This window comes from Ziziphus jujuba, chromosome 1, assembly GCF_031755915.1.
Source record: "Ziziphus jujuba cultivar Dongzao chromosome 1, ASM3175591v1".
Lineage (NCBI taxonomy): Eukaryota > Viridiplantae > Streptophyta > Magnoliopsida > Rosales > Rhamnaceae > Ziziphus > Ziziphus jujuba.
Window position 1 is genome coordinate 38321219 of NC_083379.1, and position 140877 is coordinate 38462095.

The window sequence follows — 140877 nt, forward strand, 5'->3', positions numbered from 1 at the left end:
CTAATTATTGATATTATAAATCTTTGACTGAAAAAGATTTAACCTATATTAATCCTTGTAGCTGCTCCTGGGTCTGTAAATTTCATCGAGAAACCATTTTCATTCAAAATAATAATAATAATAATAATAATAAATAATTTGAATGAAAAAGTGTCATTATTTATAAAGTAAAAAGTGTATAAAATGCTTAATTAATAACAATGTGTAATTGTTTTATTAATTAGAAAATTAATATAATCTATACATCAATAAATGAATTCTTTTTGAAAAAATTGATGAATGATTTTATTATAATTACGTATAGACTAATCAAATAATCATATATGATTGCTTTGTATAGACCTGTTTGAATCAGCATATATATATGGCTTAGATTGGACAATACAATTTTGTTTTTTTTTTTTTTTTTTTTTTTTCCTTATTGGACTAAACAATAATCGAGTCCATACAGTATCCTTTGAGTCAATTGGACTAATTAATCCTGTTGAAAAGTTGGATGAGACCATGTGACTATTTCGTTAGTAAAAAACCATTGACCTACGTTGACTGATGTTGACTTCCGTTCATAATGTTGAAGTTGCAAACAGTAACTGTTGCAGTTTAGGTGTAGATGATCTCAGTTCCTCGATTTTCATCTGTAATGCAAAATTTATTATCGCATTAATATTAGTCCCTTTCATATGGGGGTTGAGCTCTTACATATTGTTAGAAAATATTATATGAAAATATTAAATATACAGAATAGTGAGGATAGGGGCATTCAAGTAAAACAAATTACAAAAATTAAAAAGAAAAAAAAAGTTTAATTTACAATAAGCTTATAATAATAAATTATACAAAAAGCTTACAAAAAGAATATAAAAAATTACAAACTAAAAAATAAAACAAGCTATATATATATATATATATAGCTATATATACAAAAGAGAAATAAGGAAAACTTGTAAAATAAAATACAAGCTATAATAAGGTCTGGACAAAAGGAATAGTCATAATAATCAAATATATTATTAATAATAATAAAAAATGGAAAGATTGTAATTGGAAGTAGGAATTGATCTTAGGATCCAATATATGTGTTCTACATAGGTGGATTCGCTCCATACCAATGCTAACGAGTCTAAATATTCTGTTTTCCAATATATAATGGACTACAAAAGCTTCATAACACTTTTGAGCCAAAATTTGAAATTGTTTTTTTCTCTACCATACTAAAAGACCCTAAACAATTATAAAAAACAATTTCTGAAGGATGCCAAAAAAAAGCAACAAAATTCCTTCTCTTGCTCTCCCTCTATTTTGCATCAAATTCACTTTTTTCCAGCCACTTGCATTGAAGGGGTTAGGCTATATATATAAGCTTCAACTAAACAAGGGATTAAGTTTGATATTTAATATAGTTTTTAATACATTTAATAATATTCTTTATTAAATCTCATATTTAATTGACCGTTATAAAACTCTGTCTACTATGAATTCATTCAAACTTATAACTCTCATATTAAAATCCAATTAACAAGCCATTAAAATAACAATTACAACCATTAAATTGGTTTTTAATATTTAAATTTTCCAACAATAAATTTGACAAAAAGATTCAAAAAGAAGCTTAAACACCAAAAATAAATAAGACTCTAATGATAGAGTTTTACTGTCGGAACCTATATAGAAAATGTAGATATCATCCTTTAAACCTTCTCTTATGAAAATATATTTACTTTATTAACTAAATATAGATATCATATATTTAAACATTTTGTCCTTTATGTAAATAAGGATGTATTTTATATAGAATCCTAACACATTCAGTTTTCATTGTTATATTCGTTTTGATAATAAACATTTCTCTGGTTTTATAAAAGTTTCTAAAAAATTGAATTTCACAATTTTTCTTTAAAGTAGGCTTACTTCACTCTCACATAAGTGATTTTTTACTTAAAAGTAACTCGCATTACTTTGCTCTAATTCTCTTTATGCATAAGAACCAAACTCAATCTATACATAATAGTTAAACCATTGAACCTTGATTTTGGGATATTCAATCAACTAAGTTGGATATCCATTTTATCAATTATCAATTTCAGGAGTTTTAATCCATTCTTTTCAATGATAACTCCAATTAATCTCCATTCAACATTTTAGCCAGCGAATCTACAATGTAATCTTTTGACTTCACACAGTTAATAAAGATAGTTTCATTCGGTAAAAAAATCTGCAGGAATTTATTTTAGTTAAGATATTAACCTTAATCTCCTCTTCATATTTTTACATTCACATTTGAGTAAGTATACATTTTCCCTCTAATTCTCTTTTATAGTATATTCTTTTTCTTTTATCTAATTTTTAGGATTTTATTTACTTGCTTTTGGGATTTGGATGGATTGGTTTTATTTGCTTTGATCTTTGCTTTAGTAGATAACATATACATCCCCAGATTGTGAATCGAATTTTGTGTGTGTGTGTGTGTGTGTGTGTTTGTCTTTTTTTTTAACAGATACCCAAAGAAAAAAAGTTCACAAATGGTTGAAACAAGGAAGCAAAAAAAAAAAAAAAAAAAAAAACAATAAATTGAAGCTTAAAGGTGAACAACGGAGGGATTTGGAGCATAACCCCTTGCAGAAGATTTTTCATTCATTGGGTGCTGAGCTTTTGTTTCTCAAGAGTGTCTTTGGTTCGTCACCCATGGAGATCAGCATGTTTGGATGTGTTGTATTGGGAGGACAATCAGACACTCAAACTCAACAATGGAACTTCTGATTGAAAAATTTGGAAGCCTACATACCAACCCAAGAAGATTGCTCAAAGCATTGAAATCCACTATGAATCTTCACACACTGGGTGATGTGTTAGAATTTTAAGGATCTTAATATGCATAATAAATTCCAATCAAGTATAAAATATTAACCTCCGAAGGCAGCCATTGATAAACTATCAATCTACTATCTGCAAAACAGAAAACAATGTAAAGTAGTGCCTATGGACACACTACTCTCAAACAACTCTCAGATCTCTGATAACCCTAATCTCAATAATAAAAATACAGTATATGTTGTTTGCTTGCCCTAGACCCTTTTATAGTTTGTGCAAGTCAATGGGCTTATAATGAGAATTGGTCCTCTAATCCAATGGGCCAACTAAAATCTTATAGAGAGTGTGTGACCAAAGGCCATACTACAAATAATAAAATAAGCCAGTTCCATTAATGGCATAAATGGACCCTGTAAGTGAGAAATTGATTATGCAAATTCCACATTTAATTAATTTATTTAACATACTCCCACTTGGACTGCATAATCATTACATATATAATACAAACTCACTTACTATAGAATCTTCTGAACCATGATACCATTTCATCTAAATATATAGTATGCCGACAGGACACAACAATATACAAGACTAGGTAATAGAGATTCTCTCAGTAAATCTCCCAAAACATGATACCATTTCAACTGAGCATTTTGCATGCCATAAACTCAGTCTAGGTAGTAGAGATTTACCTAACCATGTGCAATCCCCAAACACATACAATACCATTTCATTCGAGCACATCGTGTATCGACTAGATACAACAATACACCCAAACTAGGTAGTAGGGACTCACCATAGTACCTGTGGATCAACATACACATATATACATGGACTAAAAGTCTAAAACAGGCCTATAAATATTAGAAGCAATAATATGTGTAATAAATCATCTCATGAATAAATAATGATCCACATACATCAATGTATTAAAAATACTCAAAGAAATAAAAAAAAAATGCTCAACATGGATATTACTGCAGAATACATAATAAACTCCCACTGACCCACAGCAGTCTCAACTGCCTAACAATCCCATACGGGACACATGCTCCTCAAATATGCCTACTGGTAAAGCCTTGGTCAGTGGATCTGCCACCATTCTTTAAGTCGGAGTGTGAACAACAGTAATGAGACCCTCTTCAACTTTCTCCTTTACCACAAAATATTTCACATCAATGTACTTCGCACCAGGAGTACCTTTTAAATTATTGGAGAAAGACACAACTGCAGTATTATCACAATACATCATAATAGGCCTCTCAATGGAGTCAACTACTCCTAAATCACGGATAAAATTTTGTAGCCAAACTACATGACGGGTAGCCTCATAACACGCCACATATTCTGCCTCCATAGTCGAGGATGCTGTCACTGCCTGCTTGGCACTCCGCCAAGACACAGCACCTCCTGCCATGATAAATATATAACCAGTGGTAGATTTCTTATCATCCACACAACCTTTATAATCTGCATCACTATAACCAACTACTTCAAGAGAGTTGGTGCGACGATATGTCAACATATGATCTTTAGTACCCTGAACATACCTAAAGATCTTTTTAACTGCTTGGTAATGAATAGGACCAGGATTGCTTATAAATCCACCAAGCACACCCACAGCAAAAGCTATATCAGGCCGTGTCCAAACTTGAGCATACATCAAACTAACCACTGCTGAAGAATAGCGAACATTATTCATTGCCATCCTTTCTCTATCATTCTTGGGACATTGATCCTTAGAAAACCTTTCACCCTTTGTAGCTGGCTGTAACACCCCGTCCCAAAGTACACCAAAAATTTTCCAACTTTGGTCGAGGTTGACCGTTGACCGGTGACTTTGACCGTTGACCATTGACCAAGGGGTTAAAAGTTGACTTTTTGACTTGGATGGAATTCTAGGTTGACTGAGGTACCATTACAAATTACACATTGGCACGAGTTCGTAGACTAGTAGCACGTTTAAAACGGAGCTACGGTTTGAAAGTTGTGAGCAAAACAAGTTGAGGTCTAAACTGTCCAAGGGGTGCCGGAGTTGACTTTTTATTCATGCAAAGTTGAGCTTTGAATCATGTATGGTTGTGAAGTACTCGTCGATACGAGTCCGTAGACTAGCGGCACGTCCGATTTGGACATGTGGTTTGAAAGTTATGGACCTGTAGAGTTTTTCAAATACTGTATTATTTTAATATTATTTTTAAATGTGTAACGATGTACCACGTGTGACTTAATAAATGTGACCATGTGTCACCATGTTGAGATGTCACATGTCAACCATGTTTAATATCATATTATTTTATTATTGTTATTTTATATAATAATATTATTTTTAATATTATTTAATTATTTTATTTTATTTTATTTTATTTTTATTTCTTTTCTTTTTTCTTTTTTTTCTTTTCCCCCCGTGGGAAAAAAGGGCATGGGCCCCTTCCCCTTCTTCTTCTTCTTCTTCTTTCTTTCCTTCTTTCTTCCTTCCCATCAGCCATCTTTCTCTCTCTCCCGTGTTCATCTTTCTCCCGCCACCACAAGCCACATGCACCGGCCACCGTCCAAGACCACACGCCGGCGAGCTCACCAGCCAAATTTAGCAGTCGGCCGATCGGCGACGTGCCTAGATCGGGCCGGTGAAGTAGGTGGCGGCAGGTTGAATTTTTCCGGCGATTCTCACAGTTTCCGGCCAGTCCAGTCCAAATTGTCACCCCTTTCCCCCTATTTTTTGTCCTCTGAGTTCAATTATGGTCTCCAATTATTTAAATTCGAAGTGGTACGTGAGATACGAGGAGATCAAGACCAGTCGAAGCTTTCCGGCCACCGCCGGTCAAATTGAGCTCAATGGAGGTCGGTAATGTGATCCTCATCTCACAAGCTTTCCCTAGACATATAATTTGTCAATTTTGGTTAACGTTCGTGTTAGACCCCCCGGGTACCGGGTATTATTTATCAGAATAAAATATTAATTTATTTGACTGTGTGTGAATTGTTGTTCTAAGAGCACGTGTGCGTTGTGGAATCGATCCTATGGTGGATCGTGGTTTAATTGCATGTTCCAGGTGAGTGACCCACCTTTAAAAATATTTTGGGCAATTAATTATATTTAATTGGTTTTTAATTGATATTTGAAATTATGCTCATGTGGTGCAATTTAATTATAATTGTGGAAAATTATTATTTTATTGTGATTTAATTTTATTTATTACGCATGAGCAAGATATTTTCAGTAACAAATCGTATGTGGTTTTAATATTATTTTTGGGCATAATTGGTTTAAATATTTTAAGGAAAATATTTGTTTAAATTAGTGGTTTTGAATTTCATAATTATGCCTGTGGAATATTATTTGGTGGACTTTGTGATATGAGAAAAATTATTTGTATATCGTTATCGATGGTTTCGTACCGAATATGTTAAAGGAAAATATGTGGGATGGTAAATTGAAAATTAGTATATTTCCCACGGTAATTTTTGGAAAATCGGTATGGTAATAATTAATTTAATAATTATTTTAGACGCACTCATACAGTATTGGTGTTCCGGTGTATATGTGGTTAGTGCGCAAGTATTATGTCTCCCGTGAGTTGCCATTGGACCGAGGGCAGGCAAGTCTTATATATTACGCATCAGCCGCCCCCCCTCCTTGGCCGGGATGACGGTTTCAGCAGCTATACTGTCGGGACGCCGAAGTACCGTATGCAAGTTTCTCTCTTTAATCTCCCGCCAGTCGGTGCTCGGCACGCTGGGTATCGGAAGGCATCACTGGTTAATGGTGTGGTGCGTCAAGTATAAATATTTGGATGGAAATTTCAAACCCCAAAGTGTTCAAAAATTACTTATTATAATTTATTGCATTTTATTTATATTTGGGGTATTTATCTATTGTTTAATAAATTAATTGATCCCTTGGTTTTCGGGAAGTACGAATATCTGGTTTTGTGAAAATGTTTTAAAAGGGGAACATTTCCAACGGAATGAATAGTGAGGGTTTTGAGAGAAAATATTACTTAAATTGTTATTATTATTTATTTATTTAATTGTTGGTATTAATTAAATTCCTTTATTTATTATGTGATAAATATTAAAAGTGTTCAGTAGATAGGGTCACTCACTGAGATGATTAGCATCTCACGTTTTTAAATTCCGTTCCCCTAGGTCCAGGTTGGGATAAGTTGATCGTCCGGGGCGAGCCCGACGTCTCAGTTCATTGCCGAAAGTCCAAGAACTATTTCCTTTCCTTTTTCCTCTCCATCTTGCACTGTTTCATCTGTCATTGTATAAATTCCACACTTATTGTATAATGATCTGTATACTGTATTGGACATGTAGTTATTATTTATGCACTGAGTTACTGTTATTCTTTGAAGTGCTGTAAATTTGTGGAAACAAATTGTAGTATTGTGGGAGGAATAAGGGGATGAATATAGAAGTGCATTTTAAGTGCAGGAAATTTGTGGTAAGTCCTACCCTTAGAGGAGGTGCTACCAGATTTTCCGTTGGAAGGTTCGGTGGTATTTCCCTGGGATCAGGACTTGTCTAGGGTTCCAGTGAGGAATTTTGAACGGGTCCTGACACTGGCACACTTCTAGGAGAACTATTGTGCATATCAAACCTCTTAAGGATTCTATCAATATAGGCTCTCTGAGACAACTGCAACACATAATTAGTCATATCTCGCACAATCTTAATGCCCAAAACAAAAGAAGTTTCACCAAGATCTTTCATATCAAAATGGTTGCACAACATCTGCTTTGTCTTAGACAATAGGTCAGTGTTATTAGTAGCCAAAAGTATGTCATCAACATACAACACCAGAAATATAAAACTTCCCACTGACCTTCATATATATGCACCTATCAACCACATTCTCCTTAAAGCCATTTCCGATGACAACCTTATCAAACTTGAGATACCATAGTCTCGAAGCTTGCTTAAGACCATAAATTGACTTCTTAAGCTTACAAACCAAATTACCATTCCCTCTTTGCTGGAAGCCAGCTGGTTGAACCATATACACATCCTCATACAAATCACCATTCAGAAAAGCAGTTCTGACATCCATTTGGTGCAACTCCAAGTCATAATGTGTCACTATCGCCATAATGATTCTAAAAGAATCCTTTGTGGATACAGGAGTGAAAGTCTCTGTATAATCAATTACTTCCTTCGGGCTAAACCCTTTAGCTACAAGTCTAGCCTTATACCTCTCCACTTGACCATTAGAGTCCTTTTTAGTCTTAAAGACCCATTTGCACCCAATAGGCTTGTTACCCTATAGTAACTCAACCAAATCCCAAACTCCATTTGATGCCATAGATTTCATTTCATCTTCCATTGCATCCAACCAAAAATTTGAGTTTGAACTGCTTATGGCCTCCTCATAAGTGACTGGATCTGAATCATCACTTATGTCAAACTCATACTCCTGCAAGTAAACCTCATAGTCATCAGGAATAGCTGATCTCCTTGTCCTTTGTGACCTCCTTAAAGGTACATCAGCATCTGCAATAGCTGGAATATCCTGCTATTCAACAATGAGTTCATTCTGACCAACTATTGGTTCATCAAACACTGGATCAACAATATCTCTATCAGGAACAACTATACTGGAAATGAAAACACTTTCTTCTCTAAATTAAAGCACCCTTGTTCCATTATTATCATCAAATCCAAAATCATCTTCAAAATAAATGGCCCTGTCTGATTCCACGATCCTGGTAGTGTAAGAAGGACAAAAGAATCTTAAACCCCTAGATCCTATACAATAGCCAACAAAATATCCACTAATGGTTTTAGGATCCAACTTCTTAATTTGGGGATTATAAATCCTTACTTCAGCTTTGCAACCCAATATTCGAAATTGATGCAAATTAGGTTTTTTTTCCTGACCACAACTCAAAAGGTGTCTTAGGAACGGACTTACTTGGAACTTGATTCAAAATATAAGCCACCGTCCTTAAAGCCTCTCCCCACAAATAATTTGGCAAACTAGAATTTGCCAACATAGACCGCACCATATCCAACAAAGTCCTATTCCTTCTCTCAGCTATGCCATTTTGCTGAGGTATACCAGACATCGTATATTGCGCATCAATGCCACACTCATCATATCTACCATAAAACTCACCACCTCTATCAGACCTTACAGCTTTTATTTTCTTATTCTTTTGAAGCTCCATCTTTACCTTAAACTCTTTAAAGGCAACTAAAGAATCTGACTTCTCACGAATAAACTCAACATGTCCATAATGAGAGTAATCATCAATGAAGGTAATAAAATATCTATAACCACCCAAAGCAATTGGCGTAAAAGGTCCACATATGTCAGTGTGGATTAACTCCAAAACATCTCCACACCTAGCTAACTTATCCTTTCTTACCTTAGCAGTTAACTTCCCTTTCACACATTCAACACAAGTCAACAAATCAGATAAATCAAGATTAGGAAGTATCCCATCCTTCACTAACCTTTCCATTCTATGCCTAGAAATATGTCCCAAACGTTTATGCCATAACATTGAGGAATTGTCATTAACTCTTGGGCATTTGGAAGCAACAATAAGAGCAACAATAGAATTAATAGAGAAATTGAGACCATTAGTAAATAAATTAAGCTTATATAAATTGCCACATAAAGTTCCAAAACCAACAACTTTACCATCCTTAAATAATTTAACTTTGTTATTTCCAAACAAAAAACTATAACCTTGACTATCCAAAACAGAAATAGATAACAAGTTTCTTCTTATTGAAGGTACATAAGAAACTTCTTGCAACTCCAAAGCATATCCAGTAGCAAGTTTCAACTTGATTGTTCCCACAATGTCCACCTTCACTCTTGAGCTATCTCCCATATAAACATGCTGCTCAAGATTGGTTGGGCCCATTTGGCTTATCATCCCCTACAATGAATTAGTAACATGAATTGTTGCTCCAGTATCTAACCACCAAGAATTCATAGGCACATCAATAATATTGGTCTCAATCATTAAAATATTACCTTTCTTCTCTTGCTTTCCCTTTAAGGTCCAACAGTCTATCTTCTTGTATCCAACTTTATTGCAGTATCCACACCTTCCATTGAAGTACTCTTTCCTTTCTCTAATCTGAAAAGCACCATCCCTCGGCCCTTTAGGCTTCATACCAGAAAACTTCTTCCTATTGGGGTTAAAACCCTGCCCAGACTTGAAACCTTGCCCTGGCTTGAATCCTTGTCCCTTCTTTTGAAAAAACTTCTTGGACTTATCTACCTGATGTGAAACCATAGCAACAGACCTAGACTTACTTAATTTAATATCATCCTCTTCCTTGACAAGGATAGCAGTCAATTCCTCCAAGCTACAACTTTCTTTCTTAGTATTCAAACTCGACCTTATATTATCAAACTGTGATGGAAGACTCCTCATTATAGAATAGGTCAAGAACTCCTCTCCAATGTCCATCTTAAGGTCCTTCAGCTTATTATAATAAGAGGAAAGTAGCATAACATGGTCCCTTACTCCTTTAATACCATCATACTTGGTATTATTCAATAGGTCCAAATAATGATGCTTCTCATTCATATCAAACTTGATAAACTTCTTTCCTATCTCCTCAAGAAGTCCCTTTGCAGTATCCACTTTAGGAATACTAGCATATATGCCCTCATCCATGTAATTCTCCATCATCATCATACAGCACTTATTAGAGTGCTTCCAATCCTCATAAAGTTTCTTAGCTGCTGCAGTACTCTCATCAGTCGGTATCTCTGGTGGATCTATCTCCAAAGCTAAATTCAATTTTATGAAAGTCAAATTCATAACTAAGGTTTTCTTCCATTTCTGATAATTTGTCCCATCCAATTTCATCATGGCAGTTATGGGCAGAAGGTTTGGGGTGCTACTAGCTGTAAAAATAGTAAACAACAAAACATTAAAAAATATAAGACAATTCAATTACTATTTTCCAGCCCTTCAATACAAAAACACAAACATAAATATCGCTTAGGGTCTTTATAGCACTAAAGATACCCTTACACGGGTCAGGGACAGTTAACCAAATAACCATAATCAAATGCATTGAACTGAATCACCGACAGGGTAACCCAAAACCTGCGATTCATGGTATTCAATCAACTTCCACTGCCATTCCAGACGTCATACAAAGCAACTAAAACCACCGATAGGGTAGCCTAATTACCTGTATAGACCCTAGTTAATAAGTGGGAGATAATTAACAAATTGGCAATTTCATGATATACGTAAATAAAAGATAACCCATCCACTATGCCAACACACATTACATTGGTACACATAATGCAAACAAAATAAGTCTCACGACAGGTGAGTACCTAAAATCCCACACTACTATACCAACTAGGCACAAAGCCTCTTTGGGTAAGCTCACACAATCCAATTTTCCAATCACAAATATTTAATTTAATTTAATAAAATTGGAATGTGATAATTAAACAAATAAATAAACAATAAATAAATAAATTGAACAATTGAATCATTAAATTAATTAATAAATAAACAACAAATAAATCAATAATTAAAAAATTAAAAAAATAAAAGAGAATAAAAATAAATAAGTTTTTTTTTTTTTTGCCTGCTGACGTCAGCAGTTAGCCCAAAACGGCACGTCATTCGCACTTTCTTCCTCAGCTAGCCGGGTCGGGTCTGACCCGATTCCAACCTGTACGGGTCCCGCGACCTGATTTCCTACCCGGCTCTATCTCGCCATTCCGGACTTCGTTTCCGGAAATACCAGCGACGATAGTTTCGTCTTCCCTTGGGCAACGTTTCCCACAAATCAATTTGATTCAAAATCAACCCAAAATAAACACCCAAGCAAGGTTTATATTCGGCCATGGAAGGTTCAAAATCAATAGTTTTTTACAAGGTTTTGAACTAAATTGATTAGTCTAAACTACTACATGCAATCCATAAACACCAATAAAACATAGCCCAATTTTCAAATAGCATCAATAACCATTATTCATATTTTAAGGGTTTGATTTTTTTTTTTTTTTTTAATGAAGAAATAGCAATCGGGTTATATATAGATATGCATACATAATCGAAAGTATTATCACACAGATTCCAGCAAATATATAAACATCACAAACACAATCAGGCATGAATCTTATATATTCACAAGATATGTAATTTTGATTCTCTTAATCTACACATGTATTCGAATCGGAGAAAAAGGAAAAATAAACAAAAAACATGTATAGATTATTTAATGGCCGAACATACAGTAATAATCCGAATAATCACATGAAATTTATTATACATATTAACCATGCTTTGATACCAATTGTTAGAATTTTAAAGATCTTAATACCCATAATAAATTCCAATCAAGTATAAAATACTAACCTCCGAAGGCAGCCGTTGATAAACTATCAATCTACTATCTGCAAAACAGAAAACAATGTAAAATAATGCCTATGGACACACTACTCTCAAACCACTCTCAGATCTCTGATAACCCTAATCTCAATAATAAAAATACAGTATATGTTGTTTGCTTATCCTAGACCCTTTTATAGTCTGTGCAAGTCAATGGGCTTATAATGAGAGTCGGTCTTCCAATCCAATGGGCCAACTAAAGTCTTATAGAGAGTGTGTGACCAAGGCCTTACTACAAATAATAAAATAAGCCAGTCTCATTAATGGTATAAATAGGCCCTGTAAATGAGAAATTGATTATGCAAAGTCCACATTTAATTAATTTATTTAACATGATGAACAAAGATGTATTACAAACATCAAATTTCCTCATATGTATTTTCATGATGAACACTTGAGCTTTGTTGCCAACAGGTATAATATATTATCATTTTTCTAAATAATTTTTCTTTTACCCAATTCACTATTTTGCTTCTTAAAACTGCAAATTTTTTACTTATAATTTTGCCTCTTTGAACATGACACAGGTCACCAAGACTTAAGAAAAGAGCTGTCCTACCAAATGCCTCATCGTTGACAAAAGCTGCTCTGTTACAAGCATTGAGGAAGTGGAAATACATGGAAGAGCTGATTTACAGGTATTCTTATGGTTTATGCGTGTTCCTTGGAGATTTCAGGCTAAACCAACATAATTTTATTGTCATAGCGAAGAGTCTGAAGCAGCCAGAATATTTAGTATAAAAAATGCGTTCATACACAAAAATGCTGTTTGGATCTTCCTCAATGAGCGCAAACAGCTTTTGAATCAAAACTTGGAGGATTGTCAAGATTTGAATGAGATCCATATTTCTGGGAAAATGGAGAAGAAAACGGAGAGTGATGGCTCTGTCATGTGGTCAATTGATTCCTCCATGAGGTTATATAATTCAGAGGAGGTGGTGAACCATCTATGGTTCACTGAAAATTATGATATGTTCAGCATATTTTATCTTCTTGTAGCATGGAACAGCATATTTTATGTTCTTTGTAAGATTTGGAACCAATTTTTATAGTTTTATTAAGCTTTTTTTTGGTCATAGTAATTTCCCTTTAGTTGATTTTTGAAATTGAAATGTTGAGGTTATAGGCTTGTTGATGCTTATGTTTTCCTTCTTCTTGTTTTATGATTTTTGTCAATTATTTCTTTTTGGGAAACTTACAAAATACACTAAACTTAATTTTATACCTGTTTCAATTTGCTTCCTTTTCAATTAATTTTATAATCTTATTTTGATAATCCTCAATTCTCATATCCCAATAACTAGAAAATAAATCTTAATTTGACCAGCCAACTTTAAATTTAATAATGCCAGAGTGATGACAAGAAATTGAATTATTTTAAATTTATCCAAATTTAATTGGACCAAATTTAAAAATACACCAATTCAATTTGGTTCACTTTAGTATTCAAACGGACCCAAAGGTGTGACTCATATGATCTCCAATAGCCACTTATCCATTTTTTTGAAGGTCTAGAAATGGGAGCCCAAACTTTGTCGGAATTGAAGCCCATATTTTTCACGGATTGTTATGCATGAGGCCCATTCTTGGATTACACAGAGCCCAGTCATAAAGTTGGCTGCTAAATTGTTAGCCTTTTAGATATTGGTGAAATGGTGAGCTTGTAGACTTTTTTGCGTTATGATTCATCGGTTCAGTTCGATTTGATGATTTTTTAATCTAAACCAAATTGACTATAAATATAATTTTTTTAATAATTTCATTATAATTAAATATATATTTAATATTTCTTTGTTTTTAAATTGTTTTTTAAGATATTAATGATAATGAAGAAATTATGAACAAATAATAAAATAATAAAATAATATTATTATCTTTAAAAAAAAAAAAAAGAAAGAAAGAAAAAAAAGCGCTATCATTTGGAAAATTAATGTATGCTCTTTTGGAATATACATGTGATTTTCATTGAATTTTTGTCTGAATATTGCAACGTAGTGCCAAAGTACAGTATATGGTTCTTATTCTCTTTAACAAAACAATTCAATTAGACAACGATTAAACAACAATATACCCCAAAAAAATCAATAAAATAACAAAACGTATATTTTTCAAAATCCCGATGTGGAACGACCTCAAATATTACCAACGTTTTTTAGGACACGGAGTCTCGGAAACAAAATTAATAAAATAATAAAATGATCAAAATGAGAGGCTCTCTCTTTCTATCACACAGATTGTTCGTCTTGGGGAGTTTGTTGTTTTCTTTATACTACCACATATCTAATACAAATGAGATTGTCAGAATGCATTGGATTTTATTTTTTTTAATATTATTATTATAATTATTATATTATCTTCCTTTCTTTTCCAATTTCCTGAATTGCCCTTCAGGACGAAGACTTTGGTTTTCAAAGCTTTTCTGGAGAATTCTGTGGCAGGCAAAGTGGAAGCAAAGTCATAATTGGTAAGAAAAGTTTGGTGGGTCATTGTCAAAAATGTAGACTGCTATGGCTGCCATGATCTGTTTGGCTGCTGAGAAAAAAACGTAGGAAAAGAGTAAAAAGAAAAGAGGAAAATAAAAGACCCACATGTTATTAAAGTCTTGGTCTTAACTGGGGCCACAAATTGGTTCGAAGATAAAGCTTTAGACTGGAATTTACTGAATCATTTTTCTCGGAAATTGAAGTGAAAGGAAAAGGGTGGCTTTTTTTTCTTTTGTTTTCCACGTCTATTCTATTATTTTCATTCGGTGTTGTCTGCTACCAATCAATCAGAATGTTATAAATTCCTATAAGTTATCGTGGTGGCCCTGCTTTGGCCAACAATATATACACGGAATTATAGTCTCTTTTTTTTTTCTTTCTTTTTTTTTTCAATGTTCTTTCTTTTGGAATATTCTCTACAGTAAGTGATTCTATTTGACTAAGATTACGTTATAGATTCTGTTTGGTTGTCCAGAAAACTCAGGAAATCAACAGAGATGAAAGAAAAATTGAATTGTTTTTACGTTTTCCTCTGTAATATAACGTATGCTTTTTATGGGCCAAACAGGATAATATAAATAGTTCTGTGTTTTCCTCTATTCAGGTAGTATCTGTTTCACATTGATCAAAGTCAAAGTTTTAAACATTTAAGAGACATGGATAACAGTGGTAGTGGATCATTCATGAGGAATAGGAGGTTGGAAAGCTTCCTCAACACAAGCTCTTCTCCAACTTATAGAGAAAAACCAAAAGTTTCGGTGAAAGAAGAAGCAGCTCAGAAACCAAAAGCCGATGTTTATCAGGACGACGACGACGATGATGGATGGGTTTTAGCTTTGATATCTTGTATCAGAATTGTCACTTGTTTCTTGACAATGATGGTTACAACTTTCATATGGGCATTGATTATGCTTGTTCTCCTACCATGGCCTTATGAGAGGATTAGGCAGGGAAATATTTATGGGCATGTCACTGGTAGATTGTTGGTAAGCTATCCTTTCTTTTCACTTTTCCATGTTAATCTTCCTTCTGTGAATTAGATTCTTAAACAAGAAACCTAATAATATTCAAGTTGTTGTATGTTTAGGGGAAAAAATTGGTAAATTATGTTAATTTTTAGGACCCCACCTTTATTTTGCCTCTATCTTTTTTTCTTGTTTCCACTTTTCCTCTTTTTTGCTTCTAATTATGAAAGTTCTACAAGATATAATTTGTATTTTTATGTTTTTTTCGCTGCAGTACTAGCTTCTAGCTAGAGTAGCTTGATTCTTTTCCTGTAATGATTCATTCTAGTTTACCTTGTGTTTCATATCCATACATAAAGCTTGTAGTCCATGAGTTAAAAAGTAAAGATGACATTCTTAGTTGTAATGAATGTTGGCTTATCTGGACATGTACTGAAGTGACTATGAAGACTATATATTTGGAAAAAGCTAAGAAAGGTCACAAAATTCACAACAAAGAGAGAGAGAGAGAGTTCATGAAGACTTCATCTTGAAAAAAGAGGTTTGTGTTTGATCCTCTGAAACATAAAGACATCTTGCTAGGAGTGCCTTATGGATCTTACTCTCTGGTTTGTAATATAATTTATAAGCTGAATTGTTTCTTTCCTTAAACCTGTGGATTGTTCGTATGAAGCTTTTTCTCTGTTTGAAAATTCCCATACTAACTTCCTGCAACTTACATAGTTCAAAAGTTAAAAGAAAACTTATATTAATTGCAGATGTGGATCCTTGGGAATCCTAGAAAGATTGAAGGTTCTGAATTCTCTAATAAGAGGGCAATTTATATCTGCAACCATGCTTCTCCTCTAGATATTTTTCTTATAATGTGGTTGACTCCAACAGGCACTGTTGGCATTGCAAAAAAAGAGGTATGTGTAGACTTTAAATGCTTAAAGGCATTATTAATGCTAGTTCCAAAAATATTATTTGACGTACCGTTGAATTCTGTAGTTATTGTACATGCATCATAAGAAGTTTGAATCAAGTGCTTTTTGGTTTGGACCAATTGGCGGTTCCATTTTTAATTTTGGCACAAAAGATATCATGTTTCCTTCATCAAGTAGAATTCTGTTTTTCTTGATCCTAGCCCTGCCTCCCCACAAAACAGTATGGAATATGGCTTCGTTTTGTTTACAACATGTATGGTTTATTCAACTTATGATCACAAAAGATTATCTTTTGCCATTTTCTATTCAGTTTTGGGGACTTTCCTCACTAAGAAATGGATTTCTGTCTCACAAACAGTAGAGGAAAAAAATGCCATAATTTTTTTAGTAGAATTGCAAATAGACCAGCATGATATGCATATGCATACAGGGTTTACATCCCAGGAATCGGTAGTATAGGGGCTTCTGCCTCTACAGTAAAGCACCGCTCACATTTTTCATACAACAGATTTTTCCGTACAATACACATTTTCATTTTAAATTCACTGAAAGGCGATGAACTAGTAAAACTTATTAGCTTAGTTGAAGCTTATACGCAGATCATGTGGTATCCCCTTTTTGGGCAACTTTACATTTTGGCCAACCATCTTCGTATAGATCGCTCCAACCCGACTGCAGCCATTCAATCCTTGAAAGAGGTATCCATTTTTCTCTTCTACATTCTCTGTGTTGCATTTTGTCTGTATAGTTGAAGTTTTTTATTTCTCTTATATATGATCAGGCAGCTGATGCAGTTGTGAGAAACAACCTTTCTTTGATAATATTTCCGGAGGGCACCAGGTCAAGAAATGGACGATTACTTCCCTTCAAAAAGGCAATTCTAAATACAATACCTTTCATAGTTCAACACATAAATGTCTTTCTGAACTATTCTAACTGCGATCTGCTGAGAAATCCTGATCTGTATCATAAACATTTGATAAGTCTTGCTTTGCTTGATTAACAAGTTACTGTAAAACTTGGGAATGATCTTTAATAGATTGGTGATATGCTTGCATAAAAGCATAACAAGAAAGTTGGCTTTGTTTCCTTTCCAGGGTTTTGTTCATTTGGCACTGCAATCAGGCCTGCCAATAGTTCCAATGGTCTTTACAGGCACCCACCTAGCATGGAGGAAGGGCAGCTCACATGTTCGACCTGCACCTTTAACTGTCAGATATCTCGATCCCATAATCACTGATGATTGGACAGCTGACAAGATCGACGAGTATGTTAAAATGGTACATAATTTATATGTAAAACACCTGCCTGAGTCACAGAGGCCTCCTGAATCTTGATTATGAGTTTGAAGGTCCTAGAAAGAGTTCTTAGTCATAGTTGAGGTAACTCTCATATGTAATTATCTAATTCTTGGAACAAAGCCCCTACTTATTGCATATGTAGCAGGTTTACTAATTAATGTAATTAGAATGTTGATTTCCTTAAATATCCAAGCTTTGCTAGCTTAATCAAGTCTTTTTCCATATGAACTAGGCTCTTAATCCTGTATGTATAGTTTGATTATCTTTCACACGTTGATCTTGTATAAATTTCAATCATTCGAAATAGCAAATATATATACATATATATAATATACGTTACACGGGTCAGGGACAGTTAACCAAATAACCATAATCAAATGCATTGAACTGAATCACCGACAGGGTAACCCAAAACCTGCGATTCATGGTATTCAATCAACTTCCACTGCCATTCCAGACGTCATACAAAGCAACTAAAACCACCGATAGGGTAGCCTAATTACCTGTATAGACCCTAGTTAATAAGTGGGAGATAATTAACAAATTGGCAATTTCATGATATACGTAAATAAAAGATAACCCATCCACTATGCCAACACACATTACATTGGTACACATAATGCAAACAAAATAAGTCTCACGACAGGTGAGTACCTAAAATCCCACACTACTATACCAACTAGGCACAAAGCCTCTTTGGGTAAGCTCACACAATCCAATTTTCCAATCACAAATATTTAATTTAATTTAATAAAATTGGAATGTGATAATTAAACAAATAAATAAACAATAAATAAATAAATTGAACAATTGAATCATTAAATTAATTAATAAATAAACAACAAATAAATCAATAATTAAAAAATTAAAAAAATAAAAGAGAATAAAAATAAATAAGTTTTTTTTTTTTTTGCCTGCTGACGTCAGCAGTTAGCCCAAAACGGCACGTCATTCGCACTTTCTTCCTCAGCTAGCCGGGTCGGGTCTGACCCGATTCCAACCTGTACGGGTCCCGCGACCTGATTTCCTACCCGGCTCTATCTCGCCATTCCGGACTTCGTTTCCGGAAATACCAGCGACGATAGTTTCGTCTTCCCTTGGGCAACGTTTCCCACAAATCAATTTGATTCAAAATCAACCCAAAATAAACACCCAAGCAAGGTTTATATTCGGCCATGGAAGGTTCAAAATCAATAGTTTTTTACAAGGTTTTGAACTAAATTGATTAGTCTAAACTACTACATGCAATCCATAAACACCAATAAAACATAGCCCAATTTTCAAATAGCATCAATAACCATTATTCATATTTTAAGGGTTTGATTTTTTTTTTTTTTTTTAATGAAGAAATAGCAATCGGGTTATATATAGATATGCATACATAATCGAAAGTATTATCACACAGATTCCAGCAAATATATAAACATCACAAACACAATCAGGCATGAATCTTATATATTCACAAGATATGTAATTTTGATTCTCTTAATCTACACATGTATTCGAATCGGAGAAAAAGGAAAAATAAACAAAAAACATGTATAGATTATTTAATGGCCGAACATACAGTAATAATCCGAATAATCACATGAAATTTATTATACATATTAACCATGCTTTGATACCAATTGTTAGAATTTTAAAGATCTTAATACCCATAATAAATTCCAATCAAGTATAAAATACTAACCTCCGAAGGCAGCCGTTGATAAACTATCAATCTACTATCTGCAAAACAGAAAACAATGTAAAATAATGCCTATGGACACACTACTCTCAAACCACTCTCAGATCTCTGATAACCCTAATCTCAATAATAAAAATACAGTATATGTTGTTTGCTTATCCTAGACCCTTTTATAGTCTGTGCAAGTCAATGGGCTTATAATGAGAGTCGGTCTTCCAATCCAATGGGCCAACTAAAGTCTTATAGAGAGTGTGTGACCAAGGCCTTACTACAAATAATAAAATAAGCCAGTCTCATTAATGGTATAAATAGGCCCTGTAAATGAGAAATTGATTATGCAAAGTCCACATTTAATTAATTTATTTAACATGATGAACAAAGATGTATTACAAACATCAAATTTCCTCATATGTATTTTCATGATGAACACTTGAGCTTTGTTGCCAACAGGTATAATATATTATCATTTTTCTAAATAATTTTTCTTTTACCCAATTCACTATTTTGCTTCTTAAAACTGCAAATTTTTTACTTATAATTTTGCCTCTTTGAACATGACACAGGTCACCAAGACTTAAGAAAAGAGCTGTCCTACCAAATGCCTCATCGTTGACAAAAGCTGCTCTGTTACAAGCATTGAGGAAGTGGAAATACATGGAAGAGCTGATTTACAGGTATTCTTATGGTTTATGCGTGTTCCTTGGAGATTTCAGGCTAAACCAACATAATTTTATTGTCATAGCGAAGAGTCTGAAGCAGCCAGAATATTTAGTATAAAAAATGCGTTCATACACAAAAATGCTGTTTGGATCTTCCTCAATGAGCGCAAACAGCTTTTGAATCAAAACTTGGAGGATTGTCAAGATTTGAATGAGATCCATATTTCTGGGAAAATGGAGAAGAAAACGGAGAGTGATGGCTCTGTCATGTGGTCAATTGATTCCTCCATGAGGTTATATAATTCAGAGGAGGTGGTGAACCATCTATGGTTCACTGAAAATTATGATATGTTCAGCATATTTTATCTTCTTGTAGCATGGAACAGCATATTTTATGTTCTTTGTAAGATTTGGAACCAATTTTTATAGTTTTATTAAGCTTTTTTTTGGTCATAGTAATTTCCCTTTAGTTGATTTTTGAAATTGAAATGTTGAGGTTATAGGCTTGTTGATGCTTATGTTTTCCTTCTTCTTGTTTTATGATTTTTGTCAATTATTTCTTTTTGGGAAACTTACAAAATACACTAAACTTAATTTTATACCTGTTTCAATTTGCTTCCTTTTCAATTAATTTTATAATCTTATTTTGATAATCCTCAATTCTCATATCCCAATAACTAGAAAATAAATCTTAATTTGACCAGCCAACTTTAAATTTAATAATGCCAGAGTGATGACAAGAAATTGAATTATTTTAAATTTATCCAAATTTAATTGGACCAAATTTAAAAATACACCAATTCAATTTGGTTCACTTTAGTATTCAAACGGACCCAAAGGTGTGACTCATATGATCTCCAATAGCCACTTATCCATTTTTTTGAAGGTCTAGAAATGGGAGCCCAAACTTTGTCGGAATTGAAGCCCATATTTTTCACGGATTGTTATGCATGAGGCCCATTCTTGGATTACACAGAGCCCAGTCATAAAGTTGGCTGCTAAATTGTTAGCCTTTTAGATATTGGTGAAATGGTGAGCTTGTAGACTTTTTTGCGTTATGATTCATCGGTTCAGTTCGATTTGATGATTTTTTAATCTAAACCAAATTGACTATAAATATAATTTTTTTAATAATTTCATTATAATTAAATATATATTTAATATTTCTTTGTTTTTAAATTGTTTTTTAAGATATTAATGATAATGAAGAAATTATGAACAAATAATAAAATAATAAAATAATATTATTATCTTTAAAAAAAAAAAAAAGAAAGAAAGAAAAAAAAGCGCTATCATTTGGAAAATTAATGTATGCTCTTTTGGAATATACATGTGATTTTCATTGAATTTTTGTCTGAATATTGCAACGTAGTGCCAAAGTACAGTATATGGTTCTTATTCTCTTTAACAAAACAATTCAATTAGACAACGATTAAACAACAATATACCCCAAAAAAATCAATAAAATAACAAAACGTATATTTTTCAAAATCCCGATGTGGAACGACCTCAAATATTACCAACGTTTTTTAGGACACGGAGTCTCGGAAACAAAATTAATAAAATAATAAAATGATCAAAATGAGAGGCTCTCTCTTTCTATCACACAGATTGTTCGTCTTGGGGAGTTTGTTGTTTTCTTTATACTACCACATATCTAATACAAATGAGATTGTCAGAATGCATTGGATTTTATTTTTTTTAATATTATTATTATAATTATTATATTATCTTCCTTTCTTTTCCAATTTCCTGAATTGCCCTTCAGGACGAAGACTTTGGTTTTCAAAGCTTTTCTGGAGAATTCTGTGGCAGGCAAAGTGGAAGCAAAGTCATAATTGGTAAGAAAAGTTTGGTGGGTCATTGTCAAAAATGTAGACTGCTATGGCTGCCATGATCTGTTTGGCTGCTGAGAAAAAAACGTAGGAAAAGAGTAAAAAGAAAAGAGGAAAATAAAAGACCCACATGTTATTAAAGTCTTGGTCTTAACTGGGGCCACAAATTGGTTCGAAGATAAAGCTTTAGACTGGAATTTACTGAATCATTTTTCTCGGAAATTGAAGTGAAAGGAAAAGGGTGGCTTTTTTTTCTTTTGTTTTCCACGTCTATTCTATTATTTTCATTCGGTGTTGTCTGCTACCAATCAATCAGAATGTTATAAATTCCTATAAGTTATCGTGGTGGCCCTGCTTTGGCCAACAATATATACACGGAATTATAGTCTCTTTTTTTTTTCTTTCTTTTTTTTTTCAATGTTCTTTCTTTTGGAATATTCTCTACAGTAAGTGATTCTATTTGACTAAGATTACGTTATAGATTCTGTTTGGTTGTCCAGAAAACTCAGGAAATCAACAGAGATGAAAGAAAAATTGAATTGTTTTTACGTTTTCCTCTGTAATATAACGTATGCTTTTTATGGGCCAAACAGGATAATATAAATAGTTCTGTGTTTTCCTCTATTCAGGTAGTATCTGTTTCACATTGATCAAAGTCAAAGTTTTAAACATTTAAGAGACATGGATAACAGTGGTAGTGGATCATTCATGAGGAATAGGAGGTTGGAAAGCTTCCTCAACACAAGCTCTTCTCCAACTTATAGAGAAAAACCAAAAGTTTCGGTGAAAGAAGAAGCAGCTCAGAAACCAAAAGCCGATGTTTATCAGGACGACGACGACGATGATGGATGGGTTTTAGCTTTGATATCTTGTATCAGAATTGTCACTTGTTTCTTGACAATGATGGTTACAACTTTCATATGGGCATTGATTATGCTTGTTCTCCTACCATGGCCTTATGAGAGGATTAGGCAGGGAAATATTTATGGGCATGTCACTGGTAGATTGTTGGTAAGCTATCCTTTCTTTTCACTTTTCCATGTTAATCTTCCTTCTGTGAATTAGATTCTTAAACAAGAAACCTAATAATATTCAAGTTGTTGTATGTTTAGGGGAAAAAATTGGTAAATTATGTTAATTTTTAGGACCCCACCTTTATTTTGCCTCTATCTTTTTTTCTTGTTTCCACTTTTCCTCTTTTTTGCTTCTAATTATGAAAGTTCTACAAGATATAATTTGTATTTTTATGTTTTTTTCGCTGCAGTACTAGCTTCTAGCTAGAGTAGCTTGATTCTTTTCCTGTAATGATTCATTCTAGTTTACCTTGTGTTTCATATCCATACATAAAGCTTGTAGTCCATGAGTTAAAAAGTAAAGATGACATTCTTAGTTGTAATGAGTGTTGGCTTATCTGGACATGTACTGAAGTGACTATGAAGACTATATATTTGGAAAAAGCTAAGAAAGGTCACAAAATTCACAACAAAGAGAGAGAGAGAGAGTTCATGAAGACTTCATCTTGAAAAAAGAGGTTTGTGTTTGATCCTCTGAAACATAAAGACATCTTGCTAGGAGTGCCTTATGGATCTTACTCTCTGGTTTGTAATATAATTTATAAGCTGAATTGTTTCTTTCCTTAAACCTGTGGATTGTTCGTATGAAGCTTTTTCTCTGTTTGAAAATTCCCATACTAACTTCCTGCAACTTACATAGTTCAAAAGTTAAAAGAAAACTTATATTAATTGCAGATGTGGATCCTTGGGAATCCTAGAAAGATTGAAGGTTCTGAATTCTCTAATAAGAGGGCAATTTATATCTGCAACCATGCTTCTCCTCTAGATATTTTTCTTATAATGTGGTTGACTCCAACAGGCACTGTTGGCATTGCAAAAAAAGAGGTATGTGTAGACTTTAAATGCTTAAAGGCATTATTAATGCTAGTTCCAAAAATATTATTTGACGTACCGTTGAATTCTGTAGTTATTGTACATGCATCATAAGAAGTTTGAATCAAGTGCTTTTTGGTTTGGACCAATTGGCGGTTCCATTTTTAATTTTGGCACAAAAGATATCATGTTTCCTTCATCAAGTAGAATTCTGTTTTTCTTGATCCTAGCCCTGCCTCCCCACAAAACAGTATGGAATATGGCTTCGTTTTGTTTACAACATGTATGGTTTATTCAACTTATGATCACAAAAGATTATCTTTTGCCATTTTCTATTCAGTTTTGGGGACTTTCCTCACTAAGAAATGGATTTCTGTCTCACAAACAGTAGAGGAAAAAAATGCCATAATTTTTTTAGTAGAATTGCAAATAGACCAGCATGATATGCATATGCATACAGGGTTTACATCCCAGGAATCGGTAGTATAGGGGCTTCTGCCTCTACAGTAAAGCACCGCTCACATTTTTCATACAACAGATTTTTCCGTACAATACACATTTTCATTTTAAATTCACTGAAAGGCGATGAACTAGTAAAACTTATTAGCTTAGTTGAAGCTTATACGCAGATCATGTGGTATCCCCTTTTTGGGCAACTTTACATTTTGGCCAACCATCTTCGTATAGATCGCTCCAACCCGACTGCAGCCATTCAATCCTTGAAAGAGGTATCCATTTTTCTCTTCTACATTCTCTGTGTTGCATTTTGTCTGTATAGTTGAAGTTTTTTATTTCTCTTATATATGATCAGGCAGCTGATGCAGTTGTGAGAAACAACCTTTCTTTGATAATATTTCCGGAGGGCACCAGGTCAAGAAATGGACGATTACTTCCCTTCAAAAAGGCAATTCTAAATACAATACCTTTCATAGTTCAACACATAAATGTCTTTCTGAACTATTCTAACTGCGATCTGCTGAGAAATCCTGATCTGTATCATAAACATTTGATAAGTCTTGCTTTGCTTGATTAACAAGTTACTGTAAAACTTGGGAATGATCTTTAATAGATTGGTGATATGCTTGCATAAAAGCATAACAAGAAAGTTGGCTTTGTTTCCTTTCCAGGGTTTTGTTCATTTGGCACTGCAATCAGGCCTGCCAATAGTTCCAATGGTCTTTACAGGCACCCACCTAGCATGGAGGAAGGGCAGCTCACATGTTCGACCTGCACCTTTAACTGTCAGATATCTCGATCCCATAATCACTGATGATTGGACAGCTGACAAGATCGACGAGTATGTTAAAATGGTACATAATTTATATGTAAAACACCTGCCTGAGTCACAGAGGCCTCCTGAATCTTGATTATGAGTTTGAAGGTCCTAGAAAGAGTTCTTAGTCATAGTTGAGGTAACTCTCATATGTAATTATCTAATTCTTGGAACAAAGCCCCTACTTATTGCATATGTAGCAGGTTTACTAATTAATGTAATTAGAATGTTGATTTCCTTAAATATCCAAGCTTTGCTAGCTTAATCAAGTCTTTTTCCATATGAACTAGGCTCTTAATCCTGTATGTATAGTTTGATTATCTTTCACACGTTGATCTTGTATAAATTTCAATCATTCGAAATAGCAAATATATATACATATATATAATATACGTTACACGGGTCAGGGACAGTTAACCAAATAACCATAATCAAATGCATTGAACTGAATCACCGACAGGGTAACCCAAAACCTGCGATTCATGGTATTCAATCAACTTCCACTGCCATTCCAGACGTCATACAAAGCAACTAAAACCACCGATAGGGTAGCCTAATTACCTGTATAGACCCTAGTTAATAAGTGGGAGATAATTAACAAATTGGCAATTTCATGATATACGTAAATAAAAGATAACCCATCCACTATGCCAACACACATTACATTGGTACACATAATGCAAACAAAATAAGTCTCACGACAGGTGAGTACCTAAAATCCCACACTACTATACCAACTAGGCACAAAGCCTCTTTGGGTAAGCTCACACAATCCAATTTTCCAATCACAAATATTTAATTTAATTTAATAAAATTGGAATGTGATAATTAAACAAATAAATAAACAATAAATAAATAAATTGAACAATTGAATCATTAAATTAATTAATAAATAAACAACAAATAAATCAATAATTAAAAAATTAAAAAAATAAAAGAGAATAAAAATAAATAAGTTTTTTTTTTTTTTGCCTGCTGACGTCAGCAGTTAGCCCAAAACGGCACGTCATTCGCACTTTCTTCCTCAGCTAGCCGGGTCGGGTCTGACCCGATTCCAACCTGTACGGGTCCCGCGACCTGATTTCCTACCCGGCTCTATCTCGCCATTCCGGACTTCGTTTCCGGAAATACCAGCGACGATAGTTTCGTCTTCCCTTGGGCAACGTTTCCCACAAATCAATTTGATTCAAAATCAACCCAAAATAAACACCCAAGCAAGGTTTATATTCGGCCATGGAAGGTTCAAAATCAATAGTTTTTTACAAGGTTTTGAACTAAATTGATTAGTCTAAACTACTACATGCAATCCATAAACACCAATAAAACATAGCCCAATTTTCAAATAGCATCAATAACCATTATTCATATTTTAAGGGTTTGATTTTTTTTTTTTTTTTTAATGAAGAAATAGCAATCGGGTTATATATAGATATGCATACATAATCGAAAGTATTATCACACAGATTCCAGCAAATATATAAACATCACAAACACAATCAGGCATGAATCTTATATATTCACAAGATATGTAATTTTGATTCTCTTAATCTACACATGTATTCGAATCGGAGAAAAAGGAAAAATAAACAAAAAACATGTATAGATTATTTAATGGCCGAACATACAGTAATAATCCGAATAATCACATGAAATTTATTATACATATTAACCATGCTTTGATACCAATTGTTAGAATTTTAAAGATCTTAATACCCATAATAAATTCCAATCAAGTATAAAATACTAACCTCCGAAGGCAGCCGTTGATAAACTATCAATCTACTATCTGCAAAACAGAAAACAATGTAAAATAATGCCTATGGACACACTACTCTCAAACCACTCTCAGATCTCTGATAACCCTAATCTCAATAATAAAAATACAGTATATGTTGTTTGCTTATCCTAGACCCTTTTATAGTCTGTGCAAGTCAATGGGCTTATAATGAGAGTCGGTCTTCCAATCCAATGGGCCAACTAAAGTCTTATAGAGAGTGTGTGACCAAGGCCTTACTACAAATAATAAAATAAGCCAGTCTCATTAATGGTATAAATAGGCCCTGTAAATGAGAAATTGATTATGCAAAGTCCACATTTAATTAATTTATTTAACATGATGAACAAAGATGTATTACAAACATCAAATTTCCTCATATGTATTTTCATGATGAACACTTGAGCTTTGTTGCCAACAGGTATAATATATTATCATTTTTCTAAATAATTTTTCTTTTACCCAATTCACTATTTTGCTTCTTAAAACTGCAAATTTTTTACTTATAATTTTGCCTCTTTGAACATGACACAGGTCACCAAGACTTAAGAAAAGAGCTGTCCTACCAAATGCCTCATCGTTGACAAAAGCTGCTCTGTTACAAGCATTGAGGAAGTGGAAATACATGGAAGAGCTGATTTACAGGTATTCTTATGGTTTATGCGTGTTCCTTGGAGATTTCAGGCTAAACCAACATAATTTTATTGTCATAGCGAAGAGTCTGAAGCAGCCAGAATATTTAGTATAAAAAATGCGTTCATACACAAAAATGCTGTTTGGATCTTCCTCAATGAGCGCAAACAGCTTTTGAATCAAAACTTGGAGGATTGTCAAGATTTGAATGAGATCCATATTTCTGGGAAAATGGAGAAGAAAACGGAGAGTGATGGCTCTGTCATGTGGTCAATTGATTCCTCCATGAGGTTATATAATTCAGAGGAGGTGGTGAACCATCTATGGTTCACTGAAAATTATGATATGTTCAGCATATTTTATCTTCTTGTAGCATGGAACAGCATATTTTATGTTCTTTGTAAGATTTGGAACCAATTTTTATAGTTTTATTAAGCTTTTTTTTGGTCATAGTAATTTCCCTTTAGTTGATTTTTGAAATTGAAATGTTGAGGTTATAGGCTTGTTGATGCTTATGTTTTCCTTCTTCTTGTTTTATGATTTTTGTCAATTATTTCTTTTTGGGAAACTTACAAAATACACTAAACTTAATTTTATACCTGTTTCAATTTGCTTCCTTTTCAATTAATTTTATAATCTTATTTTGATAATCCTCAATTCTCATATCCCAATAACTAGAAAATAAATCTTAATTTGACCAGCCAACTTTAAATTTAATAATGCCAGAGTGATGACAAGAAATTGAATTATTTTAAATTTATCCAAATTTAATTGGACCAAATTTAAAAATACACCAATTCAATTTGGTTCACTTTAGTATTCAAACGGACCCAAAGGTGTGACTCATATGATCTCCAATAGCCACTTATCCATTTTTTTGAAGGTCTAGAAATGGGAGCCCAAACTTTGTCGGAATTGAAGCCCATATTTTTCACGGATTGTTATGCATGAGGCCCATTCTTGGATTACACAGAGCCCAGTCATAAAGTTGGCTGCTAAATTGTTAGCCTTTTAGATATTGGTGAAATGGTGAGCTTGTAGACTTTTTTGCGTTATGATTCATCGGTTCAGTTCGATTTGATGATTTTTTAATCTAAACCAAATTGACTATAAATATAATTTTTTTAATAATTTCATTATAATTAAATATATATTTAATATTTCTTTGTTTTTAAATTGTTTTTTAAGATATTAATGATAATGAAGAAATTATGAACAAATAATAAAATAATAAAATAATATTATTATCTTTAAAAAAAAAAAAAAGAAAGAAAGAAAAAAAAGCGCTATCATTTGGAAAATTAATGTATGCTCTTTTGGAATATACATGTGATTTTCATTGAATTTTTGTCTGAATATTGCAACGTAGTGCCAAAGTACAGTATATGGTTCTTATTCTCTTTAACAAAACAATTCAATTAGACAACGATTAAACAACAATATACCCCAAAAAAATCAATAAAATAACAAAACGTATATTTTTCAAAATCCCGATGTGGAACGACCTCAAATATTACCAACGTTTTTTAGGACACGGAGTCTCGGAAACAAAATTAATAAAATAATAAAATGATCAAAATGAGAGGCTCTCTCTTTCTATCACACAGATTGTTCGTCTTGGGGAGTTTGTTGTTTTCTTTATACTACCACATATCTAATACAAATGAGATTGTCAGAATGCATTGGATTTTATTTTTTTTAATATTATTATTATAATTATTATATTATCTTCCTTTCTTTTCCAATTTCCTGAATTGCCCTTCAGGACGAAGACTTTGGTTTTCAAAGCTTTTCTGGAGAATTCTGTGGCAGGCAAAGTGGAAGCAAAGTCATAATTGGTAAGAAAAGTTTGGTGGGTCATTGTCAAAAATGTAGACTGCTATGGCTGCCATGATCTGTTTGGCTGCTGAGAAAAAAACGTAGGAAAAGAGTAAAAAGAAAAGAGGAAAATAAAAGACCCACATGTTATTAAAGTCTTGGTCTTAACTGGGGCCACAAATTGGTTCGAAGATAAAGCTTTAGACTGGAATTTACTGAATCATTTTTCTCGGAAATTGAAGTGAAAGGAAAAGGGTGGCTTTTTTTTCTTTTGTTTTCCACGTCTATTCTATTATTTTCATTCGGTGTTGTCTGCTACCAATCAATCAGAATGTTATAAATTCCTATAAGTTATCGTGGTGGCCCTGCTTTGGCCAACAATATATACACGGAATTATAGTCTCTTTTTTTTTTCTTTCTTTTTTTTTTCAATGTTCTTTCTTTTGGAATATTCTCTACAGTAAGTGATTCTATTTGACTAAGATTACGTTATAGATTCTGTTTGGTTGTCCAGAAAACTCAGGAAATCAACAGAGATGAAAGAAAAATTGAATTGTTTTTACGTTTTCCTCTGTAATATAACGTATGCTTTTTATGGGCCAAACAGGATAATATAAATAGTTCTGTGTTTTCCTCTATTCAGGTAGTATCTGTTTCACATTGATCAAAGTCAAAGTTTTAAACATTTAAGAGACATGGATAACAGTGGTAGTGGATCATTCATGAGGAATAGGAGGTTGGAAAGCTTCCTCAACACAAGCTCTTCTCCAACTTATAGAGAAAAACCAAAAGTTTCGGTGAAAGAAGAAGCAGCTCAGAAACCAAAAGCCGATGTTTATCAGGACGACGACGACGATGATGGATGGGTTTTAGCTTTGATATCTTGTATCAGAATTGTCACTTGTTTCTTGACAATGATGGTTACAACTTTCATATGGGCATTGATTATGCTTGTTCTCCTACCATGGCCTTATGAGAGGATTAGGCAGGGAAATATTTATGGGCATGTCACTGGTAGATTGTTGGTAAGCTATCCTTTCTTTTCACTTTTCCATGTTAATCTTCCTTCTGTGAATTAGATTCTTAAACAAGAAACCTAATAATATTCAAGTTGTTGTATGTTTAGGGGAAAAAATTGGTAAATTATGTTAATTTTTAGGACCCCACCTTTATTTTGCCTCTATCTTTTTTTCTTGTTTCCACTTTTCCTCTTTTTTGCTTCTAATTATGAAAGTTCTACAAGATATAATTTGTATTTTTATGTTTTTTTCGCTGCAGTACTAGCTTCTAGCTAGAGTAGCTTGATTCTTTTCCTGTAATGATTCATTCTAGTTTACCTTGTGTTTCATATCCATACATAAAGCTTGTAGTCCATGAGTTAAAAAGTAAAGATGACATTCTTAGTTGTAATGAATGTTGGCTTATCTGGACATGTACTGAAGTGACTATGAAGACTATATATTTGGAAAAAGCTAAGAAAGGTCACAAAATTCACAACAAAGAGAGAGAGAGAGAGTTCATGAAGACTTCATCTTGAAAAAAGAGGTTTGTGTTTGATCCTCTGAAACATAAAGACATCTTGCTAGGAGTGCCTTATGGATCTTACTCTCTGGTTTGTAATATAATTTATAAGCTGAATTGTTTCTTTCCTTAAACCTGTGGATTGTTCGTATGAAGCTTTTTCTCTGTTTGAAAATTCCCATACTAACTTCCTGCAACTTACATAGTTCAAAAGTTAAAAGAAAACTTATATTAATTGCAGATGTGGATCCTTGGGAATCCTAGAAAGATTGAAGGTTCTGAATTCTCTAATAAGAGGGCAATTTATATCTGCAACCATGCTTCTCCTCTAGATATTTTTCTTATAATGTGGTTGACTCCAACAGGCACTGTTGGCATTGCAAAAAAAGAGGTATGTGTAGACTTTAAATGCTTAAAGGCATTATTAATGCTAGTTCCAAAAATATTATTTGACGTACCGTTGAATTCTGTAGTTATTGTACATGCATCATAAGAAGTTTGAATCAAGTGCTTTTTGGTTTGGACCAATTGGCGGTTCCATTTTTAATTTTGGCACAAAAGATATCATGTTTCCTTCATCAAGTAGAATTCTGTTTTTCTTGATCCTAGCCCTGCCTCCCCACAAAACAGTATGGAATATGGCTTCGTTTTGTTTACAACATGTATGGTTTATTCAACTTATGATCACAAAAGATTATCTTTTGCCATTTTCTATTCAGTTTTGGGGACTTTCCTCACTAAGAAATGGATTTCTGTCTCACAAACAGTAGAGGAAAAAAATGCCATAATTTTTTTAGTAGAATTGCAAATAGACCAGCATGATATGCATATGCATACAGGGTTTACATCCCAGGAATCGGTAGTATAGGGGCTTCTGCCTCTACAGTAAAGCACCGCTCACATTTTTCATACAACAGATTTTTCCGTACAATACACATTTTCATTTTAAATTCACTGAAAGGCGATGAACTAGTAAAACTTATTAGCTTAGTTGAAGCTTATACGCAGATCATGTGGTATCCCCTTTTTGGGCAACTTTACATTTTGGCCAACCATCTTCGTATAGATCGCTCCAACCCGACTGCAGCCATTCAATCCTTGAAAGAGGTATCCATTTTTCTCTTCTACATTCTCTGTGTTGCATTTTGTCTGTATAGTTGAAGTTTTTTATTTCTCTTATATATGATCAGGCAGCTGATGCAGTTGTGAGAAACAACCTTTCTTTGATAATATTTCCGGAGGGCACCAGGTCAAGAAATGGACGATTACTTCCCTTCAAAAAGGCAATTCTAAATACAATACCTTTCATAGTTCAACACATAAATGTCTTTCTGAACTATTCTAACTGCGATCTGCTGAGAAATCCTGATCTGTATCATAAACATTTGATAAGTCTTGCTTTGCTTGATTAACAAGTTACTGTAAAACTTGGGAATGATCTTTAATAGATTGGTGATATGCTTGCATAAAAGCATAACAAGAAAGTTGGCTTTGTTTCCTTTCCAGGGTTTTGTTCATTTGGCACTGCAATCAGGCCTGCCAATAGTTCCAATGGTCTTTACAGGCACCCACCTAGCATGGAGGAAGGGCAGCTCACATGTTCGACCTGCACCTTTAACTGTCAGATATCTCGATCCCATAATCACTGATGATTGGACAGCTGACAAGATCGACGAGTATGTTAAAATGGTACATAATTTATATGTAAAACACCTGCCTGAGTCACAGAGGCCTCCTGAATCTTGATTATGAGTTTGAAGGTCCTAGAAAGAGTTCTTAGTCATAGTTGAGGTAACTCTCATATGTAATTATCTAATTCTTGGAACAAAGCCCCTACTTATTGCATATGTAGCAGGTTTACTAATTAATGTAATTAGAATGTTGATTTCCTTAAATATCCAAGCTTTGCTAGCTTAATCAAGTCTTTTTCCATATGAACTAGGCTCTTAATCCTGTATGTATAGTTTGATTATCTTTCACACGTTGATCTTGTATAAATTTCAATCATTCGAAATAGCAAATATATATACATATATATAATATACGTTTGTGTCGATGTATGTATGTATTTATATATATATATATGTATAACTTTTTGCTCAAGTTCCATTTGCTAAATTGCCAATTGTCAAAATATTAAGTGATGTGGTGGAACTGGAAATATGTTTGTGAAAAAGTAAATTGCAGTTTGTAAAATTTTGATGTTTGTAATATATATATGAAGTTTTAATGGGGAGATTTTTAATCTTTTAAATTAAAAATTGTTGGATCCAATCATTCATTTCTTTGAATTTGATAGGTGATAATATTAAAAATAATTTGATAGGTGGTAATGTTAAAAATTAAGTTACTAAATACTTAAAAAACAATTGTACGGAAGGGGAAAAAAAGCATTATATTTTATCAATTCAAACTAAAAGATTAAATAAAATAAAAATAAAAATAAAAATAAAAATCGTAAGAAGCTAGTTTAAAACCAAACAGAATGCTGAAAGGAAACAGAAATGACATTGACAGAGCATGGTGTGAATGACCTTTTTTCATTTTTTTCTTTTTTTAGTGTGAATGACATGTTAGTGTCTTCATTAACCATGAATTACATCCTTTTTTTTTTTTTTTTTTTGCTTGTACCATGAATTATATTATTTATTTATTTTTTGGTACATATAACCAAGAATTACATCAATAGCTGTAATTTATGCACTAGGCTTTAGGCAACCAATTTTTTACCATAACACCCTTCAGTCCCGAACTCTAAACCCCACAAAACGACAGCTGCTAATTATACTACCAAACCAGACAAAGCCTAAAACCCAATTTTTTTTCAAGATTATTTGCAGCTGTTGTCTTTTAATTTTGACCAACATCAATTTCAATCTCTACATTTTGCAATAATTTAAATGCATTCTTTAACGTTTGGAATATTTTGTTAATGTTAACAGTCAATAAAATAAATTTAAGTATCATTTGATGACAAGTTAATTTTTTTTATTTTTTTGCTTTTTTTTTTACTTCTAAATTGAATTTGATTTGTTTATTTTAATGGTATTTTAAAATTAGTTAATGATAATTATATATCTTTATTAATTATAAATGTAAATATATATGCAAATTATATGCTCTAATTACTCCAAGATATCTATATATATATATATATATGTATGTATGTATGTATGTATATTCTCACTTGGTATTAATTTATGTATATTTTCTAATTATTCCTAATATATACATATGGTTTTCTCTCTTATTAATTTAAAAAATAATAATAAGAAGAAGAAAAATAAATAAATAACATTAATGAAGGCTCACATATCTGATACCTTTCCTTTCCTCAGCTACGAAGACAACAACGAGGGCTTCGGAGACTTCAAGTTCGTGCGGACGTGCCCTAATCAAACTACTGTCGGTGTAGCCTATCATTGTGACCCGTACAGCTATTGGGTGGTATGTATGTGTTGCGGTGTGCAATTGGTCAACTTTGACAGAGGACTTACACATCATCATGGCTTAGATGGTGATGCAAAACAGCATCCAAATTCCATCTAAGGCCAACCTTTTAACTGCTCTTTTTTTCTTTTTTCTTTTTTTTTTTTGGGGTTGTTCGTGGTTTGTGATTTTTTTTTCTTTTTTTTTTGGGTTGTCCTTGGTTTGTGATTGATTTTTTTTTTTTTCTTTTTAGGGGTGGGATTAGCAGGAATTTCTAATACCAAGCTTTTATTTTAATATTATTATTATTATTATTATTTTTAATGATGAGCTTGCAGGGATTCCCGGTGCCCATTGGGGTAGAAGATAAAGAAGAAAGGAGAAAAGGAAGATGAGAGGAGAGAGAAAATTTTAATTTTTTAAAAATAAATTTAATTTTATTATATTGCAAATTCTATTTAGTTTAATTTTAATTTTTAAGGGTGTAAAAGTAATTTCAATTATTATGTATGAGAGAATGTGACAGATTTCAAACACGGTAGTTGAAATTTTCAAAATACATAAATTAAAATTGATATTAATCAAATACGAGGGATTGAAGTTGAAATTAATCCTTTTTTTAATTGGGTAAATGAGAACCAGATTTAGTAATACCACTCTTTAAAGGTAAGTCATTATTAAAATAATCTATAACAAGGATCTTGTTTAATTGTATATACAATTATTTTTTTAGTAATATAATCTTTTTAAAATACAAGATATGTCAAATTACATATATATGTATGTATATATATATATATATACTAGGTTTGGCCCACGTGTTTTGCACGTGTATTGATGTGTAATAATATTAGTGTTATTAATCATAGATTGTTTTATACTAATTATTATAATTATTATTTTCAAAATAAATAATTTATAATAAAATAATATTTACAAATAGATATAAAAATAAGTAAATAAATAAATGTTATAATTTATCTGGAAATAATCATATCCTATTCCGTTTTTTCATTTGCTCACTGCCGACTTTTTTTTTTTTAATCAGATTTCCAACTTGTTCTTGTTTTGGCCACAAGAACTAAAAATAAAAAATAAAAAAATAAAAAATAGATTTTTAGCGATGGTTTTTTGAAATCTATCATTAAAAAATAAAAAAATATTAATGCTTTTAAACTAATATTTTTATATAAAAACGTTGGCTATTATGTATAGATTTTTAACAATGTTTTTTTTATAAAAATATTACTAAAAATGTTTATAAAAGCTAATGCTTTTATTAAAAAGTGTCGGTTTTTTTCTTTTTGGTAATGATTTTTTAAAAAACATCAAAATTCTGTTTTTTATTTTTTTATTTTTTGTTCTTGTGGTCAAAAGTGCTTCAAAATATTTATTTATATTTTTTGCTTGAAAAATATTGCATTTAATTTATAAAATTACATTGCTAATATTATAGAGGAATAAATCAAAATTAAAAAGTATTTTTTTTAATTTATCAAAAACAAAAGATCATTTCAATTAATACAATTTTAGACGAGAAATACCAATTTTATGAGAAAATAATGAAAGCATATTGTAATACCAAAATTTAAAATTTTTTTTAATTTCATTTTTTGTTCTTGCTGCGAAAATTGCTTCAAAATATTTATTTATTTTTACTTAAAATATATTGTATTTAATTTTTAAAATTATATTACTAATATTATAGAGGAACAGATCAAAATTAAAAAGCATTTTTTTAATTTATCAAAAAAAAACTTTATTCCAAATAATACAATTTTAATAGAAAAATATCAATTTTATGAAAAAAATAATGAAAGCTTATTGTAATACCAAAATTTAAATAATAATAAAAAAAAAATATATATATATATATATATATATATAACTTATTAGTTCATGTTAAAAAAAGAAAAGAAAAAAAAAAGTAGCTTTTTAGTTGCTGTCTTGTGTGATGTGTGCCATACTGAGATGTCATAGGTTTAGATACATGAGAACCCATGCCGTGTCAGTGTGATTTCAAAATCATGGATTAGGAGCTTTGTATTTAATAGAAATGAAATATCTATTTTATCTTTGGCATACTATTGTAGAAAAAAAAAAGATTTGAATAAATAATATTGTAAAAAAAATAAAATAAAAATAAAAACGAGGAAAAAAAAAGAGGCCAAAACACACAAAAAGCAGTTGTTTTTGTACCATTTTGAACAATAAAACATTATCAAAATTTAGGAACCCCATATAGTATAAACTAAAGAATATATATATAAATGAGTGGAATTTTTAAACTAAAACGATGAAATGCCAAAACAAAATAAAATTTCTTTTATATTTCTTCTTTTTTTTCTTGAAAAAACTTTTATATTCTGATTAATTTTTTTTATATACATTGGAAAAAAAAGATTTTATTATATATTTAAAAAAATACGCAAATAACTTTGTTTAAGAAGGAAATAAAAGTAAGGCCGATTTTTATTTTAAAATCCCAATAAATAAAGAAAGTGTATCAAAAAAAAAAAAGAAAGAAAGAAATTTTAATCAGTCGTTTGTGGATGTGGGATCATGTGCACTATAAAGTAGAAAAGCAGGGAGAGCGAGAGTGGCATGTGATTTAGATTTGGCGAAAATAAGAACATGGGGGCAAATAGAGAAGGTAACGGACATATTTTTCACTCGCTCTTATTTTGGAAACTATATATCAATATTGGTATTTGTGGCCATTTTTTATTTGAAATTTTGTCCCGGCAATTGTCTCACTCTCGTAGATAGTCACACTCACACAGAGTTTATTCAACCCATCCGCGTGTCTGTCTCCAAAAGGTACTACATCTCTCCTCCGTCGATCTCTTTTTCTCTCTCTCTCTCTCTACTTCAGTACGTGGTTTTTGGGTTTGTTTGGATCTCGGATTCCTTTGTTCTTGCTCTTTGATTTGTTGGGTCATTTTTGTTTTTTGTGTTTTGTTTTTTGGGTTTTCGATTTGCTTTAAGATTTCTATTTAGATTTTATAGTTTGCTGCAATGGATTGATATTTGTAATGGGTTTCAGATTTTGGATTCTTTATTTTTGCGGTTTAGTGTTTCCGGTTTTGAACTTGATTTGTAGATACCAATTTTGAGAAGTCAATTTTCCATAGCGAGAATAGGAATGGAGGATAATTTGGTAGTTAATGGACTTAGTCAACGATGGTTGGGTTAGGTCATTGTGTATTATCTCATAACTGGAGTTTGGAATTTTCATGGTTGATTATTGTTATTGTTGGGGGATTCAAGAGGGGGCAAAAAAAAAAAAAAACGAATTTGATTTTTCTCAAAATAACAAATTAAAGAAAGCACTCTACTTGCTGTTGAAACTTTTGGTTTCTTATGCTTCTATATGGCCTAGCCATTCCAGTGCAAGAAACATTCTCACCCAAAATGGTGGCCTAAGTGCATGGAGTTTCAATTTAAGAAATAAAAAGTAAATTAGAAGTTGAACCATCTGCTGATATTGCAGGATTTATTACACTTTAACACTATGTAATTTATCTTTCTATAACTTTATCTTCTGAAATAATTCAAAGCTGCTATAAATCTATGTACAGTTTGATATTATCTCTTGACTCTTGTTATTCCCAGAATCTTGCTATTTACATTATCTTTAGATTTAGTAGCCAGTTTATGTAGTACGTCAAATTGTTTTTTGTACATGAAACTTGATTTATTTGATAAACATGTCAAACACTTAAAGACATTGCTTATCACATCCAATGGGGCCATTATTTCAGTCTCCATGCATCAACAATTACCATTCCTTTTTTATTTATTTATTTTTTCTTCTGGTGAAGCACTTATGTTATTGTCAAAATTCTCCTTAACCAGGCAGCTTATCGGTTCCTGATGGATATTACATTGTTAATGTTTGCATACCACAAAGGCCCTTGGTCTATTAACTTGATCGAATCTGGCTCATATGTCAGTTGACAATGTAAAATCACTTGTCTTTTTAACTCTTGTTTTGTCTTTTGACTTGCAGGTCTACAGACTGAGACTCACAGACATAGCGAGTGTAAGACAGAGGAGGAAGTGGGAAGTGGAAAGTGAAAATGGGGGGATCTGGGTCTGAGAAATTTGATCATCCGTATGTGCCAAGAGATCTAAAGCTAGAAGGATATGTGCCAGTCTTCCTCTCACAGTCCACCATTGTGGGGGTATATGGCGTGTCTTCATTGCTCGTGTTTTTTCTTGTCTGGTTCCTCTCTGGTACCCACCCACTTTCTTTCTTTCTTCTTCTTCTTTTTTTTGTTTTTTTGTTTTTTTTTTTTTTTTTGGTCCATTTATTTGTGGTTTCACTTTCACTAAGAACTCCAGGCAAATCAAATCACACAATAAATTTAATATTTCTGTTTGCACTGGATTTCTTTTCGGTTCTGGTGAATCCACCTATGGTCTGTTCCCATTCTAAAATGAATGTTTTTTGTTGGTTTGTTCTTCAACTCCAGGGCGATCACCCAAGAGATCAAGAATTGACAGATGGCTCATGTGCTGGTGGGCTTTCACAGGCCTCACCCACATGATACTTGAAGGTTATTTTGCTTTCTCTCCAGAATTTTACAAGGATAAGACTCCTTTCTACCTGTCTGAAGTTTGTAAGTTCCCTTTTTATTTATTTTGATTAAATCTGTAAAAATCATTTGGTGCACTGAGTGGAGTTTGATGGTGTTATAAATGTTTTATCCTTAAGTGGATTATACTCATGTGTTATGGTAATGCATAAAAAAATTGTCAGGGAAAGAATATAGCAAAGGTGATTCAAGATATGCAGCTAGGGATGCAGGAGTTGTTGCGGTTGAAGGAATCACTGCAGTTTTAGAGGGGCCGGCTTGCCTTCTGGCAATGTAAGATTTTGTTGAGGAATATAATGGAGTTTATCATTATTTATGTGCACAAATAACATTCGACTTTTTAGACATCAGTTCAATATCGTTTTATAGATGCATCAGTTATTTGCAATGCTGATAAGTTCTTTATGCTTGGCAGATATGCTATTGCTGCTGGAAAGTCATATAGCTATATACTTCAGTTTGCCATTTCTTTGGGGCAGCTGTATGGAACTGCTGTGTACTTCATTACTTCTATACTGGAAGGTGATAACTTTGCTACAAGTTCATATTACTACTACGCATACTACGTCGCAGCAAATGCCTCCTGGGTCGTAATACCCACGCTTATCTCCATCCGGTGTTGGAAGAAGATCTGTGCATCAGTGGCGTCCCAGTCCCAAGGCCAAAAAAAGGCAAAAACTCGCTGAGGTTGACTTAAGCTGAGCGCTTCCAAAATTGATCTAGTATCAGCTTTATGCAAGTTTCCATATCCTTAATAATAATTTTCTCAAGTTGCAAGACTCTTGTATGATTCACAAACAGTAGCTTAAAAGATCAGTCATTAAGAGATAATACCCTTTTTTTGGGGTTTCAATTGTTCTAGCATTGAGATTGATTTTGTGATTCAGTTTTCTGTTATTGATTTAACTATAAAAAGATAAAAGTACATTATTATTTGATAGGTCCTTTTTATTATAAAAGAACAGCAGTTTAGATAGAAAAATAAGAGAAGAAATAGGTAGAAGAGTAAGAGATGAAGAGGTAGAAATAGAGTTTGGCTAGGAATAAATCTTCTTTCATTCTTAGCTATCTATATTAGCGTCTGCCAATATATACAAATACCAAAGAAATAACCAATTGCCTACTACAAAGATGGAAATCCAAGGAAACTGATAATAACTGCACTTGACCAGTGCACTTGACCAATTTCCATCAGCAATTGGTAAATTCGGTGCTATCGGTAATCGTCGATTTTACAGCCAAAAACTTGAAGTTAACCACATGAAAAGCTTAGTGGAAAGAGAAATAATATATGTTCCTTATCAATATTGCTAAAAGCAAGATCAAAATTATTAATATTCATCAAAAATGAAGATTGAAAAATAGTATTCCTCAACATGTAAAAGTTTTGTTTAAAACCCGATGAACATGAAAGAAGTACAAGGTAAGAAGTAGTGTATGTTTATTTTCTGACATATTAGATGTGGAGAAGTATCAAAACCACATCAACATAGGAAATAAAGCAAAGTGGGAGTAGACACAAATTTTTACAATATTTTGATATTAACAAGCATTGGATTTATTTCATGTTTAAATTTTAAATATTTATGGATTATTTTATTATATTTTTATTTTATTTTATTATATTAAATATCTTATATGTTAAAATTTATATTCTAAATCAAATATTTATAGAGTGGCATTTTCATAAAATAATACGTTTTACATTTTCATCGATAACGTATATGGCCTTAGGAGACCCAATCATGCCTCATCAATCATGTAAAGTTGAGGGTGTTGGCAGTGATGGCCTGGAACGTAATGTTCATCACAGTAAAAACACAAACCTTAGCCCTTTGCTCTTCGGCCTCCTGTCCCGTGAACTGTTTAAAACCCATAGAGGATTGGGGAGGAGGTTGCACCATCGGAGGGAGGCCCAAGAGGCCAACGGACGGATTTTCAACATGCTTAGGCGATGGTCCCAATCCAAGTTGTTGTAACAAGCCAATTCTCCTCCACTGCAATTGATTTCACTCTCCAATCAATTTGGCAACACCAATAGCATCTGCCACTGATCTCGATTGCTTTACTTTAACATCTAGTCGGATATCGCCTTGCAGATCTACAATAAAACATCCAATGAGAAAATTTTCAGGCAGAGCCTCAACTCCATGTGAAAGCTTTTGAAAGACTTCCTGGTAAGCTTCAACAGATGTGGCTTGTTCAAGCCGAATTAGAGCTTCTGACGGGTCTTCATAATCGGTTCGACAAAAATGATGAAAGATAGCTTCTGTGAACTCATCCCATGTAAGTGGTCAGCGAAATTTCATCAACCATCGATGCCATTGGAATATGCGATGCCCTCAAGGTGTGAAAGATGCTAATTGCATTTGCTGGCCAGGTGCAACATTTTGGAAATCAAAATATTTCTCTGCCTTGTAGACCCAGCCAGTTGGGTCCTTCCTTGCCATTGAACTTCAGAAAGGACAATTTGAGGCATTGATGAAGGTGGTGATGTGTGGTTTTAGGACGAGTAGCATGTGGCGGATGTGAAGCTTCTACTACAGCAAATGGGTTAATTCCAGGATGGCTAGTGCGTGAGTTCCAGACCCGTAGGGCTTGAAGCTCAATTAGCACCGTTTGAAGGGTTGCATTAATTTGATCCAAGCTTGACTTATGTCACGAGTCAATGATAAGATCTCATTGACTCATGTCCATGGTTGAAACCTGGCTATGATACCAAATGATATCTTCCTTTTTATTAAAAAAGAAGAAGAACATTAGTTATATGGAACGAGAAGAAAATATATAGACAGAGGAGAACGAGATAAAGAAATAAAGGTAGGAGTTTAGTTAGAAATAAAACTTTTTTCATTCTTAACTATTCATATTAACATATACAGATATATACAAATCCCAAAGAAATAAATAACTGCGTACTAGAAAGATGAAAATCATGGATAAACAAAGAAACTGATAATAATTGCAGTTGACCAAGTCGCACGCTACACCTCATGTTGCATGTATGCCCGTAGAGACCCTATCATTATTGTTACAATTTGATAGCTTTCATCTGATGGTTAATACTGGGTGTTCTTAGTGGCAAACACTTTTCATATCATGGAAGACTTGAGTGAAATTATGTTTCTAAGCTTTAGAGTATGAATATAAAATCAAGGTTGATTCTAAATTTTGTGGTATGTCATATTTGAATGATTCATAATTAATTAATAAGACTTTCTGTAATTTCCAGCAAAGAGTTGGTACACTACTAATGGTGTTCCATAGAGGCAGAGGGCACATCTCATAGCAAAAATTTTAAAAAGCTTATTGTTTTGCAGATAGATTAATTTCATGTTCTAGTCCATGGGGGAATAGCTCAGGGACAATCATTTTTTCATAATGATCTCATAGTTCAAATTTTGAACTCCATTGTTTAAAAAAAAAAAAAAAATACGGATAAAATTGCATGTCTCAGCAGTTGTCTGAGGTAGCTTGTGCCATATTGTGTCTCCCCCTCTCATAATATTTGAAATAAATTACTTTTAGACTATTAGAGCTTTTTTTTTTTTTTTTGGGTGAATAAAAAAAAAATATTTTATTGTTAACCGTTTAGTCTATGGTTCCTATCGTTCTCTCTTACAGTGATATACACACTTGGGATCCACATCAAAGTTTAAATGAGACTTGTTAGGAATCGAACCCAAAACTCCTACAAACAAATGTAATGGGTTAGCGTCTTTCTTCCATTTGATCCACTCCGGTGGGTGTTGAGCAAAGGGATTGTATCTCTAGATAATTTACTCTTTCCATGGTTGATAATTGATTGAAAATACATTGTTTCTTTCAGATTGTATCTCAATCTTAAGAAAACGTAAAGAAGCTAAAATATGAATCTGTTTTATAGCAGCGATTCAAGCTATTTACCCCTCTAGATAATAATTTTGCTTATTCGCTGATAAATCGACTTACTGAAACTCATATTTCTAGGATTGATAGAGATTGTCAATTACAAATAATGATTATGATGTGATAATAAATTATCAGCCAAAAAAAAAAATGTCATTAAATATCTTGGAAAAAACCAGACGACGACTTTAAATTAAAATTTATTTATTTATAAGGTATTTGTAAGCTGCTAAACTTGATCGGTTGGTCAATTAACAAAATCATTCAAAGTATACTTTTAAATTTATATTAAAAGCTTGATTTAGATGAAAATTTTTCATCCCTCAAATTATAAAAAATATATATATAATGATAAAGAAAATGATATTTAAAAAGCTAATTAGAGATCCAAATTCCTTCATTCAAGAATTATTTTTTATTATTATTATTATTATTATTTTTTCGCCTCAATTAGATATCAAAATCTGAACATAGGAGGATCTTTGTCTTGTTTACGTGTGACCATATGGGAAATGGAAGGAACCTCGTAAAGATCAAGTTTGTTATCAAACATGATGATCTATCCTGTCCACCTCATGTCCCCATCCAAAGTTCCTCCAGTGGGGCCTACTTGCCCACGTGTCATCCTTCGACATATAATTCTCGTCATGCAGAGCACCAACCACACTGTCTTCCATTCACGTGCTGCCATCTGTACAAGTCAAACATATAGTCAACTTTCATTTCAAGTTGGACCCACAGGTCAGTCCCACGTGGCACAATTTTGGTTTTGCAATTTTTGGAAACTCGGCAAGTACACCTCAGTTCCTCACTGTCCCCACCTCGCCATTTCCGCCTGAGAGACAAAAGCAAAACACACACACACACAAAACAGTCTCATCAAAACATTTGGCAACAAGGAAAATTTTTTTTTTTCTTCTTTTTTTTTTTTTTTTTTTTTTGGGTGGGTTTCAAATTCATATAGTTTTTCTGGCGCCGGGTTTTCTCTTTGGGAGGGTTTTCGCAACGCTGCTCAAAGTTTATTGCCAAGGTATGATCTTTCTCATTCTCTTTTTCAGTCTCAGAATCCCTAGCTCTTATTGTTATTATTATCATTATTTGTGAAATATGTATAATATATATATACTTGCTTGGCTTCTGCATGCTGTTACTTTTCCGATTAGGCCCTAATATTTTGTTTTATTTGGGGCTTTTTTAAGCTAATCTTATGAATTCTAATCAATTTTTGATATTTCAGTTGGCGGTTAGTATGCTTGTTGGAAGAATTTTTTTTAAAAAACTAAATAAATAAAAGTAAAAATTTGAGAGTACGTTTTTTGTTCCTGTAATAAAGAAGAAAAAGTGAAATCTTGTTTGGTTTGTAAGGAAACATTCTATGTATTCTTTATTGTATTCATTTTATTTTTAAAGTCATGTTTGTTTATGAAATTCAAAGCTTTTTGCTTCAACCCTTTGGGTTTTGTTTTTGTTACTATGGGTTTAAAACTGTAGAGCGTATAGAATTATTTAGAATGGGCTAATCGCTTGAAATCAAGCAGAATCATCGTCCCCATTGTTATTTATTTATGTTCACTACCTTCTCTTATTGCTTCTTTTTTCCCCCCCTTGTTCATACAGTCTCTAGTGGTAGTGCAAGATTGCGTACATATAAACACATTGACTTGTTAAAATTATTATGAATATTTTGAAGCATTAACCTTTCCATTGTTGACATTTTGTTTAGTAAGCCACCCAATTTTTGGGTTATGGCAGAAGCTTGTCTTTAATAGTCTTATGGGTACAATACAATAACCTCTTTTAACTTTAATAAGTGAGGTTTTTTTTGGACAATAAACTGTAGTAAGTGAGTTACATACCCAAATGGAATTTGATTCCAGGTCATCATATTGTTGAGAAAAAGATTAGTTATTTAAGGTGACTTTTCCATATAATGGTAAAATAATGGGAGCTTGATGTGGGAAAACCGGTGTTTAATATTGCATTTTGAGGATACTTAAGCTTATGAAAAATTTATTCATAAGACATTAAATTTTGATTGAGTTACTAAACTAACCTAAAATTGGAAGATCTGTATGGATTCTTATTGTTTTTCTTTCCTCCTGGCCAAAAAAGATAGCAACATGTTGTTGACAATGTTTGCTTAAGATGGTAGTGTTCAGTATTGGGTTTTCTGATTTGTTAATTTACTTAATACAGGCTTCCTAATATTGATCATATGACATGCCTAAAATCTATAATAAAAAATATGGCTTATCATTGAACAATTTGTTTGTATCTAGTAATTCAATCCATGATGCCATCTCCAACTACATAGGTGCATGTTTTACAGCTCTAGCATTTCAATTAAAAGTTATTGCAAAATGTGAAATTCTTAATGTTGAAGCCTATAAACTTTTAGCTGTGGCCAAAGGATTCAACGGTTGAATAAATCCTTCTCGTTGAACCTATAAGCTTTGGATAGGGTCTGAATGAGAAAATTTATATTTGGAACATTTCATAAGTTGAATTTTCTGAAAACCTAAATTATAAATCTTTGCATTTATAGATTATTAAGACCACAGGTCTGTGTGCCATTGTTTAGGTTCTAGATGCACTTCACCTTTTCACAAATTCAGTTTTGTGAATTTAGAGTCTGCTCATGCTAGATTGTATACTTTTCACCTTTAAGTTATGGATTCCCTGTTAATAATACAGTAGCACCAAGCCAGAGATAAGGTTTGGAAAACCATATTTTTCAATTGTTAGAAAAAATTCACTTGCTTTATTTTTGTTTTTGGGTGTTAGCACTTGATTTTATTTATTGAAATTTTACGGATAGAAGATTAACTTCTTTTTGTGGTTGGATCCAACAATTTTCTTGACTATTAGAATAAGAAATATGAAAGTGTTTGTTAGAGTGTTCTATACAAGCAGTAAGTTTTCTGTCAACTAATTTTCAACTTTCTGAATTATAAAACTTGAAAGCCAATTTAATGGTATGCTATTTTTTGTTCTGTTAACTTTAAGAGAACTTTTGCTTCTCCTTTGACTTAAGCTGCACGGTGGATCCTATCTTGAGAATTTCCTGTAGCTATGAAACTCCAACAACAAAGAAGCAGAACTTATTGTGCAGGAGAAACGACAGCGATGTTCAATTCGAGGTTTCTGAATTTTTTGATGTGTAAACCACTTCTCTTGAAGTTATGAATGGATATAGGACTAGTATTCATTTGAAAACTGATAGCTTTCTTGTGTATATTTTTAGAAAATTGCACTCTTACTGGATTTGGTTTTGTTCTTTAGATAAGTATTTTAGTGAATATTTTTTTAATCCTTTTGTGAGAGAGCTGAAAGAGTTTGTTTCTTAAACTGTCCTATTGGTGGCATACTGACTCTATTAACCTATTTCTTTCCTGCAGAAAGTTGATAGCAAAATGATCCTTCCACTTTTATTACATTCCAAACAGATTTCAGTCTATTAGAAGGGTAGTGCTGATTTAGTTTTATTTCAGACGATAAAAATAAAAAGTAAAAAAATAAAAAAATTGATAAATTAGATATGACAAAGGTTTCGAAAGAGTTGTAACAAAATTATATTTTGATTTATGGAACCAATTGGCACATGGATTGCGTTGGATTGCACCTTGCCAATGACAAATTGAATTATGACCTAAAAGTGGTTCAATTCCAATCTATTTAGTCTTCAACTCTCAAACCTTAAGACTGATTGATTTAGCATATTTTTATTGGAAATCCTTATGAAAGTCTTTTCCCTCTTTTTTATCTCAAAGTTTATGATGTTCAGCCATTGAGTTATTATATTGTGTATGTATCGTGGTTGCTATATCTTATCGTAGGATACATATCGTCTCGTAGGATACATATCATGTCGTTTTTAACAAATAGCAATACGTAATGTAATAGTATGGGAAATTGCAGCATATCATTGAACGCATGATACATTTCATAGCTATAGGTGCAATGCACATATGCTTATTAAAATTAGGTCCCTTGTCTAAAGTAGACTAGGTTTATTGTAAATCTTTGTTGTTTTGTCTAAAATAGAAAGTAAAAAAATTTCTTGGCATCCAAGGATGATGATAACAATGAAATAAGGATTGAAATTTTGAAATATGAAAAGTAGACCCTTTAGGAAGTTTTTAGAACTTTTATATTAGTTTCATAGCTAATCAATATTTTGTGAAACACTATAAACACCTATAACCATGTATAAACATATATGGACACACAAATATATCTTTTGACACATGTTATAGTTAAATAGCGTATCTTGTGGAATACGATACGTGGCTAATCATATAGGAAGTTTTTTTGACCTCTATATATGTGTAATAGTGATCTTGGTTATTATATTATTGATGTTTTTATCCATGTTTAAGATGTAAATGCTACCAAGACTAGGAATGTAATACTTTTGGGAACACCATAAACACTTATTAGTTAATCGAATATTTTGGGAAACAGTATAAGCACCTATAACTATACATGCACGTATATGGACATACGCATTTATCTTTTGAATCATATTATAGGTCAAAAACATATCTTAAGGAAAATGATACACCTTTTCACAAAATGATGCACGTGGCTAATCCTTTTAGGAAGTTTTTAGCACTTTTATATTTGTTTAATAGTGACGTTGCTAGCTTTCATTATTGATGCTTTTATGTATTGTTTAAGATGTAAATGTTACTAAAACTAGGAATATAATACTTTTGGGAACACCATAAACGCCTATTAGTTAATTGAATATTTTGTGAACCACTATAAACACCTATCACTATATGTATACACCAAAAAATCTTTTGAGACGTTTTATAGTGTATCTTACAGAATACTGTACACTTTTTTCACAAAAAAATACACATAGCTAATCCTTTTGGAAGTTTTAGGACCCTTATACTTGTTTAAGAGTGATGTTGGCAGTTTATATTATTGATGCTTTTAATCTATGTTAAGGTGTACTTGTTCCCAACACTGGGAATAGAATATTTTTGGGAACATCATAAATTCCTATTCGTTAATAAAATACTTTGGCTAACACTATAAGCACCTGTAACCATATATACACATGTACGGAAGTACATATATGTCTTTTGTTAAATCTTATAATTAAAAAGTGTATCTTACGGAGCACATTTAGCTTATCTTTCCAAACACGATATATTTTTTTCACAAAACAATACACATAGCTGCACATTTTGACAAGTATGGTATGGATTACTAAAAACAGCACACACATGCTTCATTACTTCATTTCCTAGTAAGAATGAGGAAAAAGGCTCTTTTTTACTTTTTACTTTTTTTTTCCCCCTGTAATGTTGGTTTCTGTCTTTTGCTTGATAAGATAAAAAAGTTGTGCTTTTAGCAGCTTTGCTAATGAAGTTCCTGCTTTGCCCCCTTTTTTTATTTATTTAGTCTTTCTGTGGTGAGAACCTGCTTCTCTGTTTAATGTGGAGAATTAACACTGTTCTTTGTATCCACAGGTGGAAAATGTGAAAAAATCTAGTGGTATAAACAAGAGTTTTGGAGATGGACCAAGGTGATCTTGGGAACAACCCTAATGCTTCTGCCAGCATCCCATTGAAGCGCAAACGTGGTCGTCCACGAAAGTATCCAAAGCTAAAATTTGAAGAGGGTGTTCATATTCCAAGGAACCAGAATTTGTACAGGGGAGAGAGTTCTACTGTCCCACCACCTCCTGGATTTGAAGGGATAAATGGAAATCAGCCCCGTCAAGCTGCTCCAAGTAATGATGTACCCGATGTCATGGTGGGCAAGGCAGTATCTGGTGTAATTGAGGCAGTGTTTGATGCTGGATATTTGCTTAAAGTTAGGGTTGACAACTCTGATGCAACTTTGAGGGGTGTTGTCTTCAAGAGTGGACGTTGTATTCCTGTTTCAGAAGCGAATGATATAGCCCCAGATATTCAAATGATTAGAAGACATGAAATCCCCTTCCCTGCTGGAAATTATACTCAGTTTCGTGGCCATAACCCTCGTTCCAAAGAGAGGAATGAGCAGCAATTAAATTCTCAAAGGGACAGAACTCATACGACTAAGGAAGCACAAATGTCTGATCCAGTGCCTAGAGCTGCACCTCATTATACTAATCATGTGGGCTCAAAAAGCAAACAGGTGCTTTCAACAGCAGCCCAAACAGCTTCTCCAGCAATTCCTTGGGGCAGTGTGGTACCTGTTCTACTCCAACCTGCTAATTTGTCAAATGGATTATCACTTGCTGGGGAACCAACTCCTCTTCCAAGGGGCAATGTGGCAGCCGTAAAAGGAAAACAGATTCAGGTAGCTTCTCATCCATCCAATGGATCAGTTTCCACCAGCCAGCTGACAACAGATGGAATGCAAGCTTCCCAGCCTCAAACTAACCACCAGCCAATCTATGAAGGTTTGCAATTTGAAAATGGTAGATACGCCCAACCCCCAATAGAGATGCTGGGTGATACAGAAGCCAGGTCAATGAAACTACCTGGCATGCCTTTTGAGAAATTAGTAACTGAAGTCATCAAGAGAATTCAAGTCCCACCAGAACCTGCAGACACTCAGACAGATCGCAAGTCAGCTGTTAAGATGCCAGTGAACGATTCTGACCGCAGCATGGATGTTCAAGATAATAATGTTGATCAACCCCTTGCTATTGAACCTCTGCAATCTGTAGAGCCTGGTGTTCATAACCAGCCTGAACCAGCTTCGAAACCTGTGGAGAATGATAGAACTAGTAAAATGTCTGAGCTGTTGCAGGTAATGAGGCTTCATTTATGACATAATGCCTGTTAATTGATCTAGTATGCACCTAGTATTCTGAAAAACTGAAGCCCGAAAATTCAACTAGGTTTTGCAGGATACCGTGACAGAGAATCAGGCACCCGAGGATGGTGAGTCAGCCTCAGCTTCTGGATTGAAGTCGGATGATATCCTAAGCCCAGAAACCGAGAATAAAGAGAAAGGAACCGATGATTCCAAAACATGTCCATGAGCATATTTTGTGTTTATTTTATTTGTCGTCATTTGAACAAGTAATGTGTGCCTGCAGTTTTCACTGCCAAACCTGGAGAAGTGGATTTTAATCAAGGTTTGTAATCTTAAAATGGAAGAAGGTTGTTAAGGATCCATTATAAGGTGAAATCCCATTTATAAAGTGACTTTTTAATGGATATTATTGTTGCATGTTTGTTTTTATTACATTATCAAAGCATCTAATAATGCATGAGAGCATGCTTCCAAAGTTCCAAATACTGGCACTTGGATCATTGACTTCATGATTATTGTTCATATTGTAACAAGACATATATTATGAACCTTCCTTCTTAACTTCCACAAGGTATGAGCTCCTGGACTTGTAGGCCAAAACAAGTACCTTTTTTTCTTTTTTCCCCTTTCTTTGGCCTTTAATGATTCTATTTATGGTATCATATAAAATGCTAGTTTATGTTATCTACCTTTTTTTTTTTTTTTTTTTTTTGGGGTAAAACTTTATGGTATTTATTTACCTTGGGACAACATTGAGTGGATCATTAGAAAAGAAGATGGATATTCAAGGAGTAGGATAGGATTCTTGTCCAATATACAAGGATTTTGACACTCCACTTAAGAGTAAAGGAAGGGAATTCAAACTCGGAACTTTTATTATTCTTTCTACTTTTTATCCATGGAAAAGGAAGATCTCAAATTAAATAATTATTTTATTTAATGAAACTTCTCCTATAAATTATAAATAAAATATAACACAATGATATTTAATATTTTTCAGCTGAATGGTGGAAATTTTATCATTCAAATAAACGAATCCTAATTTTTTTTTTCTTTTTTGATAGTAAATTCATCCTAATAGAGGTTTTGTACATTGGCATTGCATGCGCTTTAATAAATGAAACCTGATAATGTGTATGAAAAATAATATAAAACAGTAAAACACACAGCAACCAAGCAAACTATGATACTAATTATGGAAAAAAGAAAGGGCACCATTGCAAAAATAAATAATTACGATCGGCACCACCTAACGATACAATTCCTTCAAGAACAGAAAAAGAAAAGAATAGCATTGTGTCGTACATTTTGTCTAAAGCGAGCGAAGCGCAGAATTTCTCTCTTAGCCAGCCATCACTCTCTTCATCTCCAATGTAAAATTTCAATTTCTAGGGTTTTTATTTTCCCCACAAACATTGTTTCCTCAATCAAGGTACCTTCTTCTTTTTCTTTTTCTTTTTTTTTTTTTTTCTTAACCTGCTCCATTTATTATTCGTTTCTTTTTCAAAAAAATTAAAATGATTCTTTTGGATTTTCTATTTGGTTGCTGAAGAACTTCAGGAAAATGGAAATTTCATTGCAACTTTATTGAGTTCTTAGTTTCTGGATTTTTCTTTTTTTTTTTCTTTTTTTTTGTCTTCGTTTTGGCGTCTGAAAAATAGAAATTGCTAATTGAAGTATGCCGAATTGTTTTTTAAGTCTGAATATTTCGACAAATGTACGACCTGAGAATGTGAAAATTTTATTTATTTTATTGTTATTGTTATTATTTTTTTTTTGGCAAGCAAATATTGCTTTGACGCTAAGAATAGAGATTGACTGATAGTTCTTCATTCCTTTTTTTCTTGCAGTTTTTTGCTTGTGGAAATCAGGGTATACGGATTCAATTCTTTGAATTTATTGAAATAGGGGACTCAATTTTTATGTTAGTCAGAGGAAAAGCGGTGAAATTGGGTTAGCTTTAGTTGTTTCTGGTTGCATTGAGTTTTTTGTGCAGCTGGTCAAAGATAGCAGGTTAGCTGCTTCGTTTACATTTTCTTTTTTTCTTTTTTGTCTGCTGGATATGCGGTGTTACTTTGGTTTTTTCTGACTTAATTAGATATTCCGAGCAAGTGGAAATGAGTGTGGTGGGCTTTGATATTGGAAATGATAATTGTGTCATCGCTGTAGTTAAGCAAAGAGGTATAGATGTTCTATTGAACGATGAATCAAAACGAGAAACCCCATCTGTTGTATGTTTTGGGGATAAGCAGAGGTTTCTGGGTTCCACAGGTGCTTCTTCGGCAATGATGAACCCTAAATCTACAGTGTCTCAGGTGAAGAGACTTATTGGAAGAAAATTTAATGAACCTGATATTCAGCATGAGCTTCAAATGATCCCTATTGAAACTTCTGAAGCCTCAGATGGTGGTATTTTGATCCACTTAAAATATATGGGAGCAACTCATAAGTTTACCCCTGTTCAGATTATGGCAATGCTGTTTGCACATTTGAAAGAAATATCAGAGAAAAATCTGGAAATGCCCATCTCAGATTGTGTAATTGGGATCCCGTCATACTTTACAGACTTGCAGAGACGTGCATATTTAAATGCTGCAACAATTGCTGGCCTGAAGCCTTTGAGATTAGTGCATGACTGTACTGCAACTGCTCTTAGTTACGGGATTTACAAATCAGATTTCTCTAGTACTGTGCCAACTTATGTTGCATTCGTTGACATTGGTCATTGTGATACCCAGGTCACTATTGCATCATTTGAAGCAGGGCATATGAAGATACTGTCACATGCTTTTGACAGTAGCTTGGGAGGGAGAGATTTTGATGAGGTTTTGTTCCATCATTTTGCTGGACAATTCAGGGAGCAATACAGCGTTAATGTGTACTCTAATGCCAAGGCATGTATCAGGCTGCGGAGTGCATGTGAGAAGTTGAAGAAAGTTTTAAGTGCGAATGCCGAGGCACCTCTGAGTATTGAATGTTTAATGGAGGAAAAAGATGTTAAGGGCTTTATTAAAAGGGAAGAATTTGAGAATCTGGCTTCTGGATTATTGGAGAGAATCACTATTCCTTGTAACAAAGCTTTAGCCGATGCTGGGTTGACTGCAGACAAGATGCAATCTGTTGAGCTTGTAGGATCGGGGTCTAGGATTCCAGCAATTACTAGACTATTAGTTTCTATTTTCAGGAAAGAACCCAAGCGAACACTAAATGCAAGTGAGTGTGTAGCACGTGGATGTGCTCTTCAGTGTGCAATGCTAAGTCCTGTTTTTCGGGTCAAAGAATATGAGGTTCGTATGTGAAAACAGATTATCAGTTCTTGGTCATAGATAAAGTGACTTGTCTGTCTTTCCATAATGCCATCATATATATATTTTATATCCAGCCTTAACTGTTTTCTAAAACCCATTATTAAATCTTTGACAAGCAGACACATTTATTTCCTGTTTCCTTACCCAAGTGGCATTTAACAAAGGAAGAAACCATATATTTGCAAATCATGTAACTCTATTATGACTTCTTAATAGTCTGGAACATGTTGTATTTTAACAATTTATCTCCATGCTCAGAGGATCAAAACATGATAATGGGCTATAGGTTCTGATGGAGCATTAAATTGTTTGTTGCTTTTTTTTTTTTTTTTTTGATCGTCCATATTTGCATCAGAACACAATAATGAATGTTATGTTCCTCAAATGAAGGCATGAATATGCTTGTGATTTTGTGCAGTTGCATATGATGGAAGTAACGATTGCATGCTACCATGTGCAGGTGCAAGATTCAATTCCGTTCTCCATAGGATTTTCATCCGATGAAGTTCCAATTTACACTGGAGCAAATGGCATGCTGTTTCCAAAAGGCCAAGCCATCCCTAGTGTTAAAATTTTAACATTTCAACGAAACAGTTCGTTTAATTTGGAAGCATTCTATGCTAATCCCAATGAATTGCCTCCTGGTGTATCTCCAAAAATTAGTTGTTACACGGTAATGCCTACTGTTTGACCTTACACTTTATTCTTTTTTGGGGTTGGACAGGGATGATCGGAAAGAGGGAGGTCTGGTCTTTATTTTATTTATGAAGATTTTCAGAGCCTTGATTTTAAAAATTTATTTTAATTTTACATAGAAGGCATGCTAGATTTCTTTTGTTGGATAATGATTCCTATGAAAGGCTTTATTACACTTGATGATTTTATGATATGTATATGGTGTTTCTTCAGCCTGTAGAGCAGATGATATGTGTTTGTGTTGATTGTTCATGTCCTTTATTAATCTTTCTGCTTTTAAGAATATCTGAGTTTCCCTTTGCAAAAAAGTTTTTCTAGATCATTGCACGTCCTCATATATACTTAATGCCATAAATTGAACTAGAATTTCTTGTCCATCCCATGAATGTTGATGTAAAAGAAAAGTTATCATAGGAATGAAGTAACATATTTATCTGAAATTGAATAATTGGTAGTATTTTTAAAATTTAGGATCTGTAGCTCCCTAGTTTATGCTTCTCTTAGTTGATGGCCACTGGTTATGCAGATTGGCCCTTTCAAGGGGACCCAAAGCGAAAAGGCAAGGGTTAAGGTTAAAGTTCAACTAAACCTCCATGGCATTGTCAATGTTGAATCAGCCACAGTAAGTAGGAGTCTAATTTTTCTTCTAAGACTCTGTCAACTTTATCAGTTACTAAGATAGTTTATACTTCTTATGGCTGCAGTTGATAGAAGAACATGTGGATGATTCAGGCACAAGGTGTGATGTTCATTCAATGGACACAACTAACTGCGAGGTTTCATCTGTTTCTGGTTCTTCTGAGACTGTTCCAAACGGGGTTGAAGATGGTACCTTTATGCAGTCTGAACCTTCGCATACTTCTGTATGTTATCAATTTAAACATTGTTGTACAGAACACTTATTCCCATTACTGTTTATTTATTTGCTTATTTTTCATCCTTCACATCTGGAATTAGATATTCCTGGGTCTGAATTTCAGATATATCTGCTACTTTCCCAATATTGATATTATCTTTCGTCATTGTAATGGATATAATGTTTTTATGGGGGAAAGATCTGTCACTTTCTCACAAATCTAATAATTAATTCATTATAAGCTATGAGAAGTTATAGATTCATTTTTAGCCATTCCCTTTCTCAGGCTGATGGTGCAAGAAAGGTTAAATCGCTCAGGAGGCTAGAGGTGCCTGTAAGTGAGAATATATATGGTGGAATGACCAAGGCTGAACTTTCTGAAGCTCGAGAAAGAGAGCATCAGTTGGCCCAACAGGATAGAACTATGGAAGCAACGAAAGAAAGGAAGAATGCTTTGGAATCTTATGTCTATGAGATGCGTAATAAGGTATAACTTTGTAATTTTCATATGATGTGAAAATACGTTCTTATTTTGATAACTAACCTGCTCAGACATGTTTAGGACAGATTTGGGTTTAATGAGCCTGTCTGGATATTTTGAACCTATTTAACTTTAACTGCTTAGTTCTGCCAATCTGCTATGTCAATGTGCATTTTCCTTGCTCAAGAGACCACTAACATACCTTGCAGGATGCTTGTGAGTAATGCATATTGTACATATGCTTATGTCAACTGAAATAAGCGAATTCTATTTTAATTATGCTTGTGATAGAAGATAGATTTGGATAAAGCGAAGCTCAGTCAATTGATTGTAGGAACATTTATGTCCCTTCCCCTGGAATGTTTATCCATCTCATTATCCATATTTTAAGTGTCTTCAACAGTATTTTGGTTGACGTCAGATAGATCTTTTGGTTTGTACTTCCATATTTTCTAATTAGGCTGGTAATTTAATTGAGCAAATGCATATGTAGCTCTTCAACACATATCGGAGCTTTACAAGTGATCAAGAGAGGGAGGGCATCTCTATGAATCTACAGCAGACAGAGGAGTGGCTTTATGATGATGGAGATGATGAAACTGAAAGTGCCTATACTTCAAAGCTGGAAGATCTTAAGAAGGTTATTGCCTCTTCTTAAAGGCTGAAGTCTATTCTCTTTTCCTTGTCCTTTTCTTTACATTTTCTTTTTTTGTATAGCTGGTGGATCCTATTGAGAACCGATACAAAGATGAAGAAGCGAGAGCACAAGCTACAAGAGATTTATTAAAATGCATCGTTGATTACCGTATGACTATGGATTCACTCCCCCCCAAGGAAAAAGAATTGGTATGATAATGAATTAGCAGTTATTTATTATTATGTTGGTATTGTGTAAATAATTAATTCTATGTTTCTGACTTTTCATGCTTCAGCTCTCAAATGAATGCATTAAAGCAGAACAATGGCTCAGGGAAAAAAGCCAACAGCAAGATTCCTTGCCAAAGAACATTGACCCGGTATTATGGTCAAGTGAGATCAAGAGCAAGACTGAGGAGCTGAACTTGTAATACTTTATGCTCACACTTTATGATTTGCATGTTAGGACTCTAGATTGTGAAATTCAATGTTTCGTACTTAATTATGTCTGATTAAAAAGTATTCGATTCATGATTGGGTTAATTCTACCATTCTGTAAGGTTGATCTAATTTCTTTCTTCTTCTTCTTTTTTTTTTTTTTTTTTTTTTGGGTAATAATATCTAAGATTGTTTGATTGGCTTAAATACTGATTAGGATATGTGAGTTAGAAAGTATCATACTAACCATCTTTTGACTATGAACTAATATAATTAGGCACGATGATAATTTTCATTCTCCAAGTATTCAAGATGGAGTTCAGTTTGTACTTGTCTTCTATCTGTTGCTGCTATTTCCTAATATTCTCACTTTCATGCCAACTGTTTAATAAACTCTAAATCTCATAATTTCAGGGCATGCAAGAATATAATGAGACCTAGATCTTCCCCAAACCCAGAGGACTACAAGGGCTCAGATCAGCAGGACATGTCTGAATGATTGATGCGGTGATGCCCGGTGATGCCCACAGCTTTTTCTAAGGCATGGATTCTTGTTTTTTTCTCTAACTGTAAATCTTGTGTCATGTTTTTGTTTTTTGATAGTTTGGTGTTGGGGGGAAGGAATTATACGAGCATTGTTAGTTCATAGACCTTGGTCTTTGCTTCTTCTCCCCATTATAAAACTTGTTCCACAATTTTCAAGATCCTTGCAAAGTGGAGTGCTGAACTGAGTCTTTTTGAAAATTTTGTTGCTATCCATGATTTTGAACTTGTTAGCCGCTACCTCATACAAACTCACGCGATGAATGCTGTATTGAAATTTATGCTGAAGCAATTTGTTATATATGACAAATTTGATTGCCAATTTTATGATGTCTTATTCTAATCATCATTATTTCTGTTTAAAAAAAATGAGCCCTTAAATTCTGTTCCAGCTGTTCTTTTTTTATCCAAGCCCTAACCTTATATTGAATGGTATAATTCCAAGGGATCATATGCCCATTACATATGAGTAAAGAACTCATTAATCTAATGTCCTTGGAAAATTTCTACCTTCAAAATGTAACGATTAGCTCACCAATATGGCTAATCAAAGCAATGGTCTACAATCCTTGTTACAAAATGCAATGCTTTTTTATCCATGAAAACGCCACCCTGAAGTTTATAAATTCGTTAATTATATTACGGCATTATTGAGTAATAGAATGCTAAAGCGTGTAGCCTAATTGTTTGCCCCAGAACATGAGAAATACATCTCAGATGGGAAAAATTACTTTAATCTGGAATTAAATTGCATATTAGAGGAATAACTATATTCGATTATTAGATTTCTAACAAACCACTTCCAGATTGCAATGTAGCTGCTCTACTGACAATTTCACAGGGTGCATTCTTTCCACTGGATGTTTAAGACAAAAATACATTTATAAGATAGTAACTAAATAGGCTGACAATGTTCAATATCATATTTAATTTGAAATGAGTCCCATCTTTTAGTTACTTTTTGGGATATAAGTGCTTTTCTTTTTTCTTTTTTCTTTTTCTTTTTTATTTTTATTTTTTTATTCTTTTCTTGATTAAGGGAAAAAGAATGGAGTCAATTGAAAATGGAGGTAAAGAAAAACAGACAAACAACATTTATATAACAAATAATCACAGAAAATGGGACAGAATGTAAAACTCAGCATCAACGATTAGCCTTTCTTCTTCTTTGAATTAGTTTTTGTCTTGGCTTTTTTAAACCTTGCTCCATTCTCCTGTAAATGGCAAATAGAGATAAGTTACAGAAAAAGAACACCAAAAACATTAGGGTAGAATTGATCTAAATTTACCTTCTTATAATGTCTGTACGCAATTTGACCCGTCAATTCCTGCCCACTTTTACTAACGTAAACCTGTTTACAAATACAAGAACATATGCACTGCTTATCATGTATGCATTAGCACCAAAGGGAAAATTAATAGAATTAAAGTACAAGCCAACACGACTTGTAAGAATGGCAGAATCTTAGTAGAATGAAATTTCACCATCAAATTAAAAATAAAATAAAATAAATATTATAAAAAAAAAAAAAACTGCCTTTTATATGAAAAAGACCTAGTAAAATTTTGTAGCCTAATTTAGTACCAACAAGAACAAGTATTTCCCAATCACATAAGTTTCAGTTAAACAGGGGAAAAAATATGCTCTCATTTTCACATCAAAATGAACGAACCAAGATAATAAAGCATCCAGAACAATAGATGTACATCATTTTTTCCAGTGTCTCTGATCACTACCCTTCTTTTGAAAAGCAACAATGGAATACAAATAGAACTAAAATTGTTACTTCAAAACTAAAAAGTATATTCAACTTGTGAACTAATCTTTTTGAAATGTCTATATGGTCCTCATGGCAAAAAATAAAAATCAAATAATTTAAAATTAATCTGTTAATCGCTATTTCACTTGTGTAAAAATAAAAAAATAAAAACACCCAACTGGCAAGACACTATAATTTAACATACCTTCTTTCCTTCTGGAGATGTATACCAATGACCAACAGATTGACCACTTGCATGTACCGGCCTTCTGTCAGAATCCTTTGTAATGCCAGCACAACTTCTAGGGTCTACCCAGCTTCCTGAACCATGCAAGACTTCTCCAGCATTTACTTTTTTTGACACATTTCCTGCCTTTGAGCTTTTCTTAACATTACTTTTCGTTGTCGCTTTGCCTTGTTTAGGTTGCATACATCTTCCAGAAGCATGCAATACCCCTACACTTAATTTGTCCGACTTATTTTTTCCTCTCGTTGAGCTTTTCTTAGCACTAGTATTCTGAACCGTTTCATATTTTTCCGCATCCATACAGCTACCAGAAGCTTGAAAAGCTTCTTCAGAAACTGATTTATTTGATTTGGTCCTTCCCCTCTTTGAATTCCTCTGAAGATCAGTTTGTTGTGTTGGTCGTCGTTTAGAAGGTTCACCATTATTAAATTGGCCCCTGAAGTGACAATAAGTACATATTATGACACAATAGTATATATGATAAAGTTCACAAATAACAAAAGCAACTGAAATAGAAGTATTTACATATAATCGATAAAAGATGCACCATGCTGTTGATTTCCTCCGCTGTCGACAATACCCAAAGGAAAAAAGTTGGGTAAACGACCGCGGATTAACTTCCGGATCCTTGTATCCTTATGGAAAAAGTAGTAATGAGCTGGAGGAAGGGGGTCAGCTAAATTTGAAGACTTCTCAATGTTTAGGCCGTTTGTAGTTTTATGTGAACGTATGTCACTCCCCGGTTTCTCAGCTACATTATTATGCTTCATAGAATGGAAGTATTCTTCACATACCTCATCCAGAGCAGGTGTTGGAATGTGAAAACGATTTACTGGAGAGAAATCTTTCCATAAATCCACATTTTGAGGCATACCATCTGAAGATTTTTGTGTTTTTTCACTAGCAATTGCAAATGGAGCAGGGTTAAATTGCTGCTTCTTTGAGGAAAGATCAATTTTCTGAGGCACCCTGTCTACATCTTCACTGACTGAAGGATCATCAGAATCAGAATCAGAATCAATTAACTGGAACCTCCGAAGAGGACTAACAGTTAACCGTGGAAACATTTTTTCACAGTGTCTTGTCTCCAGATTTGTGGAAGCAGGAACTTCTGAAATTGTTTTCTTTTTCCTTTCCTTCCATTGGATTGATGATTGTGTAGTTGAAACCTTAGATCCATGCAATGGGACCTTTGAACTACTACACATGGTACGATACTGCGTTGATGATGGATGCAGTTCTGCTACACATTTTGGCTAATAGTTAATCCAAAAGGAGAACTCATAAACTGGACAATGTACTGATAATTATCCAAATAATGTAGCAGGATCTAAAACAAAGAGACATTCTCCACAACACTATTATACACGATGTGGTAAAAGTAAAACACAAATCACTGTTAACGTTCACAGCATATAGTTTAATCATCCAACTTGATTATACTTTTTTGAAAAGAGAATCTTCACATTCAATACAGTTAATCATCCATTGTTTGTTGAAATTGTTTTCAAAAACCACAAAGTTTTGGATATTGTGACAGCTACCATTGAGGACCATAAATAGGAACTAGTGATATTCCATAATAGTTAAAATTACACCATATCAGATTGACCCCACAAAACACCTAAGATTGGATAATTGCTATGTGGATTATGCCTAAAGCAAAACTTGCTTAGAAAGTGATCCTGTAAAATCAGTAACTAATGTATCCGGATGATAGCACGCCTATACATGGAGACTGCCTTACATTAGCAACCGACATTGAGTTTGTCAGCAATGTAAGCTAAACCAGAGCCTAACATGCCTTCGGAAATGCTGTAGACAAAGTAAATCAACCAAAATACCACTTTATAAAACTAATACATACACAACTCCTAATGCTTGCCCGTTTATGAATTCACCATCCCTGTGAACTAACAATTTACTCGCTAAATCTTCTATTTACTTGAAATATTCCTAAAATGGCACAATCATATTCATCCATTTTAGTAATCTCAAAATTGCACTTTGCAAAATTCCACCTACCCAATATACCTTCTATTCTTTTATACACTACCACAACACACAAATCCCCAAAAACTCACTTCTAAAACAAGCAGAACCTATATTCTTAAAGGGGACCCCAAAAAAAAGATATATGTATTTATAAAATGCTCATTTTTTTTTCTTGAGTTCTCAAACTTTGAAGAAATTAATAGGGATATTTGCTTCAAATGTACAATATTATTCCAAACCATTTCTAAACAATTAATTTCACATCTCGTGTATATATGAAGATGTTGTTTGCGGTACCTTCCAGACTATCTTCTTGGGAAGAGAACTCTTCAATTTCATCATCATCAAGATTGAACGAAGACGGCGGCGTTTCGCGCAACTGGGAAGGTCCTCTTCTGAGGCGCTTGAGTATCCGAGGCCGTTTTTCTTGAGGACCGGTTTCCGGGTCCGAATCCTCTGCGACTTCAGTTTCGAATTCCTTGCCATCTTGTCGGTGTGCATTCGCATTTGGATCGAGCACGGGAGCTGGAACTGGAGCTGGTTTTGGAGAAGAGCATTCCTCCTCCTCAACCGGTATTTGGGGCTCCGAATCGAAACCTAGATCGAGTCCTAGAGAGAACGATGGTGCCGCATAGTCCGCCATTGAAATTCCGTACAGAAAGGATCGTGTTTTTTTTTTTTTTTTTTTTTTTTGGTGGGGGTGAAAATGGAGGGAGTATGGGAGGGAATTGAGGTGGATTTCGTATTTATAGTGATACCATTTGAATTTCAGAAATTTGGAGGGACTCACAAAAATTTTGGGCCTATAAGAAGCCTATTGGGCCTTTAAGCCCATTAGGCCTGACAAAAACCCATCACCCAACCAGGAAGCTTGGCCTCAGATCCAAGTCAATTCTATAATTTGCTAGGTTGGAAGAAGAGCACTATTTTGAGTTTTGACCCAATTCAGCTGGTTTACTTTTGGAGATTCTACATGGATTTAAGGTCAATTAATCACATCGAAGAAAATTAAAAGGGTTTTTTTTGAAAAATAGTCCCTTTCCGATTCAATAGTTGAAATATAGCAATTTTTTTTTTTGGAAAAAGCTAGTCAACTTTTGTTTCATCCTGAGAAAATGCCCTTCGTTTTGTTTTTTTTTTTTGTTAGTCTTTTTTTTTTGGTTTTGCTTTCTACTTTCCCCTTTTCCCTTCCAAAATGCATTCTAGGGCATTTTTTTTTTTTTTTTACCCCCCTTCCACTTTCCCCCTTTCCCATCCAAAACACATTCTAAGTTTTTTTTTTTTTTTTTTTCTCTACTATTTTTCAAAAAAACCCATCACTCTCTACCACCACCATTGACCAACATACTGTCAAAGCCATACCCAACACCGTATAGCTAATAGTTGGGGGACGGATAGCTTCTCAAGCTTCAAGGCAATTTTCATGAATGCTAAAATTCTTCTCCCTAAACAAATTTTGATCCTCATAGTATTGCCCTTCTCGGTAATGACTTTGAAAAGAAGTACCTTTTTCGCATATTGTTTGCTCTTGCACATTGTTTGGTTGCAGGGGAAAAAAGGAGGAAAACGGAAGAATTTTCTTTTTGTGTTGTTTTTCTAAACCCAGTGTTTAATTCAAACATCCATCTCTGAGGTTTTGGAATTTGGGGTGATGGAGACCTTAAAAAGCTAACAGTGACTGATTTATATCAGCAACCGAACATTTTTTTTTTTTTTATTCATTTTCATTCAAATGCACGATCTGAAATTTTTTCATCAAAAAAAAATATGTCTTTCTTGATGGGTATTAGGTCTTAGGGCATGAAAGTGTTTTTTTCCATTTTATAGGTTTTCATGATTTTTCAATTCTACATCATTTTTTTCTAATTTTCATACCATATATTATCTAAGTATCTGTAAACTCAAATATCACGGTTCATTACATACTTATATTAAAAAAAGAATTAAAAAATACAAAACTAAGAGAGTAGTTGGACAATTTTACATCATTTAGCACTAATATTTCATCTAATAAAAAAATATTGTTATTTGAGTTTAGATTCAAAAATACAAAAATACAAAAAAAAAAAATAATAAGAGCAGATGAGATGCAATAATGTTTTTTTTTAAATGAACGGATTATTTGAGAAAAGAGAAAGAAAAAAAAGAATAAAAAAACTATTTTATAATTTTCAATTTAGTCAATAGCATTTATGTCCACAATTGGCTAGATTTAAAAAAAAAAAATTGCTGTTTTTCAAATTTCAATTTGTGGGATGGCTATTTTTTAAAAAAAAATCCAAATTAAAAACTCAAAACCCATTTTCACCTCGACCTTGCAAAACCTTCCTTCGTTTCATTCTTGTATTTGGCTTCAGGAAGGGCATCCATGGCTCCAATATTATTTTTTAGATTCTGATTGCATAATCTTTTTCTTCTTAATATAACTGATATTTTTTCACATAAAATGTGAAAAATAAAAAACTAGCAACACCAAAATTTTGTTTTAGAGGCTCAAAATTAGAAATTTTCAATGACAAGTTAAAATAGTCTCTTAATTATCTCTCGCCAAGTTTTACTTTTTCCACATTGTTTGGACCAAATGCAAGCATATGAACTACTTTCCTCTTGGAATTAAAAACCTTGAAACTCCTTGGAAGGTGAGCCTCGAATAATTAAATAATCAGTCCAAGTTTCTTGCAAATAATTGAATAAAAGAATATTATAACCATCTTATATATATATATATATGTATGTATGTATATATGTATATACACACCCAAAAAATAAAGAATTTAATCTCCTTATCAATGGAACTGCAGCTTTCTAGGTCATATTAAGAGAGTTATGCTACAAAGAAGATAGATCCAGAGGCTAGAAACAGAGAACAGACAAAAAAAAGAGATAGATAGTACTGGGCAAATTAATCTCTAAGTTTTCTGTTCAACTCTAAAAACAAAATGTGTATCTAATCTAACTATATACATTGAATACAAAACTCTTGAGAATCCTTGTAACCCAATTCCCATTTCTTTTTATCCCCACCACCGTATATAGACACACATAAATACATAACAAACCGCTGACCCATTAAACTTCACCATATTAAAAAGGAATTCAAGCCTCCAAAGATTTCTTCTTTCAACATCAAATGAAAATATTTCACTCAGGAATGCTTTGTAAGGCAGGCCTCCATGACCGTTGATTGTTCTGACCAAACCCATCACTGACTCGGATCAACTGCTCCAAAACCTGTTGCACAGACATGTCTTTAACAGCCGCCCTACCAAGCAACTCCTCCAGCTGCTTCTTTGTGATCTTGATCTTCACCTCCGTACTACCACCACCACTACGACTCGTTGCAGGGTAGGAAACAAAGTTTTTCTCTCTCTCGCCACCTTCATCTTTATCCATTTCATGATGGCTTTTAGAAATAGTACTCCTCGGAAAAAGTTTTTCGGACGCCGGAGACCCCCAATCCTCGCCGGCCCATGTCATCGACGACTCATGCCGCAAACAATTTCCCATTTCCTACTGTCTTTTTTTTTTTTTTTTTTTGGGGGTATGTATTATTCTATTTGTTTTTTGATATCAAGGTCTTGGAAATGGAGGTGGGGTTTGTGTTTTTATAACGGACCAAAAGGTGGTGGTGGTGGCGTTGTGATGAAGAGGAGGGAGGGAGATAATGGGAATAAAGATAAAAGTTGTGAGGAAAGAGTCAACCCCTATTTTGTTGCCACGTTGGATGACATCTTGTCCTGCGTGGCTGGTTATCCGCACCAAATTTGAGATTGAGTCCAAACTCATTCAATGCAAAAGCCCACCATAGCAACACGTTAGTTGATCAAGCCGAGTGTTTTAGACTCGGCTGGATAATTGGCTCGGCTAGACATTTTTCACTGATTTTTGACACTTTTGTTGTTTTGCGATTTGTAGGCAGGAAGTTAGACGGAAATCTAAACCAATTCTAGTTGACTCTTTACAATATAATGTGTTTTTTTTATTATATTTATTGTCCCTTGCTTTTTTACTTTTTTTTTTTTTTTTTGGGTTATAAAGTAAAGGTCACCATCATCAAATTATTCATCTGATTGATATTTATTTTATAAATATATATATATATATATAAGTTTGTTAAAATAATGTAAATGAAAACGATCCAATTTTAATATATTCTTAATCGTTATATAAATAATAAAATTTAACTATTACATGGTTATGTATTTGACATATTTGATTTGATATAGATACAGTAGTTAGTAAATATAATAATTTGGGAAGATCCACAAAATAACTTATAATGGTCCAATTGTCACAGGGTTTGCATGCTAATATTATATATACATGATCGTTATAATCATTATATTTAATTGGATTTGGTAAAAATTTATAAGATTTTGGACAAAGTGTATCTGAAGGTGTAAACACTAAAAGATTCACATTTATGAGGTCCTAAGACTTTATGAATTGTAACATAAAAAAAAAATAATAATAATTATATCCTTTTTACACTCATGCAAAGAAAATTGAACACGGAGCTAGCTAGCTGCTACACGTTGTTCAAGCAACTCAAGCCATGTAAGTTTTATTAATACAAATAATAATTATGAAAGTGACACCAAACCAAACTAAGAGAAGAGATTTTGGGTAAGACAAAATCACCTCATTTTCAAGTGTGAACGGGATTAAAGTGGGAATCTTCCACATAAAAAGTAGGTGTGAACACAAATCACCAAAAGGAATCTTTCAATTTTCTTCTCCTCATCAAGTCTAATGTAGGTGTTATTGTTCATTCACGTGTGGTTGCTCACTCTTATGATATCATAACATATAACCATAACTTACTTTTCTCTTTCTTTTTTTCATCATATCCCAATTATTACTTTCTTATCCATACGTTTTATGAGATTTTCTAACCTCATATAATCCTCATCAAATTTAGAATATGACCCCCCTTTTTGCCATGATTATTAAATCTACACCTTGGAAATTTGAATCCTCTCTTATATGTAAGCCTTTCATTACATTAAAAAAAAAAAATTAATAATAATAATAATAAAGAGTTATTTGTCTAGTTACTAGTGATCCATCATTAATGAATTCAATTTTAGTCTAAAATGATGCATTTGGTGAGGGCCCCAACAAAGTTGCTAATGGTATAGACCAAAGAAAATGTCAAATCGATATATTGGCAGTATATATGCATTTTGTGATGAACGGTGATGGGTGAAGGAACAAATACACACATAAGAAACAAGTGCAAAGCAAAAATTTCTCTAATAAAGATGGTTTCTTTTATAAGGATGGTTGGTGAGTGACTGTCTAAGTTGGCTCCTCTTACCGACTTTTACGTTTACGAACCTATCATCTTGTCCCCATGCTCACTATCCAAAAAATCAACACAAAAATAAAATTATAAAAAAAAAAAAAAAAAAAAAAAACAACATGCCACTCACGTGATGTTTGTCTATCCAGAAAACACGTCACCTGACATCACTGCATACTAATTCATCGATTATTTACACGTGGCAGCCAAATTGAATGGCTGAGATTTGACTATACGTTTTTGCTGCGAGTATGTGATACACTTAGTAGTGGTCACGTGCACCGCACATAATGGAGGACCATGCTTCGTGCTTTGCATTGCTTTATGTTGATTTTGAGAAAAAATTGGATGTCATGCTTTTGCATGTCAATGTATTGCATGCCACTATACATCCAAATTCCATTAACTTTTTTCAATGTTCATAGTTGTTAGATATATATATATATATATATATTTTATTCTTATAATTGACGGATCTTTCACACTGAAAATACAAAATATTGATCTGGCTATCAAATTCTTGATACATATATATCTAAAACAGATTCAATAATTTTAAAATTAAAGGTTTCTTTTTGTTTGGGGCTTTAGGCTCTGGATAGAATTTAAGATGAATGAATTAAAATGTATGTTTAAGAAATAATTCAAATCAACTTTGGATTACTTTTAAGCCTAACCAATACTAAAGTACAAAAATAACTTAAATTTTACTTTGTGAGATTAAACCTAATTAACCAATAATGTTTGAAGTAATATATATATATATATATATAAGTGTTAAAACAATCGTTGGTGTGGCTGTGAACTCGATTTGAAGTAATGTTATATTAAATTATGATTAATAAGTTTTTGATTATTAAAGATACAATTAGAACGAATATATATTCGTCAATTAATCATTTATTATTTCTTTCTTTCTTATTCCTTTTCTTTCTCATTTAATTGGTGGATGGTGTACCTAGAAAGACTACTTCGGTACTTTTCGACGAAATATTATAATATTATTAATTTTTTTTCCAAAGGAGAACCCAGGAAAGACTAATTGTGGATGAAAGTACACTTATGGGTCAAAAGCAACTAATAAATTTCCATTCTTGTTTCTTTCTTTTGCCTTTTCCTTTCTTTTTTAGTGGATGGTCACGCACTTTCTTCAATTTTTTTTTTCTTTTTTCTTTTTTTTTTTTGAAAAGGTGGATGGTCATGCACTTGCCTGTGCTCTACATTTGAATAGATTACTTTTTTGTTTTTTTTTAACAGGATAAATACCTTTTTTTTTTTTTGGTATGATTTACTACTTATCAATATTCATTCTCATTGTAAGTTGACTCATTAATTAGCAATTTAATTACCTACCAATCTGCATCTCGCTATTTATATAGCAGTTGCTTTTTTTTTTTTTTTTTTTTCTTTTGGGGTGAAATATGTATAGCAGTTGCTTCAAACATGGTATATGTAGCACTTTTTATAGCTAAGCTAGGATTTCCATTTTCTGGCTTTGACCTGGTTGATTAGCGGTCGATCAAGAATCTAAAATAAAAAATGAAAAAAATCTAATATATATATACACACATATTGATAGAGATAGGTTTCAGCTTATAAATTTATATATATAATCTCTATTAATGGATTTTTTTGGAACATGATTAATTAAATTGGATTTATTTTTTACAAAAAAATTTAAAAGTTGATAAGATAATTCTTAATTAGTAAGGCTGTAAATAAATTTAATCGACTCAAATTTAATTAGTTTTTTTCGAACTCGGCTTTTAAAATATATGAGTCGATATTGAACAAAAATGAAACTCGAATAATATGCAAGTTGTTTTGAATAGCTTATAAATAACTAATAAGTAGCTCAAATTTATATTTATATACATATTTATATATTATATTATTAATTTAATCTATAGAGTATTTCTAATATTAATTTAATGATATAAAATGCTTATAATATATAAATAATATAATAAATATTTCATTTTATAAAATAAATTTAATAGAACAAGTGGAATGAATTAATAATTTAATAATGAAAAAATTAATAAATTAAATATTCAATTTTTCTTAGACCTTTGTTTTAATATGAGTAGAACTAAACCAAATTTAAGCTTTTTATAAACAAGCCAATTCCATCTTAAGCAACAAATTTGACAAGTTTGAGCTTAGCTTGATTACTCCAACAATATTATGGAATTATAGTACTCAACAACTTGGATTATTTACACCCATATTAATTAATTAGTTAATATAATATTATCAAGTCAATCTGAATATACAGTTATGTGTAATATACGTTTTTATATTTATATATATAAGAAGTCCTTAATTTCCCTTTTAAATTGTATTGTCTATTTCTTCAGGAAAGAAAAAAAGAAAAAAAAAAAGAATTGTTTTGTCTTGATTATTATGGTTAATGACCTCGATCGGCGTCTGTATATGCGATTATCACTGCAGTTGCCCTAAATTAATTACTTCAACAATTACAGTATTAACGTGCGAGAGATTTAATCAGACCAATGGCCATGTATATAAGTTGTGAACTTGTGATTTTATACAGATATACATATGATCATTTGGTGGGATTTAGAAGATGGTGTGTATAACATGCTAATTAATTTGAGTTGAGTTCTTAATACAAGATAATGAATAATTGAACTAATTGAATAGACATACACGTTAGGCACGCCTATTGATCAATTAGTTAATTAAATATATATTGCAATAATTAAATTAAATATATAACATATAAAAGAGGTTTGGACACTTTCCTTAATTATGATAGGTAATAGAAATTTTATTTTATTTTATTTCAGATTAATAAAATCTGATTCTATCACCGATCAAAATTGACTAAAAATAGAAGCTGATTTGAACTGTTCCCAAGCCTAAAATGGCTCAACCATTCTAAGACAAAGTCAGGCTCTTGTTACTAGCCAAGCTTCATATCAATCTTGAACCCAATTATGTCCGAGGCCGTAATACAAAAACTTTACTATGCAAGACTACCTTTAATACATCACCTGTGAATTTTATCCTCAAGACAGAACTAATCCATACAATAAACTAAATGTAGCTTCGAATTTTGATAGTACCAAAGGCTCTGAAAGTACAATTAACTCATATATATATATATATATATATATATATATTTTCCTTTTCATATTTAGAAGATAACAAAAATTAACACTGCGTAGTTCAGCCTTCATGTCCGTCTATCTCCCTTCTAGCTTAATTAAAAATTAATTCCTTACCAAATGAGCCTTCATAAATCCAGATAGAATGTGTTTTATCAAAAATAATAATAATAATAATAATCCAGAGAATATATATGTAGCCAAAACATTTTGTATACCTTTTGGTATTTCCAAATTTAGCCACCAAACTCCAACACAAAGTATTTCACTGTTGTAATTATTTTTACATCTTAATTTTTATATTGTCAACGAACCTAATTAAATTAAATTTGATAAATACGCACATAAGTTTTTAAAAAAAGATTTTTTTTTTTTTTTGGTTGTTGTTGTTGTTTGTAAGGTTCTAATTTAGACATGTGCCTGCAGCTTGGTCGTTGGAATAACTTTAAATGCTTTTCACAGCGAGCAATTACTTTGTTTGTTAGTAGTCGCCAGATCACCACAAGAAATCTAATTTGACGGCTCATTTGACAAGCTGTTATAAGCTGTCCAATCTTTGAAATAGATATTCTTTGTTTATATTAGTCAAAAAATGCAATTTGATGAATTAGTGTAATTCATTTAGCTTTGAGAGGATTAAATTAAAAATGTAATTTCTTCTTTATTATTAAGGTTATTTGAATCCAAAATTTATATAGTAGAGATATTGCCATTAAATTGTGCCTTAATTAGAAAAAATGTAATTTGTGTGCTAAAAATTTGGTTTTATATTGAATGGATTTTCTACAAGAATATTAGAGTTTTAACTAAAAAAAAACTCAGATTTAAAAATATATTTAAAATTTATATGAATATATAAAAATATTAAAATTATATGAAGAGAAAGTAAATCTTGTTAAAATTTATGTGAATTTCAAATATATTTTTAATTTCAAAAATGATAAAAAAAATTATGATGGATGGTTTGTAATGTAATAATAATAATAATAATTATTATTATTATTATATATAAATATATTTGCTCATATTTGTACTAAAAGAAGCTAAAGAACTAATAATTAATCAAATAAAATATGTGGCCTTTCATATTTGCTTGTGAATATTTAATAATATTTATTTTAAAAAATTCGTTTCTGATCTTGTTATTTGATTTTTATTTTATTTTTCTGTGTGATCTTACACAGACATATATATTTTTGACAAAGGATGTACACATATTATAATATAGCTATACATACATAAGCATCATAAGCAAAATGGTCAAATCACACGCCTCCTGAAAATGGCTATGGGCGAAGAAAGTTTGTTATCATGACTCGTTTACCAAGTATAATTATTTTACATGACATGAGCAGGGTTCGCATGCACATATAGATTTACCCAAAAAGCTACGTGGACTATCTTTACGGCACTTAATTAAAGACAAAATATGCGAATGGATGGAGTTTATATTAAATACATAAAGATATATATATATATATATATATATGTGGAGCTGATGAGACATTAATGCAAGTTTCTTGGATTTCATCAGAAAAAAAAAAAAAAATGCAAGTTTCTTGGAAGTCAGCTCTTTGAATATCAATTTTCATCATCATCATCCAAAAAAAAAATTAAATAAATAAACCTTCATCATGGAGATTAGCATGGGTTTAAGTTATTAACAGTGACTTGAATCCTTATCTGCGAATTCTACTTAAATATGCCCCCTATCTGTTGACGTATTAGTAATTGACCACTACCCATTTTGAAGTTTGATCTTAATTTTTGTTCTTTCTGGTTTTCTTTTAGGCTTTATCCACAATTTGACAATATCAAGTACCATTATTACTTTAGATTACATTAACCAAAAAGATAAATACACACGTAATGTTCCATCATGCTCTAGGATTATAACTTTGACACCCTCCGTTACAATTGTATTCAAACTGTGACTGTCTCTCAAATCATGGCTTAAAATTATTGCCTAGCCTTTCCCGTCACAAGAAAAATAACATATATATTTGTATTATACATATCTCTATGGGAACAAATCTTTCATTTTAATATATATATATATATTAAATGTATATAAAGACGTAACAAGATTCCTATTCATTTTGCCGTTCAAACTTTCTTAATCATTTTTTAAATCGTTTTAAATTAAAAAAATACTAAAATATTTTTGGATCTATCTTTTCTTTTTGGTAATAGGGTTTTTTTGGGGCCTATCGTCGGATTAATTTGATGTTAGCTTGCATAAAGATTATAAAAAAATATAATAATAATAATAATAATAAAGAAAAGAAGCCTCATGGAAAAAAAACAAAAAAAAAAAAAAAAAGACAAAACAAAACAAAACAGAAGGCCCAGCATAACTTGTTGTTTTTATGTATATATCTGTGACGAAGAGAGCCCAAATCTTATAATTCATTGCTATGTTGGGTTAGATTTCGTTGCATAGATTTTGGGCCAAATAAGCAATTGTGCCCATATATATATATATATATATGTGTGTGTGTGTGTGTGTGTGTGCTCTATAAATATGTTTTTCATCGTGCCCTTCCTCTCTTTCTATTTATTTTCCCCCATTTAGTAAAAATTAAATAAAAAAAAAGCATTTTTTTTTCTTTTCTTTTCTTGGGTCTATATGGCACAAGAAAAGGCTAAAACTTTTTTGGGTGAATAAGAAAAAAGCTACAGCTCAGCAATATTGTTATCAATTCTAGCCACAAACAGAAGAGGGCTAATGGAGGGTGGGGTGGTTGATAATGTTCGGAAATTTAGTGAATGAATATGAAAGGCAACAAGTAAAAGGGCACACCCACCAGGCTTAGGTGGTCATCGTCTGGCAGATCATGTGAAAATACAAGCTCTTTACAGAAAAGTCCATTTGTTATTAACACTTTATAGAAGATACAGGGAAAAAAAAAAAAAATTACTCATATAAACTCTGAAATATATAAAATTTTTAACCGAGAGTTCAAGTGACAAAATGATGTTATATGTTTTACAATTAATATTTTCAATATTGGATGAAATTGCATCCTAAAAACCGCTGTTTAGGCGTTAAGTGGTTCTTCTCCTATGTAGAAGATTAATTAAATTATGCTAATCATGCAAATGATGGACTGCACACAGGTTTCAGTTCCATGGATGGATAAATAGACTATGATCATGATTTATGTTCAAGATATTCATAATAATTTAGACTAAAAAATTGTAGGTGTTGTATAGTATATACCAAACACATGCACACACACAACTCAAGCGTATGTACGTCAAAAATAACTAATAAATTAGAGGAATATCAATTGAGAGGCAGTTGGGTTTCACGATATGTATCATATATTTTTATCATAATGGGTAGCCATATATCTGTATTCACCAAAAATGCTATATATTTATTTATAATAAAAGGTAGCCGCAAAAATCATATCTAAAGTGGACTTTGCAATTTGATTTTCAGTGAAAATAGCATTACTTAATTTAATATTAATCCATCCACATAGATATATAACCTCTTCCCAACCCATCACGCAACCTTTTTTTTTTTTTTTTTTTATCATTTCCTCTTGTGTCTCAAATCCATAATTTCTCTAATATATATATATGAGTTGCTTATCCTACCCACTAAGTAAATGATTACTAGTTTAAATAGAAAGCATTCAAGAATTCATTTTTAGGATTTTAAAATAAAAAAATAATAAAATTAAATGTTTCAATTAAAATTTATCACATAAGATGATAACAATCATCATTTATAATAAATAACAAGACTCTAATTTTTTTTCTAACCGTTTAAGTTTTTAAAATTAATGTTAATTGTTTAATGTTAATTGTTGAACAAATCAATTAACACGTATCAATTAGATTAATTCCAATAGTCAACAAGAGTAATCAAGGCAAAATCAAGCATGTCAAATCATAGAGATATAAATTAATTGACCTCCCTTGTGTAGCTTCTACAATCTCTGCTATAATTATGTATTGATGTATTTTGTGAGCTCTATATATAAGAGTAATTGATATTTATAATATTTAAAGTTTATAGAGATATCAATAGAAATAATTGTATTTCTCATTCTCTATCTTCCATTTTCCTTTTCTAAAAGTTCTTTCGGAGTTCAAAAGTTCAGAATCAACTATAATTAAACTCTTTCCGTCAAACTCTTATCTAAATTTATTTCCTACCACTTTAAAACTTTAAATTTTTAGAATCAACTATGTTTCAATAAATATATATATATATATATATATATATTTTATTTTTTTTTCATTTTGAATCTTTCTAACTTTAGTAATATATATACATATATATAGTCATATTTATAACATAACGACATGATGGTTTTAACAATTAAATTTTTTTTATTAGTTTTTATATTACATTAAATATTAAATTTAAAATTTTAAAAGTGATCACATGTGAGTTTAATAATAAGTTAACATTCTATTTAGAGAAATTAAACTTTATTAAAGCTTGATAATTACTAAATTTTTAATTTTTGATCCTAAATGTAATCTGATGATTGAAAAAAAAAATTAACATCAATTATCAAATTAAATATCTAATTTGTGCCTCATTTTGTGTGTTACATATATATCCTCACTATCGGAAACTAAGCAATATTGGATTCTCTTACATACTCATTTTTTTAGGTGAATAGATTGTCTAAGAGCACGTCTAACTCATTACCCCAAAATAATACAAATTTTGCACTAAAATGGTGCGAATGTCACATCAAACAGTATTTTTCCTGCAACTTATTACACTCTTTCTGACATTAAAAAAAGTATTCCTTTTATCTGCTCTTTATATTATTTGTTGTATTACTATTATTATATTGTAATTAACATTTTGTATTATTTATATATTAATTATACTTCATATTAAATTGAAAATATAGGACAAATGCAAAATTTTTGTTTTTTAGTAGCAAAAAGTAATTAATTCTATTGAAAATATAATTTTGAGGTAAAAATTATAAAAATATTATAATATTAAGGGTTGTTGTAAAATTTTAAAATTTTAAAAATATATATATATATATATATATATATAAATAATAAATTGGCGACGAACAGTGTTTTGGCGCCATCTTGACGATTTAACGCCCCCTTTCTTTTATGGAAACATTATATAAAATGTGTGTATTTGTTTATATATATATATATATATATATGCGGCTACTTTCTTCTGTTGTAATTTTTTTTTAATATTTTATTATATTTTATCTTTATTTTATTTTTTTAACATTGGTCCCGTGGTTCAGATTTATGCAGCTTCAATGCCAATATAGATAAATTGAAAGTGAGAGTTAAGGTTTATAGCACAACACCTTAACTGCCAATTGCTGCAATACTAGACACGAACGCTTTGACAGGGTTTGATGAGAAGGGAATTTAATTAAATTTTCCAAGCAGCTTTTATTAATTAGTTATCTGTAGAGAATTAATTGTATGCCCAAAAAAAATAAACAGGAAAAAAGCAAAAGAAATCACTCTTTTTTTTTTTTTTCTTTTTGTTTTTTCCCCCACGTGAAGTGATAGCGTACGTACATTGTATACGCGAACTTCAATTTTTGTGGATGATGATCAAAATTTGTACTATACTTTTTTTTGTTAATTAATTGAAAGGGTATAAAAAGAGAAGACTCATGAGATCTCATTGTGGAAAATTCACATTTTATTTATTGTTGCATATATAAAGGATAAGAATTTCCATTTTCCAAAATCAGGTTGGAATATTATTTTATTTTTTTTGTTTATTACGACTGTGTGGCCAATTAACTTGGTTTTTTAACCGGTTTGATGCCTCCAAAAAGGTAGGGTCTACCTGCTCCTTCTATGTCTCCGGCAAAACAACTTTCATCCTCTCAGAGCCACCCACACAACAACCAAAAAAAAAAAATAAAAAAAAAAAAAAATTCATCCTCTATTTTCTTGTATAGAAGGTTATATTATACTATATTATATAAAGTAGGAGACTTTGTTTTTTATTGTTTCATCCGGACATGCACTGCTATTATGTTAAAAAAATATATCGTATAAATGAACTGAAACTAGAACATAAATTTTCCGTGACAAATTATGTTTTTTAGAGACTAAAAGTTTAATGGTAAGCAAAAAATACATATATGTAACCTAAATATATATATATATATATTTGAAGATGAATAATACTGTAAGCATCATTTAGTTAATCAATATATATATTAAATATGTATATATATATCATTATCTAATCGGTTTATATTTAATAATATTTATATTTTAAAAAATTAATTTTTTGTTTATAAATTATATTAATATGTTAACGATTTAAATAATGATGTATATATTTTTAATAAATATATTAATAGATTAAATAAAATATAACATCTGCTCTTTAAAGTTTAGAAGTGGAAAAGAACAGTAATGTATTAGAAATATGAGTGGTGTGCAAAGTGGACAGCTTATTATGATAGACAAAGGACAGGAGTCCATGCAGTTGAGATATGATTCTGAATTGTATCACCATTTATACCAAACGGTGAGGCCCCCACATCAATCAGGACCCGTGGTACCTTGGCCCCACAATCACTTTTAAATTCCATGAATCCCATCAAGACCCATTCTCCAATCTGCATGGTTAGATGACCCAACAATATATATAATATAATTCAATAATTAATATATAATACACATGATGTCTTTTTTAATGGGTGCCCATGATCTTCTTGTACCAAAAGATGGAATCAATATTTTTAAACTCAGACGGTCAAGACACATACATTAGTAGCCGTTAAACAATTTTCCCAGAAAAAAAAAAAAAATATATATATATATATATATATTACTTATTAGGAACCTTTTTGGTCTCTCCTAGCTACTCTAATTGAGTTTTTCTTATGCATATTTTATATATAGGAACGATAAATTAGGGTTTAGATCTCAACCAAAGCCAAAGACCTGTATATATTACATATAAAATATTCCATTGGCTCACAAAACCAAGTGAGACCCTCCTTCAAAAGAATGCCAAAACCCATGTGGGTGGTGGCATTTCGTCGGTTTACACCCAAAAAATAAAATAAAAAATAAAAAAAAAAGGAATTGCATGTAAATTTTGTCCTTGTCTGCCACGTGTAAAACTCATGAAAAGCCACGTGGTGACTCCCTCGGATGCCTTTTCTGATGTGGGACTAAACTATTATATTCAGAAAGCCCAGAAAGGAGAACAAGTAAGTAGATCTGTGCGCGTGAGAGACTGTACTATATACAACTTCTCCCAAAAAATCTCAAAAGTGTTTTTTTTTTTTTTTTAACTAAAAAATCTCAAAGTGTTTTTGCTAATGACATTAGCTCTCTGTGTATTCACTTTGATCGATTTGAGACGACAGGTGGACATCTATTTCCCACACTATTTTTCTATTATAAAAATATATAGATATATATATATATATTTTTTTTTTTTGCATGCAAAATAATTAATTAATGTTTTACACGTTATGTGGGGCCTGCTTTTGGCACTAAACTTTATGATGGAAACAAGATGTGATTGAAGCTTGGGAAGTATTAAGTAGCTTTCAAATCAACATTAAGTAGCTTTCAAATCAACAGTACTGCGGAAAACTAGTTTTGTGTGTGTCATTTAACAACTTTCTAATTGTCTGATAGCACTAGCTTTCAGGTGAATAAATTTATATTATCCTCTTGGGTATTCTTGTATAAATTTTTAGATCACAGAGAATTAATGATAAACCCATAAATGCCTGTTATAATGTATAATATGGTCTATTTAAAAAAAGCAAGGCAAATTGCTGTTTATATCTATTGTAACATTGAAATTGAGATACCTTGATGAAAATATGGTTTAAATTTGGAACTCTTTTTTAAGATAAAATAACCCGGATGATTTACAAAGCTTTTATTTATTTATTAATTGATAATACATTAATATATATACATATATATATATATATATTTATTTATTATTGTTTTCAAGGAAGGAAAAACAAAAATGTACATCTCTCTATTAAAATTATTGGGAGGATCAATACGTATATACTAAAATGTTACACATGACCGGGGTGAGGGGCAGCACTGGGGGAATCCAAAGACAATAATATTATTGGTTAGACATATAATTTAGAAACTTTATAATAATATGTAACTCTGGTGGCAGTAAATGCAATATATGCTTTCACATCCATGGTAATCCATTTTTGTCAACATATATAAATAGTTAAATACCACTTGCGTACAGTTTATATCAATTAAAATAATATCCCTATAATATTATTATATGCATGTATATATATATATGAGGTTGGTGTAAAAAGAAGAAAAAACAAAACAAAACAAGAAAAAGAAGACAAATAACATTTTCATTCCCTATAAGCAAATTCATAGAAAAAAATAAAAAATATATAGGGTATATAATAATAATAATAACAAAAAAGAAAGTAATAATTGTAAAAGCATGGATATCAAAAAAAAAAAAAAAATGTAAAAGCATGCTTATGGAAAAAAAGAAAAAAGGAAAAAGAAAAAAAGACGACGTCGTAAGAGAGAATGATTCAAATTACAACGTCTATTTTGGCCGTTAGCGCCGGGACACAAAATGGAGCGTGTGGGGGTTGTCAGGACTGAGACACGCTAAAAACGGCACCGTTTTCAGGGTCTGAACCGCGAAATCCAAGAAGGAAAAGCTTTAAGATACACGTTGACCGTAGAGAGAGAAAAAGAGTAAAGGTGTACTTAGTAGATGTAAAATAAAAATTAAAAAAAAAAAAAAAACGCGTCGTTTTCTCCACAGCAAAAGTCCCTGAAGGAGAAGCATAACACTCTTCTCTCTCCTCTCTCTCGGAGCTCTTCTTCTTCGTCTGTACTTTTATTTTCTTCTTCATTTTCCCAAGAAACAAACACACACACACACACACACGCGCACACACACACACACACACACAATCACGTTCTCCGACGCATACGCACGCACTGCACGCGTATCACTCTCTTTTTTTTTACTCTGCAATAGAAAAAAAGAGACTATTTTGTCTCTTTCTCTCCCTACAATGGCCGAATCTCGCTGGAGACGATCATGAAGATATCGGATAAGTCCCGCGGTGCGCCGACATTTCCGGCGAACTTCTCGTCCAAGACCCTAAACCCAACACAGGACTCGGATCTCCACCATAGGCCCTCTACCTGGAAACCACCCGCTCGGAGAAAAGCCAGGACTCCTGGTTTCGCACGTGTGCGAGTGACGGGGCCTCAGAGTGGAAAGCGGAGCAGGCCGGAGACGCCTCTACTGAAGTGGAAGATCGAGGATGAGGGGAAGAGAGAGAAGGATGATGGTGAGGTTCTGGAGGATGAGGATAAGGAAGAGGGTGGTCGGAGCGTTGGCCGAAAGGATCGGAAGTCCACGGTTTCTGCTAGGAAGCTCGCCGCTGGTTTATGGCGGCTGCAGCTGCCGGAGGCGGTGGTCGCCTCCGCGGGAAAGAATGGTCAGCTAGGGTTTCAGGTAAGATTGTTTGTATGGATATTTGGAACTCTTTTTTTTTTTTTTATATTTTTTATTTTTTCGGTGTTTGCTAAGATCTGACAAGTTTGGGTTGACTGTGTTGGAAAACTTTTTGAGTGAATGCGTGATCTTGAAGCATTTTGGTCCTGTTTAATCTAATAAGTAAAATGTGTGATCTTGAAGCTGTTTTTGGTTCTGTTTAATTTGATTATAAGGCTTACTCTTTCTTAATATATCTATTACTCTTCAATTTTGCAATTTAAATTTGTTTAATATGTTCTTTTAAGTTGTTGTGATTATTCACTGGGTTTTTCTTTTAAGTCTCTCTCTTTTTTTTTTTTTTTTTTGGGTCATTAAAAATAAGCTTTTTCGAACAAGTTTGTGTAGAGTGTATTTGATGGCGAAAAGAATCAAATTTTAGTCTAAAAGGGCTCTCATGATTGATTAATTTTTGTGGGGAAGAAATATGTTCTACAGTGTTTATTTGATGAAATTGGTATTCATTGTTTATAATTATCATGTAAGGTTTATTTACTCTTTCTCTTTAGGTGGGTTTCAATTCTCTGTTTAAAGAAATTTTCTGTTACTTTTGATCACTCCCAATTAATTGGTGGTTGAGAAATTTGCATGCACGCTTTCCTTGATAAGACTAATAATGTTTCTTGCACATAATCTAAATCTGTTGTACTTAGTATTCGTGATCCAAAAGTTACAATGTTATGGCATTTATTGCAATATTTAATAACTTTTCAAGACAGTATATTTGTTGGTTTGCTGTTCTTTTTGGATTTTGAAATAGTTGGCTATTTTGCACTGTTAGAGTCTGGAGATTCGAAATTTATTGTTAAGTTGTTATCTACAGCCTGGTGTTGACCATGGTGGGGAGCCATTTCTTCGCCCTAGCAATGGCAAGATGTATGTTTCTGAAGCAAAGGACTATCTACAAAGCCCTAGTTCCACTTTAAGGAATGGATTCTTTTGCAAGGTTTGTTTCTGGCTTAACTCGTGACTGAACCATAAACTGGCAATGATCTATTGGATCTAGAGAATGCTAAATTTTTATAAGTGGAAAATGAAGCATGATACACACGTACAATCCATTTATTAGCATGTGCATGTGGCACACGTTCCATTTCGACACTGCACTGCTTGGCGGGATCTGCATATAAAGTGTATTACTTTCCTTTTGGATGATTTACTTCCCCATAGATTGACATTTGTAATCATCATAATGGTTTTCTTGGTACTTGTGTTAAATTTATTTTTAGTATACATAATTCTTGTCCATCGGAATAGAATATACAGTATTTGATCGATGCAGTTTTTCCTTAGGAATTTCCATGTGGGAATCAAATTATATTTAAACCATAAGCACCGCTTGTGCAAATGGTATTTGTTTAACACGTAGATGATAATATTGTGGAATGCATTCAATAGAGATGAACGTCATAGCTTTACCATTTTATATGCATCAAGATCATTTGCACAAAATGGTCTGGAAATTGGTCTATTGATTTATGTTTTAAAGATCATTTGAACTGGAGAGTGGTCATGGGCTGTTTCTTAGTTTAATAAAGATCTAGCCAAATTGTCAGATTCGTGTAATATCTTTCTTTCTTAAGTAACCTGAATTTTTATTGAAAGTTTTGCATGTGACAATATCAACATGTGACCTCGGAGCTGTCAAAATTAGCTTTAAGGATAAACCAGTACTTCAGTATCTAAAGACAACAAAATTTCTGCAAATAAACTTGCGTCCTGCAACTTACACCTATATCAAACTTTCTATCAATAGAGCACAAGAACTAGCGAACAAAAATCATTTGAACTCAGTAAGGAAAGTTAAAAGTAGTTTTGGAAATATTCTGGCCGAGTATAGAAACTCTGATGACCATAATTATTATTTTTATCTGTAGGACGATATCTTATAATCAGCAGTCTTGATCTTTTTCTTTTTCTCTTTAGTTTGTCTCCTGCAGGCTCTAATGCTAATATGTGTTTGTTTCCTCTTTTTGTTTCATTCTTTAGCTTCAACCTCCATTTCAATTTTCTAACTCTGCCATGGAGGGGGCAACGAAGTGGAACCCTGTCTGTCTGAAAACATCGGATGAAGTACGCCAGATTTACAACCAAATGAAAAGGCTCGACGAACAAGTAAGAGCTGTATCTATGGTCTCTGCACTTGAAGCTGAACTAGAGCAGGCTCGAATTCGCATTCAGGAGCTCGAGACTGAGCGGCGGTCCTCAAAAAAGAAACTTGAGCACTTCTTAAGGAAAGTTAATGAGGAAAAGGCCTCGTGGCGAAGCAGAGAGCATGAGAAAATCCGTGTATTTATTGATGATATGAAGGGTGACCTCAACCGGGAAAGGAAGAATCGCCAAAGAATTGAAATATTGAACTCCAAATTAGTTAATGAGCTTGCTGATGCAAAGTTATTAGCAAAGCGGTATATGCAGGACTTTGAAAAGGAAAGAAAGGCCAGAGAATTAATTGAGGAAGTATGTGATGAGCTTGCCAAGGAAATTGGAGAAGACAAGGCCGAAGTTGAAGCACTGAAGAGGGAATCCATGAAACTTAGAGAGGAAGTTGAAGAAGACAGAAAGATGTTGCAGACGGCTGAGGTCTGGCGTGAAGAACGTGTTCAAATGAAACTGATTGATGCAAAGGTGGCACTTGAAGATAAGTATTCTCAGATGAACAAGCTTGTGACAGATTTAGAGAAGTTTCTAAGGTCAAGAAGTGTGGCCCCAGATGAGGACATAAAAGAGGCGGAAATGCTTAGACAGGCTGCTGCTTCTATAAATGTGCAAGACATCAAGGAATTTTCCTACGAGCCCCCGAATCCCGATGACATCTTTTCTGTTTTTGAGGAAGTTAATTTTGGTGAAACAAATGAGAGAGAGATTGAACCATGTGTTGCTTATAGTCCTGCTAGTCATGCGTCAAGAATTCATACGGTGAGTCCTGAAGTCAACGGGATCAATAAGAACGGCTTTCAGAGACATGCAATTACTTTGACTGATGAAAACGGGGATATAGAAGAAGATGAGAGCGGATGGGAAACTGTAAGCCATGTTGAGGATCAGGGATCTAGCTATTCACCGGAAGGGAGTGCCCCATCTGTCAACAATAATCACCGCGAGAGTAATGCCTCAGCAAGTGGAACAGAATGGGAAGATAATGCAGGTGAAGAAACACCAATTACTGAGATCAGTGAAGTATGTTCAGTACCAACAAAGCAGTTGAAGAAGGTATCATCCATAGCAAGGCTATGGAGATCTGGTTCGAATAATGGGGAAAACTACAAGATAATCTCGGTAGAGGGAATTAATGGCAGGCTTTCAAATGGGAGGATGTCTAATGGTGGTATCATGTCCCCGGATCGAGGTTCTGGTAAAGGTGGGTTTAGCCCATCAGATTTGGTGGGGCAATGGAGTTCTCCCGACTCTGGGAATGCTCGCATTCTAGGGATGAAAGGGTGCATACCTCGTGGTGCACAAAAACATAGTTTGAAAGCGAAGCTTCTAGAGGCAAGGATGGAAAGTCAAAAGGTCCAATTGCGTCATGTGCTTAAACAGAAGATCTAGAAGTGGTTGGTTCTTGCTTGCTCATCAAAATTACTAACAAACAGAGCTAGATTGGAATAAGTAGTTTCAATTCTGCCTGCGGAAGGTACCTCTCTGCTACTTGAAACTGCTAAAGGTGGTTATGAGGAGCCTGGAAATAAGTAGACATGGTTGGCCTCCAATACTTGCTTATTTTCTAGTTCACCAATTTTCCTCCAATTAATATATGCTATGCAGACAGTTCTATATCCTTAGCTTCTGCCGAGACCTTAGCATCCGGGTAATAATGATATTGGGAAGCAGCCAGGTTATCTTCTGTCATAAATCATGTATGTCTAGCTACATTTTCCGTTTATTTATGGCATTTATTGATCGATCCGAAAAGCAAGCCGTTCATTTGTACTGTCACTTAGAAGTCTTAATGTCATCATTTTGAGGAAAAGCAAATTCATGGTAAAGACTGAAAATCATTATGTTCTCTGTCTGTAATAGATGTAGTATCATTTTCAGAGATGCTTCTTTGCATTTATTACAGAAAAATGGAAGATGAAGAGGATAATTTCAGGGCGGGTACTTGTAATTGTTGAGTACAATGATCTTAGCAAAATTCCAGTATGGTAGTTTATGCTAGATTTGCATTGCATGCATATGATATGGTTAACCAATCTTCATGGCCGGCTAAAGGGGAAGCCTTTAAAGAAGGGTCTAAATGAAAATATCATATTAAATATGTTTTAATTTTTAAATTATTTTGTCTTATTTTTTATTTTATTTTATTTTAATTTTCTTAATGAAAAGGAATATCATACCTCATTAAAGACTAATAAAAGATAGGAACAAGTAATTTCAAAACTTATCAAAGCTTCTCGTCTTTTTCTTCTACGGTTGAAAATTGAATGTCAACTGAGAGCCACAAGTACACATCATATTGGGTCCCAACCATCGCATAAATTTGAAGTGAAAAATAAAGATGATAATCATGAAAGAAATCAACACAAAAAGACTCAAAATCCACAACCAAAAACCCCTTCGTAATCCTTGATATGATTGTTCTTTTATGTGGCTAAAAGCCACTTTCCCAGGCGGTGCTGAGACAAGAAATTAAATGGTCGGTTTATATATATATATATATATATATAGGTGATATATATATAAATATATATTTCAAGAAAAGAAATCCTATTGTTACATTCGTTTTTGGCTGAATCTCATTGTTACATTCTATTTGACAGTTCCAGAGGTAAATAGCCTAACCACATTATAGGGTCTTTAAATAAGCCAAATTATGGTGAATCATAAAATACAACAACCAATAAGCCGCCTGGTGTAAGCAAGCTCACTGCAATGCAATCGGGTCTATATTCTGGTTTTGTTATCTGTATTCTTGGAAGTTGACATGGCCTGTTGCTTGTGCATGCTCGGCAGCCTCCTGCAAATCAAATCACATATCTCAGTATGATCCAACTAAGGAAATCATAAAGTGGGCTACCACATAGAGAAAGCTGAAGCCAGAAGAAGAGAAAAGGACCTTCTGGCCAACTACTCCAATTTGGCATACTCCACAGCGCAAGGTAAAGTTTGCAGTGTCTGTGTAACTCCTTTTCCTGAGAAATAGCAGAATGGAATCTATTATCTATATGCATAATTAATATCAATATTGCAAAATAGAAAGCGGAACAATGAAATTCACAAGGACAAAGCTACTCAAGAATTGCTTATCAAAAACAAAATTATTAAAAGAACCCTAATCCCTTCAGGAACATTTTCTTTAAGGCAAGAATTTCTTAAAGGAAAATCAGATAATTCATTGAAAGAGGCAAAAGGAAAATGATTTTAGTGCAATCATCATGATGCAAGATGGAAACAAGAAATTGTTGCAAATTTAAAATAGCCCTTGAAAACTTATCTGAGGAGAAGAAAATCAGATTCTAAAGTCCAAACGTTGGTTTGGAATGATCTAGGATGAAGATGGACTTATTTGCTAGTCTTAGTCTAATTTAGTTTCTTTATTTAATTAGAGTTATTTTATTATTTCAGTTTCTTTATGTATTTAGGAACTTTTTTTTAATTAATTTTCTTATTAGTATAGATTTTTTTTATTATTTTAATTTTCCAATATTGTTAGGCATTATTTTAATTTCCTAATGTTCTTACATGGTTTTATTATAAAAAGGATCCCTATAACCCTATGAGACAGTTGATTAATAATACAAGTATTTATTCTGAAATTAATTTTTCTCCTTTTGTGTGATGCAAATCAAAACTAAGTATTATATCTATAGAACTTAGGAGTGATTCCTAAAATCGTTCTAGTGTAATACTAGAGCCTATCTTTTAATTTTCAGTTTTATTTTCTTCCCCACCTGTCCTACGTTATATTTAGTATCAAAACAAGGTTTTCTAGCCTTTTGTCAACAGTAGTTATGTGAACACTACCATACGTGAATAGTACCCAGTTATCAAATTGTTTTATTTGGCTTAAAAAAAGTGTCATGACTACACGATCTAGAAAGAGTTTTATGGACAAAATAACTGGCAGTCAATTCGAAGAACTATTTATTCGTATGGTAAAACAAGTAGAGTCTCTTAATGTTCGGGTTAACAATATTGAGGCACCAGTATCTTGGCCTAGTAGTTCTTCAACTAATAATGTACAAGATGAGATTCCTCAAGCCAATGATAACAAATCAAGAGAAGCAGCCAGCAAAGACAATTGCTTAAATACCCTTTCCTACAACCCAGCAGACATCTAATTGGATGAGAGATATGTTTCAATTGATACATGAATGTCACAGTATTTTTGAGGACATCATAAAGAGGGTAAAGATTGAAGTACCGGATTTTGAAGGTAAGATAAATCCAACTGAATTTGCTAATTGGTTTTCTTCCATTGAAAAATAATTTGATTGGTATGAAATGGATGATCGGAGAGTAAAATTTGCTAGAATGAAACTCGTAGGTCTTGCCAAAATTTGATGGAGGGGTGTTGAAGGAGACATAAAGAGAATGGGACTCACATCCACTGGTAATTGACAAGAGATGAAAGCTAACCTTTGGAAAAAATACATGCCTACCAATTATTATGACAAGTTATGCAAGCAAGCAATTAACTTGAAGCAGAATAATATGTCAGTTGCTAAATTTATGCAAAAATTTGATGTACTGAAAACTTGAACCCAAATACTTGAAGATCCAAGATAAATACTTGCAAGATTTAAATCTGGTTTGAGGTCTGACATTATAAAGGAATCGTTACAACCCATCTAAAGCTTGGAGCAAGCTTTTCAAGTCTTTTTGGATTTGGAGGAGTATCTTGGAAGTTCCAAGAGACTTGATGCATCACTGAATCACAGCATTGGAATTAAAGCAAATCAACCATCTAATCAGCCCATTAAACTCCAAGGAATCTACTTTTGAATATTGCTGATTTTAGAGAAAAAGACCACAAATGTTTCAAGCATGGACAGCCTGGTCATATGGCATATAAGTGTCCCAAGAAAAATTTAATAGGACAAGGAGGACATCCTATTGCATTGTTTAGTGAAAAGATTAATGAAAACAATTAAAAGTTTTCTCTTTATGACAAAGAAATTCTAAAATCCAATACAAACTTCCATGAGCAAGCAACTTTATGCTATCAACTAGGTGGGATCGAGTTTTTATAAGCTAGGGGAGTTGAAGCAAGATGGAAACAAGAAATTGTTGCAAATTGAAAACAAATCAAAGGAGACAAAAATCAGATTCTAATGTCCAAACTTTGATTTGGAATAATCTAGAATGAAAACGGGCTTATTTACCTTTCAAGGATCTCAGTAGCCTTGGTCTAATTTAGTTTCCTTATTTAATTAGAATCATTTTATTATTTTAGTTTCCTTATATTTTTAGAAACTTTTATTAATTAGTTTCTTATTTAATTAGGTTTCTTATTATATTAGTTTCCTAATGTTGTTAGGTATTATTTTAGTTTTTTAATATTATTAAGTGGTTTACCATAAAAAGGATCTCTATAATCTTATGAGATAGTTGATTAATAATACAAGTATTTTTATTAGATTAATTTCTCTGGTTTTGTGTGATGCAAAGCAATACTAAGTGTGATGTCTAGAGAATTTAGGAGTGATTCCTAAAATTGTTCTAGTGTGACTAGAACCTATCTTTTAATTTTCAATATTTTTTTTCTTTCCCACCTGTTCTAAATCACGTCAAGAGTATCTGCCTTTCATTTAGCACTTGATCATCTGGCAGCAAATTATATACTGAACTAGCTATGTTCATCAACTTCCATTAATTACTTGACTATTTTAAATGAGCATGCAGATACAAATGGAAAGCTTTGCCCTCAAATTGACCTTGAAAATGTCAGTTATTAGGGTCCGAAAAAACAAATTGTCCTTCCCACGTGGCATTCTGGACATTAAGTTCAGGTCACTGTATATGAAATTTATGTTAAAAATCAGTCACTTCACATTGTTTAGCTTCTTAAAATAGGTTCTTAGTGTATAGTATCAATCTGATTGTCCCATTAAACACTTTTTATCTCTACACTTGTAGAGATAAAAACTGCCAAAAAAGCAGCATGGAGGCCAGATGGTCTACATTCTTTGATCATCTTTTTGATCATGGATAAGAAGATTCCAACTCAGGATCATAACTTGAATTCAGGAAACAGTGTACTGTCCCCTATGGGACTACATTCTTTGATCATCTGAATATGCAAATTTCGAGACTAGAAAAATTCCAGACTATATTAGCTTAAAAGAAATGCAATGTGACTGTTAAGACATTTTTGGGTAGCACTGGATCCAAAAAAAAAAAAAAAAAAAAACAAAACAAAAAAAACAAAAAATTATGTTGCTGGCCATTCATTCACGTGAGATCACTATAAAGTCATAAAACACTACCTCTGTTGATCCTTCACAAAATTAAGAGCAAGCCCCTCAACTGGTCCTATGGTCCTGTCCTTTTGTACAGAAAATATAGTTTGATCAAATTCCTCTGGAGCTCCTTCAAAGGGAGACATCTGATCAATCAAAGTGTACATAGTAAGTAATTCGTGGAGCAGAAAGTTCAAGTAAGAGTCACATGTAAATGAGGGAAATATGACTTAAAACAAATGAGGGAAATACATCAGAAACTCCAAAAAGATAAAAACCATCACTTTACACCGCTCAAACTGACATATCTATTAAATGTGCTTAAGCTAGATGTTACTTTTGTCTCCCTCCCACCCATTTCTTCCATACGTCCAAACCTAGACAAGACCATCTAGTTTGTATGGTTGGCTAGAAGATATCCCATGTTGGGCTCAACAAATGACAAAAGAAATAGAAGCTCCTGCATATGGAGCAAGGGGAATTGCCAAATCTTTCGGAATCAAATTGACAACCAACAATAATTAGAAATGGAAAATAAATTGAACAAGAAGAAGCACATACAGCTAAAGCATCATAATGCAGCCCATCGTAGATCAGCATAACCCTCTCCGAATACTTCTTTTCCTATCAAAACAAGAATGGTAGAAAAATATTCAGCAATAAAAAGTTGACAGGATTTGGATTAAGGAGAACTCACTACTAATTCTAACCTGTCCATACAAATCACATCGAGTTGTCTGGATATCATATGCCGCAATTTCACGTCCATAATAATCAGCTAATATTGATAGCTCAATAGCTCCTTCATAGCAGAATATAAAATACCAGTCAGCAGAAAAACACTTAAATGTCATAGAGACGATATATATATATATATATATATATTTAAGAGAATTCAATGTCAATGGCTATGGTTGTTCGATTTTCATATTACTGGTTGAACAGGATGAAGTTCAACAGACCTCCCCACTTCTCTGGGTCCAGAATCCATGCACAGTACTCTCCATTGGGCTTGCCAAGAAATGCTTCGGAGTATTTTGTTGGATCACTTGCCACTGTTGCAGCTATAACCTTCATAAATTAAGGGAAATGATAAACATGAAAATAAAAAAGGAAAATTATGTCATTGGTTAAGGAATACTTAATTATGAAAGAGGAAGGATATTAGTAAGTATGAACCCGTGATTCTCTTGAAGGCTCACATGCCTTGTGATGAATCAATTAGATCTAAGCAAGACAATGGCACGATTAAAAGATGAAACTTATGTTAAAGAATTCCCATCTGGCCTTCAACTTATGCTAGTAGACATAAAGCTAAATCAAAACATTGCAATGGAATATGAACTTTTCCATTGACATAATTTCAAACATAATTTGTTAAAAGGACAAATAATAACAAAAAGATTATGCTATTAAATTGCATACATTAAAGAAAAGGTCCATGGTGAAAATACGAAAAATGAAATAAATGATAATCTCAATCTAAAGTCTGACGACCTATATTATACATAACACATTCTTATCCCTTCGACATGTAGATCTTCAGTCGGATGAAATATGTGGGTGCAACTGTCATAAATACTAAGATATAAACATATGAAAAAAGTCTAATATGCAATGTTGCAAGACCACTTCCTCCTCATAGATAACTTATCAACTAAATGGATGCAAATGCAAACTACATTTGTTGATATGCACAGAGCATAACAACAGTTTCTGCAACAGACAAGTTTCAAATTATATGTGGTTGCACCATTCAAATATGCTACTGCAGCTTAAAATTTAGATTGAATTGCAAAGGAGGAACATATGAGATACCATAAAAGTATAGATTATTACCTGTCTCAATTCAGAAGCTTTCTGTTTGTCATGGTCCATGACATAGCTGTGATTGATGAAGAAAAGTTATTAATAAAGAAAGACATCAAAGTCACAAACTTGCTACACTACAAATTTCATTCCTTGCAAAAATAATGGATGAAATAGAAGGCTTGTGAAATGAAGCTTACCCAACAGCATTGAAGAGGCAACTATTGTCTGAGGGAATTACCCTTCTAACCACAATACCTTCCATATGTATGAACCTAACAATTTTAACGATCCACAGATATATTATATATTTCTTACAACAGAGGGAAAAGGAATAGTTATAAAGCAATAAGTATGTATAAGTCTTTAAGACTAATTCCTAACTAATAGGATTATCGGAAACATTATTCAAGAAAAAAAAAAAGTAGGGCGAGACCTCAAAGCTTCACAAACTAAGGCAGAAAGACCTATCAGATTCAACTATATGAATTAAATACATACACATTCAGATATTATTTTTTAAAAAATGAACTTAAAAATTAAAAAATAATGATAATAATAAAAAGAGGATGTTCAGTTATCCAAATAAACAACACAGACAAAAAGAAAGCAGGGAAAATTTTCTCAAACCCCACCTTAATAGAATTTCACAGAGGAAATCAACCGCGATTCAAAAACACAATTCAAAAGTTAATAAAAAGAACCAGCAGCTAAAATTATGAGCAACCCAGAAGCTTGAACATAGAAAATGACAAAAAGAAACATGCTTTTTCAACAAACATGAAGACAAACAACATTTTAAGCAAATCTCTAGGTCTAGTAATGGTACCAGGGATAGCTTTAAAGTAAAGAAATCGAGGAGGCAGCAAAAAGAAAAAAAATAAAAATAAAAATTGGAAACTCAATTAGAGAAATATATGTGCGTGCAAGAAAGGAATAAAATTTGGGAAATCCTCACCTTCTGTTTTAGCTATCTAGTATTTTTAAGGGTGATAAAAAGATGAAAATGGTTGGTGAGAGGGAAGCAAGGTGGTGGCTTTATCGGCTTTGGAGAATTTTGGGCTATTTGGGACGGTGGCTATGGTATTTGTTTTGATTGTCACAATTAAAAAGCAGGCGCAGAACGTTGCTTGGGATATGATTAGATGCATTTCAATTTTTGTATACCAAGTGGGTCCGTGCGCCCACTTTTCATGATATTACTTGTACACGTTCTTCCTGGCCCCCACTGATTTATTTTTGGTGGTTGGGTTCGAAATTCGAATCATATGATTAGATCTCTTAACTTGGTGCTTTTTATTTTTTAGGTGGTTGATCAAATTAGATCAAATTATTGAGGTGGGAAGGTCAAAAATCGTCACCTAAAACAACATTTTGAGTACCCCGCAAACAAAGATACTATGTAAATTAATTGTTCAAATCATCTCAATAAATATGCTTCACGTTTAAATATGACTAGACTAGATTCAAAATTCAATTAGAGTATTTTATATTTATAAAATGAACTAACATTCGAAAAGTCATATTTGACTTTGATTGAAGTGAATCGTTCTATCCATGCAGCATATAATAAAATTTCACAGAATAAGCCAAAAAAAAAAAAAAAAAAAAAGAAGATTTGTTAAAATATACAACCATACTCATTACTTTGGTTTATGATTTTATTTTATTTTTTTCAAAAAAGGAATTTTGTTTTGTCAAATTACCGGATTTCGTGTTGCCAATCCAAATTCAAGTTCTCACCTTTGCATCTTTAATTGAGGTCGAGGAAGAGTTTTAAAACTTTGTATGGGCTATAAAGATCAGAACCCTAAACTTAAAAGACCTGGGACCTTAGATTATGTATATTGGGAAGTGCCAATGATAATTAGTTAACTACATTATTCTAATCTTTCAACCAAAAAAAAAAAAAAAAAAGAAACTAAATTATTCTAATCTCAAAAACCAAAAAACGCATAAGTCCTGGTCTTTGATTAATTCTCTCTTAACCGGTTCGCTAGTGAAATCACATTGATAATGTTATAAACAACAACAATGTGAGGGAGAAAATGGATTCTCGGACTCATTCATGTTTATATTAACTCAAGCATTTGCTGGATAGCTTTTCTGTTTAGAAGGCTACAGTGATGCAATGCACTCTATCTCAATCTTTGCATCCAAAGGTAATGCTGCCACCTGATATGTCGACCGAGCTGGCGCAGGCGAAGGAAAGTCTGCAGTGCAAAATAAACCCTTTAACCTTGGCTGAATGATAAATTATACAGTTTCCATGACATCTAAAGACATGTAATAGAGTTCTTTTGCCACCGTTCAATTTTGAAACCATATTTAAAGCAAAGCAGTATGGCCAAAACTCAAAGTACTTTTTAGAAACTCACATTTAGCATAGATCTCATTAACTTTCTTGAAGTCTTTCAAGTCAGCTAACCTGCAAAAAAGAACACCAAGAGAAAAGGATTATGATCTCTTTATCTACACTTCCAGAATATAAGTAAGGAGCAAAGAGGTAAAGCATCCACACATGATTGTTGTTTTGACCACAGAAGAATAGCCGGCACCACCAGCTTTCAGTATTTCCCCCATATTTTTCAGAACCTGCAATTCAATATGGATCAATCATAAATCTATTACTAGTAGTTTAGCAACTGGATTTTCTTGCCAAAATGATACGTCCAAGAGAATGCTATAAAATTTACAACGAACAATGACAGTTTAGGAAAAGAGAAACCAATTAAGAAACATAAAATATAAATATATATATATATATATATTCAGAGAACTTCGTAAAAGAATTCATATATGCATGTCTAACTTGCAGAGAAAGCTACATGTAGCCATGAAAGAATAATTGCCACTTTTTACTAAGTCCAATGTGTCTAGAGATGTCCCCAGAGCAACCGATATCCCACTGGCAGCCAAAACCCCAAACAGGTCACATTTTTCATTTACACTAGCTTCATTGTAGTCCTTTATAATGAGGTAGCTTTTGACATTTTGCCATCAAAAACATCCTAAGAGGTATTAAAATTGAGAATGAATAACTAAAAAGCATCAGCAAATTAAGCCTGGCTGAGCCAGCTACTGAATTTCTGATACAAACCTAACTCAGAATTCAGTAGGGTAGAAAACAGGGTAATTCAACTCAAATTAGCAGATGTTTTTCATAAATTCAAAAGAAAGGTTCACTAATTCTTCAAATCATGCTAAAATAGGAAGTCAATGCACTCAACCCCAGAACGTGGTTTCATGACATAATGTATACAGGAGAAACCCTGAAACTGTGTTTTGCAAAGCCAAAGTACTATAGGACCAATTAACTTTTAAACATATACGAAAGAAGATTTTACACTTTAGAGGTCAGGTCAGTTATCACACCTGCTCCGTTTGATCTTCAACATTGTCTGATACGAACTTTCCGGTCTGTGTTTCGAGCAGAAACCGTACACATTAATAAGTACAGTGATAACACTAACACACGGACATACAGGCAGCAATAGATTATAGTAATAACTAATAAGCAAAAACCCAAGCAAACATAAAAATGATGATGTTATAAACCTCTGGAATAAGACCAAGAACGCCAGAGACATAGAGAAAGTTATTGGCTTTAATGGCCTGGGAATACGGTCCTAATGCCGCGGGAGCTTTATCTGTTTTCACAGCTTCTTTGATACCTGCAAAGGCAAAGAACAAACAAAAGAATCAAAAACCAATTACAATTTTTGTCTTAAGGATAAAAATTTCAAACAGTTAAATAAAAACAAATTGCTTCTATTGCTTTTCAAAATTAAAAATAAAAAAATAAAAAAAGTACTTGCAAATTGCATACCCAAACAAAAAAATACTAACGAATTGTGCCAAATGCCAAAGTACTGCATTCGTTAAAAATTAGTAAAAAAGTTCAGATATTTCAACAAATATTGCATAATTCAAGACTCAAACTTAGCCCCCCAACATAACCCAATCGACCATTTCAATGTTCCGGAAACAAAAAGGAGCAAATAAATTATATTCATTCAGAATCCAGAGGATTTTCCGAGGAGCCAAACAGCATGAAATTGAAGAAGAGAAAGTTGGGTGAACTTACGAGTGTCGGTGGAAATGCCCAAGCAAGCAAAGGGCGTAGAGCGCTTCATCGAAGAAGAGGATCGCCATATATTCGAGCCAGCCACAGAGGCAAAGCCCACTCCGACGGCTAAAGGAGCTCGGGTGCGCAGTGCGCCCACATCGATCGCCGGAACGTTGAAGGTCCTCGCCGCACACCATGCCATTTCTCTCTCTCTCTCTCTCTCTCTCTCTCTCTCTCACCGTCGCCTGGCTGCGTCACTACTAGGTTTGGTGGAGGAAGTGGAACTCACTCGCGCTCAATTGGAGACGTAAATTAGGCCCCCCAACCCGAATAAGCCCGGTCCAGTTCATAGCTTAGTCTAACCAAACAGGCCGAACTAGGTCCAGCCCGTACTTAATTCTTTGTAATTCTAGGTTTGTATATGCTAAAGGCTTTACAATTTCATTTTTAAATATCATTATACAAGATGCATTGAATTTAGTTGTCCGTTCTATTGAAACAAATAATAATAATAATAATAATAATAATAATAATAATAAATACAATTCTTTCAATATTCAACTACTAAAATTCAACTATTTAAATATAAATATAAATTATTAGGTATTGAATGTAGAAAAATACCTATAGACATTAAACTAACGGCATGTTTAGATAAAAATAAAATTAGTAGAAATCTAATTCCTTTTAAAAAGTAATTTTTTTTGGATGTTTATTATAAAGTGGAAAAGTATGAATCCAGGGAATTAGATTCCCACTAATGTAGGAAAATATATGGAAAAGTTGTTTATACCTATATAGATGTCATTTTAAAAATTTCAGAAAAAATAATTTTGAATTTTTTTAAAATACATATTTGTCCTTAATTTATTATACAATATTAAATTTAATTATTTATAGATCCTAACTTTCCTATTACTTCCTAAACAGACCAAGAGAAAAAATAATTCTCCAAAAACTAAACCCTGAAAAACTAAATTTCGATATTCAATTTTCCTTTTAACTTTGATACTTCCCAAACAGAGCCTAAATGGAAATCTATATATAAAATGTTAAATATAGTTGTACAAAATCAAAGGGTCATTAATTAATACTATATATATATATATATATATATATATATCTCCTCAAAATAAGATATTTAAACAAATTTTATAAGAAAAAGTAGTGGTTTTGCCACCAGACTATTCAAATATCAATAATATTGCATATTGTTTATCTTCAAAGCTAAGATGCTAATTTGATCCACCATCATCACCAGAAATCAAGTTTTTTGATAAAGCAATGCAAAAAGTTTCCTCTATATATATATATATATATATATAAAATATCATCCAACTTCTTGTCTGGTAACACGTGAAATGGATTAATTATATAAAAAATGGATTGACTCACATGCCTAACTTCGCCCACAAGTTTCTCAAAACATAACAGTTCTTGGAATTTTGTTAGACAGAAGAAACTTAATGTGATTATCTGATCAATCACAGTACTATCTTGATTGTACAATAATTGATTACGATAGCGATAGTTTTGAAATTTTGTGATTCATGGAAATTTTATCAAAATAATTTAAATTTACTTTCTTATGTGGCTCGTGATTATATTTACCATTTCTAGATTCCAATCATTTCGTCATTAGTCCAAATGGACAAATGCTTATTATTGATGAATGTCAATGGATTAACTCTCAAAACACCATGGAAAGCAAAAAAAAGTCTTATAGCAAACATGGAGAACATGAAATCGGATGAAGATGATGAAGCTTGATGTTGATTTTTGTACTAAACATATTTTCTTTGTGTTCCAATTTATAAAGAAGAATAGAATGAAAGTGAAGATATTCTTTCCTAAGTTTTCATTTTGATCATTATAGTGCATATTACTTTTCCTCTTTTCTTTCCTCAAATTCAACCTTTTATTGGGATTTCTTTATTTCGTTGGTTGAGAATGAGACCCCCCAAACAGTTCTGTCAGACTGCAGGGCTAGGAAATTAAATTACAAATAAGATGGTTAAGATTGGAAAATTTTATGGTGGGTGGTTAAAGAAACTTAAAGAACTTGAAAATATTCATGCATTTTCATTAAAAGAGAAAAATATTAGCACACCCACCAAAAGTTCAATGAAGAATTTGAATATCTCAAGCAAACCTGTCCAGCAGAAAGACACAGACTATATGACCAAAAAAAAAAAAAAAAAAAAATATTGCATTCCGTCGTGTATAAACATTTCCCACAAAAGTGAAAAAAGCATTCACTTTTCTGTTTTGGTCCGTTTGGTACCAATATTGTAATTTATGACACACTGGTATTATCATTACAAACATAGATTCTACACATAGGGCAAGAGACCTGCCTCATCAGCCATTTGTCTATGCACTCCATGTGAAAGAAATGTCCACACTTGGGAAGTCTTCTCACAGACTCTCCTTCTTTCCATTCCTTGAAATAGAAAAAAGCACCAAACAATTTAATTTAATTGCAAGAAAAACAATGAGATTTGCGTATAGAAATTAACAAAATGTTTAATTATTTGCATTCTCAATTTTTTATTTTTATTTTTTTTGCAAAGCCAACTAAAGATTGATATTGTGCACCAAACCTGTAAGCAAACTGAACAACAAAAGTCATGTGGATTATCAGGAAGTTTGCTTGAATGGTATTTCAGTGAAGGAAGTTTTTGAATGCAATGCTGAGATAACCCTTTGATTGCAGCAATGTCATAGATGTCTGATATCTCTCTGTAGTTTGTTTCCACTGTGCTAACCTGCCCAATGGATTTCATAAAATTATGATTTTCAACTTATATCACAGACACAAAATATAGAAACTAAAAATTGGCTGATTGATTACAAGACTTACTTGCCATTGATACGCTTTTAGCAATGCAGGACTTATCCATTCCATGAAAACTTTCCCATTTACCAAACTAGTTAACAGTGCAGCTTGTAAAATTATATATAAAAAAAAAAATTATGATTAAATACAAGGAATTAGATGTGTTTAATGTGTTTTTGAAAATATTAATATAATAATATAAACCAGTCTTTGAAAATGACACAGTTTTACTTGCAGAGATACATACACACGGGACAGTAGCTTAAAGTTATTACCTTTGACAATGGCTCACCATCAACCGCAGAATCCAGCAATTGAATGGCTGCAATGGCCCCTGTCAGACCTCCAATTCCAGCTCCTTTAAGAAATCCAGTCTCTGTCGTTTGGCCTTTAATGGCTCCAAGAATGGTTCCCACAATGGCTCCTCCTACACAACCAATCACCATCTTAGTTTCCACTGACAATAGCCAATAGGATGAGGATAAAATTTGACAAAAGAAAAGCATGTAATTTGCTACTCTCATCTGCTGCAGGATAATAATCTAATATATTTTTGTGAAGTAGAAGCAAGATTTATATATGTATATGCAATTTTAATTGATGGAGATAACAAATTCAAACTCAGACAGAGAAAAACAGAACTTGGCCTACTACATATCAAGCAACTACCAGTTCATGGTTTATAACCATAAAACAAAACCATATAGGAAATATGAGCAGTAAAGTGAAAAAAAAGCAAGAGAGACATACCTAATGCAAGAATGCAGGTGAAGACTGCAAAAATAATTTTCTTTACAATCAGTTTAAGCAAAGGCCTAGACGCAGATCCAGAGCCACAAGTTGCAGCCAAAACCCACAAAGAAAAAACTTCTTTGGACCTAAATGCCACTTTCATTGCTCCAGAAAACCACTCCTTCATCGTTGGACAGATAGCCGGAATCGACATGTTTGAAGAGTGAAGAGTGAGAGAGAAAAAGAGAGAGTGAGAAAGAGCAGAGCTTTGCCTCGGGAACTTGTGGAAGAAACTAAAGTATTTATAAAGGGTAAGAAGCGGAATTGGCATTTAAGAGGGCAAGCAAGGCAGGCTCACCAAATACATGCAAAATACATACATTAGCTTATTGCAAAACGAAAATGCATATATAGACCTTGAATGCTTTTGTCACAGGGCACGTGGATCATTACAATAGGTGAGTGGACAATATTATTATTATTATTATTTTTTGGCTAAAAAGACAATTCTATCTTTTTATAAGATAGCCTTGTATTTTCTAAGTCCAAGGTACCCCACACCGGTCCTCCATCCATCTTAAATATATTTTTCTCATGATTCATGAATAAGGGGATGAAGAAGGGAATGGGACATCTATTATTAGAAGGGGACTCATCCTACAAAATATCTAGCTTTTGATGTTTGGGATTTTTCCTGTAATGCTCAGCTTGCTCTTTTAGTTTGCAATCAAAGGGTACAGAACCATTCCCACCAAGTTTTTATAAAATTTTTGTTTTTGGAGTACCAATGCATATTGATCTGATGGACATAACTCCATGAACGATTTTTCTCCACCCTTTGTGCATTGAAACAAAACAAAATTAAGAATATTTTTTTAACAAGCACCACACAGACATAATTTAAAAAAAAAAAAAAAAAGAAAGAAAGAAAGAAAGAAAATCATCTTTAATTGGTCTTATATGGTTTACAAAGTAGTTTATCTGATATGAAAAGAATCACCTTTATTAATTGGTCTTATATGGTTCATAGGGTAGTTTATCTGATACGACCCCAATCTAGCAATTACTCAATGGGTCAAGTTAATCCATAGCTTGCTGTAGGCTAGAATGCAGATGAGTGGTGGGGTTATTTCTTGTAACAGATGGCAAATTTGGTTTTGTCAGTTTTTTCAGCCATTAAGATACATTAATAAAATAAAAAAAAGGTTTTGGCTTCTCAGTGGTGGACAGTAATAAAAGGGGCGGTTTAAATTCAGGACAAAAAGACAAGGGAGGAAACAAAACAAAACCAGGTGCTGGAAATGGTGGTTGCTTCTTCTGTGGGCTGATCAGGATTGGAATGGTAAGGTGCAAGTGGGACTTTAAATGTATTAATGAGAGGATATAGCTTGACATTTTTGCACAAATTGGCTTTGGATGGTTTCCTTCACCCACTACTATCTTGCTCTACTGTATTAATATTACCCAAAAAAAAAAAAAAAAGATTTAAACTCAATAAATAAACCCCACAAAGATTTGGTGAGATATTTCTCAATGCAACAGCAATGCTTTGGCTGCTTATAAAAGATAAGTTACTTTAAAGAAAAAGCTATTGAAATTGTTTGGTGAGTGGTAGAAGCAAGGAATTCTAGGTTGGTTTTTTTATTTATTTTTAATTTTTTATTAAATTTTGGTAACTGCGAGCATTTATACCCTTCTTATTATATTAAATTTGTAAAATTTATATAAGTGGGATTTTGTCCACTGTTCAAACATGCTTAATTTGTAGTTAGGAGTAAAATTTGGTTTTGTTGATAACACTTTTGGCCCTTGGGGGTTTATAGAATGGAGGATATATATATATATATATATATATCTATATATATCTCTTGTTAATCTTCAGTTAATAAAGGAAACAATTTAAGTTTGATATGGTGATTAAGTCTAGAATCTTTCATTTTTCAGAGAATTACTAAAGGATAGAGTTGAATTGGTGAAACATCATTGTTAAAATAATATCCTTAAAATGACACCTTAAAAGCATTTTTCAATGAATCTATGGTCATTGGGGATTTGTTTATATGACATGAATGTTTATTTGATATAAACTTAATCCAAAAAATATTTAATGAATCAGTCTAAATCCTAATTATTTAATGATGTATTGATTAATTATTTTATTTTAAATACATATATATATATATATATATATATTCTTTTTTTTATAAGGTCTGTTTTTAATATATTTTTCTTTTGTCGATAAGGGTTGATTTTAAACATTTAGAGTTATCAATTCTAATAGATACTCTAAAAATAAGCACTTTCTTTTAAAATATCTATTTTTATTACCACATCAAATTGATGGTTTTTGAACACTCCTATTGGAGAGTATTATTTTTTTTAAATAATTGTTTATATTTCTATTATGATAAAAGAATTTTAAAAATTGCAAAATCATTGGAGATGTTGTAATAGTAAATATCTATTTCCTTCACAAATGTAAAAAAGAATAAAAAAAAATAAAATTGGAAGATGAAAAAAAAAAAAAAAGGACTTGGGAGGAAATAACACAAAAGGAAAAAAAAAGTAATTTTTTTTTCCTTTTTTAATAGACCAATGTATAACTTTGTTAATTTATGATTATTAAAACGTACGCCATTAAGTTTGTATTTCGTACCCTATATTAAGTTCAATAAATTTAAGAATTTTACTTTTAAACACAACACGTTCCATACCGTATTAAGTAGGGATATTTGACCCCAAATTTATTATTATTATTATTATCATTTTTGGATATTTTCGTCCTCAAAATGACTAATGTTGCATTGTTGGACCAAATGCAAAATTCCATTCAAAAACTTAAAAAACCATGAATATTAAAAAAAAAAAAAATACTTGAAATGAAAAATACATGCATCTCACATGGTGGCACTTTCGAGGGCATTGAGTCTTTTTACTTGCCTTCGACTCTCCACTTGACTCCCCACTTCTAAGCCAAAACCTTGAACTGCTGACTAGTTCATTGAATACTCAAACACTGCCAAAACCTTTGAAGTTCTTTTTTTTTTTTTTTTTCCGAGTTATAAAATTCCCTGACCCCAATTAAAAACAATGTTGAAGGAATTGGGTGGAGAATTTTCTGATGTTCTATGAACAGTGTCTCCGCCCTCCAGTGTTTCATCGTCGGTATTTTCTTGGTAATAATTTTCAAGGCATGAGATAGGAAGCTTTGGATTTATTTATTTATTTTTCTTTTAATTTCAAACTATTTCCAAAACAGATATAAAAAGGCTTGGTATCCCTTAGTAATTTTCCTTGTCTTCATGCTTTGCCCATGTTCAAATACTTTTATTATTATTGTTCTGTGGCTTATGCACATGACTGATAAGAGTGGCTTCTCATTATCAGACCATTATGGTTGATTAGTAGTTTAGTTTAATCTAGTTAAATGGACAAAAAAAAAGAAAAAAGAAAAAGGTGTGAGTTGCATGTGTAAGTTCTGTCAAGTTTTTGGATGGAATTTTGCATTTGGTCCAACGTATACAACATTCCAGTCGATTTGGCAAAAGAGCACCAAGTGTCATGCACTTGTGAGTTCTGTATAGATTTTGGATGGAATTTCGCTTTTGGTCCAACGTGCAACATTCCAGTCAATTTGGGAATGAAAGTGCCAACAAGGAAAAAGGGCAAAAAAAAAAAAAAAAAGTGATTAAGGATGAAAATGCAATTAGTGATATGGTTTAGGAATCATTGGTACAAATATCCCCAAAAAGTAAGGTACATATATCATTGATATAAATATCCCTAAAAAGTAAGTACGAAAACTTTATTATTATTATTATTATTTTGCTTGACATGACTTATAAAACCCACTTTATTATTATTATTATTATTTTGCTTGACATGACTTATAAAACCCTGAAAACTTTATTTCTTAATCCACCCAAAAAAAAAAAAAAAAAAACTACTTTATTTCTGCTCTTTTAACTGGACCTATATTTTAGGCCTTAAACCCAACAGTACAGAAATCCAATGCAAGTGGTTTTGAGGATGCCTTTTACAAGCCCAATCAACTGCAAAAAAAAAAAAACCCAACCCTCATCCAAAATAAATAAAAATGCCCACATCTCTCATTTCCAACAATTTTGCCCACATTTCATTTACCTTACCTAATGAATTACCTATTACACCGCTTGGAAAAAAGTTTGTTTATATCTCTCTTCTCTCTAAAACTTCGTTTCCAAAAACCAAAAATAGTTGAAGTTACCCACTAGAGAAAGAGATTGTAGCATGGGATGAGTAGTGTTAGATTGGAGCAAAAAATCGGGAATTAGAAAAATGATGGTGTTAAGTTCGACGTTGGTAAGAGCACTGCTTGGATTAGGAATGCAGATTTGTTCAATTAAATTTTTGCCTTTTTGAATTTCCTTTCGAATTTTTTTTGTTTTTGTTTTTTGTTTGATCCTGAACTTTGGAAGCACGTCTTGTGGATGGGACTTGGGGTTGTGTTCACCAGCAGGTGAAATGGGTTGCTTTTAACTTTATGAGGAGCCATCTCACAAAAAATGTTCATTAACATCTTCATGTTTATAAATGTTCATTAACATCTTCATGTTTTGGGTTTCCATACCAAACTTCACAACCAATTAAAATGAAAAGACATTTTTAATTTTTAATCCTCTAATTCATACATAAAAAAGATAAAATCAAGAACATATACAATGATTTTTTTGCAACTATTTTACAGCAATTAGAAAATTACACCATCAAAATAATAATTAATATTATTTCTCACTTTAAAAAAAAAAAAAAAAATTTCTCTGATAAACGAACTTAGGTGATAAATTCGAGGTTGAAGAAAGGATGAGAACTTAACTAAGGAATGTGCCCCACTCCATGGTAGGTAGGGGCCGTGCCCAAATGGAGAAGGGTGCTAAGATTTTAAAGCCGTATGTACTTCACCTACCATACTTTGCCCAATGGTAAATATAAGAAGAAAATTGTTGGAGATTTTGTAACAATATGTATGTCGCCCTATAGTAGGGGTCCCTGCCTAAATGGAGGCTGGATACCAAACATTTTGTATGAATTTCGAATAATTTAAAAGATTTAAAGAGAAAATCTCTATTTTTATCTTATTGCCTATATAAATCTGTAATTATAGATACCAAGCTCAAAGAAATAGAAAAATTCCCAGGTTTTGAACTTATCTTTGAGAGGGGATAGGTTAAAATCTGGTTTCTGAAAGAGATTGTTCAATTCGGTCGTCGAGTCACTTCGACTTTGTATGGGTTTATTCATAGAATATGTTTTGTGTTCTCCAATTTATATGTTTCTGTTAGCTAGGTAAACCATGGATGTGTGGACAACATGAGAAAGGACAAGACCTACCAATTCACCATGGATAACAGATTGATTCTTCTTCCAATAAAAGCAAATAGAGCTTGGATTGGACAATTGGGAGAGATGTTCCAATAACAACTGACTTATTAAATGAAGGGTATAATTTAAAATTCATAGGGTACAATAAATGAAAGGTGGGCAAAAATATTAAAAATGAGAGAGCTTGTTATTTTTCATTATTTTGTCAGAAGGGTGGACATTTTTGTGTTTTCCCAATCTTTAGGGACCATACATCATTATTTTTGCTTCTCCCACTATACTTTTATGTAAATGCTTTAAAATGTTCTTTTTTATTGAATATTTAGTAGACTTCAACTAAAGAATATCAAATTGTTTATTACACAACAATATTAAATTATTCAGTATATAGTAATAGAATAATATTGATATGTTCAAATAGTAAGAACTAAACGTAATTTTAACCTTTAAAAAATATATATATATTTTTCATATAGAAATATATAACTGTAATTCATTCATATGCAATATAATTTATATATATGAATTATTTAAGTGTTTTAAATATAATTTTATTTTCTTGTAATTTTTTTAACACTTTTTTTTAAAGGTTTGAATGTTTTGTTGATTAAACATTCTCCGTCAAATATAATTATACTTAAAATAGTTTAATAAAATTTATAAATAAATTATACAATATTTGGATAAATGAAATATTTCTGTTTAAAAAATAATTCGATTTTTATATAAAAAATATGTTTAGCTATAATTAATTGATCAATTTAACATTGTTTGGTTCATATGTACTGAATAACATTAGAAGTGTTCGATTCTTGTATTAAACAATTTGATCCTATTTACTTGGAATTTACTAAATATAATATGAAGAATGATATTTTAGAAAACATACATTTTAATGTAGTGTGAGGAAAAAAAAAGTCATGTAAAAAGAATGACCCAAATCTTTAATCATTCAATCAATGACCCAGATCTTTAATTTTATTTTATTTTATTTTATTTATTTATTTATTTCGAATGCATAAAAAGGTTGATCAACATAACATCTGACCTTTTACAATTTTCTCTTAAAGATGAAGATTATCAAAATGCAATAATAAAATAAATAATGTTAGAGGTACCCAATTAATTTACCAATTAATAGTGGTAAAATAATATATTAATATATTATTGGTTAAAGTTAATAATTTAAATGTGGATAATAATAATAATAATAATAATAATATATATATATATATATATATATATATATATATATATATATATATTTTTATATATATAATAAAGGGGAGCCAACGGCCCAAAACAAAAAAGACATACATACAAATCATCCTGGGTTTAGCAACCAGTTACATTTTCAAATAATTAAATATTATTATACCATTTATAAAACAAATAAACAATTGGTTGACAATAGACTCCGCAATTATTTATCCGGTAATTGATTTAAATAATTTTTCGACCACGAAGTACCATTTTGTATAAACTGCTGTACGTATATCTGCATTATTTTAGTTACTTATTTTAGCGAAGGAATAAGGTTTCATATATGTATATAATTTTTTTTTTTTTTGGCTAGCTAGTAATTTTGGCCAACTTATTAATTATTAAATTTTCCATGCTCGTACTAATCTTCACTATTAAGTCAAAGTAGTTTAAACAAAATTTTATCCATATAAAGTTGGTATAAAAGTCATAAATGTACTTTTCATCCAAAAAATAAAATGGCATAAATGTACTTGAGTTTAAAGAAATGCCCAATTTAATTAACATGGAATTAATTCAGAAGCAGTTAATTGCCTTTTATCAAAATCTAATAACATTTTTAAGAAGGACAATATGATAAAAATCTTTTCTAAATATATATCATTAATTAATTGTCTTTCATAAACCACACCGACCAGCTAAATGGTAATGTTCACTTTTTCATATGTATAGTTTTGGTGGAGTCTGGAGTCAAACAACTCTTATTAATAATAATAATAATAATAATAATAAAACATATATATCCTTCATATATAAGCACAGTTGACTTTGTTTGTTTGAATAATAAATGCAGTTGATTTATTGAACATTAATGATCGATGCAATTAGTTTCGAGCAATACTCTTCTTAGTTACAAGTACTGATCAAAGTAATTCAAACAAATATGAAACTAGTATATAAATGTAATCGACTTCAATGCTGACATGCCTCATCAACTTAAATAGCATGTTGGTTTTTACAAGCAATTAATTGCTTTTTATCAAAAATTGAGTAAAAAATACATAGAAAGACAATTAATATATACCAATGGGATGATAAATTAAATCTCTTCGTTATTCCTTCATATCGTAATATGTGTGTACATATATATATATATATATATATGTATAGGAATTACATAATATATCTGAATAAACACAATTGAATATTTGACATTTATGATGTTTGTTAAAAAAGAAACACATGCTATTGCAAGCATATAAATATAAACAAAGAGAGATAAGCTCTTCGATAATTTTCTGGGCCAATTTAGTTACATGCATAATAAATAAGGAAGAAAGAACATTGACCACTTACCAAAAAAAAAAAAAAAAAAAAAAAAAAAAAAGGGAAAAAGAAGAAGAAAATATTGACCTCCATCTTTATATAAGAATAATCAGTCTCCAATATTTTCTTCAATCACTGGGCAACCCAACAACCTCTCTTAACAAACTCGTCTAAAATGGCAGAAACAATGCTGCTTTTTTGCCTCATCACAACAATATTATTCTATCATTCTCATTCTCAGTCCCATTCCATTTTCTTATCATCAAATAATGGCTCAAAACCGATGGCCGGTTTTAGCCTAAGTCTCATCCCTGCAGACTCTCCAAGATCTCCTTTGTATTTTGGAAACCTTACCAAACATGAAAGAATGCAAAGGCTCATCAACATCACCCAAGCTCGGCTTCGTTATATTCGACACAAAACTTCATCATCATCATCATCAAGAAATGCCACATCTACGAAACCCGACACCATTCGTTGTCCTATGATCCGCGACATTTTCTACTTCGCAGCGCATGTAAACATAGGCAGTAACAACTGGGGACTAAACCTTCTCTTGGACACCGGCGGCGGCCTAATTTGGACTCAGTGCGAGCCGTGCACGCCCCCCAACTGTTTCACCATCAGCTATGGCAATTTCGATCCGAGAAATTCCACTACATATTCCAAGCTTCCTTGTAGCCATGCTTTTTGTCGAGGAGGTTTATATGACTGTGTCAACAACGAATGCGTCTACAACATAGACTATGGCAGTGGCATAGGCGGTGGCGAAGGCGGTTTCGAAACGATCAGGGGTTCGACGAAAGGTGTCGCCTCATTGGAAAGATTCACCTTCGATTCCACCGAAGGCGGTCCCATATACTTCGATGGCATTGTCTTCGGCTGCTCGAACGACAGCGAAAACGTCGAGTGGGGAGATAGTCATGATATCGCCGGTATCCTGGGGTTAAGCTTCTCTCCTGACTCATTGCTGAGTCAATTGGACGATAGAATAGGGAGAAAATTCTCTTACTGCATACCATCCATGGATGAAGAAATCCAAAACGACGTCATTTTGAATTTCGGGAATGACATCCCTACAACAACTAGAAGACTACAGAGCACGCAGTTTATAACACCACAAGGAAGCCATTACTTCTATCTGAATCTGCTCGATATAAGTGTGGGATCAAAACGGTTGGGGTTTCGACCGGGGCTTTTCAACCCTAATGATGAACAAGGTGAGGGTTTCTTTATAGATTCAGGAGCTCCTGTAACGGTTCTCGATGACGATGCTTATGGTGTCGATGTTTATAAGGAGGTAATTGATGCTTTCGAGCAGCATTATAACTATCATGGGCTTGTGAAATCGAGTATAGCACCGTTAGGGTTCGAGTTGTGCTATGAACATACACATGATATTCAAGACCTGTTGTTGACGATGACATTCCATTTTTATCCACGTGCTGAATATGTGGTACACTCGCTGGATGGGCACTACTTCGATGACTTAAATGGGGTGTTCTGTGTGGCAATTCTAAGAGGTGGTAGATCAATGTTAGGAGCTTATCATCAGCAGAATAAGAGGATTATTTATAATGGAGCTTTTCTGCAATTTGCTACTGAGGATTGCCCTAACTGAGTAGTTATAGTGTAATATCTATGTAGCTCCTTTTTCGTTTTCTAATTTTTAGTGGGATCCGTTTCCCTTTTTCTTTTCTTGATTTTGATAGGTTCAAATTTGAAATAAAATTAATTGTTCCCATTTCTGTTTCTTCCTTGTAAATTTGCTTTATATATATATAGATATAGGGAGTCTAGCATCCAGTCGGTTCTGATGCTTAATTTTGGGATAAAAAATGAGCCAAAATGTCGCAGCCCTTGGATGAAAATGGATGGTTCTGATTACACCCTTCCTCTTCTCCTCCCAAAGCTCTCTCACGTGCCTTCCCTTTTGCTTCTCCTCTGCTTCGACATCTCTCTTTTTCTCTCTGTATGTCTTCCTTTATTTTCTCTTCCAATAAACCCTCTTTCAATTCCCTTGCCAAAAACTTAAAAAAGTTGAGAAACTATCTATTTTCTCTCTGTAGAATTAATTTTGTTTTTCTAAAAAAAAAAAAAAAGGAAAATAATTTGTTGGATTTGTTTGGTTTGCAAGATTATTCCCTTTTCTGATTCCTACTTGGATCCTATATTCATCTTTCAAAAACCCATAACCTAATCCTTGGTCATTTCCTTTGTTTTGGATCTATCTATGCTTTTAGACAATTACCCTCTTCATGTAAATTAAAACCAACATACAGAAGATTGAAGAACCCAAAAAAAAAAAAAAAAAAAAAAACTAATTAAATGGAAAAAAGAAGAAGAAGCAAAATGCAGGGTTCAGGATTTGGATTCCATGAATATGTGGAAGCTTTAGAAGAACGGAGAAACTTGTGACACAAAGTTTGTAAACAAAGACCATTTTTGATTTTCAGCATGATTCTTAAGACAAAAAAATTAAATTTTGTTTTTTAAGGTTGGATATCTGATGGGTTGTGGTTCTTTTTGGGTTTTGTTTTCTGGTTTCCTTTTTTTTTTTTTTTTTTGGGAGTGATTGAGAGGTGCAGAACAACAATTGTCAGGACGACGACGGAGTACTTGCACTGACAATCAAGGTGCTCGGGGCAAACTTGGAGTGAAGGCCATGAATTTTGGGGAATTTTTCGCACGTGAATTTGCAATTCAATTGAGCCGTCTATGATTATTATAGACAATCCAAGGACTGCGGCATTTTGGCACATTTTTGGTCCGGAAATTAAACATCAGAACCGGCCGAATGCTAGACTCCCTCTATATATACACACACACACACTAATAATAGAATGTCTTTGTCTGCGTGTGCAGATTATGTTGGACCACAATGCATGAGCGCTGGGATGTAGTCAGGATTTTATGGAATGGGTGGTTAAAAAAAAAAACAAAAAAAAGTCATCTTCAATATTAGACGATTTTATTAATTTAAAATAAAAAAATACATTTTATTATAAATGAATCTTATTTTTCAATATCCATATAATTACAAATACATTAATTTTTTTTTTCTAGGGGTGTTCAAAAACCTGCATACTCGAATAATTCGAACAACGTAGCCTAATCCATTCCATTTTGGATGATTTTTAAAATTTTAAAATAAAAAGTAGGGAGAAATTTGCTTTTGATCTACGATTTTTATGACTACAAGTATGAGAGATATATGTCAATTGAATCAGCTTTACTTATTACTTAATAGAAAAGTTAATTCACAATAAAAAAAATTATATGTTGATATATAAATAGTTGATATGTTTATACAATTTAAATAAAAAAATGAATCTTTAAATAAATAAGTCAATAAAAAAATATTAGATATTATCATCTTATTCACTATATAAATTTGATATTATTGAATTTCAAATCTCAAAAAGCAAAGAAATAAAATAAAATAAAAAAAAAGTATTAATTAGTATGTAAGAGTTCCCTTATCATCCATACGATTCCCTAGTATTGTGCTACCTGACATTGGCTACGACAGTTATCAGCCACAAAAAAAAAAAAAAAAAAAAAAAGCACTTTGCGTCTCATAATTGATTCCACTATTACGAGAGTATCACGACGACCAATCAAATGTTCGTATCAAACAACATTATCGTTCTTATGAAGTGTCGGGTCAAAAGGTGAGTAAAATAATAATAATAATAACAATAAATATTTTTAAACAATAGGAAACCCCTTTTTTATGGAAAAATAGGAAACCCCTTGAATTTTGAAGGTCTTTTTTTTTTTTTTTTTATAATTTTTTTATTGCGTGTATAGATTTGAAAAAAAAAATAAAAATAAAGGAGGAAAACTTATTGCTAATTAGGATTTCGTTAACGTTAATGTTAGAATGTTGTTAACTTAGCTCTAGGCAAGGGAAAGAAAATCAAAATCCATGGTGATGGCAATGGTGTGGATCGAATGTCAGAGCTGCCTGAAGAAGTCATTGATATTATATCATCTCAAAACGTCTCTTAGTTTGAGAATATTTGTAGGGCGTCAACAGTCATACTATCCACATTGGACAAAAAGATTAATGACATAATAAATTTTGCACTGGAGATCAAAATCATGCAACTGGATCTAAATTGCACCAATTAGTGTTGTTTGCAACAATGTTCTATCTGTTCTGCTCTCAACATATCAAAACCTTGAAGCTAACAAGGTTATGCTTTTGAGTTTTTATCTGAGTTGTCCGTTGATTGAGGAATTCAGTCTCAGTCACTGCAGGGATATGAAAACAATTAAAATAATGTCTGAATATAACGGGGAGATCATTCAGGAAATGAAGGACAACGAGGTCGTCTTCCATAAAACCCTGCAGTTTCTCACAGGGAGGGTTTGACGGAAGTTTTTTGACAGCTGTGTAATGTAAAATGTCAAAAAATAACTTTCAATTCTAAAAAAGCAACTCAAAAATTTCTAGAAAAATTTGAGTAATCTCAAAAAAAAAAAAAATAAATAAATAAAAAAATTCAAAGCTCCGAAAACTTCAAAAAGTTCTAGAAAAATTGTTTTAAGAAACTTGAAATCTTTTAAATTTTAATGGAGCTTTAGAAAATGTTTTTTGACTTTTGAATTTTCTAGAGCTTCAAAGAGTTTTTTTATTTATTTATTTTACGTATTTCTCCTATATTTCCAAGGTTTCTTAGCTTTTCTTTGGAGCCTCTAGTTTTTTATTTTATTTTATTTTTAGGCTTTGAAAGATATTTATGGAGCTTCAAAACAGTTGTTTGAGGCTTTTTGATTTATTATGGCTTCATAATTTTTTTAAGACTTAAAAAAAAATTAGAACTTTTTGATTTTTTCCAAAGCTAATTTTTTTTTTCTGATACTAAAATTATTCTAGAGCTTTTCAAAATTTTTCTTGGAATTTTCAAATTTTTTTGACAGTTTTATTATTATTTTTTTGGCTATAAAATGCAATTTGCAAATTTTTGCATAATCAAAGGGCATTGCGGCCAAAAAAAAAAAAAAAAAAAAATTTAAATGACAATATTGTCCCTCTTTCAAAGTACCCATATAAGTTGTTTGTGACGCTTAACAGCTAAAAATAACAGTGTTAACTTGTTATGGTTACGATGCATAATTTTTAAAGTTTAGAGGGTGTTAGCACCAATTTAAAAGGTCATGAAGTAAAATCTTACGAACACAATAATTCATGAGCCAACAGTGTAGTAAAGCCTTTTTTTTATTACAAATTTAAAACTTTTTGCCAATAAACAGCAATGGAAAACTACAACCTAGTCCTTATGTTCAAAATGAAAAATACAAACCTCTATTAAATATGTATTGGAAAATATGGCTTTAATATCATATTTAAATGATTTTCAAATGAAATTGAAAGTTTTGTTAATTGGGCTTTTTAATATGGGTGTTACAAAGGCTTTAATGTTTAATTTAATTTTAAAGCTTTATTATTTAATTTAATTCTTTGTAGCAGCCCATTAATTCTGGAAATAAACCCATGTTTTAATTATATAATGGTTTTGGTATTAAAGTTGAAATCCCCTTGAAGCCTTATATGCCTCACTCCTGTAAGATGAAACATAAAAAAAGAAAAAAGAAAAAGAAAAAGCTTCATCTTATTCTATCCTTTTTCCCATCATCTATAGAGATCTTTTAGTGTGTGTTTGGTGTAATGGATGAAAGTAAAACTTTAGTCTGTAGAGTTTTGTATAATAAATTTTTTTTGACACAATTTTTTTATTAAAAAACTAATAAGTGTTTGATTATAAATAAAAAAATTATATTAAATGTTTATAACGTTTTCATACAAATTAAAAAAAAAAGTTTTTTTAAATAAATTTAAAATTTAAACTTTTCTAAAACCTCCTAAAAAAGCTATTTCTTTGTTAATAATTGCTTGTTAACTTTTGTTAAAAGCTTTTGACTTTTAAGTATAATTTTTAATCTAAAAAAACTCTATCAAATAAACATTTATAAGTTTTGCTTTTCTAGTGGAATTCTAGTAGAGTTCTAGCACAGTTCTAATTTGAGGGAGGAGTTTTGTTGGTGTTGTTTATCAAAGTTCTTAGTGTACAAAAGTTTTAAAAAGATCACCAGTGAGAGTGAATCTATTTTAAAAAGACTAGAATCACAGGCATTGGATTAATTTGGTCTTTCGTCATTTTTTTTTTTTCCTTTCATTTCCAGGTTCTTAATTTTTGAGATTTTAATTTTATTGTATTTATGATTGGTTTTGTTTTATCAAAGTATTAATTATTCGTCTATCAATATATTTTTTCAACTTTATTACATCATTTTTTCCAACAAAATGAAAATAAAAAAATAAAAAAATGAAAAACAATAGCCAATCGAATCAAGTCTCTCCTACACGTATTGTTCATGAAGTTGTGCCCAACACCACAGATGAAGCCACCATTGATGGAAGATAGTTAGACAGACCTAAAACCAACTGCTCCAGGGACAAAGAAAAATGTCTCGTAAAAGGAAATAATACCAGTTACTAAGCCCGACTAACCCAAAGCACAAGCCCTTAATGGGTAACCATAAATTTCTTCTGCCAAGCTTGCTTTTAATTTTAAAGATAAATCAAAGTGAGGGTCGGAGATGAAGAACATAGGGTTCACGCGATCCAAAGAAACCCATATCATTTACTCTAATACCAATTATAATGTAACTTGTACTATAAGTTTCCAAAATTTGGAGTCTATTAGAACTCCAATAACAATACCAATAATAATGTTACTTGTAATACAAGTTTCCAAAATTGGAATTCAATCTATATATATTTCTCTGTTTCCAAGTCAGAGCTCTCATACCCTTTCCTACAACTTCTTTCAGTCTTAGCTTTTCTTTGCGTTGATCTTGAAGCTCTCATGGCGTCCGAATCGTTGTTCTTCATTCTTGTTTTGGTGGTTCTTCTCTCAACCAAAGCTGAAGGTAACGACAACAACTTCAACTTGGCAATGGCATCGAAATCTCTCTCTGACAAAGGCTATCATGCAATGTCCATGATCTTTGACGTCTTCTTCAAGATCCACGATGTTTCCAAATGGTTATCCGGCAATTCCACGCTCACTGTGTTTTCTCCTCTGGACAGTGCGTTCTTCTCCTCCAAATACCCACAGCCGCCATTAACACTGCTTCAGTATCATGTTGTGCCTCCGAAACTCGACATTGGTGTTTTCCTCACGGTTCCAAGATTGATACTCTGCTTCTTGGCCATCCCCTGGTTGTCACTATTCTTCAAAACGATGAATATGTATCTCTCAATGGAGTCAAAGTGACTGAATGGAATCTTTATAATGAAGGAGGTTTGATCATCCATGGCGTTGATAACTTCTTTGATCCTGCTTTCCAAACCCTGATATATCCCTGGTTCGATGTGAAGAACGATATCCATGCAGAAGTAGTCAGTGGATTTTCTTGGGTGATAAGAGAATTAAAAGAATTGGTCTCTGCTGTTGGCATTGTCATTAATGGTGGTGATTGTTTTGGGTCTACTTGGGCGCTACGTTTATTGCCGCAAAGATAATAAAGATGAATATGAGCGTATACAGCAGCAGGAGGAGGCAGTTGATCATGTTCTTGATGTTGAAGCTGTTTATGTTTAGTAATTAGTTGAATCAAAGGTGTAATTGGGGTTGCTGGGTTTAATTTTCTTTAATTAATTTGTTCAATTCATGAACGAAGTTTAATTTGTTGATTGTAAGCTGCTTTTGTTGTACTATCATAGACGTTTTAATAAGAATTGGTCAGAGAGAGAATTGAAGAGTGGATGTAGGCTCATTATAGCCGAACCACTATAAAACTTTGTCTTCCTTTTATATTTTAATTATTTCTCACTTGTTTTAGATTTAAGATTCACTAGGATATAAATGTGATTATAAAGAGAATATGCATGGTCCTTTGAATACATTAATTATTGGGGACAACAGTTCTGAAAGCAGTTTAATATTTGAAAGATAATAAAATTAATGTTCTTGGAAGACCTTACATGTGTTTGGAACAAAAATTAATGTCCTTAATGTTCTTTATATTTTGTTTCTTATTTGTTTTAGATTCAAGATTCATTAGGATATCAATGCAATTATAAAGAGAATATGCATGGGCCCTTTGAATATATGTCCTCTGTTTTGGTAGAATAATACATCCCCTGTTATTGTTCATAATTATTGTGGAAAACTGTTTTGAAATCAGTTTAATATTTTGAAAAAAATAAAAACTTCGTGATCTTTGAAAACGTTACATCAGTTTGGCCATTGCTTTTTATAAATAATTATCAGAAATAAATGAAAAAAAGAAAAAAAATTACAAAACATGAAAAAAAAAAAAAAAATTTCAAGTACCATTTTGAGATAAGCACTTAGAGCCCCTTAATTTCTTAAAAAAATAGAAAAATATTCATTCGTTATTTTCATTTTGGAAAACTTTTTCAATAAAAGAACCATTGCCAAATATCCCGAAGGTTCAGGCAATTTGGATGTTTTGCTGCTCAGAAGAGAATTTTCCTAAAATTTTTCTTATTTGTTCCGGCTACAACTTGTAAAGCACATGGATTTTTACATCGTGTGTGTATGACTTCTCAAATTTTGCAAAAATATAGCACCAAGTCTGTGACATTAATTTTATTGTAAAAATAAAGGAAGATAGCTTATAAATAAGTAAATAAAGGAACTTATAATTCAATTCTCAGCATGGTAAATAGTAAACACATTAAAACTTATGTTCTGTCCATGAGCTTAATTATAACAATTTTTATTTTCAAAAAATATAATATAAAATTTTGTTATTCTAAACCCGAAAGCAAGAAAACTAATGCTTATTTACAATTTTTTTTTTTAAGCAACAGAATATGTATATATATATATATACATACACATATTGCTATTTAACAAATTTCCAATACTGAAGCTTGAAGACTAAGAATCTCAAATATATCTTACGTGCCTCTCAAGAAAGCAGTTCGAACTACTGAACATATCTGTGAAAAAAAATAAAAAAAGATAAAAATAAAAATAAAATAATAATCTGAAGCTTATCCAAGTTGAAAGCAAAACAAGGTAAATTTACATAATGGTTTAGTAATTGGACTCTTCAAGAACCCAATTTGATGTTTAATTTAGTATCCCAACGTGTAAATACATGTACAAATACAATATACAAATTATAATAATTAATTACTGCTTATATTATTTTGAAAATATAACAATAGCATTAGTAGTGAACTTTCCTGGACAGCCAAGTAAAATTAAAATCGTTATAGGACTAGGACTAGGATTGGGGAGTCGGTTCATGTGTATATTTATATATATATATATAATTGCCTAGCTAATTCCTTCCCATACTACATACACTACACCATACCAGTTCATTCACATGGCATCCAAATTAGTCTTGAGCGTTCTTCTTTTTCTGGTCCTTGTCGCAACTCAAGCTGAAGGAAACAACAACTTCAACTTGGTCATGGCATCAAGAACCCTCTCCGATAAAGGTTACCAAGTAATGTCAATGATCTTCCAAGTGTTCCTCAACGATCTCAATGTTTCAGAACGGTTGAGAGGCAATTCTACTCTCACTGTTTTTAGTCCTCAGGATGATGCTTTCTATACCTCCAAATACACACAGCCACCATTAACTCTGCTTCAGTATCATGTTGTGCCTTCAAAACTTGATGGTGAGGATCTGGAATCTCTTTCTCATGGTTCCAAGATTGATACGCTGCTTCTCGGTCATCCTCTGGTAGTCACTACTCTACCAACCAATGAGTACGCATCCATCAATGGAGTCAAAATCACTGAAAGAGATCTTTATAACGATGGAGGTTTGATTGTTCATGGCGTTGATAACTTCTTCGATCCTGCTTTTCAGACCTTGATATACCCATCATACAATGTGAAGAAAGATATCCACACTGAAGGCAGTAACAGACTTTCTTGGGTGATCGAATGGTTTAAAGAGAACTTATTTCTATTTTGGTAGTGGTTTCTTATTGAAGTGACTATGTTGGTAGTAATCATGGAGACAATGAATATGTTCCTCTTCATCAGGGTGTATAGGATGTTGATGATGATGATGTTTAAAATTTTGAACCAATTAAATATATTTTTCTGTACTTTTAGTTCTTTTCTTTGTAATTAATTAATTAATTTTTTTTTTAGCTACTCTGTTATATTTTTATGCATAATCTTGTGTTTTGCTCTCTTTTACATATATAAAGGCATATTAATATTCACCATTAACCGTTAATTGCTAGCTATTTGGTCTTTGATTTGTATTCATTTACGGTGTTGTGATTGTGAAGTTGATATATTTTAATGTGTTGGAATCTAATGGAGTCTCGTATTCGAATTGTTGTAAATCAATGTCTGCCTTATAATTAACTTCATCGATCCAAAATTTGTTGTATTTTGCTTTGGATCTTAATCAGATGTTTATCTTTATTCAAGAATACACAAACTCATGCTCAACACATTCGTTCTTAATCAGTTGTTTTAGGGAAGCTCGAAGTGCATTGGACATTGTCCTTCCCCTAAACATATTAATCAATTGGTACTGGTATGCGTACATTTGCAGGAAAATTTATAGATCAAATATTGAACTTTGAAACAAAATTCCATTTGTGAGATGTAGGGAGGTTTACAAAGATTTGTATGCATTAGCAGCATCTGTATGAATTTAGTAAAGTATGGGGTCGAATCCCAAGGTGGAAAAAGAGCATAAACATAACTCGCTTCAGCACCTCCACTCTAAGTCAAAACACCTCAACTCTAATTAGTCAATTCTAAATTTATTAATTAGAGTGCAGTAGCCTCATGCAGGAGGGAGGTTTTTGTTTTGTTCTTTATTTATTATTTTTTTTAAAAAGGGATGTTTTTGTTTGCAACAAGCAACAAAAATAATTTTATTTAATAACTACCCCAAAATTTAAATCATAAGTGGGGCAATGCAAGAGGGAGGTTTTTGTTTTTTTCTTTCTTTATTAATTTATTTTTTAAAAAGGGATGTTTTTGTTTGCAACAAGCAACGAAAATAATTTTATTTAATAATTACCCTAAAATTTAAATAATAAGTTGGATTTGGCTTTTTTCGGTTGATAACAAGTAACATATATGCTACATTTATCCATTATCTATTGAGGAACACTGTAACATGCCCTTTTTTTTTTTCTTTTTCTTTTTTCCTTTTAGCCTGCTCTTTCATGTAATTATTTAAAAGTGGCATATTATATTATTAAAAAAAAGGCATAATATATATTTGAAAAAAATGGTAAATGAAACTTTGAAAAAAAGGCATAATATATATTTGAAAAAAATTATTTAACCTTTATCAGTTTACAATAATAATATTAAACTAGCCTCATCAACAATCTCTTATGTTCCCAATCAACAATTTGAAAATAAAACAACAAAATGCAATTTGTAATGGCACAAACAATACACCTTCCTTGGTTGAACTCTCCTAATAGGACAACTCAATTTTGAGCATCGTTCTTCGTAATTTAGATTTTTATTGGTTTGTCCATATTGCATGATGAGCTTTATGAAATTATAAACCTGAAAGCTACTAAAAACGGCGTTTGGAAGAAATTAAATTTTAAATAACAAAGAAAAAACATTTAATATATAAATCTATATATATATATATACTTTTTTTTTTTTTTTTTTTTGCTTCTTTACATACATATTTTTAGTATTGAAGACTTACAATTATGCCCTGCTTCACAAAAAAGAGAGCCGAAGGTTACCCTTGGGTTTAGTAATTGAACACAACTTGAATCCAATTTTATATTTATTCTAGAATTGGCAACGTGCAAATTATATAAACATTCTATAAACATTTGGATATGTATCATGTATGATTTTATAATAGCAATATATATAATATATATATATATATATATATATGAAAATTTAATTACTATACCATACGTTATGGTGATGTAACAAATATTAAATATGGTTTCCATAGTTGATTTGGGTTGAAACTCTATACCTAGTGAGCTTTACAATAACAATACCATTAGTAGTGAAACTACCTATTAAAATTATTATAGGATTAGACTTGCGCGTGTGTGTGTGTATAAATATATATATATATATATATATATATATATATATATATATATAATTACCTAGCGTTAATCATAAATAAATTGCGCCCTCAGCTTTCTAATCCTTCTCCTACTACGAATTTTTTTCTTGCAGTTCTTAGTGTTTCTATTGCGTTCTTGGAGCTAGCTCTTATGGCATCCAAATCACTCTTTGGTGTTGTTATTTTTCTGGTTCTTCTTCCCTCAATCCAATCTCAAGGAAACAACAACAACAACAACTTCAACTTGGCTATTGCATCAAGAACCCTCTCTGAAAAAGGCTATCATACAATGTCCATGATCTTTGAAGTGTTCTTCAATACTCAGAGCGATTCCGAATGGTTAACTGCCAATTCGACACTCACTGTTTTTTGCCCTCCCGACCATGTTTCCTTCTCCTCCAAATACCCACAGCCGCCATTGACACTGCTTCAGTATCATGTTGTGCCTCTGAAACTTGACATTGAGTCTCTGAAATCAATTCCTCATGGTTCCAAGTTGGATACTCTGCTTCTTGGTCATCCTCTGGTTGTCACTACTCTACCAATCGGCGAGGAATACCCATCTCTAAATGGAGTGAAAATCACAGAATGGAATGTATACAAGGATGGAGGTGTGATTGTGCATGGAGTTGAAAACTTTTTTGATCCGGCTTTCCAGACGCTGATATACCCATGGTTTGATGTGATGAATGATAGTCACGCTCAAGTAGCGAGTGGATTTTCGTTGGGGGAGATGAGAGCAGAATTAACAGATAATTGGCTTCTTGTATTGGGTTCGGCGGTGATTGGTGTGAGTCTGCTTGTGTTTATCTTCTGCTATTACTATCGGGAGGATCAGAGCGATGGAGACGATAAATCGGAATGCTTACTGCAGCAGCAACAGGAGGAAGAAGAGGAGGTAATTAAAGAGGTACTTGACGTTAAAGCTGCAGTTTCATAATTAATTATAGTAAATTAATTGGTACTTCAATTAAGGGTGTAATTAGGTTCTTAATTTGGTTAACAACTTCATTATAATTCGTCCATTCAATAAACTTTTTTTGTTGATTGTAAGCAAGCTTTTCTTACTGTGACAGAGGTTTCAATGGGAATTCTTTATACATATAATCTTATTTCTTTGTTTTATATATTTAAGATTCATTACGATTTTATCAACAAAACCATGAAAACTTCGTTGTGAATATAAGCCCCAGTGAGATAAATACCAAAGAACAGAAAAAATAATGAGAGTCGATCCCAATGAGAGTATTTTTCACCGAAAGAAAAGAAAAAAATATAATGATTTAAAACTCGTCCCCATGTGACTGAATTTTTGTGTCCCCATATTTTATATTGGAAAAAAATGGAGTAATAGTGTTAGTTTATCATGGTCATGCATGATTCATAAAGCAATAGTATTTAGATTTTTATCCCCAAAAAAAAAAAAAAAAAAAAAAATTGTTTAGAAATTTTTAGTTTTTATGTATCATCTAATTAGTTATCTATATTCTCCTTAACTAAACTAACATAAAGACAAAAACAACTAAACCGACACTCTATGACCAAATCAAACTCTCTAAATATGTGACATATTTGGGAATGACAAGTGTACAAATTTAATTAACTTCAATTTGTCTAACTTTTACTGATAAAAATGAAATATAAAACTAAACAAAAATTATAAAAAAATAAATAAATAACAACATAAAAGGGAAAGTAAGCAAATTATACACAATTAAATAATAAAAAAAATTAAAAACCAAAACTCAAAAACCAGCATGTTAGCAAACATCACCTCAATAAAAGAAAATTATGAAGGCAAAGCCATATTTGTTTTGTTTCGGGCACAAAAACTCCTGAAAACCACAAAAATAATATATATATTTTTTCTTTCTTTTAGTTAGTTATTTTATTTTCTCGTTTTGCTGGTGTTCGTTGACGGTTGCAAAATGACAAATGCCTAAAAAAGTCCACTGATTATGAGGTCCCTCGCTAATTTATTAATCCATGTGAAGAGGGAAATTAAATTCGTACAAGAGGAACTGATCATCAGAGAAACTTTTTTTTCCCATAAATCATACCTTCATGTCTATACCCTCCATAAATCATACTTTGATACATTGAATTTCAGTTCTTGCCTTTTGTCTAAACGAAACATTGCCGCTAATAAACTACTTTGCTTCCTTCTCTTCCTCCTTTATTCTCAACTATTCATTGCCTCTTCTTCTTCACCATCTTGGCGCCTTCAAGACATCAAATTCAAGACCACTTTTTCCATTGACAGCTGGGCTTCTATGGATTCTTTGGAAGATAAGGTATATTTCATAGGAACCAAATGTCGTAAATGAATAGATATTGATATATACATGAATAATCACTCATATGTACATGGTTTGTGATAATCAACATAGTCTTGGGTCTAATACAGAGTAATTGTTTATATATAACATAATCCCATTTACAAAAATATTACAGTTTAATAGACTTACTGCAACGTAATGCAATATTATTCAAATGTTGCCAAGTAGTAGTATATGGAATAAACAATATTATTACTGAAAACATCTCATCGAGGTAGAGATGTCCACACATTTAGTTGCCACCTAGTCAGCAAAGTCTTTTGCAAGGAAACAAAACATGGTTGACTTGTTGACCATTATAAAGATCTCTAGACGACTGAAAAAAGGTTTCATAAGGATACGTTTGAGCCCGTGCCAAAATTTTGTTTGGATATTCTGGATAGAGATTGATTATAAATAAATAAATATATAATCTATTTAAAAAATTTATTAAAAATTTTATAATTCTAATTAAGCTTCATTTAGCAAGATTTCAAGCACCTTCAACGACAAGGAGTCCGATAAAAATATAATATTTCGGATAAGCGTTATTACTGTTCTAAACAAAAAAACAGTGCTCCTTTCGAAAGCTTGGCTCCAAAATTATAAAAACACAATATAATATAAAGACCAGCCCTGTTAATTGTTGACATATATGTTTGGTCCATTGTTGCTTTGCTTGTCCAATGTACAGAATATATAGAAGAGGCACGATTTTCAAATTGCATCCATTAGAACCATTACAGGTGTACTCCAGCATAACCATGAAATAACATTCAAAATGTATTTGAAGTCTACCATTTAAGTGGATTTGAAGTCTTCTGAACCTAGGTTATACGACCCATCTCCTGATTCTTTGATGGTTTATTTAAAAAGCCACTAAAATATAAAATAAAATAAAATAAGAGAATGACGAAGAAGAAGACAGCCACAAAAAGTGTGTTGTACATCTAAAAAAAATTGAAAAATAATGTACATTTTGTCAAGTCATTTACTTTAAGGGAGTTCGAAACTTTAGTTGCGAGAAGAGATATGTCTAGCTAGGTTCGTTTTGTTCCCAAAATATGTTCCCTTGCCACCATGTAGACCACTTGAAATCAATTCAATATGTTTATAAATACAAAGGTTTTTATAAAACAGCCTATGGCAGCTATGGCAAAGAAATTAGAACCTTTAGCACCTTCGACTACAGAAATTATTGCAATAAGAGAGTGTGTAAGCTTCAGTTTAGATTGAGAACTGCATGCTTGAAAGTGACTCTTTAATGGCAATAGCAGGATAGAGTAAAAATTTGCTAGTGAAGGGCCACTTTGTGAAGATATTAAATATCTAGGAGATTTCTTTGATAGTGTTTCTTTCTCTTTTATTCCTGGACTACAATAGAGTTGCACATGAAATGGCAAAAGTTGCATTGACTTGTTATGGCTTACCGCTCTCATTCAAAATGATGTAATTACTTTACCTTCCTGATGGAAGTTATATTTCTCGTCAAGAAATAAATACAAAGTTTTTTTTTTTTTTTTAATCAGGTTAATTCAAAATCCAACTAATGCTACTTTAGGAATTTTATCAAGGGAGTTATAGACATATTTTTTGTAAGTTGCACAACACAAAAAGGATTGAACAATGGACTACCCTCCCCTAAATATGCAACATGAAAATCGAACTTCACTTTTATCCATGTTGGTCTCCATCTATGACATTGTTATCTATTTCTTTAGCACGACATTTTAGCTATCACATAAGTTTTTCCAAAATTGGGAGTCCAATAGAACTCTACCCCAATAATGTCACTCAAGTTTCCAAAACTAGGACTCCTATATTTCCTTATAACAAAGTCAGGACTCACATCCTTTCTCACAATTCCTTTAGCTTCGGTTGCGTTAATCTTGAAGCTCCCGTGGTATCCAAATTTGTCTCCTGCATTCCCGTTTTGGTCTTCTCTTAATCCAATTTGAAGGAAACATCAACAACTTCAGCTTGGCTATGGCATTGAAAACCCTCTCTCACAAAGGCTATCAAGCAATGTCCATGATCTATGATGTGTTTATTAAGACTCATGATGTTTCCAAATGGTTAACTGGAAATTCCATACTCACTGTATTTTCTCCTCCTGACCGTGCTTTCTTCTCCTCTAAATACTTTTAGCCGCCGTTGGCTTTGCTTCAATATCATGTTGTGCCTTTGAAACTTGACATTGAGGCTTTGACACCTCTTCCTCATGGTGGATACTCTGCTTCTTAGTCATCCTCTAGTTGTCACTACCCTATCAGTCGACTAATATGCATCCCTTAGTGGAGTCAGTGTTGATGAATGGAATCCTTTATCATGATAGAGATTTGATTACCCATGGTGTTGATAACCTCTTTGATCCTGCTTTCTAGACCCTCACATATCCATGGTTTGATGTGAAGAAAGATATCCACGCATAAGCAATTAGTGGATTAACTTTGGTGGTTAAAGAATTGATAGAGAATCTATTTCTCCTATTAGTCTTGGTGGTCATTGGTCGTCTGGGGCTCCTGGTGCTTTCCTTCTACCGTTTTAGACAAAGAATATGAACACTTAAAGCAGAGGGAGAGAAGGTTAAGGAGGTAGTTGATGATGTTCTTGATGTTAAAGAAAGATTCATGTTCTTCACGGTTTGATGTGAAGAAAGATATCCACGCAAAAGTAGACAGAGAATCTGTTTCTCCTATTAGTCTTGGTGGTCATTGGTCGTCTGGGTCTCCTGGTGCTTTTCTTTTGCAGTTTTAATAGGATGATATTGATGAAGACAAAAAATATGAACGTTTAGAGCAGAGGAAGAGGAGGTTAGGAGGTAGTTGATCATGTTCTTGATGTTAAAGCTGTTATTGGTTCAATTAAGGGTGTAATTGCAGTTATTGGGTTTTATTGTCTCTTAACTTTGTTGATTTGAAGCTTTTGTGTACTGAGGCAGTTCTATTAAATAAGAAGAATGAATTCCTGACTCTCAGAGATTTGAAGAGTCCATGTAGGCTAATTATTCCAAAATAAGTAATAATCCCAAAACAGAGCCAACAAAACCAACATACTTTTGTTTTTCTAAGTTACTTCACAATTCCAAACAACCAGACAGGATAGCATAAAAATAAAATTAATGCAAAAAGAAAAAGACAAGCCAACTAACAAACCCACAAACATAAATGGAAATACAGCAGGAAAAACCATAAAAACAGAACTAAAAATATTTTCAAGAACCATAACTAAAAAACAAGGATAGTTTAGAAATTGACCTGTTTCAGATCAGTCTGTTGATTGAAAAGGTTGGCCTCTTATGCTTATAAAGGCGAAGATCAGTCTATATTGATTGCAATTCACCTGTTTGAGATTCCTTATATCCTTCAAAAGAGCTTTAGCATGACCTCTTATTCTCTTAATTATTAGAAAAGAATAAACTTAATGTCTTAAAATTCAGAGTTGACCCAACAGGAAGAACTTCAGATTCATTACCACTGCAAAACATCATAAGATCATCTATATATGTTAGATACATAATAGTAGGTGCCAAGGGAGCTATCTTTAACACCATGAATCTTCTTTTCTTGTCCCTTCTTAGACAAGATAATAGATAAAGATTCAGCACCATGATAAATAAGCAAGGAGACATATCTTAACAAAATGTTTAAAATGGATGGAATTTTCTATGTGTTCAATATGACATTATTAAGACTGATGCACCATCCAAGAAAAATAACATAAATCTAATTGGATTACTAGGAATAAGACCGACCAAATGGCCCAGTGACCCTATCTTCACAACTATGTTTAAAATGGATGGAATTTTCTCTGTGACACGTAACAAATTAATGTACCATCCATCCTTTCCTGACCATCGAGAAACATTGGAAACATACTGGGCTGTCATTTTTAATTCATGTTCAATATGACATTATTATTGAGTTCACCATGCAAGAAAAAATAACATAAATCTAACTGGATTTCTAAGAATAAGACCAAAGTCTTCCCATGGGACAAAAGAGCTGCAAATCAGAAGACCATCCAGTAAAAAGATTTTTGAAAATCTTGATAAAATCCTTCTCATTGTGGAATATACCGCATTTTTTATGGAATATATTGCATTTTCAAAAACAAAAAGCGATCTGTATATGAATCAAGCTTCAAGGCACTAATTAAAATTGTTATTGCTTCCCTTTAAATCCCTGATTTTTTTATGTGGTTCCACTGTACTCCAAACTTGGCTTTCCCGGGGTTCATGCCCACAGCAAATAATAAAATAGAATTCCTCAAATAATGAGGACAGACGGTAGAGGCTCAGAACCATTTCCACATCCCTTGGATATAAAATAGTCTACCCCCAAATTTTTCTTCAAACTAAATCTGTAATCAATGTCCGAAAGATGTAATAAAAAAATTTCCTAAGGAAACACTTGAAAGAAGAAAATCAATAGAAAGTTACAAACCTGCAGCAAAGTATTGTTCAAGGACGAGGACAGATCTTAAACAAGCATGCATTCTGGATTAAGGCATTGATAGGAATCTGCATTTTTATCACAATTTACATTTATGCAGATCTTAGATTATAAAAAAATAGAATACGAGAAAATTTCTATGATAAGCATCGGATATAAAGAAGCACTGCTCCTTACCACTTCAAACTTCAAAAAAATTGTGTCGGAGAGTGAAACTTGCTGCACTTCCATTCCTTCATCTATTTCTTTACAAACAAGTAACCACCAGTGGAATCCAACAACTATGTACTCATTTTAATTTGTATTTTTGTTTTTTTAGTGCTTTTTTTTTTTTTTTAAATAAATTAAGCTCTATGTTTTTTTCCCTCATATAATTCATCATTTGTTTGGTTTTATTAATTCCATTCTCTTTTTAACTTATTTCATTTTGTTGTATTTTTTTATGAGTTTTTTTTTTTTAAAAACTAAAATCTTTTGTTCTTATTCATGTCTTTTTTGTTTTACTCTTATCTTTTTAAAGTCGGTGTCTTTATTTTCACTTAATTTTTCATTTGTGTTTTTTTTTTTTTTTTTTTTTTTTTTTTTTTTTTGTTTTCCCGTCATTAAATCATGTTAACTTAAATATTGTGTCAACATTTTTCTTTTGGTCTTTGTCCCTGAAACATTGAACGAGAAATATATGTTTCAATTATTTAGCTTCAACATAGATAAAAAAAATAAAAATAAAAAATGAATTTCTCATTGTTAAAATAACTCACAGCAGAATACCTCTCATTTCATTGTTAATATCTGGTTGTCATGCCATATGGTTTGGTGGTACATAGACAGAATTCTGCAAGGCATTAAAAAAAATTTAGTTAGCAGAACAATAATTACTTCAATTACTTCAATGTATTAACATCTACTAAAAAATACATCCCAAGTGGACATTAAAAACTCATATAAAGGCAAGATATGCCTCTGAAGCCACACTTGGTGAAGATGATTTATGATCAAAAGCCTTCTTATGATGATCAAAAAACAAATAGAAAGATTATTATCTATCCATGCAATTGCAAAACAACAATAACAAATGGCTGAGAGAAAACAGAAAGAAACAAAGAAAATCAATGTCTAGAAAGCAAAGGAAATTCAAGACTTGCTTGATCTGATGAGCTATTATTGCCACTACTCTCAAATGGTTTGTTGCACACCACTTGAGAAAAATCCTCTGACGAGTTAAATATATTTGGCAACATGAATTCTAGAGACTGTAAGAGTTTCATATTTATGTTGTCCAAAACAAGGTTTTTTCTAAAAGCACATCAAAGAGGTGGACCCACATTAAACATAGAATAGACCATAAAAGAAAACACAAATAAACCTTGAAAGAAACCAATCACACTATGTCACTGTTTAAGAGCTGAAAAAGGATCCAAACACCAAATGTTAAAGAAAACTGAAGGTGTCCCTAGAAATCGTGAAGAAGATTTATGTTAAAAGTAGATTTTTCATCACTTGGAACCCGGAGCGGACAATTAAAGGTCCAAGTGGATAGAAAAGCTGAAGATGAAGCCTTATACATTCACCTAGCATCATAATATTACCATGGGGAAAGATGCTTACTCTTTCAAATCAAAGATCATGCACACCCCTTTTTCTGGTCATGCTATGGCTCTTGACTGAGTCTGCAAAACCACCTAATCATATTATTGACCAGAAAACTAAATAGACTTAATAACAAACGATTTCAATTTTATAGAAATCAAGAAATGGTAATTCCATACATTGCCTGTGGATGCCAGTCAATATCAAATATGATCTCCATATTAGTAGCTTGAATATTTTCTCCAACACCACGAGCCCGAATGCTATCATGGAGTAACAAAAAGCATATATGCACACTATCTTTCTCTGCTAAGTTTAGCCTCAAATAAATGCATTCAATCATTTAAAAAAAAAGAAAAAAAAAAAAAGCATATAATATTTATGCGCTTTTTGAGCATGGCAACCTCTTCTTAGGTTTCATGTCTCTTGTACAGATACTAAAATCAGATAGAAAATGTCAAGAGTTACTCTTCATTAAGAAAGATGAAAGATGTTTCCAAGTGCAATTTTGAGCTGCAGCTTCTTTGACATCAAATCTTTTCTAGAACGGCTATTTAATACAATTCAACTAAGAAACACCACACACAAGCAAGTTAGTAAATATACATATCATTTAGCAAGATTACAGATTATGCCAGATATACAATAAATTTAAATACAATCTACATTAAGCAAATGTATATATAATCTACATATACCAAATTTGAACAAAGAAGCCAAAAAGAGCAAGGTAAGAATCCCCCTTGGCAGAAAGGATAAAAAAGAAGAGCTTGATATAGACAACAAAAAACATTATGAACTGATAAAGCTTAGTGTTAGATGTCATAATATTACCAAGCGGAAAGATGCCTACTGTTTCAAATCATCCCTTTTCTGGCCAATTCTATGATCAAAGAGCATGGTAACTGATAAAGATGCATACTGTTTCAAATAAAAAAGAACAAGCATATCCCTTTTCAGGCCAATTCTATGATCGCTCGACTTAGCTTGCAAATCCACCTGATCACATACCAACCAGAAAACTAAACCAACTTTAGATTTAATAACAAACAGTTTCAATTTTACAGAAATCAAGAAATGGTAATTTCCTATGTTGCCCGTGGATTCCAGTTAGTATCAAATATGATCACTGTATCAGCAGCTTAAAGATTTATTATTCCAACACCACAAGCCCAAATGCTGTCATGGCACTAGAAAAGTCAGACCTATAAGATTTATTATTCCAACACCACAAGCCCAAATGCTATCATGGCACTAGAAAAGTCAGACCTATAAGTTTCTTCACTAGGTTTAGCCAAAAATAAATGCAATCATTTTAAAAAAAAAGAAAAAAGAAAGCACATCAAATAGTTTATTTGGGCAAATAGTTTATTTGGGCACTTGTGGTACAAGGGTGGTGCAAGAAATTAATCAAGTTGACAGGAAAAAGCATAAAAGTAGCTTGATAACCAATTTATTTTTCTAAGAACTGAAAAAGGATCCATTTACCAACTGCCCTCTGAGACATGCTATATGACCAAATAAGAGCACTCCCTCTGACACTTCAGTCACTGGAGATATCTTGCACCACTTCCCACAAGCTCTAAAGAGGGGAAGATGCCTAGCAAGTGAACAACAACCTCAACAAGTGAAAATCAAAAAGGATACTAAGAACATTATAAACATTCAGAATCAATCACCTGAGAAGAAATTTTAATGTCAATGAATTTGGACTGTTGTAACTGTTAATGAGGGAAACACATGCATTCCCAAATGTCTGGCCATCCAACCAAACGTATCAGGTCAGGATATGCCTCCATAAGGTCAAGTGGTTGGTCATTGTGGAAAAGAAAAGAATCTGGAGAGTGACAATTTTCAGCTTTTGACAATATATCTCCAGTGACAATTTTCAACTTGTGACAATATATCCAAACTAGAATGTTTCAAAACAAACATATAAAAGCATTTGAACAGACAAAACTATTGCACAACCTATGATCTGTTGCTTTTAACTTAGGTAATATCCAATCTAAAATCTCAAGCTTCCTACAAAGTCTCATATCAGTTGGGAGGTAATGCCTATGTATATTACTATTGACTTGCTGATGAAATACAATAAACGTGTAGTTAGGCAAACTAACATGAGCAAGATAGTGAAAATATGAACTAACTCAATGTTGGGTACAACTGAATAAATGAAAGGTGCCGAGAAAGCTTGAAAAATCAAGCCACCAAGAAAGATGATTTTCTTCTCCCTTCCCTCACAGCATTTTAGAAAAGCCAAAAGAGATCAAATGAAATAGAAGTAGAGCATATCTCTTCGCATGAAGCTGGCTGAGATGATTACATGTATTGCAAAGCTCCATAAGAGACTCATGTGAGCTTATAAAATTAAGTATTTAAAGGTTAAAAAAGAGAAAAGTAAAAAGAAGCATAGTTTATGAATTCCTTCGAACTATGTCAAAGACAAATACCTTTGAACTTCCAATACCCAGAATTTTTTTCAACCCTCTTTATCAAAAGTTTATGATAAGCAGAACCCTGACTCTCACATCTTAAAAGTCTCAATCTTTTCAGCAAATTCATTTTCAACATAACAAAAGAAGTTAAGCATGCAAGAATATCACTGGTTAAAACTTAAGATTTCTAGAGTGAACAAGATACGAATAAAAACTTCAACAATAACATTCTTAGCATTATAAATAAAAATATAATGTCAAACACCTAAGTTAATGTTGTTCAGACAATCTTTTCTCTTTTTTTTGTTTTTTTTATATAGGAAACTTACTTTATAGTTCAAAAAAATAAATAAAAAGGTGCACACACACACACCAGAAAAAAAAAAAAAAAAAAAAAAAAAAAAAAAAGTAAAGCACGAGAATGCTCAAATACAAAACAAAAAGAGCTAAAGCACCTTAATGAACAAGCCAGATGCAATAATCAACTAAAATAAATATTATGGAAAAAAAAATCCTCACAGGATATATAATTCAAATCTACAGATGATTAAGAACATAATTTTCATATTTACTTCTATCAAAAAGTACACATCATAATTCAGCCTACCACTAGTCTTCCCAGCATTAAAGTTGCAAAACGTGACAACAACATCTTTATTGTGCAGTCAACTTCTCTGCCAACCTATACAGAATTTAAATTTTAGCACCCAGGCATGTTTGAGACATTTTGTGTATGGGCATGTTTAAACCAAAGTTCTTTGCCATAAATTTTATGGGTGGCAAATGCATTTTCTCTGTCAACCATAAAATCAACAAAAGTCTTCAGTGTAGTATGGACATGAATGCACATGTATGTGTACCAAAGATGCACATACCTCTATCTAACTGGTCATGTATAGTTACCAAGTGTCGTGAAAGAATTTCTGCTGAACTGTACAGTTACATCAGAAGAACTAAAAAATTTATAGCCATGCTTCAATGTGGCTATATTTTGCTAATAATTTTCAACTTCAATGTATCAAGAACTAAAAACACTTCAAAAGTGGAAATTAGAAGTGATAAATTATAAGATATCTTTTAAACTTGACTTTCAGCCTCTGAAGCACAAATGATCGAAGTAGTGAAGACAATTTATGATCAAGAGATTCTCCTCATCAGAGTAAAACCTTATTATGATGAATCAAGAACAATTACAAGGATTATTAGATATCTTCCATGCAATTGCAAAACAAAAACAACAATAACAAAGGATGATAAAAAAAGAAAGAACTCAAGAAGATCAATGTCTAGAAAGGAAAGATCATTACTCTCAAATGGTTTGCTAAACCACTGCCAAAAAAAAAAAAATGGTCTGTCTCCTATGAGTTAAAAATATTAGGCAACAGGTAGTCCAGCACTCCTCGAGGTTGTCCTATTTAAAAGGGAAAAACAAAAATTACTTTGGGATATGTCAGAATACATACACATAAAAGGAAAAGCATTCTACATTTGTTACACTAATGCATAAACAAGCATGTAAATAAAAATAAGGGAAGCAAACAGAAACAGAGCTTCTATTCTGTAGTGGAGTTACTTGAAAGAACTCTGATAATGCTTCAACTCACCATTTGACTTGAAAGAAGCATTCCTTATATGATGTCCTTCATAGGTTATGATATAATACCTGTAAATTTTACCTAGTTTTGGTCTATCATGCTTGTTCATCTAATACTCATATACTGTCAGGAGGACATTGAATTTCTGGTGAACAATTCATCCCTGCAATATGGTTGTGAGAATCACAAAGCTTAAACCTCACATGATAAAAGGAAGGAAGAAAACTAAAGTAGCTTTGGTCTATCATGCTTTGTTGTTTTGGTCTTTCATGCTTGCTCATCGGATACTCATTGACTGTCAGGAGGACATTGAATTTCTGGTGAACAATTCATCCCTGCAACATGATTATGAGGAATCACAAAGCTTAAATGTTACACGATAAAAGGAAGGAAGAAAATTAAAGTAGCTGCCTGGTGATCTTGTCATGAAATAACTATCATACACCTCTCCTCTTGAAGCCCAGCATAGACAATTTTATTTAGACCAGGTCCCTATGTTTATTTCTGATTCCCATCCAGGTGAAACTGAAGATGTCACACAACCAGGTGCCCCGTCATTTTAAGTTTTCCATCAGGTTACCAAATTTATTTTAAAAAGTGGCAATCTTCAGGAGACATACCTGTGAACTTCTCACTTTAGAACTCCTTATGTCTTTCTTAGATTCACTTTTGTCGCTCTTCATTTTCTGTTCAAAACTGTAATTGTTAAAAAAAAAAATTATAATCTACATATATCAAATTTAAGCAAAGAAGCCAAGTTAATTAAAACTGTATTTGTTCAAAAAGTCATGGTAAGAATCCACCCCTCTGAGAATAGGATTAAAAATAAAAATAAAAATGAAGCATGTTAAGGATATAGACAACTGAAAAAATAATGACAAGCAATTAGATATCTGAGAAAGTTCACTTGCTCAAATACTTTTGCAGCTGCAAGCATCGCACCACCAAAATGCGTTGGGCTTGGGAATACAGGTTCTGCAACTGGAAATGGACTAGAAGCCACAGGAACCATCCCAAACAGATCTCTAAATTTCCATGAATATTACTACATGAGGCATTATAGTTACTTATGGACTCAAAGAGACGTTCCAATACTTACTAATTATTCAATCTTTTCAACTTTCTACTACTTGAGGAGAAAGGAAGAAAATCAATCGATATTGTTATTTCTTTTTTTTAAGGTTATAGATGTTATATCATTCAAAATCAATATATCACCGAGTCAATTAATATCTAAAAAATGGAACCGAAAAAGAAGTCAGCAGCTCCAGTTAGCAGTGTTTAATGCACCAAATAGAATTACTGGAGGAAAAAAAAAAAAAAATAGCACCTTCATCCTTAATAGAACGATTCTCAAGCAACTTAACCACTAATGTAGAAAAAACAATGAATGGAAAATTAATGGGAAAGCAGATCCAAACCCTACTTTAAGTGGGCGAGAATAAACAAGCAAACTATGGTTGAAGATACGCATAAAATTTGAACTCACAAACTTATATTGCAAGATAATATATCACCTCGGTTATCAGTAGCTTCCTAAACAGTTTTAACAAGAGCAAATAGCCTAAAAAAGAAGAAAATTACAAAATTCAAATGGATATAAAGATGTTAGTGCTCAATTTCTGACATTAACAAGTGAAAACCAAAAAAGACAATAAGAATATTAAAACTTTCCGGATCAATCTCACCTAAGAGGAAATATAAATATTGGTGAATTCGGTCTGTTTAACTGTTCAATGAGGGCATTAAGTGTGCTCCCAAAAGTCTGGCCATCCACTGTTAACACTTTGTACCATTTCCCCACTTTCCTCATGCTTTGAAGAGGGGAAGATGCATAACTGGCCAATCAATCACGTGAAAGGAAATATAAATATTGGTGAATTTGGTCTGTTAAATTGTTCAATGATGGCACTTAGTGTGCTCCCAAAAGTCTGGCCACCCACTGTTAACACTTTGTACCCTTTCTTCACTTCCCTCGAGCTTTAAGAAGGGCAAGATGCATAACTAGCCAACAACTACCTCAACAAGTAAAAAGCAAACAAAGATACTAGGAACATTAAAAACTTTCAGAATCAATCCCCTCAGAATAAATATAAATATTGGTGAATCTGGTCTCTTGAACTGTTCAATGAGGGAACCACATGCACTCCCAAATGTAAAACCAAAGGTACCAATACTGCTTTAAGTTGAGATATTCCTCCATAATCGATATAGTTGGGTCACTGTGAAAAGAAAAGAACCTGGAGAGTGACAATTTTCAGCTAGTGACAATATATTTATGATGGTTTTTTCCGTTTAGCGTTTGAGTCCTTGGAATGCAGCTCAAGAGCAAGCTCAAGCTGGACCGAAGACTCATTTGGGATCAACGTTCTACTAGAACCGGGTCGAGTAAAAGCACTTGAACAGAAAAAATTATCGCACCCTATGATGATCTGTTGCTTTTAACTTGGATTAAATTGTCAAGCTTCCCACAAAGTATAATAACAGTTGGAAGGTAATGCTTAGGTAGTATAATTGACTTGCAGAAAAAATACAATAAATGTTAAGAGGCAAACTAACATGAGCAACTGAAGATAATGAAAATATGAACCAACTCAATGTTGGGTTTGAACGAGGAAAGGAAAGGCACTCGAGAGAGCTTGGAAACTCATGCCACAGATAAAGACCATTATCTTCTCCCTTCCCTCAGCCCTTTTAAAAGAGCAAAAAAACCAAATGTATTGATAGAACATGCCACTGACCGAGTCATAGTCCGAGCACATAAAATTGTGTACTTAAAGGTTACATATGGGAAAAGCACTCGAGAGAGCTTGAAAACTCATGCCACAGACAAAGACCATTTTCTTCTCCCTTCCCTCAGCCCTTTTAAAAGAGCAAAAAAACCAAATGTATTGATAGAACATGCCTCTCCGCATGAAGCAGGGTGAGATAAGGATGAATGCATTTATTGCAAAGTAACAGAGTCATGCATTGACCAAGCATGCCTCTCCATAACAGAGTCATGCACTGACCGAGCATGTAAATTTCTTTTGTTTTTTCAGTCATAGTCCGAGCATATAAAAATGTGTACCTGACAAAGCATGTAAATTTCTTTTGTTTTTTGGGTCATAGTCCGAGCATATAAAATTGTGTACCTGACCGAGCATGTAAATATCTTTTGTCATAGTCCATAACAGAGTCATGCACTGACCGAGCATGTAAATTTCTATTGTTTTTTATGTCATAGTCCAAGCATATAAAATTGTGTACCTGACCGAACAAGTAAATATCTTTTGTTTTCTGGGTCATAGTCCATGTAAATTTCTTTTGTTTTTTGGGTCATAGTCCGAGCACAAAAAATTGTGTACCTGACAGAGCAAGTAAATTTCTTTTGTTTTTTGGGTCATAGTCCGAGCATATAAAATTGTGTACTTAAAGGTTACATAAGGGGGAAAGGCACTCGAGAGAGCTTGAAAACTCATGCCACAGATAGAGACCATTTTCTTCTCCCTTCCCTCAGCCCTTTTAAAAGAGCAAAAAAACCAAATGTATCGATAGAACATGCGTCTCCACATGAAGCAGGCTGAGATGAGGATGAATGCATTTATTGCAAAGTAACAGAGTCATGCACTGACCGAGCATGTAAATTCATAGTCCGAGCATATAATTGTGTACCTGACCGAGCATGTAAATTTCTTTTGTTTTTTGGGTCATAGTCCGAGCATATAAAATTGTGTACCTATGTGGGAATAGTAAACATTCAAGAGAAAGAAAGCACAGTATAAGAATTCAACTAACATGCATAACCTTCAAAATTCCAATTGATCCTGATTTTTTTCTACCATCCTTCAACAAAAGCTTCTGATAAGAGAAGCCTTAAAATCCTACAAGTCTCCCAATCTTTTCTGGGCAATTCATTTTCAACAAAGCAACAGAATTCAAGAACGAAATAACAACTGAAGTTAGAACTTAAGATTGATAGACCAAATAATATATTGAATAAAAACCTCAACAATATAATTCTAAGCATTCACAAGTAAAATATAATGTCAAAAGTATAAGTTTTTTTTTATATAATGTCAAAAATATAACTACATTGTGTAAAATATAATGTAATTCAAAAAATCTTTTTTTTATTTTTTTTTATTTTTATTTTTTATTTTTATAGGAAACTTTACTTCATCATATAAAAAACAAAAAATAAATAAAATTACAAAAGAAAGGATGAGAATCCTCGAATACAAACAAAAAAGAGACAAAGCAAAGAAAAACATAGTAAATAAACAAGCAAGATGCAATAAAAACCTTAACAAATATCATACAAATCTACAGATGATCAAAAGAACACCATTTTGATATTAATCTGTATTGAAAATTATACATCACGATTTAAGCTACCACTAGTCTTACCAGTGTTAAAGTTGCAAATAGTGACATTAACAACATCTTCATGGAATGAACATCTCTAGAAACCTATACAGAATTAAAATTTTAGCAACAGAAGCATGTTTTGAGAAATTTTGTGTATGGGCACATTAACACCAAATCCTGTTGCCATAAATTTTTAGGTAGCAAATGCATTTTCTTGTCAATTAAGACTTGAGAGCAGCATGGACATGAACGCACATGTATGTAGTGGTAAGATAAACATACCTCTATCCAACTGGTAATTTATAATTGCTAAGTGTTGTGAAAGAATTTCTGCTAAACCATACAGATACATCATAAGAACTATAAATTTTAAAACCTCAACTTGCATACATTCAAAGATCTATATATTGCTAATAAATAAGCTTCAATGTATCAAGACATACTCAAAACACTTAACAAGTATGATATAACGATTTAAGTCAGCATTTAACTTAGAAAAAGCATTCTTCATACAATTGTCCTTCATATATTGTGATATCATGCCAGTGTACTTTACTTACTTTTGGTCTGTCATGCTTGTTCATCAGATACTCATATGTTGTCAGGAGGACATTCAATATCTGGTGAACAATTTTTTTCCCTGCAACATGGGGAATCACAAAGCCAAACGTACACTAGGTACCCAAATGTTTATTTCTCATTCCCATCCCGGTAAACTGAAGATGGCATAACCACTAGAAAGGGTCTATCCAGGCGTCCTATCGTTTCTGGTTTCCATCAGGTTACAAACTGGAAGGACGAAGAATAAAGTAGTTGTCCAGTGTTCATGTCATTAATTTAAAACTGGAACCCCAACATCAAATGATAAAAAGGAAGGAACAAATATAAATAGTTGTCTGGTGTTCATGTCATTAATTCAAGCATAGACAACCTTATGTACAATAGGTACCCAAATTTTTATTTCTGATTCCCATCCAGGTAAACTAAAGATGGCAAAACCACTGGAAAGGGTCTATCCAGGTGCCTTATCGTTTTTGGTTTCCAGCTGGTTACAAACTAAAGCAATACCCGACAGGCTAGAAGCAAGGAAATTAGTAAATCAACATACCTTATCAAGGAAAAAATATATAATATAGAACATATATCAAATTTCAGCACAGAAAGCAAATAACTAAACAGAAAAAGAAAGGTTAAGAATCCTCCTCAGAGAATAGGACAAGAAAAAGAGCCTGATACTAGAAATTAAATATCTGAGAAAGCATACTTGGATCTGCGAACAGATTTGAATTCCCTCCATCAACCTCCAAATCCTTTCCAGCTGAAAAGATTGCACCACCAAATTGCGTTGGACTTGAGCATCCGGGCTTTGCACTTGGAAATGAACTAGAAGCCACAGGAACCCCTCCATGAACCTTCACAAATGGATCTAAATTTCCATGAATATCACTATGGGGTATGGTAACTCAAGGACAAGAAAAGTTCCAACTCATGCATTATTCAATTTTAACTTTCTTGTAACTGAGGATAAAGGAAGAAATCAATAGATATTTACAATTTTTTTATTTTTATTTTTATAGTTACAAATGTTATATTTATATCATTCAAAATCAACACTTATAAAATGGAACCGAAACAGAAGAACAGTTTAAAAAGAAGAATTCTGAATAAAGGTATTAATTAGGAGTCAGCATTTTTCTTTCAACGCAATTTGCAATTTATGCAGATTTTAATTTGTAAAAATTAGAGTATGAAAGAATTTCTCCCATAAGAAGCTACCACTTCAAACTTAAAAAAAAAAAAAAAAAAAAAAAAAGCAAAAACAAAAACAAAAGCAAAAAGACCAAATAACCCAAAGAAGAAGAAAATCAAGAAGGAAACGTTCAATTTCTAACCTCGTAATTCATGATTAACTGGAATTCGTGGAATTTTATCGCAGACAGCATTAAAAGAATTAGGATTTAATAATACAATTCTTTTTCTTTTTCTTTTTTAAAAAAAGAATGAAAGAAAGGAAAAGAAAAAGAAAGCGATTCTTAAATTAGGGTTTAGTTTCTAATTTTTAGATAAAAACCATAGTGGTGATCGGCCTCTGATAATTGATCGAGTTACCTTGAATATTTGACGTTCGAATCAAAATCCCCTTTGTTTCTGAAACCAACCAACCAACCAAAATCAGAATCCTTTTCTGATACAGAACAGAGAAACAAAACAAAAATGGTCTAAAATTTAATTTCATAGAAAAAGGAAAACTAAATCAAAAATCATATAAAAAATTTAAACATGAAAGAAAAAAGGAAAGGAAGAAGTGGAAGAACCCAGATCATCCAGATTTTACAGATAGAAAAATATCCAACTAAACCTGCTAACTCAGATTGAAAAACTCTAATTCCTGCTTCCGGACACATAAAAAATTCTCCGTCAAACCCTAGAAGGGAGAGAGTCATCTCTCTCTCTCTCTCTCTCTCTCTGTTCAACTCAGAAATAAGCGTAATTGCGACGCAAAGTTGGTAATATGAAGGCGTCCAACGGCTAGTTTGTGAAAGGAGCCCCAGTATCCGGCTAAACCAACGGCTAGTTTTTGAAACTTACCGGCTAGTTATCGAAAGTTCCAGGTTGGCTCATTTATTTAAAAATTAAATAAAAACTGACCGCCTAAAAAATAGAATATTACCTAATTAAATTACCAAAAAAAAAAAAAAAAAAAAAAGGGATGAATTGGACCCGTTGCATCTTTGACCGCACCCAATTTTTTGGCGACCTTGCTTGTGTAATATATAATATTTTTATCAATTGTTTTAAAAATATATATTTTATTAATTTATGCTTATTAGATAATTAGATTTTGTTAATTACTCGTGTTTTTTAAAGTATATATACGTATAAACAAAGAAAAATTGTTAGTCACACTCGTAATGCATAGTTAATATTGTAAATATATTAAGGAACAATACTAATCTGGCCAAAGGATCACATAATTCCTTCTCGTTAGAACGAAACAAGTTAAATTACAAAATATAAAAGGATTATTATACATATATCTTAGAAAAAAATAATATAAGATTTTTTTTTTTTCTTTTAATCTTGACAATAAGCCAACTATATAGGTAATTTGGCACTTCTTACCACAACTTAGATTCGTAGAATTAAAATTCATGAACTACATTAACAATAGGTAATAAATTTAAACAGATTTGATAAGTTCATAATCATATATACACAGTTGTTGAGGGTGTCACAATTTCAGCCACTTTGGCTTGGTTAATTTCTTTTCTGCAGCAGGCTTACGCTCTTGGACAACAGGGGTTGGTGCCTGTGTTGTAGATGGTTCTGGTACAGACTGAGAGCGTTGAACAGAACATTGATGCTCAACAATGAATTCCAAACCTTTCAAACGCATTATCTCTTCCTGGAGGAAAGGTAGAGCAGTATGATCCCCTTTTGGTGGTATATCATATGCGAAATACAAGATGGCACCAGGAGCAAAGCCAGCAGAGTAGAAATCCTGTGACATGTCTTTTATCTTCTCTTTAGGAGGTGTTGTATATACATAGAATGGTAAATCTGGTCGAGCTATCACTTTCTTGAGAAGATCAACCAGGCTCTGAATTGTTTCCGATGGATGGAACGTGGTCTCCAATGTGTGGTTATCAGGAAATCGGACCCTGATTGTGGCCCTTGTTATCTTTGACCTGCGTGCCGCCTCCTCTGCCTCTCTGATTTTCCGAGTCTTCAACAAAAAGTTATCTTCTTTTTTCTTGGAGGTTGACAATGACAATAGTCGATAGTAATCTTCTGCAGTGAACTCATACAACTCATCCGTCTCTTCATATTCATATGGTCGTGAATAAGAAGATGGTGGCGATGATGTTTCAAAGACATGGATTTCCCGTCCAAACTTGACTTTTGCAGCTGCAAGCTTGGCCTTTACTTTCTCGGTGTCCATTGGATGAATGTTTGTGAACCTTCTTCTTTTCAAAGCTACGGTAGCAGACCAATCAACCGTCATTGAGCATTCAGCTGTTCTTGTTTCTTTTATTCTTCAAATCTCTTATATATATACATATATATAAACAGCTTCTTGTATTGTATTATACATAATAGGACTCGGCTTGTTTCCCTTTTTCTACTTTCCAAATCTTATATGCGCTGGTATGCTAAAGGCAAAAAGCTAAACCACGTGTGCGTTTTGTTTTGCTTGTTTGCCGTACCTATATTTTATTTTATATTTTTTCTGCTTTCCTAATCCAAATATATATATATATATATATATATTGTTGGAGTTATGAGATTTTATTGTTTTTTTAGGATTTTATTCTGTGATTGGTTGTTTAGTTTCCTATTCCTATCATTGTTTAGTTTTATGTTTCTAATTAGATTAGGACTTCCTTTACAAATGTTCTATATTTTATATTTGAGTATGCAAAGTTTACATCTTATCAAATACACTACATAAAATCGGATTTTCATACATGTTGGTCTGCATGACATATGCATGTTATTTCTTTCTTTTCTTTTCTTTTTTAAAGCATATATAATTCTATAAATACAACCTTAATTTATTTATTACGTGGAAAGCAACCATTATTAGTTGATAAACACATAACGAAAAAAAGAAAAAGTACAGATATAATGAAACAACTATAATGAAGAGTTTTTAAGTTGAAACGACTTCGTTTTTTTACTTTTTAGTAATTGGAGTAAACTAGAACTGTAATCCAATAATGTTACTCAAGTTTTGAAATTGGTAGTGCAATAGAATTCTAATCCAATACTAATAATGTTGCTTAAGTTTTGGATGGGAGTCGAATAGAATTCTACTCCAATAAGGTTGCTCAAGTTTTCAAAATCGGTGTTGGAATAGAATTCTAATCCGATACTAATAATAATGTTACTTGGGATTCCATCTATATATATATTTACCTGTTTCCAACTCAGAACTATCATATACTTTCCTAACAACTTCTATCCGACTTAGCTTTCCGCTGCGTTAATCTTGAAGCTTACCATGGCATCCAAATCGCTTTTTTGCATTCTTGTTTTGGTGGTTCTTCTCTCAATCCAAGCTGAAGGAAACAACAACAACTTCAACTTGGCTATGGCATCGAAATCTCTCTCTGACAAAGGCTATCATGCAATGTCCATGATCTTTGATGTCTTCTTCAAGACCCACGATGTTTCTGAATGGTTATCCGGCAATTCCACGTTCACTGTGTTTTGTCCTCCCGACGGTGCGTTCTTCGCCTCCAAGTATCCACAGCCGCCATTGACTCTGCTTCAGTATCAAGTTGTGCCTCTGAAGCTTGAGAGTGGGGATCTGGGTTCTCTTCCTCATGGTTCCAAGATTGATACTCTGCTTCTTGGCCATCCCCTGGTTGTGACTACTCTACAAAGCCAAGAATATCCATCCCTCAATGGAGTCAAAGTTACCGAATGGAATCTTTATAATGATGGAGGTTTGATTATTCATGGCGTTGATAACTTCTTTGATCCTGCTTTCCAGACCCTGATATATCCATGGTTCGATTTGAAGAACAATATCCACACAGAAGTAGTCAGTGGATTTTCTTGGGTGATAGGCAAATTGAAAGATACTTGGTTTTTGCTCTTAGCAATGGCGGTGTTTGGTCTGGGTCTCTACTTTGTTTGCTGCTGCAAACATAAAGAAGATGGATATGAGTGTATACAGCAGAAGGAGGAGGTAGTTGATCATGTTCTTGATGTTAAAGTTGTTTATGCTTAGTAATTAGTTCAATTAAAGGTGTAATTGGGGTTGCTGGGTTTAATTTTCTTTAATTGATTTGTTTAATTCAAGAACGAAGTGTAATTTGTTGATTGTAAGCTGCTTTGCTTCTGTTGTACTGTCACAGAGCTTTCAATAAGAATTGGTCAGAGAGAGATTTGAAGAGTGGATGTAGGCTATAATCCTATTATAGCCGAACCACTATAATACCTTGTCTTAATCTTATATATTTTTATTATTTCTCTTGTTTTATATTAAAGATACATTAGGATATCAATGTAATTGAAAAAAATATATATGCATGATCCTTTGAATACATTCCCTGTTATTGTTCATAATTATTGGGGACAACTGTTTTGAAAGCGGTTTAATATTTAAAAAAATAAAATGAATCTTCTTGGAAGACCTTACATATTTCTGGCCATTGTGTTTACGAATGTTCTTGGAAGACCTTATATATGTTTGGCCATTGTGTTTGGAACAAAAATTATTTGTCTTTATATTTTTGTTTCTTATTTGCTTTAGATTCAAGATTCATTAGGATACCAGTGCAATTATATTATGTATGGACTTGTTTTTGTTTTTTGGTTGAATATTTTCCCTGTTGTTGTTCATACTTACTGCGAAGAACTCTTTTGAAAGCAGCAGTTTAATATTTTAAAGAAATAAAATCTTGATGATCTTTAAAAACCTTCCATGTCTTTGGTCATTGTCTTTTTTATAAATAATTTTCGAAAACAAAATTACAAAATATGTAAAAAAAATATTTTCAAATATCATTTTAATATAGTCAAATGAGTTTGGCTCACTCAGTAAGCCGCACATACCAATGATCGAAAATATGCTTTAAAACACCAAATGGGGGAAAATTATTGTATTAAAAATAGAGAAAACAAATTACCATTTTGAGATATGTACTTAGAGCCCCTTAATTTCTTAAAACATTGCCAAATATCCGTAAGTTTCAGGCAATTTGGATGTCTTGCTGTTCTGTTTAGAAGAGAATTTTCAAACTTTTTCTAATTTGTTCCAGCTACAAATAGATAAACACATGATTTTTACATCCTCTGCAAAAATAAATCACCAAGTCTGTGGCATTTTATTATAATTAATGAAGGAAGATAGCTTGGTTGAACTGTCCCAATGGAATAATTCAACGTTGAGCATGGTAAATAGTAATTTCATTACAGCTTATGTGCTGTCCATGAGCTTAATTATAACAATTTTGTATTTTCAAAAAAAAAAAAAATCATAACAATTTTTGTTATTCTAAACCTGAAAGCAAGTAAACTAATGTTTGTTTCCCAGGAGCGTGGCGGTGAAGCCACCTCTTTTGTGTAAGCTACGTGTAACGTTTGCTTCCCTCTGGGACCCTTTTGGTTATATAACAGTGACTTTCAGCAAAAAAAAAAAAAAAAAGTAAATTAATGTTTGTTTACAATTTTTTTTTTTAATTTTTTTTATAGCAAAAGAATATATATTGCCATTTAACAAATTTCAAAAATTGAAGACTTCCAACTCGTATACTTCTAAGTGCGAAATAGAAGGGGTAAAAAAAAAGAAAACTCATATATGTCTTTGGTCAAGAAAATAGTTCAAACTGTTAATATATTTTTAAAAGGGTAAATTTTATTTACATTCCTTTTGTTTTGTCATATTTTATTTAAACCCATATTTTTGAAAAATTATAGTTAACCTTCCTTTAATATTTTATATATGTCAAAGCAAGCCTATTTACTGTTTTTCTCAGCTTTTACAAATTAATTATAACAATTAAAGCCCAAAAGAAAGTAAAAAATATATTTATTTTATAATAGAACATCATTATAAAAGTATTATATTTGGCATTTAATGTTAAAATTAATTTGTGAAAATTGACAAATAAATTTCTTTTGATAATTTTTGAAAACTAAAAGGAGGTAAATGATAATTTTTAAAAAATGTGGGATCTAAGTGAAACAATGATAAAATTGAATAATATAAATG

At 32.4% G+C, this 140877-nt stretch overlaps 16 protein-coding genes across 51 annotated transcripts; 9 read left to right on the forward strand and 7 right to left on the reverse strand.

Annotated features, from left to right (window-relative positions):
• Window positions 1-14509: 14509 nt before the first annotated feature.
• On the forward strand, window positions 14510-18207 carry LOC132803370 (1-acyl-sn-glycerol-3-phosphate acyltransferase-like). 4 transcript variants are annotated; one of them, XM_060816149.1, is made up of 6 exons: window positions 14510-14664; window positions 15288-15669; window positions 16407-16556; window positions 17174-17272; window positions 17356-17448; window positions 17672-18207. In XM_060816149.1, exons 2-6 carry the CDS (start codon window positions 15340-15342, stop codon window positions 17909-17911), a joined length of 912 nt encoding a protein of 303 aa, XP_060672132.1. In that variant the 5' UTR covers window positions 14510-14664; window positions 15288-15339; the 3' UTR covers window positions 17912-18207. The 4 variants fall into 4 exon arrangements, with proteins under 4 accessions (XP_060672132.1, XP_060672128.1, XP_060672124.1 ...); XM_060816145.1 differs by lacking the exon at window positions 14510-14664 and adding an exon at window positions 14671-15104; XM_060816141.1 differs by lacking the exon at window positions 14510-14664 and adding an exon at window positions 14671-14899.
• Window positions 18208-21907: 3700 nt separating this feature from the next.
• On the forward strand, window positions 21908-25605 carry LOC132803365 (1-acyl-sn-glycerol-3-phosphate acyltransferase-like). Of its 4 annotated transcripts, none has more exons than XM_060816131.1 (6): window positions 21908-22062; window positions 22686-23067; window positions 23805-23954; window positions 24572-24670; window positions 24754-24846; window positions 25070-25605. In XM_060816131.1, exons 2-6 carry the CDS (start codon window positions 22738-22740, stop codon window positions 25307-25309), a joined length of 912 nt encoding a protein of 303 aa, XP_060672114.1. In that variant the 5' UTR covers window positions 21908-22062; window positions 22686-22737; the 3' UTR covers window positions 25310-25605. The 4 variants fall into 4 exon arrangements, with proteins under 4 accessions (XP_060672114.1, XP_060672111.1, XP_060672108.1 ...); XM_060816128.1 differs by lacking the exon at window positions 21908-22062 and adding an exon at window positions 22069-22502; XM_060816125.1 differs by lacking the exon at window positions 21908-22062 and adding an exon at window positions 22069-22297.
• Window positions 25606-29305: 3700 nt separating this feature from the next.
• On the forward strand, window positions 29306-33003 carry LOC107431891 (1-acyl-sn-glycerol-3-phosphate acyltransferase). Of its 4 annotated transcripts, none has more exons than XM_025073266.3 (6): window positions 29306-29460; window positions 30084-30465; window positions 31203-31352; window positions 31970-32068; window positions 32152-32244; window positions 32468-33003. In XM_025073266.3, the coding sequence occupies exons 2-6, from the start codon at window positions 30136-30138 to the stop codon at window positions 32705-32707; spliced, it is 912 nt and encodes a 303-aa protein (XP_024929034.3). In that variant the 5' UTR covers window positions 29306-29460; window positions 30084-30135; the 3' UTR covers window positions 32708-33003. The 4 variants fall into 4 exon arrangements, with proteins under 4 accessions (XP_024929034.3, XP_015898401.3, XP_015898409.3 ...); XM_016042915.4 differs by lacking the exon at window positions 29306-29460 and adding an exon at window positions 29467-29900; XM_016042923.4 differs by lacking the exon at window positions 29306-29460 and adding an exon at window positions 29467-29695.
• Window positions 33004-37025: 4022 nt separating this feature from the next.
• Window positions 37026-39929, forward strand: LOC107431850 (probable 3-beta-hydroxysteroid-Delta(8),Delta(7)-isomerase). 3 transcript variants are annotated; one of them, XM_025072481.3, is made up of 6 exons: window positions 37026-37043; window positions 37156-37210; window positions 38403-38629; window positions 38869-39015; window positions 39156-39264; window positions 39407-39929. In XM_025072481.3, the coding sequence occupies exons 3-6, from the start codon at window positions 38473-38475 to the stop codon at window positions 39675-39677; spliced, it is 684 nt and encodes a 227-aa protein (XP_024928249.1). In that variant the 5' UTR covers window positions 37026-37043; window positions 37156-37210; window positions 38403-38472; the 3' UTR covers window positions 39678-39929. The 3 variants fall into 3 exon arrangements, with proteins under 3 accessions (XP_024928249.1, XP_015898348.1, XP_015898358.1); XM_016042862.4 differs by lacking the exon at window positions 37026-37043 and having other exon boundaries at window positions 37056-37210; XM_016042872.4 differs by lacking the exons at window positions 37026-37043; window positions 37156-37210 and adding an exon at window positions 37221-37264.
• A 3818-nt stretch (window positions 39930-43747) lies between these two features.
• LOC107432055 (uncharacterized) lies at window positions 43748-50051 on the forward strand. Of its 5 annotated transcripts, none has more exons than XM_025066462.3 (4): window positions 43764-43909; window positions 45914-46039; window positions 48366-49638; window positions 49730-50051. In XM_025066462.3, the coding sequence occupies exons 3-4, from the start codon at window positions 48412-48414 to the stop codon at window positions 49871-49873; spliced, it is 1371 nt and encodes a 456-aa protein (XP_024922230.3). In that variant the 5' UTR covers window positions 43764-43909; window positions 45914-46039; window positions 48366-48411; the 3' UTR covers window positions 49874-50051. The 5 variants fall into 5 exon arrangements, with proteins under 5 accessions (XP_015898600.3, XP_015898622.3, XP_024922230.3 ...); XM_016043122.4 differs by having other exon boundaries at window positions 45914-46019; XM_016043130.4 differs by having other exon boundaries at window positions 43777-43909; window positions 45886-46019.
• An 859-nt stretch (window positions 50052-50910) lies between these two features.
• On the forward strand, window positions 50911-56927 carry LOC107432045 (heat shock 70 kDa protein 16). The gene is made up of 11 exons (XM_016043103.4): window positions 50911-51079; window positions 51498-51660; window positions 51746-52934; window positions 53416-53628; window positions 54178-54273; window positions 54356-54514; window positions 54794-54994; window positions 55482-55628; window positions 55706-55834; window positions 55921-56051; window positions 56477-56927. The coding sequence occupies exons 3-11, from the start codon at window positions 51765-51767 to the stop codon at window positions 56559-56561; spliced, it is 2331 nt and encodes a 776-aa protein (XP_015898589.3). The 5' UTR covers window positions 50911-51079; window positions 51498-51660; window positions 51746-51764; the 3' UTR covers window positions 56562-56927.
• A 736-nt stretch (window positions 56928-57663) lies between these two features.
• Window positions 57664-61295, reverse strand: LOC107431874 (uncharacterized). The gene is made up of 5 exons (XM_016042897.4): window positions 60905-61295; window positions 59138-59852; window positions 58571-59048; window positions 57895-57957; window positions 57664-57819 (listed from the first exon to the last, which is right to left on the reverse strand). The coding sequence occupies exons 1-5, from the start codon at window positions 61248-61250 to the stop codon at window positions 57757-57759; spliced, it is 1665 nt and encodes a 554-aa protein (XP_015898383.4). The 5' UTR covers window positions 61251-61295; the 3' UTR covers window positions 57664-57756.
• Window positions 61296-63373: 2078 nt separating this feature from the next.
• On the reverse strand, window positions 63374-64188 carry LOC107431831 (uncharacterized). Its single transcript, XM_016042841.4, has one exon. It carries the CDS (start codon window positions 64112-64114, stop codon window positions 63749-63751), a length of 366 nt encoding a protein of 121 aa, XP_015898327.2. The 5' UTR covers window positions 64115-64188; the 3' UTR covers window positions 63374-63748.
• A 13612-nt stretch (window positions 64189-77800) lies between these two features.
• On the forward strand, window positions 77801-82673 carry LOC107431997 (uncharacterized). Its single transcript, XM_016043054.4, has 3 exons — window positions 77801-78533; window positions 79396-79518; window positions 80562-82673. Exons 1-3 carry the CDS (start codon window positions 78111-78113, stop codon window positions 82119-82121), a joined length of 2106 nt encoding a protein of 701 aa, XP_015898540.2. The 5' UTR covers window positions 77801-78110; the 3' UTR covers window positions 82122-82673.
• A 573-nt stretch (window positions 82674-83246) lies between these two features.
• LOC107432084 (OVARIAN TUMOR DOMAIN-containing deubiquitinating enzyme 2) lies at window positions 83247-89938 on the reverse strand. Of its 3 annotated transcripts, none has more exons than XM_016043147.4 (9): window positions 89742-89938; window positions 88984-89058; window positions 88814-88859; window positions 87937-88045; window positions 87685-87776; window positions 87536-87598; window positions 87002-87120; window positions 83629-83704; window positions 83247-83529 (listed from the first exon to the last, which is right to left on the reverse strand). In XM_016043147.4, exons 2-9 carry the CDS (start codon window positions 89046-89048, stop codon window positions 83473-83475), a joined length of 627 nt encoding a protein of 208 aa, XP_015898633.2. In that variant the 5' UTR covers window positions 89049-89058; window positions 89742-89938; the 3' UTR covers window positions 83247-83472. The 3 variants fall into 3 exon arrangements, with proteins under 3 accessions (XP_015898633.2, XP_015898642.2, XP_015898651.2); XM_016043156.4 differs by lacking the exon at window positions 89742-89938 and adding an exon at window positions 89613-89678; XM_016043165.4 differs by lacking the exon at window positions 89742-89938 and adding an exon at window positions 89419-89548.
• Window positions 89939-90733: 795 nt separating this feature from the next.
• On the reverse strand, window positions 90734-93132 carry LOC107431842 (reactive Intermediate Deaminase A, chloroplastic). The gene is made up of 6 exons (XM_016042851.4): window positions 92871-93132; window positions 92342-92457; window positions 92159-92203; window positions 91305-91378; window positions 91162-91211; window positions 90734-90996 (listed from the first exon to the last, which is right to left on the reverse strand). Exons 1-6 carry the CDS (start codon window positions 93052-93054, stop codon window positions 90902-90904), a joined length of 564 nt encoding a protein of 187 aa, XP_015898337.2. The 5' UTR covers window positions 93055-93132; the 3' UTR covers window positions 90734-90901.
• A 1862-nt stretch (window positions 93133-94994) lies between these two features.
• LOC107431934 (NEP1-interacting protein-like 1) lies at window positions 94995-96800 on the reverse strand. Of its 2 annotated transcripts, XM_060812092.1 has the most exons (5): window positions 96442-96800; window positions 95966-96118; window positions 95716-95798; window positions 95456-95620; window positions 94995-95295 (listed from the first exon to the last, which is right to left on the reverse strand). In XM_060812092.1, the coding sequence occupies exons 1-5, from the start codon at window positions 96752-96754 to the stop codon at window positions 95149-95151; spliced, it is 861 nt and encodes a 286-aa protein (XP_060668075.1). In that variant the 5' UTR covers window positions 96755-96800; the 3' UTR covers window positions 94995-95148. The 2 variants fall into 2 exon arrangements, with proteins under 2 accessions (XP_060668075.1, XP_015898462.3); XM_016042976.4 differs by lacking the exon at window positions 95716-95798 and having other exon boundaries at window positions 95967-96118.
• Window positions 96801-104596: 7796 nt separating this feature from the next.
• On the forward strand, window positions 104597-105934 carry LOC107431759 (aspartic proteinase nepenthesin-1). Its single transcript, XM_016042751.2, has one exon. The coding sequence runs from the start codon at window positions 104597-104599 to the stop codon at window positions 105932-105934; it is 1338 nt and encodes a 445-aa protein (XP_015898237.2).
• A 12765-nt stretch (window positions 105935-118699) lies between these two features.
• Window positions 118700-135793, reverse strand: LOC107433016 (uncharacterized). Of its 18 annotated transcripts, none has more exons than XR_009635435.1 (11): window positions 135511-135790; window positions 135261-135299; window positions 134416-134563; window positions 129422-129497; window positions 124948-129326; window positions 124787-124848; window positions 123950-124013; window positions 123359-123837; window positions 123173-123249; window positions 121985-122203; window positions 118700-119123 (listed from the first exon to the last, which is right to left on the reverse strand). XR_009635435.1 is itself a non-coding variant. In XM_060813887.1 (5 exons), exons 1-4 carry the CDS (start codon window positions 135593-135595, stop codon window positions 123964-123966), a joined length of 336 nt encoding a protein of 111 aa, XP_060669870.1. In that variant the 5' UTR covers window positions 135596-135793; the 3' UTR covers window positions 123725-123837; window positions 123950-123963. The 18 variants fall into 18 exon arrangements, 4 of the variants coding, with proteins under 4 accessions (XP_060669870.1, XP_060669869.1, XP_060669868.1 ...); XR_009635436.1 differs by lacking the exon at window positions 118700-119123 and having other exon boundaries at window positions 121837-122203; window positions 124948-129136; window positions 129245-129326; XR_009635443.1 differs by lacking the exon at window positions 118700-119123 and having other exon boundaries at window positions 121837-122203; window positions 134416-134577; window positions 135519-135790.
• Window positions 135794-136270: 477 nt separating this feature from the next.
• On the reverse strand, window positions 136271-137226 carry LOC107434322 (plant UBX domain-containing protein 1-like). The gene has a single exon (XM_016045774.3). It carries the CDS (start codon window positions 137155-137157, stop codon window positions 136384-136386), a length of 774 nt encoding a protein of 257 aa, XP_015901260.3. The 5' UTR covers window positions 137158-137226; the 3' UTR covers window positions 136271-136383.
• Window positions 137227-138138: 912 nt separating this feature from the next.
• On the forward strand, window positions 138139-139062 carry LOC125419836 (uncharacterized). Its single transcript, XM_060813902.1, has one exon. It carries the CDS (start codon window positions 138157-138159, stop codon window positions 138889-138891), a length of 735 nt encoding a protein of 244 aa, XP_060669885.1. The 5' UTR covers window positions 138139-138156; the 3' UTR covers window positions 138892-139062.
• The last annotated feature ends 1815 nt before the right edge of the window (window positions 139063-140877 follow it).

Bases quoted from the DNA above. Each gene is read 5' to 3' on its own strand.
- LOC107431997 (XM_016043054.4), top strand. From the start codon at position 78,111: ATGAAGATATCGGATAAGTCCCGCGGTGCGCCGACATTTCCGGCGAAC. The intron at 78,534-79,395 runs GTAAGATTGTTT...TGTTATCTACAG, and splicing joins ATGGTCAGCTAGGGTTTCAG to CCTGGTGTTGACCATGGTGG. The intron at 79,519-80,561 runs GTTTGTTTCTGG...TTCATTCTTTAG, and splicing joins GGAATGGATTCTTTTGCAAG to CTTCAACCTCCATTTCAATT.
- LOC107432084 (XM_016043147.4), bottom strand. From the start codon at position 89,048: ATGGAAGGTATTGTGGTTAGAAGGGTAATTCCCTCAGACAATAGTTGC. The intron at 87,777-87,936 runs GTCTGTTGAACT...TCTGCTATGAAG, and splicing joins GGACCCAGAGAAGTGGGGAG to GAGCTATTGAGCTATCAATA. The intron at 87,599-87,684 runs GTTAGAATTAGT...TTGTTTTGATAG, and splicing joins GATGTGATTTGTATGGACAG to GAAAAGAAGTATTCGGAGAG.
- LOC107431842 (XM_016042851.4), bottom strand. From the start codon at position 93,054: ATGGCATGGTGTGCGGCGAGGACCTTCAACGTTCCGGCGATCGATGTG. The intron at 91,379-92,158 runs GTGTGATAACTG...ATTGAATTGCAG, and splicing joins TTGAAGATCAAACGGAGCAG to GTTCTGAAAAATATGGGGGA. The intron at 90,997-91,161 runs GTGAGTTTCTAA...TTTGCACTGCAG, and splicing joins TAATGAGATCTATGCTAAAT to ACTTTCCTTCGCCTGCGCCA.
- LOC132803370 (XM_060816149.1), top strand. From the start codon at position 15,340: ATGGATAACAGTGGTAGTGGATCATTCATGAGGAATAGGAGGTTGGAA. The intron at 15,670-16,406 runs GTAAGCTATCCT...TATTAATTGCAG, and splicing joins ATGTCACTGGTAGATTGTTG to ATGTGGATCCTTGGGAATCC. The intron at 17,273-17,355 runs GTATCCATTTTT...ATATATGATCAG, and splicing joins CCATTCAATCCTTGAAAGAG to GCAGCTGATGCAGTTGTGAG.
- LOC125419836 (XM_060813902.1), top strand. From the start codon at position 138,157: ATGGCATCCAAATCGCTTTTTTGCATTCTTGTTTTGGTGGTTCTTCTC.
- LOC107431934 (XM_060812092.1), bottom strand. From the start codon at position 96,754: ATGCCAATTCCGCTTCTTACCCTTTATAAATACTTTAGTTTCTTCCAC. The intron at 95,799-95,965 runs TAATAACTTTAA...TAATTTTACAAG, and splicing joins TGGTGAGCCATTGTCAAAGG to CTGCACTGTTAACTAGTTTG. The intron at 95,621-95,715 runs GTAAGTCTTGTA...TCCATTGGGCAG, and splicing joins TAAAAGCGTATCAATGGCAA to GTTAGCACAGTGGAAACAAA.
- LOC107431759 (XM_016042751.2), top strand. From the start codon at position 104,597: ATGGCCGGTTTTAGCCTAAGTCTCATCCCTGCAGACTCTCCAAGATCT.
- LOC107432055 (XM_016043114.4), top strand. From the start codon at position 48,412: ATGGACCAAGGTGATCTTGGGAACAACCCTAATGCTTCTGCCAGCATC. The intron at 49,639-49,729 runs GTAATGAGGCTT...AAATTCAACTAG, and splicing joins AAATGTCTGAGCTGTTGCAG to GTTTTGCAGGATACCGTGAC.
- LOC107434322 (XM_016045774.3), bottom strand. From the start codon at position 137,157: ATGACGGTTGATTGGTCTGCTACCGTAGCTTTGAAAAGAAGAAGGTTC.
- LOC107431850 (XM_025072481.3), top strand. From the start codon at position 38,473: ATGGGGGGATCTGGGTCTGAGAAATTTGATCATCCGTATGTGCCAAGA. The intron at 39,016-39,155 runs GTAAGTTCCCTT...AAAAATTGTCAG, and splicing joins TTTCTACCTGTCTGAAGTTT to GGAAAGAATATAGCAAAGGT. The intron at 39,265-39,406 runs GTAAGATTTTGT...TATGCTTGGCAG, and splicing joins CCGGCTTGCCTTCTGGCAAT to ATATGCTATTGCTGCTGGAA.
- LOC107432045 (XM_016043103.4), top strand. From the start codon at position 51,765: ATGAGTGTGGTGGGCTTTGATATTGGAAATGATAATTGTGTCATCGCT. The intron at 53,629-54,177 runs GTAATGCCTACT...CTGGTTATGCAG, and splicing joins CAAAAATTAGTTGTTACACG to ATTGGCCCTTTCAAGGGGAC. The intron at 54,274-54,355 runs GTAAGTAGGAGT...TTATGGCTGCAG, and splicing joins TCAATGTTGAATCAGCCACA to TTGATAGAAGAACATGTGGA.
- LOC107431874 (XM_016042897.4), bottom strand. From the start codon at position 61,250: ATGGCGGACTATGCGGCACCATCGTTCTCTCTAGGACTCGATCTAGGT. The intron at 59,049-59,137 runs GTAAATACTTCT...TTGTCACTTCAG, and splicing joins GCATCTTTTATCGATTATAT to GGGCCAATTTAATAATGGTG. The intron at 57,958-58,570 runs GTATGTTAAATT...ATTTGTAAACAG, and splicing joins CATCTCCAGAAGGAAAGAAG to GTTTACGTTAGTAAAAGTGG.
- LOC107431891 (XM_025073266.3), top strand. From the start codon at position 30,136: ATGGATAACAGTGGTAGTGGATCATTCATGAGGAATAGGAGGTTGGAA. The intron at 30,466-31,202 runs GTAAGCTATCCT...TATTAATTGCAG, and splicing joins ATGTCACTGGTAGATTGTTG to ATGTGGATCCTTGGGAATCC. The intron at 32,245-32,467 runs GCAATTCTAAAT...TTTCCTTTCCAG, and splicing joins GATTACTTCCCTTCAAAAAG to GGTTTTGTTCATTTGGCACT.
- LOC107433016 (XM_060813884.1), bottom strand. From the start codon at position 135,595: ATGACTCTCTCCCTTCTAGGGTTTGACGGAGAATTTTTTATGTGTCCG. The intron at 134,564-135,260 runs GTAACTCGATCA...CCATTTGTGAAG, and splicing joins TCGAACGTCAAATATTCAAG to GTTCATGGAGGGGTTCCTGT. The intron at 132,520-134,415 runs GTATGCTTTCTC...ATTCCCACATAG, and splicing joins AAATCTGTTCGCAGATCCAA to GTACACAATTTTATATGCTC.
- LOC107431831 (XM_016042841.4), bottom strand. From the start codon at position 64,114: ATGGGAAATTGTTTGCGGCATGAGTCGTCGATGACATGGGCCGGCGAG.
- LOC132803365 (XM_060816131.1), top strand. From the start codon at position 22,738: ATGGATAACAGTGGTAGTGGATCATTCATGAGGAATAGGAGGTTGGAA. The intron at 23,068-23,804 runs GTAAGCTATCCT...TATTAATTGCAG, and splicing joins ATGTCACTGGTAGATTGTTG to ATGTGGATCCTTGGGAATCC. The intron at 23,955-24,571 runs GTATGTGTAGAC...GCTTATACGCAG, and splicing joins TTGGCATTGCAAAAAAAGAG to ATCATGTGGTATCCCCTTTT.